This window comes from Mytilus edulis, chromosome 2, assembly GCF_963676685.1.
Source record: "Mytilus edulis chromosome 2, xbMytEdul2.2, whole genome shotgun sequence".
NCBI lineage: Eukaryota > Metazoa > Mollusca > Bivalvia > Mytilida > Mytilidae > Mytilus > Mytilus edulis.
The window spans coordinates 79,748,434-79,865,481 of NC_092345.1; the positions used below are offsets into that span (position 1 = coordinate 79,748,434).

General features: G+C 32.6%; 3 protein-coding genes across 6 annotated transcripts; 2 read left to right on the forward strand and 1 right to left on the reverse strand.

Moving 5' to 3' along the window:
• Window positions 1-12,590: 12,590 nt before the first annotated feature.
• On the reverse strand, window positions 12,591-32,232 carry LOC139513077 (scavenger receptor cysteine-rich domain-containing protein DMBT1-like). The gene is made up of 9 exons (XM_071301227.1): window positions 32,094-32,232; window positions 29,916-30,066; window positions 29,224-29,462; window positions 27,224-27,380; window positions 21,330-21,544; window positions 16,607-16,800; window positions 14,701-15,086; window positions 13,930-14,234; window positions 12,591-13,345 (listed from the first exon to the last, which is right to left on the reverse strand). The coding sequence occupies exons 1-9, from the start codon at window positions 32,164-32,166 to the stop codon at window positions 12,729-12,731; spliced, it is 2,337 nt and encodes a 778-aa protein (XP_071157328.1). The 5' UTR covers window positions 32,167-32,232; the 3' UTR covers window positions 12,591-12,728.
• A 100-nt stretch (window positions 32,233-32,332) lies between these two features.
• On the forward strand, window positions 32,333-72,117 carry LOC139513076 (receptor-type tyrosine-protein phosphatase kappa-like). Of its 3 annotated transcripts, XM_071301223.1 has the most exons (18): window positions 32,348-32,400; window positions 32,530-32,595; window positions 34,336-34,415; window positions 42,317-42,397; window positions 46,196-46,291; window positions 49,238-49,333; window positions 49,928-50,071; window positions 52,055-52,192; window positions 52,863-52,983; window positions 55,469-55,686; window positions 57,882-57,941; window positions 58,198-58,363; window positions 59,742-59,887; window positions 61,374-61,652; window positions 61,961-62,172; window positions 62,600-62,776; window positions 64,581-67,115; window positions 69,916-72,117. In XM_071301223.1, the coding sequence occupies exons 3-18, from the start codon at window positions 34,352-34,354 to the stop codon at window positions 70,090-70,092; spliced, it is 4,710 nt and encodes a 1,569-aa protein (XP_071157324.1). In that variant the 5' UTR covers window positions 32,348-32,400; window positions 32,530-32,595; window positions 34,336-34,351; the 3' UTR covers window positions 70,093-72,117. The 3 variants fall into 3 exon arrangements, with proteins under 3 accessions (XP_071157325.1, XP_071157324.1, XP_071157327.1); XM_071301224.1 differs by lacking the exon at window positions 32,530-32,595 and having other exon boundaries at window positions 32,333-32,400; XM_071301226.1 differs by lacking the exons at window positions 32,348-32,400; window positions 57,882-57,941 and having other exon boundaries at window positions 32,462-32,595.
• Window positions 72,118-76,008: 3,891 nt separating this feature from the next.
• On the forward strand, window positions 76,009-91,397 carry LOC139513078 (WD repeat-containing protein 38-like). 2 transcript variants are annotated; one of them, XR_011662384.1, is made up of 9 exons: window positions 76,183-76,386; window positions 77,112-77,232; window positions 77,980-78,096; window positions 78,817-78,914; window positions 80,536-80,616; window positions 82,939-83,064; window positions 87,020-87,217; window positions 89,623-89,834; window positions 90,133-90,187. XR_011662384.1 is itself a non-coding variant. In XM_071301228.1 (8 exons), the coding sequence occupies exons 1-8, from the start codon at window positions 76,321-76,323 to the stop codon at window positions 89,713-89,715; spliced, it is 900 nt and encodes a 299-aa protein (XP_071157329.1). In that variant the 5' UTR covers window positions 76,009-76,320; the 3' UTR covers window positions 89,716-91,397. The 2 variants fall into 2 exon arrangements, 1 of the variants encoding a protein (XP_071157329.1); XM_071301228.1 differs by having other exon boundaries at window positions 76,009-76,386; window positions 89,623-91,397.
• Window positions 91,398-117,048: the final 25,651 nt, after the last annotated feature.

A 117,048-nucleotide genomic window follows, 5' to 3' on the forward strand; every position in this document is an offset into this window, starting at 1 on the left:
GATTATGAGGCAATGTGTGATATAGTGTATATAGGGTAGAAAATCAAAACTTTGAACAGATTCCGAAATCAACAATATTAGCAAGCAATTCATCAAATACTTTAAATGAATTTTTGACACTCCAAATGTAATCAATTTCACTATTTTCAAATAGATATAAGAAGATCTTGTATGGGGTCAATGAGACAACCTTCCATCCAAGTCATAATTTATAAAAGTAAACCATTATAGGTCAAAGTACGGTCTTCAACACGGAGCCTTGGCTCACACCGAACAACAAGCTATCAAAGGCCCCAGAAATTACTTGAGTAAAAACATTCAAACGGGAGAACCAACGGTCTAATCTACATTAAAAACGAGAAACGAGAAACACTTATGAAACACATCAACAAACGACAACTACTGAACGTCAGATTCCCCAAAGGCTTTATTAGAACAATTTGTTACCGGGTTTTTGATTATAACAAGTGCACTGATAAAATGAATAGACAGTTTATTAACAGAACAATGACTGGAGGACGAAATAAATCTATATTTGTAAGGTTTTTATGCAGCTTCGAAAGCCAGTACATAGTTGAAATTCTCACTTTATTTGGTTCTGTTTGTAAAGAGGTAAAACACACTTAACTAATATCGCTAACATATTTTTGGAAACGCTAACACATATTTGGGAGCAATTATCCGAAAAACAAGAAATCATATTGATGTGACCTTAACATAAAATTTGTTGACTCCATAGAAAGTGCACTTGAACACTCCCATTTGTGGTCTAAGGTTTGATATCATTTATTTTGATTTTCCGTGGCCATGTGTTCATCAATGTCGGCGTCATATGGATCCTCATTTTTGTCGCCAAATATGATTTAACGAGGGGTATCATGCTTTCAGTATACACTTTGTTGTTGTCGGACATAACATTAGACGTAGATTTCTGATGTTGAAATAATTCAGCAAAGTGTTAATCACTGGTAAAATAATAGACACATTCTAGTACTATCATCATAAGACTTAAGACTACTTCAATCATTTGATGTCATTCTTTTCTCAGCTTTCCTTTAACAATGTATTTTTTTCTTCAAATTGAAAAAAAAAGAAAATAAAAAAGGTATATTAAGTGGATAATTCGAAGCACTGATGATGAAAATGAGCTGGGATTTTTATTGTGTTCATAATTTTTTTCTTCAGAACCTTCCTCTGATAATTTTTTTTTTTCTTATGATAAGGAAAGCAATTTTTTTTTCCCTACAATGTGGAACAGAAATACATTTTTTTTTCTCAAAACCATAAAATTTACATAAAATTCATTTTAATTTTTTAATTGATGGAAAATGTAAAGTGCATGGCTCTGTCTATATCCTGGCATTGGCTGTTGTCTCTGGGTTTTTTTAGCCCACTTTCTACATTATGTACATTATGATATTGTCTGAGTCCGTCATACAGGTACCACAGTCCTTGAATTTTAATACTACAATTGAAGTGGCCACCATTGCCATATGTAATGACAAAGAGTGAGTAGCTCCAAATTATAAACATCCACTGTTTCCAACTATGATAATTGACATTCCATTCAGTGGCTCCAGTCACGCTTCATTGATTCCCTATATAAGCAACCAAATTGTTTCCCAAAACGGGGGGGGGGGGGCAGGCCCCCTGCCCCCCTCGGGGCCTGCCCCCCTCTAAATCCACCTCTGCCATTGAAAAAAGAGGTATGCGGAATGATACAGAATTATACAAAGGAAAATACTACCCGTATACAAGTCTGTGTCATACACAATCAGGGCTACTTAAAAAGACTGCTTATGATACCTTATCTATCCCTGTTATAAAATGACCATTTCATGTTTATAATAGTTGCAGTTTTAAGTATGTCTTAATGTAGTGGCATACATGCGGGAGATTTGGAATGCTTTTAAATATTTCTGGATCAAACACTATTACAGGAAAATACAAAAAGTAATAAGGTATAAATAGAAATCTTAGCATAATCTGTAGAAGTTTATAATCTGCTGTTTCACTGTCTCATGTCGTGTGGGCATGCGTCAAACGATATGGTAGGGTAAACGAACAGTCCTAGAAAATGGGATATAATTGATGGATAACGTATTTTTTAATCATAAAATTGTTAAAATTTGAATACTTGAATACTTAAGTTTATCAGAATTGAAAGTATTTGGACAAAATTTGCTGTAGACTTTGAACTCCAAGTGAGATTTATAGTTCAGTGTAGATTCATAATGAGTGAAAACAATATGGCTTCCCCCATGAAAGTAAACAATGACTCTCAAGGTGAACTCCAAAATGACACTTTAGTTACTTGCTCCCAACCAGCTTCCACAACCATTTCACAACAATCTATTAGCAACAAGCGATTACACCCAGATAGTCCCGATAACCTCCCAGCGACACTTAAACAGAAAACAAGACAACTTAGGAGGCGAGGTAACTCGATGGGTGACCTTACCGAGATAGACAATCCAAAAAAGGCTGCTTCAATACGAAAGTCTGTAGCTGACAGAGTCCTTGAAGCCCTCAGCAGTCCAGAGGTATTAAACACTATTATACCTATTTTGTCCAAACAAATAAGCGATACATTAGAGCCAATTATAGAAGCTGAAGTTAAAAAATGTGTTGCCGAAGAAATCCAACCACTATTACAGAAACTAGATTGTCAGTCAAGTATAGTTGAAACACAAAAGCAACAATTAATTAAACAATTCATACAACTTTCGTCATTGCAACGCACCACCCAAGACCAAATCACATCAAACAATGAACGTGAAAAAGAAATCAACTTTCTCTATGATAGGGTTGCTCTACTTGAAAACAGGCTTGAAATTCAGGAACAGTACTCTAGAAGGACAAGCCTGCGATTCAACAATGTTCCTATTCCCGCAGACAAAATTCAAGGAGCTAAAATCGTTCATCCAGTCGATACTGACAGCATCATCATAGATATCTGTAACAACAAACTCGGACTCGACATTGGTATTCGAGACATTGGACGATCCCATGTCATCGGCAAGCTCAAACAAGGAAGGTCTCAAGTAATTGTCCGATTTATTTCATACAGAACTAGACAACTGGTATACTCCAACAAAAAAGCTCTGAAAGATGATCCCAATGGTACGTTTATTACAGAAAACCTAACACATTTTAGGACAAACCTCGTCAAACAGTTAGCAACGCTACTAAAGTACAACAACAAAATCAATGCCTGCTGGACCACAGATGGTCGGATCTTTATCAAAGTGAATGCTAACAGTCAAAAGCGCATTATTAATAACCTCAATGATATTAGTGATCTGGAGTCGGATATCCAACAAATTGAAGAACGCACGAACATAAATAACTCTGAGGGAATGTAGAGTACAAGGTTTCACCATATTTCATATTGATATATATGTAATAAAGACTTATCTTTAATTCTATTACAATTGTTTAACTTTTTGAGAGTGTTTCATATGTGCTGAACAGATAATAATAACATATAATATTTACATATTGTTTCTTTCCCAAACGTGAAACTGTAAGAAAACTCGTATCAAACTAAAAGCAATTAAAGTCAGTGATCATATTAAAAAATTCTATATTAATTCAACAACAAATCTTATTGATAGAGTAAATTAAAGCCTCGTTTTTTTGGGTTTTTTTTTAAGGTTCAGTCATTCTTATTTTTAAACTTGAAAAAAAACAAAGAAAACAGTAGCTAGATCTGTTAGTTTAATAACACACATGTGTATATTCTCGATACATATTTGTTGTCTGTTTTTCTCGTAAACCTTGTTCCAATCTGGGTTTGTTTTTTGTTTTTTTAAATTTTTTTTTTATTTTTTTTCTTTGGGTAGAAAGAACAAAAAAACAAAACCAAAAGTGTCTCTAAAAACATAGCCCTATTTGTTACCTTTTATTACACTTATTTTGACCTTCACCACGGTATTTCATATTTACAATTGTATGTTATGTTTGTGTGTATGTATATATTATGTTTATTAGGTGCATCTAAATATTGAACAATTTTGTTAATTGTATTGCATGCGTTAACCTGACAGAGACTTACTGTGATTCTTTTAAAAAAAAAAAATTATAGCCCATCTCATTAAAAAAAAATTAAAAAAATACAGCGTTCGTTCAAGAACCACATCGATTGAACATTTCCGTTTGCCGTACATTTTTTGTTTATCTATGAGTACATACTCTAACCAGTCTGCTGACCACAGGTGTCAACAATAGATAATTGTGGTTAAGCTCGAGTAATTTCCCATTTTGAAACCGTTATACATTGCCTTGAGATTCACGAATTACATGTAGTTCACTCACAAACAAAATATAACCGAACTCCATACAGTTGACCTCTTTAAGCTAACGTAATACCATAATATAAAAATATTAATTATTTGATAAGAATAAGTATATATTTGTTACATTGCTTGTGAATATTTAATAAATTTAAAAAAAACAAACAAAAAAAACAAACAAAAAAACCAAGAACTTTAAAGTCAAATATGTCGAGAAATGGGGTAATCCAATATTTCACTTATTAGTCTTTCAAGCATTACAATTCATTGTTCTATAGTTAGATAAGCCTTTTGAATAAACTATAAATTGAACGGGATTTTTGCCTGTCTGTAAATTGTATGTTGATGTTCTAATCTATTGTGTATTATATCATTATTTGTTATCAAATGTTTGTTGCCTGTCTATGTAAGTTTTTATTCGCAAATAGCATTTTTGGAAGTTTGTGATAATAGTTATAACACAAATAACAATAATAACAATTTTTTTTGTTTGTTTAACCAGGATAAAAAAAAAACTTAAAGCTACCAACATACTTACAGCCATGTTTATTGGTCACTGGCTAATGGTTGACTCATTGGCAATCATGATACTTTAGTTTCTTACGTAACTATCAAATACAGTTCCATTTACTTTTTTCTTTATTTCTTTATTTACAAATTGTTTTTTTTTTCTAAATATAATACATAACTTCTTCAGTATTACAATATCCCATTTTCATTCTCCAATTATTTTCATGACTTCCATATTTGCGAGGCTTATTTTGTGGCCTTTTACATTTTTCAACTTTTCTTGTTCTTACTTTTTTGTATTTCTCTGTGATGATGAGGGTGATGATGATGATGATGATGATATGTGTGTCAGTTTTGTAATGTTCTCCTACAGCAGTCCTCTCCTAATTCCTGTAACAGTTTATTCATGTAATGGATAGCTGCGTGCAGGATTATAGGGCTGCTATAGGTATATTTAATAACAGAAAAAAACAATGTGGACCTTCATCTAATTTACACATAGCTTCCTATCTAGACATATTTATAACCAACTTACGTTGCAGTCTCCTCATCTTCAATCTCTCTGTTTTACAAACAATTAATCCAAGATCAAACATTATTTTTCTGTTGTACGTACTTCATTTTCTCCTTATTATCGGAAATGTTGAAACACACCCAGGCCCAAGTTTTCGTAATGAATCGAACGCACCGTCGGTGAATGAAACACAACCACAAGAAAATTTTATATCCATTTGTAGTCTCAACATAAGATCCGTGAGAAATAAACTAAAATTTCTAAATAATTTTTGTGATGAATTTGATATTATTACGTTATCGGAAACACACTTAGATCCCAACATTGCAGATGACGATATAAAACTCGATTCCTTCTCTTCAAATATAGTCCGAAAAGATAGAAACAGCTTTGGTGGTGGTTTACTCATTTATGTCAAAGATGGTATCGGACTCAATCGAATAAATGCACTCGAAACGAAAGAAGACGAATCCCTTTTTGTCAATATCCATGTTAAAGGTCAAAGCTTCTTATTGTGTCACACTTATCGATCGCCTAATTCAGATAATAACTACTGGACACGATTAAATCATGCAATTGGGATGGGTTTGCAGGTCAATGAGAGGATGGTAATAACGGGCGATTTGAACTCTGACTTACTTACTACGCATAATAACAAACTGATTGACACATTAAATTTGTTCAATTTAACCAATGTTATTGGATTACCTACTAGAGTAACGGACCATAGTAGCACTCTGCTAGATCCGATTATTATTAGTGACTCTATGTCATGCTCCTTTTCAAATGTTCTAAAAACTCCATCTGCAATTAGTGATCATGATGCACCTATTGCATTTCTCGAATGTCCAATGTCCGACTTTAAATCTTTTAAAAGAGAAATATGGCTATACGATCGGGCTGATAAATCCAAATTTGCTGAGAAATTAGACGAAATAGACTGGAATACTATGCTTCCCGAAAGTAAAACCACTAATGAGATGTGTGAATGTTTTACAATAGAATTTTTGAAAATAGCTAAAAAATGCATTCCTACTAAAATAGTAACTGTACGACATAATGACAAACACTGGTTCAATAATGACATAAGACGTGAAATTCGAATTCGAGATAGATTAAGAAAAAAAGCGATTAAATAATATTATGAAGTACAAAAAACAGAGAAATAAAGTAAATAATATGAAAAAAATCGCCAAAGAAAATTTTGAAACAAATTTGGACTGTCTAATATCGAAACAACCCTCAAACTCAAAAACGTATTGGAAATTAATGAAAACGTTAATTAAATCCAAAAAAGGTTCAGAAACCATACCCCCTCTCCAAAATATTATAAATGATAATGAACTGAATGATACTGTATATGAAGATGAGGAGAAATGTAATTTGTTAAACAAATATTTTAGTATGATTTCAAAGCTAGATGAAGATCATGTTGATTTGCCCGAATTTGATACAAAAACTAATAGTAAGTTTTCAGACATCCAAGTAAATATAAAAGAAATAATAGATATTATTCAGATATTAGATCCAAACAAAGCATCTGGTCCTGATGTGATCAGTCATAAGATGCTAAAGCTGTGTCCAGAAAAGGTAGCAGTTCCGCTCCATATTATATTTAATAAGTCCTTAAGAGAGGGATATACCCAACTAGCTGGAAGATAGCAAATCTAATACCCATTTTCAAAAAGGGAGACTCATCTCTGCCATCAAATTATAGACCGATATCCTTAATTAGTTGTGTAGGAAAAGTTATGCAAAGAGTTGTGATTAAGCACTTATACAATCATTTAAAAGCTAATAAATTAATTTATGAGTATCAATCAGGATTTCTCCCTAAAAATTCAACTGTTCATCAACTCCTAGAAATATATAACTGCATATTAAACTCCTTGGAAAAAAAAGATATAAACTGTTTTGTATTCTGTGACTTCTCTAAAGCTTTCGACAAAGTTTGGCATAGGGGTCTTATATGTAAAATGAAAGCGTATGGTGTTGACGGAAACGTATTGAATTGGTTTCAGGATTAACTACACGACAGAAAACAGAGAGTAGTATTAAATAACTCGTCTTCTTCCTTCTGTAATGTCTCAGCTGGTGTTCCCCAGGTATCAGTTCTGGGCCCTCTTCTCTTTGTCTTATATATTAATGATATTGCTGATAAGCTTACTTCACTGTGTCGGCTATTTGCTGACGACACATCATTCAATTATTCTGGTAACGACGGAGAACAGATTAAATCTGTTATCGATCGCGACTTGAAAGAGCTGGATGTTTGGTCTTCTAAATGGCTTATGTCATTTAACCCAGATAAAACCGAAATTATGATATTTTCAAATATTGAGACTCCAGACCTTAGCTTTTCCTTAAATGGTAAAAATATACCTTTAAGTACATCTCATAAGCACCTGGGAGTTAATTTCAGTAGTGACGCAAAATGGAATAATCATATTGAAAGTATAATTACAAGTGTAAAGAAACACTTAAATGTTCTACGTAAACTTAAATACCGATTATCTCGAAATAATTTAGAAAAACTATACTTAGTTTTTATTCGACCCATTTTTGAATATGCCACGGAAGTGTGGGATAATTGTGGAATAGGCTACTCACATAAATTAGAAAATTTGCAATCAGAGGCCGCAAGAATAGTAACAGGTCTACCAATATTTACAAAAACTGAAACTTTATATTCTGAGGTTGGCTGGGAATCTCTTTTTGAAAGAAGAAGGAGAAGAAAATTACAGATGTTTTATAACATGAACCAAAAGCATGCACCAGAATATTTATGTAATCTTGTACCTCCTTGTGTACAAAGTACAACCAACTACCCATTGCGAAATGGTCATGATATTATTGTTCCATTTTGTAGACTCTCCCTTACTACTGAATCGTTTATTCCCTCTACTATACGAGAATGGAATAAACTTGATCCAAAAATTCGCACTGTCGACTCTATTTCTAAATTTAAGAAAGAATTAAAAAACGATAGTCTATTATGTAAAATTGAAACGTTTTATTTGTACGGCCCAAGGAAATTAAATATAATCTTAACGCAATTGCGATGTTCCGCTTCATTCTTAAACAATGACCTATTTAGAGCTAATATTATAGATGATCCTTCTTGCCATTGTGGGTCCGATATTGAGGATGTCTACCATTACTTCTTCGTTTGCCCAAAATACACATTATGTAGAAAAACCTTATTCCATAACCTTAACTGGCTATCTGAAAACTTTGTTTTAGATACAAAACTATTAATTTGCGGACACTTGGAACTTTCGAACGAACAAAATATTCAAATTTTCAAACATGTTCAAAATTTTATAAAAAGGTCAAACAGATTCTTATGCCTTGATAGAGCGTTATTATTACTGACACGGAACGTCATCATTGTCATCAATTCACAAGTCATCGTCACAGAATTATACGACTTTTCAAACTTTCTTTTTCTCTTTTTACTTTCTATCCTCTTTGTTCACCTATCAAAGCTAGTATTATATTGCATAAATTGTTTGTTTTATATGCATGTCCATTATATTATACTATTATTGTAACTTTATATTGTATTATGGAGAAGACTTCATAAGTATGATTTACTTGTGTCTAATCCATTTTGCTTTAATTCAGCAAATAAAATATGTTTAAACTAAACTAACTGTCTCAACTGTTGTTATTTTCAGTGCAAAATTTTTTTTCAAGCAGGTGACAGCATAAATTTTTTTCCAGCTACAGTGCAAAACATAATTTTTTTTTCGGTCAGCTAGGCCATCAAAATATTTTTTTCAAAAAAATCCCCCCCCCTCCAGATAAGAAAATGGTTGTTGCCTCAATAGTGCATTTTTTTTTTAATTTGATAAATATGCAGCAAAAAATGACGTTTTTTTTACTACATTCGTGAACATTTGATAAATATGAGTTATTTGAAAAACAAAATGCACTAATTTGAAGGACATTTATATAAAACAGAATTTACAAATAATTAAACAAAATACTGCTTGTGTTTATCTTTTAAAACAAAAAAGTTATGCATTTCTTTCGAAAGGAAAAATGCGCCCACAAATCCGAATTTTAAGCAAATATATAAAATTTGGACCACATTTTACTCAAAAAGAAGCACATGAAGGTATAATTTTTATTACTTATTTGAATTAATCAGGCAAAAAAATAGCCTATATGCAAATTGTCAGCAAAATTCGAATATAGGATCAAAACTGTATCGTATGCCTTTAATACGGTTTTGATAGGGAATAAAACGAATTAATACGTTCTTATACGGATGATGCAGGATCGTATTTGTAGCTAATCCGGCGTCAAATCTGTGAACGTGTGACCTAGGCATTAAGTTGAAAGTTACATCCAGTTCTTCTCAATCTAAATGTGTTCACGGAGTTTGTTATATGTTAGTATAATATTTCCGGGTTTTTAGGTTCAAGTTATTATTTGTACGTGAAGACTTTCTCTATTGTCACTCCCTTCGTTTAGCATAATAATTGTTATTTGATAACACAGTAAATTCTGCAATATTTTTAGCCATTAGGTACTTGTATTGCAATGCAAACGTTTCTTACATTCAACATTTTTATAAAAAATCTTCAGATTAGGTTGTACAACAATCAGCGATTTTGCTATCACAAGTCCCTGGTGTGACGCAAATTGAATATTGGAGCACTCTCTCTGTAAACCTACCATCAACAAATTTGGCACTTTGTCATGTCAAAAACTCAAGTGTTTTGCGCGATGAAGTCTGGACAAGTATGTTCTTTACACATAGGAAAAATCACTGACGTCCCTTTGTGAGACCGTTAACATTCAGTCCTTAAGCAAAGTGCATGTGAAACAGTTTGGAGAATGTAAATATCAATAATTTGCTGCTGGTCATTAATTACAGCATTTGATCGTGTAGTTAAGAACACTAATCTTTTCGGTACTATATATGAGTTTCAGGATCCGATAATTGTTCAAATGAAATATCCAGTTTGTAAGAAACTGTTTTTTTTTCCAAATAACATTGATGTAGCTGCCTGTATCTCTTAGTGCAGTTACATTTGACTTGCGAAAAAAAACTGTCATATTCAAAAATTGTTAGCATGCTTGTCGGCTGATACGTCTGTTTAAGTTTAAGTTTAAACATATTTTATTGTTCAAAATGACAAATGGATTAGACACAAGTTTTACAACTTAGCAACGTCTTCTCCACGTCTGTGCCTGTAAGCGGGGTTCAATTGGTTTCCCCGTTACTGTATTGACTGGTACTGTAGCGATAATACACACGATTTAGTATTCTGCCTTTTAAAGCATGAACTGACTTAGAATGACATTCTTTTAAGTCATTTCAAATTGTTAATTTGATTATGGACAAGTATTCAATTTAGAAAAAAGAGCTGCAAGGATCTTTATTTTCTCCTTCATTTCACTCAGCTCTGAGCCGGTCCTATATTCTTATGTTGTTGCTTATGCTAAATTCTATTATCAGCATTATTATGTTGCCTCGTTCATTTTTAGCCGCAGTAAGAGAACTCGGAGTGTGGACTGGTTGGTCAAGACAGACAAAAAGCATCTCATCATGAAGCCCAATAATAAATTAGCTAATACAGCGTGATATGGCTTTTACATTTTTACCTTTTATGGTATCTGAGTATAATAATTCTCGAGCGAATAACCAGGGTTCAAAATATAATTCTTAAAAAATTTGCATTGCATGATTACAGTGGCGTTATGTAAATTAAAATGTCTGTATATATTCTAAATTCCAAAAAGAACTCGGATCTATTTTACATTTAATCCTTCAAGGCTTCGTTCCTTATTTGACCGTTTATGACTTCTGTGAATTCATTTCTTTTCGTGGATTAAAGAGACCTTGCATTTTCGTGAATATTTGATTTCAAGGTTTTCCCCAAGTCTGCATATTTTCAAATAGCATACTTTTAATTCGTTGAACATCTAAATCAGTGAATCACCTGTATCCACGAAATCAACTAAAATATGTATCCAACGAATAATAATGAATCCACAGTAATGTATCTCGTCCTAAACATGCATGAATGTTTGCCACTGAACGATAAGCAACTAACAATCATTTAAATATAAAGAGAAAACAAGTTTCTGTAAACTTACTGATTTCACTTATATTTCTATGATTTGAAAGAAAAAAAAATAATTAAAAACTTTATAACAGGTCTAACTACTAACAGAAAAATTAGAAGTCTGTATATTTTATTATTTTCTTTTTACAAGAAACTAAGCTCCTATGAAAACCTAGTTTAACATGTGCTTGCATGGTCCAAATATTGATTCCTTTGGAATATAAAAGTGGTATTGTATCTTTAACAAAACACAAATAATTCCTAAATAACGTTTTGGTAATTCTTACATCCACGCGATTTATACTGATGGCAGTTTATATTTTATCGCGAGTGTTTCTTCATTTTAAAATAAATCAAATTTATGATCATAAAACGCTTTGACATACGAATGGATTCGCCGCACGATGATGTCACATTAAGATAATACAGAAACATACTTTAGCACCATATGCGAAAAGTGAGTTTTTATTTTTCGCTAAAAATAATAGCACAGCATGGACCTCATTTTTTTCTTTCTTTTACAAACAATTTTGTACACATTCAAGTAAGTTGTTTCAAAATTGAAAGGAAAAATCAACAGTAGATTTTTTTCTGTATGTATTTGTAGTGAAATCAAGGATAAAACTTGTTTCATTGGCAATCATACCACATTTCTTTATTTTACAAAGAATATTTATTGTCAGCATGCGGTTTTTTTCAACTAATGTTTCAGTGTTCTGCTTATTATCGTTCTCCATTGCGTTTTCATGAGACGCTTTTTTCTACCCATTTGTTTTGTTTAATTTTATCAACCACGTGTTTTAAATGTAACATTTCCATAAATGGTCAATTTCATCAAGCTTATGTAGAACATAAATCAGGAGATAGCTATATATTACCATTGATCATCTCAACGAGATTGATTTTCTCATTTAAGCTGGTACTGCGAAAGTGAGAAAAGCAATCGATGACCAATGATAATCTGTTTATCGCTATTTTACCTATGATGACGTTGTTAATTTCATTGACAACGAGCACGTGCTCCCTTAGTTTCTAGCGATAATTTTTCATATCATTCAACTCCGCTGAGAAAGAAAATAATCAGTCAGCAAGATCAAAGGAAAATTTTGTAAAATGGCGATAAAATCCTTCCTTATTTATGTAGTGTTTACATCTGGCAGCTGAATTATACAACTCAAACGACAAATGTTTAAAAGAGTCATACATTTACTGTTTATAAAATCATTGAAATTCAACAAATAATACATAGAAGAGTAAAATCTCAAACATCCCTTAAATGTAGAATTTAAAGGTAAATAATCTTTTCTTAAAAATGTTATCATAATATCACAAGATCATAAATAAAGCAAATAATGCAAAAGGCAATAAAGTATAAAAAGAAAACATTCGGCAAGACGCATGTGATAAAATGGTCAGTTTTCCATTTAGACCACCAACATACAATTTATTTGGATCAGGAATATGTTTTTGATTTTCTGGTGATGACGTTTGTGAATTTGAGCTCGTCATTTTTATGAGTTCATTTGGAGTAGATACCGTTTTCATCCCTACAGTATGCTGAAAGATGGTTTTCGGTGTCGTAGAGGATACGATAGAGGAGTTTTGCTTCTTAACTGTTGTTTTCTGAGGAGGTGAATCCGAAGGTTTTGGTTGAGTTGTTGTCTTTTGCGTAGGTGAATCGGAAGGTGTAGGTTTAGATGTTGTTTTCTGAGGAAGAGTCGGTGATTTTGAAGATATTGGTTTAGATGTAGTTTTCTGCGGAGATGGTAAATCGGAAGGTATTGGTCTAGATGTTGACATCTGGGACGTTTTCTGTGATTTAGTTTGTTCTATTGTTGGTAGAGTAATAGGAAACACTTTAGTTGATGTTTTGACGGTTCCAGTCGACCAATCAGGAACCTTTGAAGTGACCATACTTGAAGTTGCTGGAGACTTTGTTGTAACTGAAATTTAGAAGACACAGAAATCATTATTACTTTTCATCTAGTTTTGTAACTAGAATTATTTACCATTGATTCTGTTTTAAATAAAGTAATAATAGTACAACAAGATACAACTTCTAACATGATACGTCTACTGCACAATTTGCCATGTACTGTTTGAAAGTTTGTATGAAGTAAAAACATCTTTGTACAGTTAAAATCGTCAATAAAGTGCAAGATGATTTCCCTTGTATCATCTTAACTTGCAGAGTAAACACGAAAACTTTGTTGAAATTAAGGTGACAATGGTTTACCAATGTTCAAATCTAGAAAATTCACTGGGAAGACATAAATCAAGCAAGGATTTGTATAGGGATAGTGTGACTATACAAATCCTTGAATCAAGGTAACAATTAGCCATTATTGTTACATTTCCATGCAACCGTAGCCAGTGCCTTTTTTATGAACGTTTATATAAATATAATCTAAAACTTCTGCGGCAACCTTTCACAAAACGGAAATCTTTTAAAAGAAATTGTATGTATTAAATCGTTGCAAATTATCGTTAAATGTGTGAATACTCTTGAAACCTTTATTTATCTCACCTAAATTGACTTCCCATCCATCACCCCTATCAATCACAACACCATCTCCATTTTGAATAAAGTTCAACGGCGAACTAACCACACGATAGATTTCTCTAGAACTAACGTCTCGTTTCCGCCTTTTTCCTGTACTTGTACTATTACAACTTCGATCACATTCAGCATTTTTCTCAGATACAAGACATACAATGGCGTCACACTGGATCACAACGTTACTAAAGGCAACAAACTTAAACGTTTGATAGCGGAATCCAAATGAAGTGGAGTTCAGAGGGAAGAAACCTAGAGTTGGATCTTTTTGACATCTGCAAATAACATAATGTTTAATCCTATCTGCCTTCATATATTCAAGGTATTATTTGTATTGTTGATAAAATATACTCACACGCGTTGCCGATTTAGGCATCCGCTTAAATGAGCGTTACTCGTAACCCTTCAGTTTGTCACCATTAATTGTAACAAAAAGATTGACATTTTGCTCCACCTATATATAAATTTCCCTCATGACTTGCCCTCTCATTGTTTCTTCTATCTCTTGAAAGTATTAAAATATTTACCATACACATATGAATAAGCAGTTTTCAGACAAGCATATGTTTTCTATTTTGACATGGCCCGTAGAAGTTTATTTTTTATCATTAACATACTAGTAATCATTTTTTGTCGTTTTATTTTTTTTAATATGTATTTTTGATAACGCCTAGTTTAGTCAGTATTGCGTCTATTTTCTTTCCTTGCTATATTCTAATTTTGGCGTTAAATTACACTTACTTTTGGCTAAATAAGTTGAAAAATGTCGGATCATTTGGATCGTTGGTAGGTGTTGCTTTACAGTCGGGTACTACAAGCTTTAAGTTGGGGTCTATGGATTCCAGAGTTAGCGCAACATTCAACCATTCTCCAAGAGTCATTTGAACAGACCCATTCAATGCAGTAATGAAAGAGTCATTGTAGAATGACATTGTTATAGTGAATGTACCAGGTGCCTTCTGTGTAACAGTCTCTGTAAGAGGAGTAACTCCCTTGTCTGTATCGAGATCACGGGGGAACTCGCAACTAACCTCAATTCTGTATGTGTTGACACGCACAATCTCATTGTCGATAATAGTGTAGTCATATTTTATTGAATTTGTATAAATAATATGAGATGTATTCACCTGTTCAAAGAGATAAAACTTAATGACACATTTCTTAGAATATATAGGCATACAGAGCATCATGAATCTAAGCAACCAATGATTGTTATGAATCATACATCTTATTTTTTTGTATCACTTATGGTGCAGATGTATTTTGGAGAAAAGCCTTTCACAATGTTCGCAAAAGTTCCTAAGCATCTTTTTCATACATAAAATCAATATGAAAAAGGAAATAACTAGGAGAAAAGTACAGTACTTTCTTTCATATCATTTAAAATGTCAAAACATTTATTCTGTAACTTATTAGAGGTATAATTTTGCACTAACCCTATGTCCTATTTACAAATGTGCACCCAAACTAGTATATTCCATTTTAACAACAATGGTTAACATTAGGCCTTGAAGGCATAAAACTTTGCTCAGTGCTCAGAGCACAAAAATCATGCTCGAAACATGAAATCCAGCAATTTGATTAGTTGATTTTCGAGTCTGAGTACAAAAATCCTGCTCGAAAGTTTTATTACCGTGAGGCCAGATCTTTATCATTTATCATCACAATAACAAATATATTTTCTAAAACATTATCAACACCCTTTTAAGTACAACCAAATGAAATTTGATTTTTGAGTTAAACAGTCTCATCTTCCTATATCTATCAAGTATTATTTTTGTTACTTTTTTATGCTGCAAAAATGGAGTCCTGCAGCAAGAGAACCAATATAAACGATAAGGAAAAACACATTCGGTGTTTATTGACTGCGGGGGTCTTCAAGAATTAATTTGATGCAGAAACATGAAGAAAAATCTGTCTGCTCATCATTTAGCCGAAAACAAAAGTCTACAAGTGCCCCTTTTCGTTTGATCTCTCAAAGAAAAAGAAATGTGTGCTGTTTATTATTTTTTTTATTTATATTGATATCAACTTATTCATACGTGATATAGTTACGATACTGTTGTCAGGTCATCAGACGTGATAAAGTTACGATACTGTTGTCAGGTCGTTAAAGATTGCATTTTTTAGAATATATACTGATTTACTTAAAGGGTCTTTACATCGGAAATAAACACATTTATTCTGAAGCCAGTTGTTGTCATGATACGGGCATTTGTTTCTCGTATATTTCATGATGACATGATACTTAACCCCTAACAGGAGGGATTTGCTTGATTTTCATTTGATGAAGACATATACTATCAGTTTCATTAAGGTCTGGAACTGGCATTGCAGTAACTGCTAGAAGTCCTTTGTTACTTTATGCTGAGCATTGTATTTTTTTTAATTTATTCTGTTACCTATTTTAACATGGTCTTCAGACTGGGTCTTCTTTCAAACTGGGTTTTATTGTGTGTATTGCTGTGTGATTGTTTATTTTACATTGGCTAAAAGTATATGCATTTCATTTATGAAACTTTTGACCTTTAACCCAAGGTGAATATTTGATTTGGGATAATACAATCTCAAAGTAATAACTAAATCTTATCTAATAGACCAAATAAAGGACTCCTCATCGATTTCGTCATTTGATAATAATACGTACCGTTGTAACTGTTCCACATTCACTGTACGGTATGATAATTGTAACAGTATCAGTCGTTTTCAGTGTATCGACACTGCATGCTCCAGTATATGGGTAAAATATAGATAAATGTTTTTCCTCCAAATATTTATCTTGTATTCTACTGAACCGTGCGTAAAATTTCCCACCGGAACATTCTAGTTCTGGTACCGGTGCTGAAATCAAACAGAGTGAGAAATAATAGATTGTCGATACTGAAATAATATCAGCTAGATAATCGATTGTCGTTACTGAAGTCAGAAATACTACTTTGTCTCTACTGGACTGAGCTATACAAAATCGTAGATATTGAAGTGATAAAAACTGCTGTAGATTACCTATACTGAAGTGAGCAATACCAGAGTGCCGATAATGACGTGAGAAATACTAAGCAAGTTGTCTATACTGGAGTGAGTTTAACAAGATTTTTTCTATATTGAAGTGAGAAATACTGATTTGTATAAACTGGAGTGAGCCATACCAGAGCGTCGATATTGGAGTGTACCTATATGTTGTAAAATGTACCTATATATGTTGTAAAACATTTGGTTGATAAAGAATTGGATTGAGTGAGAAATACTAATTTGTCTATACTGGAGTGAGTTAAACTAGATCTTTTTCGACATTGAAGTGATAAATAGTTGACAGTCGACTGCCTATACTAAAGTTAGTAATACTAGGGTATCAATATTGAAGTGAGAAATACTAGACTGTCGATTCACGATACTGAAGTGAGAAACACTAATGTATCGATACTGGAGTGAGCTATACTCGATTGTAGATATTGAAGAGATAAATACTAGATTGTCGATTGTCTATACTGAAGTGAGCATTGATATAAAGTTGAGTGATACTAGATTGTCGAGTCTAGATACTAAAGTGAGAAATACTAATTTGACGATACTGGAGTGAGCTATACTAGATTGTCGATTGTCTATACTGAAGTTAATAATACTAGAGTGTCGATTGTCAATACTGAAGTTAATAATACTAGAGTGTCGATACTAAAGTGAGAAATATAAGATCGTCGATTCTGGATACTGAAGTGAGAAATACAAAGTTGTGGATACTGATCTGAGATATACAAAATTGTCTTCAATGAAGAGATAAATATAAGACTATCGGCTGTCGAGATTTTGAAGGACCATTTTGTCACATCTATTAACAGACCAACCCCCACACTAACTTTTAAAATAAACGTTTACCCTTGCAGTATAGTATCTGATAAACGTTAACACATATAGCATCGTATCTAATAAATATTTACACATGTCGTATCGTATCTGATAAACGTTTACACATGTCGTTTCGTATCTGATAACCGTGTACACATGTCGTATGGTATCTGATAAACGTTTACACATGTCGTATGGTATCTGATAAACGTTTACACATGTCGTATCGTATCTGATAAACGTTTACACATGTCGTATCGTATCTGATAAACGTTTACACATGGCGTAACGTATCTGATAAACGTTTACATATGTCGTATCGTACCTGATAAACGTTTACACATGTCGTATCGTATCTGATAAACGTTTATACATGTCGTATCGTATCTGATAAACGTTTACACATGTAGAATCGTATCTGATAAACGTTTTCACATGTCGTATCGTATCTGATAAACGTGTACACATGTCGTATCGTATCTGATAAATGTTTACACATGTCGTATCGTATCTGATAAACGTTTACACATGTCGTACCGTATCTGATAAACGTGTACACATGTCGTATCTTATCTGATAAACATTTACACATGTCGTATCTTATCTGATAAACGTTTTCACATGTCGTACCGTATCTGATAAACGTGTACACATGTCGTATCTTATCTGATAAACGTTTACACATGTAGTATCGTATCTGATAAACGTTTACACATGTCGTACCGTATCTGATAAACGTTTACACATGTCGTACCGTATCTGATAAACGTTTACACATGTAGCATCTTATCTGATAAACGTTTTCACATGTCGTACCGTATCTGATAAACGTGTACACATGTCGTATCTTATCTGATAAACGTTTACACATGTAGTATCGTATCTGATAAACGTTTACACATGTCGTACCGTATCTGATAAACGTTTACGCATGTCGTACCGTATCTGATAAACGTTTACACATGTAGCATCTTATCTGATAAACGTTTTCACATGTCGTACCGTATCTGATAAACGTGTACACATGTCGTATCTTATCTGATAAACGTTTACACATGTCGTATCTTATCTGATAAACGTTTACACATGTCGTACCGTATCTGATAAAAGTGTACACATGTCGTATCTTATCTGATAAACGTTTACACATGTCGTATCTTATCTGATAAACGTTTACACATGTCGTACCGTATCTGATAAAAGTGTACACATGTCGTATCTTATCTGATAAACGTTTACACATGTAGTATCGTATCTGATAAACGTTATTATTCGTACTTGAAGTTTTTAAATAACAAACAACAATGTAAACTTCGAGTACACATCAATCACAAATATGGATATTTGTAATAAAAACAAATATGTGTATGATGGATTTTTTTTTTTATTGTTTTTGAAACTTATCCTATGTGTTGTCCCCAAATATTGATAGTGTGCATATAATAACTATAGCAACACTGAATTGTACACGTACAATCATGGAATTAAACAAAATGTGATAGATATAAAAGATTGATGTGTGCTAAGCTATAGGACGTGCTTTATAAAAACCACAAAATTGAAAACATTTATCAGTGGTCTATACATAAGTATTTTGTTGCAATCTACTTTTTTTTCTTTATAAAATAACCTCCAAAAAACCACCATATCCTAAATCAGTAACTATCACCATAATCTACATGTGTAACTATCACCAAACCATTACTTTCCGCAAGTATAGTAAACGATACATACGTTGGTTTCCATTACATGACATGGTCAGTTAATTTGCAATTAAATTTGAGCTGTTGGTAATAAAAGAAATACTTTGTCCAGTTTGTTAACTTCGCTTGTAAAAACACTTATGCATTCAAATTATAGTTAAGATTTTGTTATTATATAAGCTAGAGACGTACACAGTGTAATATTTCAACAAATCTATCAACACTATATTTTTTTTAAACATACAACTTAGCATGACTAATCGTAATTTCTTCAGAATGCTTAATTTGTTTAAAAGGGGTTCCATCATCACTGACATGGACGGTTTTGTTGTGATGTCAGGCTTTTATATAGGCTAGTACATGTGTATAATAGTATTCCTGGTGGTACAACTTTGGATTTTACCATATCAAGTCAGGCTTCTACTCAGTCAAAATTACCTTCCATAACGCCACCTATTTTTTCAATAGCGAAAATGAAAGCCATTGTAGGGAAGACGCACGCACTGTATGTCAATATAGCTCTAGAAAACTAACAATGTATCCAACAATATTACCATTCTTACATGACAGCTGTATATCAAAAAGCAACTGTATCTACTAGCTATACAGCATCTTAATGTATTGTTTGTGAACTTGAAACTTTGTCTGATCGGTTGTTACTAATGGCAAATTTTAGGAGGTTACAAAAACATTAAAAATCTAATTAAATTTCAAGGAAGGGCAGGCTAAATATTGTAAGAGGTTGAAGGCGAATTACCCTAAATGATACCCCAAATCTTTTTTTTTATAAGTTATTCATTTTTAAGATCCACTTGTAAAGTCTGCCAAGAGTTTCAGTAATTCACTGGGGTGTTATTGCACTTAAATTAAAATATATTACAAGTTAGAATTACACCTCAAATTTTAACATTTGTGGTAACACAAAGCTTTTTTTCTTATTTTCTTATTTATACTCAGGTGTTATGATTCATCAGAAAGGTATTTCTCTTGACCCATATACTTTGTTCCTGGGTACTGTGAATTTTTAGTGTTATACCAATTTGAAGTCTAAACTTGTAAAAATAACGGAATATGAAGCGAGAGGATGTGTCAAATACTTTTGCTTTATATGTTTTTAAGATAAAACAGTCAACTTAAAAACTAATGCGATAATTGCCCATTTGTAGGACGCCTCAAAAACAACAACAACAAAAAAAACTGTCGCCGTGGGCAGCAATGTAAATCTGTACTTTTTAAAATATATATTTGGATTTTTTTCCGCGGAATGCTATATGGTTTTAAATGGGGATATATGGTTGGAACCCCCTTTTAAAAATGGCTGCATCCACCCCTGGTACATTACCATCGCTCTTTTTGTAATATGAAATGTCAGTTATTATTCCACGGTATGTAAAGAAAATGGTATCGAAATCAATACACGATTGGTTGAGACTTTCCCACGTGACATCGAACAAAGTTTCACAAGTCAGTAGTCCTCTCCCAAAACAATATTACTTTCCGATGACCTATATGATGCGATGTAACCCGTGGTTTTGTAACATTGCATTTGATTCTGCATAGCGATAGTGTTGACAATTTCAGTGGAATAATACAATCATTTTTATTGGCTTGAAGAGATAGGCAGATTTTTTTTTTATCTTTGAAAAAGTCATGTTTCTCTCGGAATATCTAGAAATCATCAAAAGTATGGTTTGCTAATCGTGCAACCCTAGATAGTTTTTAATCTGACGATTTATAAATTACATATATATACTATTGATAGGGTCAACACTCTCTTTATACAAAAATAAAATAACTTCAATATATTTAACTGTTTAATTCGCTCACCGAGTGGTTGTGCATTAACAAGTTTTACACATGTAACGCTGGCAAACTCTTTTTGGTTGACATTACAGTTGTGGACTGTAGATTTCGGACATTGATCGATGTCAGTTTCTGTACCAATACATTCTACGTCATCAAGAAGATAATTGGAACTGACATTATTTAAGACGACCTGAGTATATATATCTTGTGGTGCACCTGCCTGGGCAACATTTGGACTGAAGAAAAAAGAAATCATGTATACTATCCATTTACCAGATACATTGTATTGTTACCTTGTCCTTTAATATCAACAGACCTACAAGATGACAGTCTTGAAAATAACTTATAATATATAACCTGAACTCCCTGGTTCTCTGAAAGTATCGACAGGTCATTACTACTATACTGGGTATTTCACATCAACTCGATTCGTTTATTAATCCACATTAAACGTTATAACTTATACATTTTAGTTATCAAATTTTATGACATTGGATAAATAAGATTGTTATTTAATACAAAAAAAAGATCAAATACTTTGGTGGATTTCAATTATATTAAATGTGGTTCAGACTTTACTGTGTAGTCCATTAATGGTAATATTTTTCTCGCATGGCTCGGTACTTCTGCATCCCACCAATATGTTTGATGTGCTATGGTCATTTTTTATATTCTTGTCTTTCGTTTTTGCTTGTGTGCTTTGTCAATATGCCATTTTGTTTTTCTTTGTTGACATATTTGTTTGTTCTAATAGTGAATAATAACATTTTTGACATTTTTACCTAATTATTTTTTCTTTTTGTTTTGTTCACACATTGTTTTCAATATAATGGAATTTTATGCGACTGTCATACAATTAAAAGACGTTAACCTAGCTATAAAACTACAAAATCAGGTTTAATCCACTTTTTTTATACACAAATAAATAAATTTGATGTATTTACTGTCTTCTGATTGGTTAAAAGTATAAGTTTTATTTTCAATGTTGTCAATTTTTATGGCGACACGCCCACTCTGACGTTGTGTATTCATACGCCAACATGTGTGTACGTTGTTTTTGTTAATATAAATAATATAAAAAGTTCTTTGAGCCTTATTTTTGATAGAAATTTATTTATAATGAATGGCAATAATTTATTTTGAATTTATTGACCCATAAATTATTTTTTGACTCTACAAATTTTACATAATCCGCTTCGCGGATTATTCAATGTGAAGAGTCAAAAATTAATTTTATGGTTCAATAAAATCAAAATAAATAATAGCCATTCATTAAGTAAGTTGTATCAAGTCAGGAGTATGAAAGTTGCTTCCATTCGTTTTATATATTTGAGTTTTTGGTTTTAATTTTTTCGGCAATGATGTTAGAAATCATTTTTTTTTTGTTAAATCATTTCCCATAAATCAGACCGTTTTTGTTTTCTCGTTTGATTTGACCGGTCTAGATTTGTTGTACATTTTGTCATGCCAGGGCTATTTCTAAATTACTTAATGATGGGTTTTAATATTCGTAAAGTCTTAGGGTGACCTTTATATGCTTATATCAACATCCCGCCCCTAGTTGGTTTCTAATTTCATGTTAACAGTTATAGATATGAACATGTATTATGAGTTCAGAGTAAATATCACAATTCAAGGTAAAAACAGACAAACATTTGGGGTATAAATAATTACAAACGCATTACCTCCAAAAAGCGTCTTGTATTATGAATCATTATGCAGGATCTATTTATGCTAAACAAAAATAACCTATTTATACTCAAGTACAAAAATGCATGACTTGTGTATGATCAATTAAAAATTGCATAATTGCATTTTGAAGTCAAATATATCACTAGTTTAGAAAGAATTGTTTCCGAATCAATTCAAGTATATATAAATCGTAAGTAAAAAAAAACCAGCCCCTTAGTATACCATCGTTCAAAAGGTTTAGTTATAAACTTCTTTTTTAATTAAAATTACTCATTATAATGAATACATGAACAAGTAATTTAAATATGGGACCAGAAAACAACAGTGCTCTTATATGTGAGACTTCCGGCAATGAGAGCATGGAGTGAAAATAAATTTATCTGGAAATTATCTGCCAAAATCGACGACATCGACATTATTAGATTAATGCTCTGTCAAAATCGGACGATATGGATATTAACAGACTAATGAAAAACTTCTTTCAGTGAGAAAACAATCGTCAAAAGTGGTTTCTGTGGACTTGAAGTGTCAAAATGCCTCAACTGCCAAAAAACGGTGCATTCACTTATGACGGTCAAATTATAGATATTGTTGGTGATTTTACATATCTTGGAATAATTTTTGCTTCAAATGGTTCATTTTGTAAAAATAAAGAAAGATTAGTTTGCCAAGCTAGAAAGGCTATGTTTAGTATAATGAAAAAAAGTAGAAAACTAAATTTACCTATTGATATACAGCTTGAGATGTTTGATGTAATGGTTTTACCTATATTAATGTATGGTTCTGAGATTTGGGGTTTTACTAATAACAGTATACTAGAATCATTTTGTCTGCAATTTTATAAATATATACTGAGTCTGAAGAAATGTACATCAAATTGTATCATGTATGGTGAACTTGGAAGATTTCCTATTGATAGTTTTATCAAAAGTAGAATGGTTGCATTCTGGAAAAGAATTATTTGTAATAAGCAAGATAAAATTGCTGCTACTTTGTACAAGTTATTATATAACATGCATATCAAGAAATTTTTCCATTCTAAATGGATTGTTTGTATTGAAAAAACCCTTAATAATTGTGGTCTCTCAGAGTACTGGCTGTCACAGAGTGTACCAAAAAATGTAGTCATATCAAATCTAGTCAAACAATGTCTTTGTGATCAGTTCAAACAAACATGGGTTACTACTGTTTATGATTCAGCTAAATGTTTAAATTATAGAATTTTCAAAACAATTCATAATTTTGAAAGATATATTGTTGATCTACCATATGATCTTCGAAAGGCATATTGTATTTTTAGATGTATGAACCATAAATTGCCAATAGAACAAGGTCGTTTTTGGGGTGTTGAACGTGATGATCGCATTTGCGATTTATGCAATTTATGTGAAATTGGTGATGAATTTCATTATCTATTTAAATGTACTTTTTTTTCGAATGAAAGAAAAAGGTTTTTGCCCTGTAATGTGTACAAAAAGCCAAATGCTATAAAGTATTGTGAACTTTTTTGTTCTGATGACTACAATTTAATTGTCAAACTTGCCAAATTTTGTAAAATTGTCCTGTCTGTTATAAATTAGATTTGCCTTCCACTGCAAATTCCTTAAATCATGTACTTTATGTATACCATTGAATATGTAACCATGTCATTCTATTATCTCATTATTTTGTATATATGTTATTGTTTGTTATTACTGTTTATATTCACATACCCCTGATGGGGTCTTTGAGAAATAAAAAGTTTCAAAGTTATAAAATCATTCCCTTAAGTTGAAAAATGAAATAACAAACTATATGTACATAATGATAGGCAGACGAATATAAGTGAAAAAATACATGTAATGAATACAATAAACTAAATAAAGATTAGAATTGGATGTTATATGTGTAAATATATATATAAAGTTAGATCAGATGAAAGATGGAAGATGTTTATAAAAAATGTTTTATCGTAGAAAGGGATAATATTCTTTTGTTTACATCATCAGGTATTGAAATATTTCTTCAAAACATAGAGTCGAAAGATACTAAAGGGATATTCAAACTCATGATGAAAACAAACTGATAATGCAATGACATAAAAAGCCAGTGATGATCTGATGTGTGCCGGAAGGGTACCCCACATGCAATATTCAAAATTCGTTTAGACGTTTATGACAAGTTGCACTACAAGGTACCTGTAAATTTACAGACGGGTTTACAGAGTGATTTATATATATACACACCTTCATAACAAAACAAAATTATAAGCGGTATGACAAATCTTAATAAAACGTTCTTTGTTGAAAAGTAATTCGCAAGTGATATATTAAATGCGCAACATGATTAACTAGACCGATAGATGAAGGAAACGGTTCAGGTAAAGTAGTTTAAATTAAAAAAAAATATCCGTGAATTAACAATAATTCTGTATCACGTATACGGATATTTTTATGGTACCTACAACATTTTGATTTGAAAGGGAGATTTATGGCGTGAACTTTAAGAAATGATGAGTAAAAGGTAAATTTTAGGAGCGTTTCCTCACATTTTACGAAGATTATATTCAAAATAGCACTCAATCAGCTACCAAATTGACAGCAAACTATGTATTTTTTGGTAGTATTTAGAAATTACTTTCAGGTTTTCATTACCTACATAATTCTGTGGAATTTCTCAATCTATCAAGGACCATAACTCCTGATCGTCGAAAATCAAATCGTCAATATTAAACTTGACAACCATTTCGTCGTCAGTAATAGCATAATGAATTTTAAAATAAGCTGAACGATATATATATATATATTGCACGGAAACGCCATAACGTGTCATATTTCAATCTAGCAAGGACCATAACTCCTCGTCGGCAAAAGTGAGAATCGTCGACCAATGTTGGACTTGACCTATATTTTATCATCTGTAACTGAATAATAAATTCTTAGAGCATTAGCTGACGGTTGGTAAGTAACTGCATGGAAACGACATAAAAAGCCCAAACCCGTTATAAAATTTTAACAAATAAGGAGAAGATTTATTGCAGTATTTTTGTTTTAAAGTTTAAGCAAAACTTTCTAATCAGAAATTGTTAATTTGTATTTAAAAATATATAAAATCCTATATATATAGACAACACATGACATAAAGCTTAGTAACATTAAATGCTAAGTTAAACTTAATTACATATCAGTGAACATATGTTAGAACATAGAATAATAAATGTATACCTAGGGAGCAAAAATTATATCCTAGCTACAAAAATATAAATATCATGTTTTTATTCACGTGACATAAACACATAAACGATGATAAACAATGAAAGAAAATCATGGACCACTGAGTGCTAGCTATAAATACAAAATGATAATAAAAATATTCTTGCAAAAAAAATATAGAGTGGCATACATGAGAAATATTTGAATTTGACGGGGCAATTATAAAATATGAATAAAACGGCTATCAACTTATTTTCGCAAAGACCATTAAAACCGACTGTGCGGGTAGCTCGTAAATAAATCATAAGAGAACATCCAAAATACACTGTATGACATATAAAAAAAGACTTATATCTGTGGTATTTTTTCTCTCGCAAAAGTCTTTCAAATAAATACTTTGTAAATATAGCCTGAGATTGTTGAGAGCGGTGCCATAGGTACTTGGGGACAGGATAATTTTTTGTTTGCCGTTGCCTTTTTTCCAAATTTTCCTTAATTTGAATTGTTTTTGCTTTTTACTGTATTATATGAACATAGATATAATTTACTATCCACAGCGATTACTAGTATATAATACCATGCAAAAATTGTCCTTTCCCCAATTACCTATGTCAGCTGCATTCAAACATAACTTATGTTCATGGACCTATATTCAGTTTGTAAGTTACTGCATAAGGAATTTTAATTATCCATCAGCAACACTGTCTGCTATGTGTTATTGACTACTTTGTCAAAAAGTTTCTTATAGGAGGAAACGAATGGTTTCGTTTGCTCAGCTTTGAATCCTGAAGGAACGATATGAATTAAAACGAGAAAAAAATGCAATTCTTTTATGCATTGTAGGACTAAATTGAAATAAAAATAATGAGGTTGTAAGTAAAAAGTATGAAAAACTTTCCAATAACGTTTAACACACGTTCCTTATAAATAATAACTATAGTTTTATTTTAATACCTTAATTAAAACATATCTCATTCAGCAAACAAGCAATTGCTATATGACTATCTAGTAAATATAACTCAGCAAACTTACTCATAACAAAGCATTCGACAAACCACTTGGGCATCTTCTTTGCCCCATTGGTCGTCACATATTGATCCCCAAACACCATTTCTCCGGACCTCTACAAACCCTATACCATTCAAATTCGTTAGTCCAATCAATCGGATATTAGGACTCGGGGAGGTGCCTGAAATTGTAATCAGAACCAGTAACAAATGTGGCAACCTCCATATATGGATATCTTTATACACGCAATATGTTTTTATTATCATAATGGCAAAAGAAATCAATATTCATATTTTGCATACATACTTGCAGAAAATCTAAACAAAATATACCATAACCCCTACTACATGATCAGTTCAATGCCTGTAATGAATACGCGGAATATCATCAAAGATTTTCTTTTCTTTTATGTCTAAAAGGTTTCTGTCACTTTGCGAATTAGGAAAAGCTGACAGGTCTTAGTTAGTCTTAAAAAATGAACTTGATCTACATACGGATTAACATATATGATCTCGCTATAGGCCCGAGACCACAATTAATTCCTCTATAAGTTCTTTATAACGTTTTGTCTCATTTAAAAAAAATGTTCTATTCTTTTTGGCAGATCTTTTGTGTGTGTAATGTACAGTACAAGTCTAAAACTATATATCCAGGTTATAGAAAAATTGCATGTTTACATCTTACAAATTTAGCCAATACACATCCACACCCCTAGAAACAAGTCAAGAGATTTATTTCAGCTCTCTTCTATCATTTCCACCTTATAAAAACTAAGAAATGATTGAGAAAATAAAAGAAAAAAAATAAAGAAGAAATACACTTTAATTACAGGAAACTATATTGAACAACGAAAAGTGCGGTCATAAATTGTGGTCTTGGGCCTATAGATGCATTATGGTTCGTGAGGAGCTGATTCTGGGTCCGAAAATCGCGTTACTTATCGTAACGCCTTACATACACTCCGTCCCAGTAATAAGTAATAACGCTTCTCCTCCAAATTGTACAGCATTGTTATATTCCATATACTTGTAAGTACCCCTCCCCCATTAAAAAATGAGGAAAAACTCGAAGAAAACCATTATCATGTTGTCCGTCCACACAAAACATTTGATTTTTCTCGGTAGTATTTGAACTGTCGATTGACGAAAATGAATAAAATCCAATAAGCCATCCGAAACATATAGATTCTTAAGTGCTTTACAAGTTTCCCGGTACTTTGTCTTATTCAAGCCAATTTTTGGGTCAGAATACGTCAACATCAGTCTTTTGGTGAGTATGTTCGATATTTATTAGTCCGAAATATGATCAGCTTACATTATCAGAATGTTTCATAGTTAAAACGATGACCATATGGGAAACATGTTGGTTTTTTTTTTTCAAAATTTAGGCATCAACGGTCTTTTCGAAACTTCATAATTGGCATAAACAAATTTACATCATTTTCCATATAAGGCCTACCCACTTTTGACTTCAGAGTATACATTTTTGTTAAGTAGGTTATAATACATTCTGTTATTCGACCAAATAGGGGCAACTAAAAGAAGTGAAATCAAGCTAGCAATGGTACATATTTGGAAAAACAATAAATTGTAACCTTTTTTATGATTTTTTTGTGTGTAGGAACCATAAAGCAATGAGTTTTCTCCTGCATAGGTGTATCGATTACTATTATACGCGGTATTTTACTGCAATTAGACTGATTTACCCCATCTTCAACTCAGTTGTTGGTTAAAACGACTCTTCCTTTCGAAACGTTCACGAGTGCAAATTTTACCTACCAATAACCTCATCAAATTTATAATGTTGCAGTTATTTGTGTTCAAAACATATATCAAGTTTTCATATTATCAATATATATATACTTTTACTTGATTTTCTGACATATCAAAGCCCATTTTACAATAATATATATATATCGGCGTTGTGTGGGGGTTCAAGAATGATTAAGTTATTGGGTTAAAGAATGCTTATAGTGTGAGAGTTAAAGAATGTTTACAGTTAATATATTTACAAAGAAAACCTACAGTTTGATGGTTGTATAGCTGGTGCCCTTGTTGTAGCTGGTAAAACGGACGGTGAAACAACAGGCGAGACATTACAAATCACACCAACATCTTCTTTGTGTTGACAGTTTGTCTGGTTCCAAGGTCGGGCTGTACATTGTTCTATATTGAGTTCGTTTCCCTGACAAGTAACGTCGTCAAGCCAAATAGGACCAGTACCTGCTCCAAACCTTCCATCAAATACAGCTACTCCACCATTCCTACAATAATAGAGATAGATGGTTATGACCACTTGTTCCGCTTGCCGTAACCCCGATCCCGTCTTCTTATTTTCGAAAAGAAAAGAGGTATGGCTACATTTGGTTCAATCCAACAAAGTTTATTTGCTTATACTTTACAACGAAGAGTTAATTAGATAGTTTACAGAGATACCAGTAGGGATTGGAATAATGATTCGCCACTGTCTACGGTTTTGGACAGAGTTGAGCGTTCACAGACATGTTTTACCTAAAAATATTCGATATGAGCCTGTAAGTCAGCAGCATACCTTATACATAAATTCCATCCCAATCCAATAAATTATCTATTAAAAAATCGTAAAACACAAACATTTTTCCATTTGAGGTAATGAACATTTTGTACTCTTATTAACGGTTTTTAACATTTCATATCTGAATTGTACTAAACAATCATATCTACAAATAAATACACACTGAAATGTCAATTGTCGACAGACAACTGCAGCAGCAAGATCATCAAAGCGATCGTCACACACTGTTCCAGTAACGCCATTCCTCGTGATTTCTACTCTACCCTGGGACGCAGAAGACCCAGTACCAGCTAAATTGATGGAAGTAGTTTGACCTGCAAATATTATTTAAGGTTAAACTGTTTCCTGATGTCATTTTAAAAAGTGGGGAGATACTCTGAAACTGATTTTGGTACATGCATGTCCTAATCCTGGAAAATAATAAGCTTGACAACTTCTTCACGTGTCTGTGCTATTATAGGCCAATTCTTTATTTGCGAAACAAACAAAGAACAACTTTTTGAATAAAATACATGGACTATCAAGGAAAAATACATCAAAAGTACATAGTCATGAATAAAACGCTGTATACATGCGGATGATATCTATACGGGAATCATCTATAGCCATTAGATCAGTCCTTGTTAGGTACTTGTATCCTAGCGATTTGAGATAGCATTGACAGGGAAAAGTTTAATTTGAAATTTTCTGAAATTTTTTGAACGATTAACTGAAATATCTCTTTGTGCATTAAAACATCGTACGGTTATCGCTACCGCGAATTTTAATGTAAGAAGTCGCCTGAACTTGAAGAATAATCTAAACGAAAGTTTTGATGGCTGGATGAGTTAAATCAATCTGGTCATTGTTATGGCTATGAAAAAACTCTGGCAAATTGTTGGTACGTGTTGTTTCTTCATTGGACATGTAGCCATCCACATTGCAGGTGTAATTTTTGACTCGCTATTAAGTACTCCGCGAATTTGTTGCAATTTTCATTTACATGTGTATGTAAGATGACTGATAAAATACTGTTAGTTCAAATCGATTTTTTTTTATTAAGTAAGTTTGTTCAAATTAAATTAATTATTTGGTTTTTTTTATAAAAAGTTATGGGTTTAATTTTCATGTTTTTTTTGTATAAATCCGCGCAAATGTAGTAACTTTTCAACAAATAAATTTCGTGCAAACGTAATGCGTTTTGTAGCGCAAACGTAGATTTTTTTTCGCGCAAATGTAGGACCAATCCGCACAAACGTAACGCATCGAATCCAGAATTCGCATTGTATATATACACACAATTTGACAAAGTAAATTTTATATGAAGTATATTATACAAGTTTATGTTCTCCGTATAAATAGGAAAATACATTCTTATATATATAATATACATATGCGTGCATATGTTGTTGTTTCCCTACACAACCAATACATTACTGCATTGGTATCAAATTTTAACACAACCTGACCTTAGCAAAAAGAATCACAGTAGTCCAGCATTTAAAATATATATAATAGCCAACTATTTCATTTACTTTCATGGAATGATAAAATAGTATACACAAGACCAGTGGAAACAACGTTTCATATGAGGTTAGCTAAACCGTTGAAGAACAAGTCTTAACAAGAGGTTCACAAAAGAATGATTCGCTCTCTTGGTTAAACAAGCCATTTGGTATTTATATTAACCTACTGCATTCAGTTATGTTTGATTATCAATAAATCTTATTTTGTGATACTATTGTCTACAATTCATACCTTTCGAAACATGATGCACAAAATTTAATAAAAAAATGTTACTGTTCCTTTATCTATTATAGTTTTTGCAACGACTTGTGCAGTTTTTTAAGTTTTGTTTATAAAAATTGTGTAAAATTACGATGCAGATCTATTTGTAGAATAGTTGCTATCATTCAAACAAATGTTGTATATATGGGGGTCACTAGGGGACTAAATTACACACCTTTAATCCCTTTATTCTACATGATAAATGAAGAACACATTATTAACTTGTTATTCACAAACGTATGTACGGTAATCATTTTTGCCACAAAAAATATTTTTCTATTCAAATATTTTATTTTAAACCATGTAAAATAAAGTAATTACGGGTACATTAGTAAATATTTTATATAAATATTAATATTTAATTCATGTATTAACACATCGTATGTACACATGATTGCCAGGTATCAAAAACATATTAATATACGCAATAACATGCATTGTTTAAAAACGATTTAGATGTTGATAGGAATTAATCTGTCATCGACCTTTTATAATTAATATAAACTGGTTATATATATAGGATAATACAAACTATCTTTTAAATAATCAGAATTAGTCTAAGAAAAAAACTTACCTTTAACCTGAGAAAACGCTCCGTAAATTAAAATCAAATGGAAAATCTTATTCAAACCATTGTGTTTAAACATGTTCGATCGTTTTAGAGATGTTCAATACGATTAGTTAAATACATGTGCACATTAGACCGATTCTTGGATCAATTACTATTCCATTGTTTTTGTTTTTGAGTGGCGTTTCTTGAGTAATCCTCGAACTATTTGGGAAAAGGCACGTGAAGTTCCGGAAGACGTGAAGTTGCTATGACGTCGGATGTAAACAAAAGGGCGGGGATAATACAACATGGCGGCGCCCAGAGATGACAGGTGACTGAAATCTGAAAAAATATTTATCATTTGTTATAAACGTATATTATTGTCGCTTTTTAAAATTTAGTCGCACAAATATATACTTAGCTGCAAAACTGAGAGTAAAATTTGAGCGTATATATTTAGATAGGATTTATGTAACATTGTGCGCCGTAATGACAACTTGTTGATGCAGGAAAACTATCTTCATAGGTAAATATTATGTATTGATTTAAATGTTAGAAAATCAATAATAATTCTTAATTTAGAAAACAGCAGTAAATTTGAAACGTAGCATTTCAAATTATGGTATTTAAATCCACTTACCCATGAAAAAGTTAAATGCATTAATCCCGTTTTATAAATGCACAATGTTGGTGTAAAATAGGGAAACATTCTATTAAGATTTATAGCAGATTGTTATATTTAAAATCGTTATAGTTTCTGTTGCAATATTAGACATTTGCGAAAAAGTTCAAATATAACCGAAGTTTACAGAAATGAGTACTAGCATTTATAATCACACTGCAAAATTTTCATCCCTTCTTGCAACCTCTTATATAATATTCTGGCAGTGGTTTATATTTATGCATATTTCACAGGATTATTGTCTAAAAAGTGAATCATATTATAAGGTAAATGTTCATAAGATCGTTACTTTTCAATTTTTGATTAAAAATTGAATGCTTCTTTTTGTAACTTCATTGGGGTGTAAAACTAAAGCATTGACTGAAGTACATTTTGTATTAGCGCACGGTCAACGCTTTTACAACCCTATGAAGTTACAAAAAGAAGCATTCAATACTGATACGTATTATATAATTACATTTTTTAGCTATGATCATGAAAACACGAGTTTTATATTTTTTTTATTTAATTCACCTGTGCACTTTATTGTGGGACCACGTGTTATGATGAATGATAAGTTTTATTGAGTGATGCAATTGCTTAAGGAATAACACGTGATGTGCAGTTAGCAAGTCAGAATAAAGTATTATAATGAAATACATCTAATGTAAAATTGTTTCATAAAAGTCACAAATAGAACTATAAAAAATACAAACACATTTTTAACTATTTTGAATTTGAATATTTTAATTAAGCAAGTTTAACCCGTAATACATAAAGATCACAAATTTTACTCTATATAGTACGTAAAAGGAGCATATCTGTATAATTGTAACGAAATTTCAGTCCGAAAGAAAATGGTTTAAGACTTTAAGCAGGAATGGTGTAAACTATTTTAATTCTTCAAAATCCTAACTCAAGGATTTTTTCTACAACACAAATATATATCGCCATAGCTTTATATGGCAAAACGGTTAAACCTTTTGGTGTACTTGGCCCTGGTAACTCTTGGGCCTTCAATTTGTAATATATTTCGCATTTTCGTTTTTTTAACTTTTTGGTTCAAGCGTCGGTGTCAGGCCAAAAAAACACCCAATACGTGTGTTTCCGCTTACGTCCTGGAAAAAAATAGTGTAGGTAGGTAATATCTTTTATTTTACAAACAATTTTTAGCTGGTTATATATACTACTAGGGAATCTGTCTGACTTTAACAGTGCTAGTTCTAAAATGGCATGAAAAGTGTTAGGGTAGGCACTAAAATTTAAGGTAGGTAGGGTTAGCGTAAACACGTGTATTATTTTTTTTAGGCCTGATGAATCTTTTCTAGACAAATCGCGCGTCTGGCATACACAATGATAAGCTTTGTAAAAATCTTTGATGAGGTTTTTTTTAAATAACATATGATAATTGTGACACAATTCACTTTATTGTTTATCCATACATGTAGGCTTTTCTTTTCTAAAAAAAAGTCCGATTTTTGGGATTTAAAACATATATACTAGTAACAAACCAATTTTGGGGATTTTACACTTATTCTTTTTTTTTCTCCTCCGTCCTTGTAAATGATAATGAAAACCATGTACATTAAATGCCATTCATTTCAGGTGACCCTGATAGATTATGATGATAAATACATATGGTTATCTTCTTGTCGTAACCATCGTTCTTAACCTGGGAGTTGTTGGTAAGTTTGATAATACTGAGCGTGTTTTGTGTTGTTTTTCTTTCTTCTGTTACTTTCAAAATTTAACTGTTGCTTATACACAATAGAGATGAATAACTATTTGTCCGAAAAAAATTGGTTAAAATAAATAACAAAAAAATCTTTTATAAGACCAAAGTTTAGACACGATCAAATGGGAAATTGATTCCGTCCTATCTCAAGAAAACTCGGTCGGAATGAATCGCCAGTATATATATCATGATGTAACGACAGCTCTAATATCAACTCTTAGTTAGTACAATGAGCAGTCCAACTGACTCAACATTTCAGCATTTCTGTCATTTTCTTCTTTATGTGTCCACTGTTTCATTCGGCTTCACACTTTCCTATATCACAAATCTACGTGTGAACTTGAAACACATTTTTTAAACAAATTAAAGTGCACATTCATATGTCTGTGTTTGTAGTTTGTATGAACAATGGATAATGATTCATTATAAAAAAAAAAAAAACGTTTAATTTATTCTTTACGGCTTTTTAAAGTTGAACAAATCTTATTTTCGTTACAACAATGAAGTTTTTTGGTAAACATCTTTCTATTACGCAAAATCATTTTACAACCTATGAATATACAATACATGAATAATGATCTTCAAAGTTTAATGATCACCATAAATATGTATATAACCTGGGAAGATGTTTACCATAAGTGTTTATACACTCATTTATATTGCACCTCTTTTAAATCTGTACCGACGAATGTAAAGCACCGCCCTTATTTCTAAATGAACAAAGTCAGGAGCCTGTAATTCAGTGGTTGTCGTTTGTTTACTGATGTGTTACATATTTGTTTTTCGTTCATTTTTTAAAATAAATAAGGCCGTTAGTTTTCTAGTTTGAATTTTTTTACATTGTCATTTCGGGGCCTTTTATAGCTGACTATGCGGTATGGGCTTTGCTTATTGTTGAAGGCCGTACGGTGACCTATAGTTGTTAATTTCTGTGTCAGTTTGGTCTCTTGTGGAGAGTTGTCTCATTGGCAATCATACCACATCTTCTTTTTTATATTTGTAATTGTATATACGCTAAAAGAATGGTAACGTTGTAAAGATGAAAGCACTGACATTTTACGATGATGTAATATGCATCCCTGGTCACTGGAATGAAATTGCATTCTTATTTCAAAACACATAATTATAGATATGACACTGAGGTATTTCTAAATATCAAGATATATGTATGTACTTTGAACATTTATTGGGTATTTTTTACATTCAATATGCTACCTCGTTCTTTTCATATGGAGCGTAAAACATATAAACGGCTATGGCCATCCTACATATTAATATTGCAGTGCTTACTACTAGTATATCTATTGTCCATATCGATATTTTCTATCACTAAATCCAAATTGAGCCAAGATTTGTTGAATTTGAACTATTATTTTCAGTAAATCACATATCTGCTGATTACAACATTTTTAACAGTTTCGTCAAAAAATTCCAACACCACATCAAGACATCTTAATTCATGTAATGAATTTTATTGAGTCTAAAACTTATTCAAATCAGATTTCATTTATTTGAATATTCTTAAATACATGATTTCTTTTTTGGCAGAAACTACAAAAATCGTTATTATCTGTTCGGACTTTAACACTTCCTATCAAAGGTGTGTGGTTTTCTGCGGGCACTCCGGCTCCCTCTACCAATAAAAACTGGGCTCCACGAAATAGCCGAAATGTGGCGCTTAAAAGTGACGTTAAACACCAACAATCCAATCAATCCTATATTTTTTTTTATTTTGAAACTGCGATGTTTGTACAAAGTGTTTAATTAATCAACTTTTTTGTAACTTCAAGTCAGATGGCGGATTCCGGGGATGTTTTTTTTTTTTTTGGGGGGGGGGGGGGATAGGTTTTTCACCCTTGAATTGGACAACGTAACTTATTTAGTCTCGTTACACTTGTTGACATTTTCTAATTCTATAGAATGCATGTAACACCCCTTTCAGAATCCAGGAAACGCCCCTAAAGGTAAAAATAGATTTGAACTGTGCAGTATATCTGAGGTAGTTAATACACACCTCAGCTGTGCATTATTCAGATTATAGCACAGTAAGAACAAAGAGATTTTACCCATGTCATGTATTAAAGTTGATATCATGCCTTCGAAAGTTTAACGGACGCGATCACGAGTTGGTAGGCAACTATGAGATATATATGTATCACAGATTACAACAGATGAGACTTTCACTTAACACCACATTTGTATTTACCACAAGCAACATAACTGATATCACAAGGGGATCAGGATCTGCCAACTCTTCTGGAGCACCCGACATCAGTCCCAGTTGTTGGTGGAGTTTGTGTTGGTTTTTGTTTTTTATGTATCGGTTGTGGTCTTGTATGTCTTTTTGTCGTTTTTGGATTTGTTGAATGGCGTTTGTTAGTTTCCCTTCAACCATGAGAATTTCAAAGCGCCCTATCAACATTCGAATATGTTTTTCTTTTTTATATCAATCGTACTGCCGATTAAGAACGATAACATACCTGAAGACTTCAATATCTAATTATTTGATAGTATGGAGTTATTTTCATTATGACAATTAGACAAGTAAGCGGGTTTGGAACTGGTCAACGGTCGAAAGGTGTTAAATAATGACCACAAACACACGTCTGATCATCTTCAAAAATATAATTAGATAGTAGATAGATTTTATTTACATTAATAAAGCCTGAAAGAACCAACGGCGAATAGCAAACACGAACAAAGAAAGGCCAGAATCACATTACTTTCGTCAATTAAATACATTAAGAATAATATATCAGTATTATAAGATAATCCAACTCTTTACAAATGTTCATGAACTTGGGAGTTAAAACTGATCTGGTTTTAAACTTACATTTTATAGATCTTTATACAACCCTGGCTATACAGTCACACTTAAAACAAAAAGTTTAAATGGCAATCAGTTGGAGAACAAATACAAAAGCAACTTCATAAATATTTTATTGATGCCGGTAATAAACGCCCTAAGAAAACACCGTAATTTCGAAAAAAAATATTGTACATTTTTCAAGACACCTTTATGATTATGGAAGATTATGATTATAAACTTTATACATGCAATAATTGTTTAGTTGCTATTATAAACCTTTAAGAAAACCGCAGTTAATATAGATATGAAGATGTAGTATAAGTGCCAATGAGACATTTCAGACTCCATCCAAGTCACAAATTAATGTTCAGAAATTTTTACAATACGTTATAGGTCAACGTCATCCCGATTTGTTATAATTATCTATCTCGTAATCTGATAAATACTCTTGACTTCGCCAAGTGATCACATTAATAGGTCTTTCCATTTTTTCGTTGAAAAACCTGTTGATTTTGTTCTGATTATTTTTCTCAAGATGTCGGTAAGATATTTGATATTTGAAATCGAACAGTTTATACGCTTTTGAAACTGAATGTTTATTCTTGTAAGACTGTTTTTCTTGTTATTACAAAAGAAGAAATCAACTCTAAATTGCTTGCTCTATCCTCTGGTTGTGTTGTTTAATTTTAACCGAAGCGCTAAAGGGATTCCATATGAAAGTTATTTCCCCTTCAGAATTTGATACAACGTAAAAATTTGTAACTACCAAACCTTCAGCGAAAGAAGTGCATTTTAAAAGTTGGTAGACATATGAGCTTGAAAAGGTCAGCAGGAAGTTATAATTTTTAAACCGGAAACAGCTATTTCCTGAACCTATTTCATTTAAAAGTACCTAGAATCATATTTTATCAATCAATGTCAAGAAATCTGTCAGATGGTACTGGAAGTGAAAATTCTTAACCCGGAAGTTGCAATTTATCTCCCTTTTTTTCAAGCAAAGATACATTTAAATCTAACCCGAATTATTCAGTCGTTGTATTCCGCTGCTCTTCGAAATACTTCCTTATCGGAGCATTGGCTGACACATTCATGTTCACTGATTTGACTCTAATTTTCATATTCGACTTAATTATAACGTTTATCCAAATAAGAAAAGTCTTAAATAAACAATTTACATTGCATACACATCGAAATTATTTATCAGCATTTCGTGTGTATTTTAGTATAGACGTCATCTAATAGACCACTTTCGAGTTTGCTCTTCCAGTAGGACAACCGGATGAAAAACTCAATTATGCGTACCTTTATGACGTCATTTACCAGATAGAAGGGATGGATCGTCGGTATCCCTGCATTATTAACGTTCATCAGGCGTCTTAGTGATCGTCATTGTGTAGGATAAACTAGAATAATATTTGTTCTGTGGATACTTAACCACAATTCCTAATGACTGATGTGCTGATTGTCAATTATGAGAATTCAATTTGCCGATTAATTCTTGTAATATATATACAGCATCATAGGTCATCATAGTTTTACAACCACTCGCTCAACATGGGAACGGAAGTGACGACGCACCTTAACGCCTGAATGGTGTTAATTAAAACCGAAGTTTTTAACGGAAATGCATCGAACTCGAAAGTTGTCTGTAAACCATCAAAGTGACCTTCCGTAACTGCCGACGATTGGATAACCCGATGTAAACATTTACTTAAATATATATAGATATATATATAAATCGACATCGGACTCGTGCAATTGGATTTTTCTACGTTTGTTTAATTCACATTTTAGGTTTAAAAAAATATGTTGAACATCAATTTCACCAGTATAAGATTATTTTTTTTTAATCAAACAGATCTAGAAAAATCCATTAGCACGAGTTCTCTTTCTATTTATATCTATATGTATATCTCTTCTAATACTATCTCAGAGGTCTTCATAGGTCAACTCAAAAGTTAATTAGATCGGGTGAAGACTATAATACACACACAATGAAGCTACATTTTATCGAGCTCATGCCTCGTAAATTGTTTATTTCAGACTTTTAATAATTTGTATAAATGTTTTTCATGGTTTATATTAATCAAATATGAGAATTTGAGTCATATCGGTGAACATGAATTTGACATGTAGTGCCCTTTAACAGTTTAAGAAAATAACAGATGACAGAAAATAAATCTTTCACACCATGCTAACATCATATTCATCTTTCTCATCATTCTATCATCAATAATTCAATTCTATGGATTGCTCACATTATTACCTTACACGCTGAAAATCAATACGTACGGAATTAGCATAAATATACCATAGAGAAAAAATTCTCACCTTTGTTGATCAATGCACATTAATTTATGCCAATGTATTACGTAGTCTTCATGGCAGTTTTTTACACATTTCAGTATTTTGTAGAATTGACATAATACGTAATCGTTTTGACTGTACGGAGCTAGTATGTTACATAGGAAAGAACAAGTTTTATCTTGAAAATAGATATGCGATGTCTTTTGTTCGGAGCATAGTTGTCATATATTTTTTAAATCCCTAAATTTGACGGCTGCGATAGTCTTACCATGCACACTCACTTGTCTCTTTACAAATATGCATTTTTCGTTTCTCAACTTGTATTTTGGTATGTAGAGTATTTTTCAGAGACAAATGACTATGAAGTTTACACAAAAATAAAATATATGCAATAACAGCTTAACAAATATAAAAAAAAACCGGTTTTTAGAACTGGATAGAATGGCAATGATAGCTATACTAGCATACATGTAACACACTAAAGACGCAAACCCACTCTGTGTGTTTAACGGAAACATGGAGATGATCTATGAAAAATCTGGTAATAAAAATTGCTACATATATTTTGACACTTTCTGTTTTTTACCTGCAAATATTTTTGTATATATTTCTATCAATTTAATTATGTCTTTCAAATTGCGACTTTACTTGCATACATTCACACACAGAGTAGTATTAAAGTGGAAACTGAAATCGGTCTTGCAAGTGAAGACTTGAAAATGTAAAAAAAAAAGTATTTTGTTCATTTTAATCAAAATTGATCGAGAAAGATTGAGTATAACCGTAAAAGTAAATGTCGTTATTTGATGTGCAGATGCACCTTTATAGTCTGTCAATGTTAGTATTAAACACCATGCAGTGTTAAGCATTTTGGGAAGTATCATTAATTGTAAAACAGCTCCACAAAACCATTACCTTGACCTACAGAGTTGTTTTATTTCTGATTTTTAACTTTACTTCATATATAACTTTGATATTAAATAGCTATCAACCTTTTGTTGCATTTCTAGAGAGTTTAGAAAAATACAAATATATAGAAAAGTCACCGACCTGCATGTCAGGATTTAACTAGTTTCAAGCAGCTGTATTCCCTAATTCAGCTGTTTAAAAGTACTCACTCTGGATATTCTTTAATCAGATCATTTTACGTTCGCACCATACAAGCTTTCGACCAAAATAAAATATATTCTAAAATAAGTTTTACATCTTCCAACAAAAAGTGGGCCTCCCGAACATACGCCTTTTCTAAATTGACCTTAGTAAAGTTTTGAATACTGTGGATTCATTTATTTTCGTGGATGCCAATTTTCGTGGTTTGAGGAAAATTTACATATTCGTGGATATTTAATTTCGTGGTTTTGGCATAGTCTTCACTCATTCCTTTAGAAAATTTGTTATTCGTTGAACATTTGAATTCGTGGTTCTCCTGTACCCACGAATTCCACGAAAATTGGTATCCAACGAATATTAATGAATCCACAGTAGTTGACTTCTTTGTTTATTCTCTGTTAAACGCTTTTACTTGTCTGCCGACGATGAGCTTAGGGTCAGTATCAATGAATACCATTGTGTCATCTCAGATTAAGCCATCTTTTAAATACACATAACGTAGCGGGAATTTGATGTGCACGAGGGAAAAAAAACACAAATGAAGATGAAAAAAGCTTGGACAACACAACTCTCAAACTGAAATCAAATGTGTTTTCACCAAGATTTCGCAGGGCATATTATCTTTTGTCAATTTAATGGAATTTGATGCGACTGTCATACAAGTGAGAGATTTAGCTAGCTAAACAAAACCAGTTTCAATCCACCATTTTCTACATAAGAAAACACCCGTACCAAGCCAGGAACATGCAGTTGTTATCCATTCGTTTAATGTGTTTGAGCTTTTGATTTTGACATTTGACAATGGACTTTCTATTTTGAATTTCTCACCGAGTTCACTATTTTGCTGATTTTTTTGTTATTTTCTTGCTACAAAATCTTTGATTCAACAGGCCTATAATATCCTCCTGAAAATAGAACTATTCTTCATTTTGACATTATGAGTTGATATTTACTTGTTCCTATACAAAATTAAATGTAAATATAAATTGCCAAACTGAAGAAGATGCCCAAATATTAAGCGTAAATTAAAAGAAAGAAAGAAAGATAGATTGAGGTAACTGAAAATACACGAAGGGAACACTCACTGAGTTTACAGAATAACTAGAATATATACGAAAACGAAAGTAAAAAAATGGGATTAGATACAAAGTGGCCAATAAACTTCCTTAGTCAAAGAAAGAAGTGTAACATTAAAAATATATTAACAAAGAGACGCTACACAGACAAGTTAAAATAGAGGACTATGAACAACACCAAATTAAACCGTTGGCTTAACGTAAGTGCCCAAAAGGGAAATACAAGCTTCACACCAAAATAACATAACATTTAGAAAAAAACCAACCTAAACAATAACAGAACAGTAAACATACCTGTGAGGAAAATCTTCATGCAGCCGAATATCAGTATTTAGGGACAAAAAGTTTAATTATATTATTTGGAAGGAAATACCTTGGGTTTTTTTTAGAATAACTAATCCCAACATTCCCAAACATGAAAAATATTGTAAACGAGTGATCGAACAACGCTAATAGTTCAATATGCAACGGCCATTCTTGAATAAACTTGATGTTCTTTGGTAATTCGTTAAAAATTATCGTCAATATTTTAATTTGTTTCTTCTTTAGTTTCCCAGAATTGTGGTAATCAGCAATGCACAGAGAGACAGTTTTGTGGGAACACATCAACATTCCAACCAGTCTGTGTGGGTAAGTCTAAGACTCGAGTAATATATATTCAGTCAAGTATATTGCCCGGGTATTTTGTCAAAAATCATTACTTAACCATCGGAATTAACCTCGTCGTCAAAATCACAATCATCATCATCATTATACAAACAAAAATCCTAATGTTTTATTTGGGTCCATTATAGATTTGAAAATCTGCTGGTTATGTTTCCTTCTTTTCTGTCCAAATAAGAAGTTTTAATACAAGTTAAAGTTCTTCTGTTCCTATTCAAAGATTTGATTATACTTGTATAGAGTAATAAGTATAAATTTTGTCAAGAGACGTTTCAGATGTATGATGATAACATTAATCCAAATTTACTGAATGGTAACTTACATAGCAGTATGTATGGAAGTCGACGACAGGTTACTACGCATGCTGTCGGTCATTTCGAACGTACACACTGTGACATCGAACATACAGTGTCCCCTAATGTGGAACATTAATTTGACAGTTCGATACTTGTACAAAAAATTGTTCCTTGATTGTAATTTTTTGCGAGGTCACACATATATATCAGGAAAAGTGTGTTTCTTTAGTGATTTTACTTACTTGAAAACGAGAACACTGACCTCTGTTTTTAAAAAAATGTCACTTGAGTTAATAATGTAGGAAAATAATTTATACCATTTTTTTATATTAAATTATATAAATATATATATACAGCAAAAAAGGAACCTGATATTTCTAAAACAATAGAAAATCTATAAATATGAATTATTTCAAAATAAGAGTTTCCCAAATTAAAAACAAACTTCTGTAAAATTTATATTTCAAATGTTTTTGTTTGTTTGTTTTTTTTACAAGAAAGCACATGTATTTCTCTTTTTGAACACAAAAGTAATGTATTTCTGGCCAAAAGATAAATATGTTTCGGAAAAACGAATTTTAGGTTAAATATCCTAAGTGGTAAGTTTGCAAAGGGTTAAAATTGGATGTTATTTCGTATCAGGCCATGATACTACTAATTGTACATAGAAGTTATACAATGTATATTATATTACTTTATACAAAGTAACTTCAATTTGTTCAGTTGTTACTAGTCAGTATTGTTCAAAATTTGTTGTCGTTCAGATCTAATTTATCTCTATATGTAGGATAATATAGCACATGAAGATATATTTTTTATAAGTTATAAACATATTTAAATTGATAAGGTAAAATATGGGTTGTTTACAAATTTTAGTAAAACACTTGTATTTACACTGTATCATATGCACTTAAAACTTTTAGTAATTTGGTCACCAATGCTCTTCAACTTCGTACTTTATTTTGCCTTTTTAACGTTTTTGGATTCGAGCGTCACTGATGAGTCTTTTGTAGAAGAAACGCGCGTCTGGCGTATATACCAAATCAAATCCTGGTATCTATGAATAGTTTATTTACAACCACTGGGTCGATGACACTGCTGGTGGAGTTTTAATTCCCCGAGGGTATTACCAGCCCAGTAGTCAGCACTTCTGTGCTGACATGAATTATCATTGATATGGTCATAATATATATATGAATTATCTGTTAATAACACTTTGAATTTTTGAAATACTAAGGCTTTTCTACCTCGGGAATAGATTACCTTAGCCATAATTGCCAAAATTTTTAGGAAATTTGGTCACCAATGCTCTTCAACTTCGTACTTGATTTGGCCTATTTAACTTTTTTGGATTCGAGCGTCACTGATGAGTCTTTTGTAGACGAAACGCGTGTTTGGCGTAAATACAAATTTTAATCCAAATGGGAGTCTGATAATATGATGAAATGATATTCCATTCCTTTTTGAATATAAATACTTCACAACAGATTATGCCAGTAGTTGTATTTGGTGACGATGTAAACAATAATGTGGCGATATAACTTTATAACAACAGTAGCTAACAAACTTAAAAACCATTGCAATGAGTCGTTGCCGATACTCTGAGGTGGATGTTGTGCTGATAGATAACAGAACTGAATCTCGCAGATTCAGTGTTGAAGGGAACATTTTTGCAACTGGTGTCTCTCTCCTCGTTGCAATTTATAACGATCAGTTATTGCCGCTCTTATTCCAGATCATCTGACTCAATGGTTTTTGTTCGTTTTCCACTAATAATTATTTCCAATGTAATAGTATTCAGGAAAATCCGACAGGAATGTTGTGTTTTGTTCATTGTACCAGCAGCAATTGTCGAATAAAATCATCATAGATACCAGGACCAAAATCATGTATACGCAAGACGCACTTTGAAGTTTCGTCTACAAAAGACTCATCACTGACGCCAGTTAAAATAAAATTGAAAAGGCCAATTAAAGTCTACATTTTATTTTTAGGTATAGAATTAAAATATTTGAATAGCATTAGAAAGGATTTAATTGAACATCATGCATATTAAGTGTTATAGGGCTGTTTACATAAGGACAGTCCTCATTTGTTTTTAAATGGATACTTTTTTTTTAAAATACAATTAAACCAGACTTGTTTAAAAAAAAAAGCAACATGTAAATAAACTCATCATAGAAACCAGGGTTGAAATTTTGTATTTGCATCAGACGCGCGTTTCGTCCACACAAGACGCTCAAATAAAAAAAAAAACTTTAATTAAATGGCCAAATACAGTCGAAGTTGAGCATTGAGGACCAATTATTCCTAAAAGTTTTGCCAAATACAGCTAACGTACTATGTTCCTGAGTTAGAAAAGCCTTATGCTGAGTTCACTCGCAATTTGAATTCGATACGCATTTAAAACTAATTCGAATTAGTGGTTAATTCGAATTAGCCAATTCGAATCAATTCGAATTAAAAAAGAAGAGTGTGTGAAAGCGATTAGCGAATTCGATTCGAATTCACTTCGAATTAAATGATCGTGTGAACGAGGCATTAGTATTTAAAATAAGAAAGTTTTATAAACAGTTAATTTATAATAATGACCATATAATGATAACTCATGTCAACACAGAAGTGCTGACTACTGGGCTGGTGATACCCTCGGGGAATAAAAAGTGTGTGAATTTCTAGTTTGGTCTTATTTTTAGTACATATTGTCAACTATTTTTCTTTTTGTTTGTTTCGAAAATTCTGTGCTAAACAAAAACAGATTGCTACCAAAGAGAAAACTTCAAAATGTTAATGAATATGATTTTCTATCGAATGTAACAATATCAAAATTCAGACTAAATCAAATATGAAATATTTAGTTATCATATTGGACAATTGTTTATCTGGTGAACAGGTTGTTGATAATATATCAAAGAAGGCTAATCAGCGGATCATATTTTAATATAGATATAGTGGATGTTTGCTGCCATAATATAGTAAAAAAACATTGTGTACTGCATTAATACAAAACCATCTTGATAATGCATGTGCTGGTTGGTAGGGGCCGCCTTGAAACGGAAAACGGACTACTGATGAAACTGAAAATTATGATGAGCAAAACTGTCATGAAAATGATTGTGCTATAAGAACCAACGTCTTTAAAATTAAATGTTGAAGGCATTGATGAAGTGATTCCCGCGTTTTACTGAGAGACCTATCTTCCTTGAAAGTTACCGGCTTTTTTTAGATACCACATTTCCTGTATATTTAAAAGCGGCCGGATTTCCAAAGATCTGTGCCGATGACAGTACGTGTAACTCTTAAGTAAAACTATGATACCATTATGTATTGAAACCATAATTTTGAAATTTCGCCTATTTTGAACTCCTGAAAAAGTCAGACAGAGAAATTATAATTGTTACCATATTGTTTTAGTACAGCTATAAAAAAAAAGGTTAAGTTTATTGTGTTGATATATATATCTTTCCAGGTTGTAATGCTGCCTGTTACAACTGTACCGGATCTGGTCCAGAAAGGTGCATTATCTGTGCATCCAATTATTATATGTTCAACAAAATTTGCCGAAGTAAGTATAGGCCTGAATTGTTTATGCAAGCTTTCATTATTAAGTAATTTTGATACCCGATATTATGCACACACAAAAAAGCAGAATTTGCTTGACTGAATATGTCTTTGTAATTCAGACTAAAACGCAGGATAATTCATGAAATGATAGGTCTTAAAATACATATTGAAGGTTGGTTAACTGATATCGGGTCACGTACTACAGGATATGTTTAACATTTGAGACATTTACTAAAAGGAGTATGTCATATTGATTATGTCATATTTTAAATTTCTGTTGGTTTTGTCTACTTTATGGTTTTCACTTATAAGTAAAATCAAAAGTCTACTATCCAATTACTGATTTGTTTCTGTGATTACTCACTTGTATGATTCCTTGCCCGGCTTTATCCTTTTTGAATTATAGCTCTTTTTCCTTTTCCTTTTGGGTTTTTCAAATATTTAGGCCTCGAACATCACAAAAGAGCCATTGTTTGTCAAAATGCTCATTTGATGCAGCAAAATTCTGCCCAGACAAAGCACTATAACTGGATAATGATATACAGGCGTTTTTACCCAATTGGAATGAAAAATAACAATGATTTTTTACCCTAACAAATGGTTAAAATTTATCAAAAGATTTGCCAAAATTTTAAGATGAAGTCGTCCAAAAGGTATGTAATATAAATAGGGTGAATTCAGGAATTGGTAATTAAACTATTGCATCATATATTGATTAGAGAGATTTGTTTTATTAACTACTCAGAAACAAGTTTATATGGTTAAAGATTTAAACAAATTACAAATTCAGGTTTTTAGCATTGACCTTGATTTATCTGGGAACGTGTTTTTCAGTCAGATTAACAGATTATACTTACTATTGTATTAATGTTCAACAACACATCACGCTTTACTTTGTTTTGGTTAATTTTTCATACAGAAATAACAAAAACAAAATGAGCACAAAAGAAACAAATCATCAGCAAAACAACTATCACCGTAGACAGCAGGAGTGTATGGTTTGATTTTTTCATAAATTTAATAACAAATTTCAATGACAAAAGTTTTCCTTAAATTTTTGCTTCGTTCTTCTCGGAAAAGCTATTTCGTTATACGTTAGAAATATCTAGTAACAATTAAAACTGAGAAAAAAATAGCTATCATTTTCTTTTAAATGTAACATATAACAAGAACAGCAGGCTATTGGATGAAGATAATACGTCATCAATTTCGTGTCACCGACATTCATTATGATTGCTAAACACAAACATTTTGAGTTATGTGTAAAATTTGTTTAACCGGTTTACGAATTTGTTGCACAGTTTCAATAACTAGTTTAACTATGATTTCAAAAAGCTATTGCTATATTAAAAATTTGTGTTTGAAACTTGTTTGATTGCATTTAATCAAAGAGCAATTTGCAAAAACTAACGGCTGTATTACTCTCTTTCCTCCTAAAAGTGTTGTATTCATTTTTACCTTAAAATTGAGAAAATCTCAGCAAAATATCTCTAAAAGATACATTTTCCATTGAATATTCGAAAATGCCTAGTTACAAGAAAAAAAATGAATATAAAATGTCTTCCGCTATGCAATTCCTCATATCTACATAACATAACTAAGGATAGATAGATCAGATGAGTTAATTTAGATTTTACCAATATTTCCAAAATGGTAATCTTTCAAAGGGGTGAGATACAGTTATGGCCATTTTTCATAGTTTTGTCTTTATGATTTTTAAGAGTTGTTTTTGTAGTGTATCCTTGTCATGCAATGTAATATATTTTTAGCGGGAGGGTTATCTAGCCATAAATCAAAGTTCAACACACCATTTTTGTCTTAAAAAGTTCTGTACCAAGTTAGGAATATGACAGTTGTTATCAAACAGTTCGTGTGTGTATGTCGGTGTTTGTTTGTTGTTGCAGTTCAGTATTTCTGTAACTCCGTTGTTTTCCTCTTATAGTTGAAATGTTTCCCTTGGTTTTTAGTTTTAAACACGGATGTGTTTTCGCTTGATCGAGTTATGACTATTAAACATCGGTAAACTACTGTTGCCTTCATTTATTAAACCCTTGTCTATAATTTAAATAAATCATGCAAATAGATCAACTGAAAAAGTAAAGCCGAGGAGATTAAATGTACTGGAGCCACATTTCAATCCACACGTAACATAAATTTGTTTTTGGGTATGTTTATGCAGACAAGAGATAAGCGATAAGCGCTAGCAAACTGTTTTCCTTAATCAGCGGAATTTGAATGCATGATTCTGTGATATAGCAACACTACATGAAATGTGTCCAGTTAAATAAACCACCCCGTAATCTAGGCTACATGTTTAACCCCGCCGCATTTTTGCGCCTGTCCCAAGTCAGGAGCCTCTGGCCTTTGTTAGTCTTGTATTATTTTAATTTTAGTTTCTTGTGTACAATTTGGAAATTAGTATGGCGTTCATTCTCACTGGACTAGTATATATTTGTTTAGGGGCCAGCTGAAGGACACCTCCGGGTGCGGGAATTTCTCGCTACATTGAAGACCTGTTGGTGACCCTCTGCTGTTGTTTTTTATTTGGTCGGGTTGTTGTCTCTTTGACACATTCCCCATTTCCATTCTCAATTTTATAAACAATTGTGCTTTTGGTAGTTGAATGTTTCTTTGCCTCTTCTGCTTCATTCAAAGTTTTTATTCATAAGTATTGCTTACTGCATGATAACATGTGGATGTAAGAACAGCTGTGTTTCGTCAGTAGTAAGTAAGGGTGGAATAACTACTATAATCACATCATTTTTGTTTTAATTCTAACCGTTTACATAACTTCTCTACGACGGACTTTCTTCTTCGGTTAGGGATATACCGGGGTTAATCAACATCTAACATATATTTCGAAGATAGCTTTGCACAAATGCATTCTTTTAAGTTATGAAACATCCCTGGTTAAACTTTAATTATCAATGAGTTTATACTTTTACAGTTTGTGATGATTCGTGTGATGGTTGTACAGGAGCTGGACCAGAGAAATGTAAAAAATGCAAGATAGCATACTATAACGTAGGAGGAACTTGTAGACGTGAGTATTTGTACACAATGCTATCATATTCAGTCAGCAATAAGTATGGGTTCAACGGAAAGAACAGCAACAGTAATGTTAAAAAATAACAGAGCCTGTGTCAGTTATCAAATCTTAGTTTTCAGGAAATAAACCTCCTGAAACAAGATTTTCATAACCTGATAATTCACGACAGAGACATATAAACATGTATGTATATATATATATGTATATAACTCGTCTAAACATCAACCCAACAATGTTAGATCTGTAAATTTGCTTTCGCAAATTTTTGGTTCTTCCCTCGCCGGGATTCGAACCCATGCTACTGTGATATCGTGACACCAAATCGCCTGCACTGCAGCCGTCCCGCTAGACCACACGACCACCTGGGCTCTCTAAAAAAGAGCTTTCGCTGGCCGTGTGTTACCTCGCCGTAACACACGGCCACCGAAAGTGGTCAAAATATATAATAATGATTGTTGGTAAGAAATCCTCATAAAAAGTATGAAAGAATATTATGAAAATAAAGACGTTAAACCTCAAGTATTGTAAGTATTTGCGACGAAACAGTAAGCCAATATCTGATATGTTGTACTTCAATCAATTTTACAGCTTGCCCAGACGACACATTTGGTCAGAACTGTGAAAATACATGTCACTGCTTGAACGGACCCGACGACTGCGACAGAGAGACGGGAAAATGTGGTTCATGGCAATGCGAATGGGGATGGAAAGGTCCACCTGAATGCCAAACAGGTAAGTTAAAATAATGTGGTATTTAGAACTCTTTGGGTGTCAGTCGAATATATTTTCAGGCATATTTGTAAGGTTTATAGGAAACTAATTCAACTCTCTTCCAATCGGATATGAAGCAAATATAACACTTTTAGAATAAAACCTCTGGACAAAAACAACGTTAGTCAGACATAAATTGAAATTAATAAATGAAGACGGTAAATGATACAGATCGTCATAAAAGAGGGTGCAGAAAAGAAAAATGTTTATAAGATGGTATGAACATTTTTAAAAAATGTAACGCTGTGTTTAGGAGGAGATGCGGATACAAAAAGCTTATCTCCGAAATAATGCAATGGCAAATCAATGCTTTGGTAAGGGTAACTTGAAAAATAATTCGGAGCAGTGATTAAATAGAAGTGAGTGAATAATAAATCAAAACAAAAGGTGCAAAACAGCTTTCTATAGTTACGATTGTGAGAAAGTAAAATACATTATATTAGGAGATTTAGGAGCAGTAATTGATACTAAAAGGATACCTCCCAAATAATGCAAAGTCAATGTTTTGGTAAGGGAACACAAAATTGATTCGAATCAATTATAAATAAAAGTTGCAAAGTGGTTTAGAACAGAAAAAGAGGCACACAATAAAATTTTGTCATGAAGAATGAGTGAGATTGAATTGAAACTAAATCACTGGTTTAGGAAGAGTCATTATTAGCCAAAAATGATAGGTGGTGTTTTGGAAACTACAGAAAGCATTCTGATCAAAATGTTAAATTGGCATTATGTCATGTTTGATCAAATCCACCCTCTGGTTTGGAAGGAGGGGATGTTCAATCCATGTGTTTGTATTGTAAGCCCAAGAATTTATCATATTATATATTAAGATTGGAGGCGCACATGACATTCTGTAATAAGGAATCTGTGAAGCTTAATTGAAATGCGTTCACTGGTTAATACTTGTTTGCATATGGGAGATATTCAACCCAACGTCCATGTTTTGTTAAGGTAACACAAGATACAACAGTAAAATAAAAGATACATTATGGCCATATGCCATTGAGACTCAGTGAGTGTTTGATGAAAACTTATCGACTGGTTTAGGAGTAGTTGATTTGGCACTACTTTTTGGAATTTTGGGTCCTTCTTGCTCTTCAACTTTGTACTTGTTTGGCTTTATAACTATTTTGATCTGAGCATCACCGATGAGTCTTATGTAGTGGTCTGGAGTATTAAATTATAATTCTGGTACCTTTAATAAATACTATAGATGTGAAATGTTCACCCCCAATGATATCAAATTGAAAGTTTATGTTTTGATATAAAGAAGACCTTCTGATCAAAAAGTTAAAATGGTAATACATAAAAGCATAACGTTATAAAGATTAAGTGAACATCTTGATAGAATTCATCCTTTGGTTCAGAAGAAAATGCCCTTGACGGACGGGCGGACTGATAGACAACTGATCAAAATATACCCCCACTTTGTTGAGAGGGGGTTTAAAAAGTGTACATAATTTTCTCTGAAAAAAGAAGGTCCTTTTTGAAAGTATATTTATTTTTCATTTAATTCAACACGAATAGCCTTATTGTTAAATTACTTCAAGTTTTTCTTATAAATTAAGGAAAAGGTTTCGAGGTTTAAATATTATTAGCTACATAATGACTGACGAAGAAACAGTGTTTGAATCAGTATCTATATCAAAACGTTGCATGATGATATTTTCAGTAATATTACAGAAATGTGTTTAAAAAATAATAACATACCCTGGGTATCCACATCTTTGTAAAGGTTAGGTACACTGACCTTCCGGTAAGTATCCACATTTCATAAAAATGACGTTATAATTGAAATCCAACATTTATGGTAAAGGTTTCTTGAAAATGATGTACTTTGTGTTTGGTGAAATGTAAGTTTAAGTTTAGAAACTGATTTGTTTTCACTAAAATCGTCTGTCTATATGATTTTAAGCCAATACATTTCGGCTTATCCTTTTTCAGCTTGCGAACCAAATTTCTTTGGTATAAACTGCAATAAAGAGTGTAATTGTCCAGACAATGACACGTGCAGTCCAATAAATGGACGATGTGATTCAGGAAATTGCCATCCTGAATATGGTGGACCAGCTTGCCAGATACGTGAGTACATAGTTCTAATGTAGGATTTTATATGTTAAGGCGAATTCAATCTGACGATGTAATGAATCCAGTGTGCCTGCCGTATGAATACTGCGGAATGATGATTTGCACCGCACTGTTAAATGTAACAACCCATGAAAATATGTTGAACTCGTCTTATTCAAATCTCCATTGACCATGGCGACTATTTTCATTATTTGCATTTTTTCAAAAGTCCATTTGAACAGTCTGTTTTTAAATAGTATTGTTGGTTGGATTTCATTAATCACGTGAGAAATGATTATAAAAAAAAGTCACGCGTTCACATCATTGTCAACCAAATTGAATAAATGTGCATTGCTTTGCATCACTGTGTGAAGCTATGCATTTTTTTTTAATATTCACGTCAATTTAAAATTATTAATTATTACACATCGTTTGTGATTGGCTGACTTATTATATGTCTAATTGATTAATTTTGACGTTATTTCTGATACTGTAGGGCACTCCGTAGTAAGGTTAAACTTGTATTTATTATTATACTCATAACACCAAATTTTGAATTTTGTCTACCCCTTAATCTGATATATTTTTCTATTATTTTGCACCTATTAAAATAGCAATACCATGACCCTGAAGACATATGTTGGACTTTAATATCTTCATAATTCTACCTGCTTTTACCTTACAGATTTACCGAAGCTTGTAGAGCAACCAAAAATTACAAATAATAAATGCGGTAATCTGACATTGAGCTGGATTGGATGGGTGGAAGATGTCGACATTGGGAAAGGACCCATAGCTCAGTATCTGTAAGATTTTTGCTCTGTAGGGAATATGTGCTATATTGGAAAAATGATACATAGCTTCTTAAATTATGCTTGATAATAATAGCAAGCAAAAATAATCATAAACACAAACTTCAGAGACAAAAAAAAATTGGCAAAAAAAGAAAACAATGTAATTTAGGTAAAATAAACTAAAACACATAACAACCCATTGCCATTTTCATTAAACTGTTAAGTTTGTCGAAAACATTGATAATAAAAAGTAAAGCAAAAACCAAACAATAAATTGTTACATAATTCAAGATAATGGATAGCCAAATAAATGTAGTAGTATGAGTTTATCCCTATATAGATAAAGAGCCAAACATCTGATAACAATAAGCATATCTTTAAAGCCTTAAACGGAAGAAAGCGTACTGATGACATGTAAGTTTAAGTGTGTGGTTTTGAATGGCAGACATGTTTTGGTATTTTTTAAAACAGAAGGGATCAATATAGCCGTGGTACTGTGAATTTGAAGAAAAATTTGCGAATTATTGAAAATATCAATGTAAAAATATACTCAGGATAAAACAACCTGTCCCTTTAAAAAAAAAATTGTTTGTTTTGTTGATCTTTGATTTTTAAATACTTGCAATTTGAATTGTCAGGAACTGAAAAATAAAGTGATAAACTGTACAATGACAATGACAACGTAAGACAATTTTTCATCATTTATAGATAATAAATTCATATTAAATTGTATTTTGATACGCGGGTGTTAATTGGCTGAGCGGGTGACAATATTTTTTAATGTTACCCTCTCGTCCAGACCAATCAAAAATCGGTAATTTGAAGAACAATTAATTGATTTTGCATCAAGTAATTAAAAACAATGCTTTGGCTCAGATTTTATTATTTGACTGTCAAAATAATAATAAAAAAAACCCATCTTGCTTAACTTTTTTTTTCTAATACCCGTAACGTTGTTATGAACGTGACCTCATAGAAAATACTTTTAAAATAAAATTAATCTGTAAGAGACAATAATGATAGGACATTCAGTATTAAAAATTAAATAACACATAGCTGAGAGGGTGATTAAGCAGATTGGTACCCCTCGAAATAGCATTGTCAACCTTGCTTTGCCGTGGTTGACAATGTTTTCTCGGGTAACAATCTGCTCTATTACAGTGGCGTAGCTTGCATTCTATTTATACCGAGGCAGGGGATCAGGGGGGCTGCTGCCCCTTTTAAGCTATAGAGGTTTTTACAATTTGAATGAACAAGAAAAATCGTTAAAAATAGTTGCTGTTCAATGTTATTTCATCATAATAATGTTAATTATATATATACTATCTATAATCAAAGCTATAAAAATAACAAAATACTTGAAGGTATCACATTAGACAACCAATGAAAAGTCAGTTTCCTGACTTGCTAGGAGTTACAGAAAGCAGCAACATATATACATTGACACACTGTTCCCAGCAGAAAGCCAGCTCAAATGTATAATGGCTCCCAATATATTTTCAAGCCGTAGTACACTCTAATATAGTTGGCTGTACCTCACACGTCATATCACAAGAAATCATGACCTTGCTCGGTGGATAGAAGAAACCTGTACAAAATGTTCAATACAGAAAAAAAAACGCAAATATTAAGGTTTATTTTTAATAAGTTTTGTGATGATCATTTATTTGGTCGTAGGTCACGAATCAACGAATTATAGATAATCACCACAAAATGACAGCTGGATTGAACAAACGAATCTCAGGATAAACTAGGAAAAAAACATATCATTATGCTACATGTAAAGTGTAGCACGGCACTTGTTTAGTGGTGTATTCCTTCGAAGGTCTTGAAATTACATATTGAATGATTTTTAACTTTTAAATAATCACCCTCTCAGCTATGCGTTATTTATATAATGTCTGATCATGTTAGAAATGTATTTTACTTGTAGCATTATCAGCTATCAAACATACATCATATTTCCCCAGAAGACATTGATCAGATAAAGTAAACCATACCATTTTCCCCCCTCTGTTCAACGCCAATATAAAGATTTTCTTTCATCGGGAACACTCAAATGAAAACTTTGGAAAGCATATGTGTACATATACGATTAGAGTTTTTAATCAAATATTGTGCCTAAGAAGACTTTAACAAGTGGCTCGAATGTAGTGGTATGGCATGAGTACGTTTCAAGCAGTTCTAATTTCCCCACGTTCTTATATAAGTGGAGGACTGTCAACAACAAAAAGCAATCTCCCTTTCATAAAACAACTCAATTGTTGGATTGTCTTATACCAAGGACGCTAAAGATTAAAAATCTGATTTCAAATTTCGGGAAATCAGGAAGGTTTTCCAACCAATTTTTGAGTGAGACTGGAAGAACTTGGCAACCAACTTTGTCTAAAATCGAAGAACAAAAATTGACAAATTGATCGACAAAAGATTTGAAGTTCGACACTGGGTTTAGTCCTAGGAAAATGATATATTTTCAGTAAGTTTTCATCTTTTTTAGTGTTTGGCAGGAAAAGATGAACTCCTCTTCTGGCTGGACTTTAATCAGAAATATTTCTCATAAAGATGCTTCAACTCAGTATGCCTTCAATCTTACAAGCCTTGACCCTGAAGGAGATTACAGGTTCAGAATTGATGTTCGTGCACAGGATGGTGACAAACTGATGGAAGAGATATCTAAAGGATTTGTAACAGATTACTATAGTGTTGAGTGTTTCAGTGAGTATATTTGGCAATAAACTTTTATCAAAATTATAAGTTGTGTTCTTTGTCTGAACATATATATCTGCAATAGTACGCAGCATCATGTTCCTAATGTGAACAGTGTACACTATCTGCACAATAATAACATTTGTATCCCAATTATTATCTTGTTTAGATTGTTCACACAATGTTGTCAGTATAACGGAGCTACATATAACTGCCACATAAGTTGGAGGTTGAGCTATCTATGAAACTAGCTTTTTTCCTACTTCAGAAAAATGCTGCCTGGCATATTAAATTATAAGCCTGGTATCTTTGATAACTATTTACACCACTGGGTCTCTTCCACTGCTGGTGGACGTTTCGTCCCCGAGGGTAATACCAGCCCAGTAGTCAGCACTTCGGTGTTGACATGAGTATCAATTATATGGTCATTTTTATAAATTTTCTGTTTACAAAAGCTAGAATTTTCCGAAAAAAACTGAGGATTTTCTTATCCCAGGCATAGATTACCTTAGCCGTATTTGGCAAAACTTTTTGGAATTTTGAGTCCTCAATGCTCTTCAACTTTGTACTTGTTTGGCTTTATAACATTTTTGGATTCGAGCGTCACTGATGAGTCTTTTGTAGACGAAACGCGCGTCTAGCGTAAAAACAAAATTTAATTCTGGTATCTATGATGAGTTTATTTATCACTCAGGCAAGAATATGACAGTTGGTTTTCAGGTGGTTTCTTAAGTGTGTATAGCCGAGTAGTTGGTTTGTCAGTTTAAATTTACTTTTGCTTTTGAATTTCAGTTGGTATATTATCAGATTTTTCATGACGAGTGATCTCGTTGAACGAGCTTCATACGGCATTCAAATAGTGCCGATTATGACTTCCGTTTGAGATCAGACAGCGCTATATCTGTGTTTTCTGGACGTTGTCCTCTGGAACGTGCATGATCTAGAGAAATTTTTCATTGTCGTTTTTTTTTTCGATTGAGTCCAGATTGCATCCAGATCTCGCAGAATGCGAACTGTCTTAGCCGCAACCGTTCCGAATTAGTCCTGTCATAAATACGAAATTCCCTTATGATACCCACGTCAGAGTCCCGACAATTACAGAACATAATACGACTGAGTCCAGACAAAGCCGTATGCAATTGCTGTACAGCAGTGTGATAGGGTTGCGTTCCGATAGTACCTAATCATCCCTAATTTGGCTAGTTTTCTAACGAATATCTTCCGTCAACGTCGGTTTACTGTTTGGTCACAGTCTGCTCTCTGCCGAATCACATTCAGTTGAATCGGGACGCTGGCGTGACCAATTCGGTCGTTTTGTACCATGCGAAAGATACAAATTGGATAAGAATCAGATTGAGAACGAAATAACAGGGACAAATTCGGTTGGAAACGGCTTAATTTTGGACGATTCCTGGAAATATCTGATTGTCGTGATTTAATAAAGGTTTTAGTCTATTACAATTAAAGTTTGGAATTCCAGTCACAATGCACGCCTTGCCAACATGGAGCTTATAAAACAGCTTTAAACTTATAAAATGTGGCTTTTACACATAGCAACTAATGGCTCCCATTTGATATAAGACATAGACAACACGAATGTTAAATTACTATCCTAAATGATCTAGAATGTCCGATCATTATCTGATTGCAATCGTTCAAGTTTGAAGTAGAGTCCTGAAGGTCGGGAATTGTCCGGTGAGGTAGGCCAAGCACTCCCAACAGTTTTGTGTAACATTCGGGAAACTCAGCCCATGCTGTCCACTGGATTGTAATCGTGACGAATCAAAATGTTAACAATGACCTCTGTCGGTTCATTGTCTAGTCACTATCTGATCTCTGTTGGATTGTACTCAGTAAATTCAACTCACTGTGAGAACTAATTCGGGCGGGGTTTATTTTACAATGCAAAGATACTCATCGTGTCAGAACCGTTTCTTCCACCATGCATAAGAAGGATGCAAATTAAATCAGAAAATGATTGAGAACGGGATATCCGGGGCGCTTTTTAAACAATGTTTGATTGTAGTCTTGATAAAATAAATGTGTTTACAATTTACCAGCCACGAATCACCGGATTTTTATCTGACTTTTGATTCCTTTTTTCCGGTCATATATTGTTCTGCAGTAAAATTCCTGACATGTGACAGTGGTATTCTACTATTGCCTTTATTTAGGCTTTAACTCTTTTTCTCTGTGTATTTTAGAACCCACTACATCGGCTCCAAATGATCAGTCAACTACTACTCCATTCAAACCACCAGTAGGTAAGTACAAAATATTTTAGAACAAGTGTACTTTAAAGTACCGGACATCTTTTTTACCCTTGTTGTATTGCCTAGATGAAAATGTGATAAAAGAATGAATTCATGTGAAATTGGTCTTACATTATAGATTTAATGCTGTTTTTTTATATTATTTTGTTCTACTATTTTTACCTTATTCTTTTGAACCCAAGTCATTCTACGAATAGCCTACAACGTTTTTTTAATTTATATAATCATTATCAAACTACATTTTCAGGGTCATTATTTACATCATACAGATTGTCAGTAGTGAACGGTTCTGTGCAAGTTGATTGGTCCATCGATAGTAACTACGATGATGTTGTTGACAGTCTTGCGTTATCGTTTGCCATTATTAGATATGGTGAATGCGATCGTGAAACCAATCCAGTGTATAGCAGCCTGTAAGTGGTTAATCTTCCAGTTATTTTTAACACTTTAAAAAGCACATTGTACGTTTAAAACACACAAAATATAATTAATTGAAAAATTCAAAATGACACAAGAATATCGTCAACTGTTATTAGATGTTTATTATACAAATGTGCATTTCTCTAGATATCAAATTGAACAAAAAAGAGGTGAAAGTACTTTTAAGTTTGGTTGAAATAAGCAAAATGTTTATGTGCCTTTTCAAAGTAAAAACCATAAAAAGGGTAATCGTTTTTTCTTCCCATAATACTATCCTTTGTTGATAATTGAGATGTTGTTTTCAATGTTCAGTTTATTCACATGTCTTGATTCTGCAATACTTGTCTCGTCTACAACGGAAGAAATTTTCCATGCCAGTGATAAGGTTTGGTTTTTATGATGTGATCTGTTCTTCACCATCTATGACTGATATGTTTACAATATTTTGAATGTAGATTTCGTGGGCTATGATATTTGCTTGAATGATTTAACCATTTCATGTAGATTATAAGTCTATAGTTTATAACTAAAATATTAAATGAAAGATTAAAAATATTCTGCATTTGAAATAATAACTTTCAAATCAACATGTGCACTTTTCATATTCAAGCATGGTGTAATTTCCAGACAATAACTTGTGTACAAGTGAATGTATCTCTCTGACATTGTACCACAATGTTCCATATTCCAAAGGGAAGGCAGGGATTGAAATTGGGGGTAATTGCCACAAACATGCAGGAATTAAGGGCAAAACAGGGGCCCAAAACAAGCATTTTTCTTGTTTCCAGACAATAACTAGTGTATGAATCTCTCTAAAATTGTACTACAATGTTCCCCACTACAAAGGAAAAGCTGGGATTGAGTTTAGGCTAATAACTCATAAAAGGGGGTGGGGGTAGAAGGGGTTCATAATTTTAAAATTTTCATAGAACTCTCCAATTGTACAGCACTGCGCAATATATTTGTAAGAACTTTGACCACATTTATTTTGTGTCAGAAAAATTATGTCCAAAAAAATTAATAACAACAATCCAAATTCAGACAGTATCAAGCCTGAATATTGTGTCCGTCCGAATTTGGCCCAACTGTTCAGGTTTCAACCTATGTGGTCGTATTAGGCTGCACTCAGCGAAGCATTCTATTAGTTTTAGTTTAACGAGCCGATGGCTTATGCAAAAGTTTAGCAAAATCTGTGACATAGACCAATTACTGTTACGATGCAATTACCTTTCAGACAGACGATGCCTTTTCTGAGCGTCACTGATGAGTCTTATGTAGACGAAACGCGCGTCTGTTGTATTAAATTATAATCCTGTTATCTTTGATAACTATTAAGCTAGTTATGTATTTTCATTTTATTTTCATTTTTAGACCATTGAGTAATACCACAAGCTATACTTTGAACAGTTTGATTAAATGGACAACTTATAATGTTCGGCTAGTTATAACTTCATCTCAGCAAAACATTTCTGATGTTCATAAACAAGTTGAAGGTGAAATTACTACACCAGAGACAGGTATTTATTTAATTGTTACTTTGTTCCTTTATTTAAAACTGGTGTGCTATATAGTTTATTGACATTATACAAACGTTTCAATTTAATGAACCTACCTTATATATGGCTATATCATATACCATTCAAAGGATGTACTCCCCGTTTTCCTTGAAAGTTCAATTTCCGTCCCATCCGTCGAATGTAATTGGCTAGCGATTCTTTTTTTAATATGTCAGCAATATTACATTATCTGTCTTTTGTATAAAAAAAACAACATATGAAAACATATATATTTTGACGTTATTTTCTTTTTGTTCTGAAGAAAATGGTAGCATGACTGAAATCAAGAAAATTCCATTACAATTTTCAATGTTTATCCAGTAGTTAATAGTTTTCGATAGTCAAGTTTTATTATAGAAAGTCTTCGAATGTTAAACATGCGAGCAACAATCAATCAATAATATCAAATTTTGAACATGCCAAACGAAAGTATACGTAAAGCAAAACTGATTTTTTTTTAAAAGTGTTACTTTCGATAGCAGTGTTGCTGACTAGAAAAATTTACCATTCTAACACTGAATGTGATACCTTATTTTACGAATTACTTTTTGATTAATTTTGCTTCTAAATCCGGTTCATTATAAATTATGTTCGTATACTGTAATATCAGTCAAGAAAATGTTCTTTATATTTTCAATTCTATTTTGAAAGATTAACTTCGAAAGTTAGGTGTAACGAGTATAAACACAACGCAAATGCTTACAATTTTAGTTTATTCATAATATTTGGTTAGCAGAAGCCCCATCTCGAATGAATTAAAACCTTTTTTTCGATAATTTTATGAGTATGATTTCTAATGCCTAAAGAGACGACAGTGGTAATGTGAAGCACAGCCTGACAATCATAGGCTTCTGTCTATTAAACTAAATTTAACCGTCAAGAATGTAAGGGCACATCTTTTTTCTATATATCTAATCAAAACAGAGAGGGACATGTATCATATAATCCAACCTTGAAAAAATGTTCATACATCCTTATTTGTCTTTAAAATATAAGGAGCTTCAGTTGTCGTAGAAATGTAATGTTATTTCATGTCGTTTTTATAAATAAATACCTGCTGTTCATTAAAAGTAACGGATGATATCGGGTACCAGTTAGGTTTTACAACTCGCAATAATAACTAAGTCGATGACTTTTCGTATTGATATTAAAGGTTTTTTAAAGAATATTGGTGCTTTCTTATATTGCTTGTTTTCAATTTTGGCTCAATCGAACTATATTCGTTGTTGTTACTGTTCGTTCTGTTTACTCCCCTGTCTAGTGATCAATGTATTTTGGGGAGGTTAACTCTATAGTTCAGAAAAAGGCCTCGACATGCTTATTGACCAGTTATTTCATGTGTGTAATATCATATATAGCAACGTCATTACAAACGAAAAAACATCCTTGTGCATTACATTATGCCAAACATTTTTTTTTATATTTATACTTCATTTTTTTTTAACAGAACCTTCTGGATTTGTAAAAAGCGTATCAGAAATTGCCAAGACATCTAGTTCTTTTACTGTTAGTTGGAACGATCCTGACTGTAGACAGAAAGGAGGAGCATTTCTTCGTTATGATGTTGTTGTGTCAGGATTCTCACAGAATTTTTCAACCACTGATCGGTTTAAGCAAATTACCGGTTTACAGACGTATACTGACTATAATGTACAGATAGCCTATGTTAATACTATTGGTGCTGGGCCACTCTCTCCAATGCAGTCGTTTAAAACAGGAGAAGGTTGTAAGTATTTATTTAATATTCCCGTATTAACGAGTTGTCAGATATCTGCTGATCCGACCAATCGTTTGGTCTGAATAAACCTATATCAACCATTTATTAGAAAAATTGTAAGATAAGGTCAATTTTGTCTTAACTGATAAACGATTTCTTATTAATTAGCAAAATCATGTAGAAAGGCAAAATATGGTACATAGAACATATTTCACTTTATTCTTATTCAGGAGTATATACTCTGATACTGAATATTGATTTACCTAAAGTGCTAGTATTGTTGGTTTACATAAAATTATTTGCTCGATTATTTTCAGTGCCAGCTGCACCAACTACCCTGATGTTGACTCCCTCAATAAGATCAATAACTGTTAGTTTTTCAATTCCTTCGCCTGCAAACGGTATTATCATTGCTTATGATATAGCATACAGTGAAGCTGCAAATTTTATAGACAGATTACAGAAACCATCCACATCAACAAACGTCATGTTGGCTGATCTTTCTCCAGCAACTCTATACTTTGTGAAGGTAATTAAACATAAGAAGAAGTGGTATGATTGTCCATGAGACATCAGGCCACCAGAAAACAATGGCGTAGTTAACAGCATGAACGTAACTTTAACTATTAATTGTGTGTAAAAACACATTTTATGTGTGACGAATTGTATTTTTTTAACACTCTCTTAAGTAGAAAATGTTATCCACTTCATATTTGAAGCGTAGTTCTTTTACATTGTTTATCATCATGTTCAATAATGCACATAGATGATTGTAAAAACATTATATATACACTTACTGATTTTAACTGAAGTCAAAACAAGGAATCAAATACAAATAGTTGAGTTTTTATGTCAAATGATAGCCTAAAGCAACTAGATGACACTGTTTCCAGCAATATGGACTGCAATGGAAATTCAACTCGTTTTAAGATGTAATGCAATTAATTTCACTTCAGGTTCGAGCTAGAACAGGAGCAGGGTATGGTAACTATAGTTCCCATCAAAGTACAGTAACACAAGAAGACTACCCAGGTGCACCAACATCTCTAGCTGTTACTTTCAGAAATGAGAGTTGTTTAGGACTATCATGGAGGGCACCAATTGTAACCAATGGAATTGTATCTTCTTATCTGGTAAGTTGATATTTTGTTATAGCCTGTATGGTTATTATTACCTGATAAAAACAGTTTTGTTGTAGTACTTACTGAATATAACAATGTGCATGGTTCAGCAATCTGAGTTTTGAGTACCTCACAATATTAATGTCAAACAAGATCATTCAGTTGAATGCATGAAAGTGCTTATAACAATGCTAGTACACAAAAGAAAAATATATTCACCAAACAAAATTATTAAGTGTTAATGAAGAATTAAAAGAAGATGGTAGAAATCACCCAAACAACACATAAAATATAGATAAATAAAAATGCAATCTTCACAAAGAGATCAATGTATATTTGACATGTCAACCACATAATTATGATGAGTTTATAAAAGGTACACACCCTGCTGGTGTGAAATCAGCCCTGTAACAGCGTAGACTACAGATTTCCTATGACAACTTCGAATAAAAGTCAAATGTATCATGAGCATGGTAGGTCTTTACAGGCTTTCAGTGCAACAACAAAAAAGGAAAAAGTGAAAAATTGAAAAAATTATTAACTTCTGTTCATAGATAGGTAACTTCTGTTCATAAATAGGTTATCTTGAATCTGAATGACAGTGTAAGTATTTTACAAGATTGTTTGGTAGCAGATTTTTAAAGAGATTTTCTTTGCTTCGTTTTGGAAAGCGTGGCTTATCACACTTGAAGTTCTTATTGTAGAGAAAGAGATATGTCTATTACATGTTTCAATAAATACAAAAATAAACTATACTATGTGATTCATATGTGGTTTCCTCTGCATGGAAATAAAAACTAGTCTGAATTTGTTTGCCAGATTAATTCGCAGATATGGATCCACCTCGGCTTTCTAGATGATCACATAATCGTTGGTTATTCGCCATGATGATCAAGCAATAAAAAACCCTTTCTCAAAATAGAGATTTTTATCATTTGTTATCTTAATATCATATTGAAACATTTTAAACTTGTAATCTCCAGAAGTAAAGTTAATTCGTACAATTATGTAGACAAAATTGGAACCAGCTATTCACTGTCTTAGAAATTCTGACGAGAGGAAGGAAGATAAATTTTCCTATTTTTCATTAAAGGATAGGTTTTGAAATTATTTACTTTGAGATGTACTAATATTCCTCTTACATTTAGCAATGGTAGAAGGTTGAATACAAATGACTTTTGTGGCACAAACATGATGATGATATACTAAACACTGCAATTTATTCACGTTCACATATTTTTGGTGATCTGTTCATGTACAAACCGATTGGAATGTATCTTTGTCAACTGAATGTGAATTTGCATAGCGTTTTTATATAGAAAAGTTGGGACAGTGTTTATCATAAACACTGTCAGTATCTCTCGATCAAGTGACAATGCTTCTTGGTATTAGTCAAAAGATGTATATGGTTTATAATTTATATTATGGCATTCAAGTCGATTTTGTTATTAACATTTCTATTAAAACTAAAGCTCGGCTCCACTCATATATGATGTATTCCAATTTTAAGGTTATGCCTTTAAACTTCTTACAGGCGGATTGAAGCTGAGTAGATAACTTACAATTTGATTAACAGTTATAAATATCAAGAAATCATACACAAGAGAAAACTAACTGTGCAAATAATAAATATATAACCCGTTTTATATGGAAATTGTCTTGTTTATATGTCTTACACATGCTTATGCTGTACTTAATATTTGCCTTTCAGATATTTTTGCTGTCATTCAATGACCAATTTCAAACGGATTTTTTTTTATTCGTGAAAGCAATAAGCTCGCATTTTTTCTTTTTATATGATATTTATTTTTTCCAGATTTCCTACCAGGACACAACTCAAGCCAGTCAAGAATTGAATACTACGACAGGAGGTTTAATAAGATCCACACTTTTGTGTTTGCTCCAACCTGGCCGACGGTATCAGATCAAAGTGGCTGCAAAAACGAGTAGGGGATTTGGTGATCCTGATCATATGTTTGAATACACAGAACAATCAACACCGACTTCTCCACCGGCACCAAAGAAGATTAGATCCACTGCAACAACAATAGTGATCTCAATTGATCCAGTCATATTGACAACAGGACCACTTACTGCATATGTAATATATGTTCATGATCTTACCGTTGGTTCTGGAAAACGGAAACGGGCAGTTGGAAATCCACCGGGAGTTGAAACAGCGATACTTTTACCAAATGAAGTGCTGACGACGACATTTTTCACAATAGGGGATGAAAAAATATATAATAGTATTCAAAATAATCCTTTGGTTTCTGGTCATCGGTACGACGTTTATTTACAGATAAGAAGTACCCTTCTCAGTGTAACAAAGTCAAGCTACAGCAAAATGGTACTTACCTCCACTCCTTCAACTTTGGCTCCAAACCCTGTTGTAGCTGCATCTACTGATTACACAGGTGTAATAATCGCCATTATTGTTATCATTATCTTAATTATCATAGCTATTGTCGTTATCTGTGTTCTGTATTGGTATAGAAGACGTAGAAGTTATGCACCCTATGCAGCACATACCGACGACAAGGGTACTTATGATAGTATGTACTCTCATGTTGATGATTATGATCCTCATAAATATTGGAATACTATTTATTCACACCGAGAAAGTCGATACATAATTGCTGGAAGGAACCTCATACCTCCCGATAGAAGTAATTTTGATATGAATGGTGTTGTTGAGTCAAATATGAATCCACCAATAACCTTTCAGCAAGAGTTTCATGATCTCCCTCATGGGCGTTTAGCATCTTGGAATGTTGCATTGAAACCTCGAAATCAGCGGAAGAATAGATTCCCACATTTATTACCGTATGACCATTCGCGTGTTGTTCTACGGGAGGATGATAACTCGGGAGACGATTATATCAACGCAAATTTTATTCATGGATATCATAAACAGAATGCATATATTGCGGCTCAAAGTCCTTTTGACGAGGAAACAGTTCTTGACTTTTGGAGAATGATTAATCAAACAAATGTTTCTGTTATTGTAATGATCACTAATATCATAGAAGACAATATCGTTAAATGTACCAAATATTGGCCTGATCAAAATCAGGGAAAGGTAACATACGGCAACTTCTTTCTCGAGCTGATTGATACTCAAGAATTTGCATCATATGTAATACGGACCATGAAGTTTAAGTCGAACAATACGTATAGCACCACTAGAGTTGTCCATATATTTGATTTTTGTTCGTGGCCAGATCATGGTGTCCCTGATGATCCTATACCATTGTTAGAAATGAGGTTCAAGGTTAAAGAGTACAACAGTGATACACCTGCATCACCTTTGTTAGTACATTGTGGTACAGGAGTCGGGAGAACAGGAGCCTATATTGCCATAGACAGCCTTCTGGAACAGTATGATAGAGAAGGTCGTATAAGTATATCAGCTTTTGTAAGGCGTTTGAGGAAGGATCGGGTTCAAATGGTACGGACAATAAAACAATACATTTTTATTTATGATGCCATTTTTGAAGCGAAACATGCTGGCCATACAAGAACAGGGCTTGATTTGAAAGAAAAATATCATCTGCTGACAAGAAAAAATCCGAAAACGAAACATTCATATTTACGAGATCAGTTTGAATGCTTGTGCAACTTTACTCGCAAATTACACTCTGCAAACTGTTCAGATGCTCTATCTATTAATAATATAGAGAAAAACAGGTTTCCAGACGTCATTCCAACAAATATATACAGAGCCGTATTGAGCACTCCTGGGGGAGTCGGACGGACTGATTATATCAATGCAGTTTTACTTGATAGCCATCGACAAAAAGACCATTTCATCGTTACACAGACACCTTTGCACACAACTATTATAGATTTCTGGAAACTGGTTTATGACTTTAATGTCCACACCATCGTCATGATGGAAAATTATAAACACGAAGATGATACATGTGCAGAATATTGGCCAGAGGAGAAGAAAATGAAACAGTTTGAGCCTTTCTTCATAGACAGTATTGCCGTATACCAGCAGGACAATATCACTATTCGCCATTTTAAAATTCATAGCATGCTTAATCCTAAAGTGCAGGCACGTGAGATTCGTCAATTTCAATTTAATGCTTGCAACGACACAGACTTCGTACCAAAATCAAAGTCGATGTTTCTTGATCTCTTTGACTTGGTTAAGGACTGGCAGAATGTGTCCTGTGAAGATGAGAGTCCAGTCATTGTTCATTGTAAGGATGGGGCTACACACAGTGGATTTTACGTTGCTATCAGCAATATTTGCGAGGCCATGCTGCATGATGGTGATGTTGATGTATATCATACTGTAAAGAGAGTTAAAAAGAGAAGAACGCAAATTATAGACCTCGTGGTAAGTGGTTGTTAACGATACTGTTTGATTTATTCATAATTTATTATGTTTATGTATGTCAAAGCAGTTGTTTTCATTATCAAAACCGAGTTTTACAAGATTTATTACATGAGAGGTCGACCAAAATATTTATTAATGACATTTGTAAGATGTAGTTATTGACCTTGACTTTTTGTCCATGCATTTAAGATGAGGAAAACGTATTTTTAAAAGCCTTATCCTTTTAGTTCAGGTAAAAACATGGTCAAATTACAATAAAAAAAATTAGGTCAGATTCTTTTACTTTTTTATCAAATTTACAAATAATAATATGTGTTATATATATATTTGTCTGGCTGTTTATTCTACCCCAGAGGGTTTAAACTTGTGGTTTACTTGTATCAATTTGACAGCTCAATGGAAATGGAAATGTATTGTTCTCAGGAACTGCAAATCAGAGCTTCTTTGAATTTGACTGCAAGCTTTATGTGGGCATGTTATGACGTTACGCACGGTATTCGGTCTATGTTTCATTTGGCCATTTCTTAATGCATAAGTATGACAAAAACAAATCAAATCTACGCATTATTGAATAGTAACTTGTCTTGATTTTTCATTTGAATCGAAATTAAATAAAACCTGATTGTAATAAATTTAATGTTATGTCTCATTATTTGATTAAACAATGATTTTGTGTTCATAATTTGCCGTATTTGCCGTGTAAGACGTAACAACAAGCGCCAACCATCCATAAATATAAACGAAGAAAAAATACTAACTACTGAATGGATGTCGATAAAATTTGTACAGATGGGATATGATATATTCACATTTATTATGTAAAACGGTTCGCAATCTAGCAGCCATTTTCTAAATTCCATATAGCTGTAAGATTTGAAAATTCTAGTACACAAAAATGAAAGCTAACACTTCAATATTATAATATTTTTATATAAATAATAGGAAAGGTTCGCCACCTCTACATAAAAATGTGATTTTATTGAATTTTACAATACTATTTTTATTTTTAACATAGCTTCTCCCATTTAATTTTTTTCAGTATTTTCCGTGTCTCCCGTAAATGTTACCATAGAGCCATTGTTCATGATTTTTGAGTACGATGCTAATTTAGGGTATTTTAGATTTGTGACAGACAAATGAACTATGCAAACAAATGTTATTACTGAAATGTGGTTTTTTTTTAAGATTTGGTTAAGCCTTCAAGGTTAAGGACATCCCGAATTTTTCATCAATTTCCATCAAGTTGTCCGTGTCTCCCGTAAATGTTACCACGTCCAAATTGAACGATTTTTGCATGGAACGTGAATGTAACGTTATAATATATAATTGTATTTCCCATCTTCTGAAAGTTAGCATGTTGTGTCTTTAGCATTTGACACGTTATGTGTGATGATATTATTTTGGGAGATATTTGTTTTGAATAATTATTTAAATCAACAAGAAAATTTGACTTCCATCAAAATTTTTAAGCCATTTGCTGATCGTAAAAGCGTCGGATAAATAAAAGTATCATGCAAAAGATTAGGTATTTTTAATGCAAAAGAATTGCATTTTAAACCAAGTGACACAGAAATTATCAACTGTAGTTCACCGTACGGCCTTCAACAATGAGCAAAGCCCATACCGCATAGACAGCTCTAAAAGCATGATTTAATCATGATTTTCTTGATATGATCCAGCGATTTTCATGTGTTAATTTACATGTAAATTGATCAAAATTTTATTCTAAATTTTCGGATGAATATATATGTAGCACAAGCTTTAAACATGCCGAAGCCTTCGTTTTTGGATTCTAGTAACATAGATGCGTCTGCTAGTACGATTGTATATGTTGTATACACAAAAAGTCATTTCCACTTATCCGACAAACGGACGCATTTGAAATTACTCATTATATTTCAAGGACTGTAGATGACATTTTAATTTTAAATAAAATCAACAATTCTAAACTGCCGTTTTCATTTTAAAATCTGAGGATGAAACTAGAAATAGTAGCTGTTGCTGCGGTTGACCAGAACAAGGATTATTTTCCATTATAATCTTCTTGAAAGACACATATTTAAGATGTTGATAATACGAATAAAAAGACCCTGAAATTATAATCGCGAACTGTATAGTTAGAAAACTAGTTGAAGGTGGGTTTATAACATTTATACTCTTGAAGCACAAAAAGCTTTGGAACTGGCTGTTTCCAATCGATATAAATGCCTAGTCCTAGATACTTGTGATGACGGAATTCTGAGAATCATAGAGCAACAATTGACATGCTTGGGCAATGACAAATATTTGAAATATACACTTTCATTTTGTTAAGAATATGATGTCAAAAATATATACTAGTAATCAGTCATGTTAACATGTTTTTTTGTTTTTTTTTAAATAAATAGTTAAACATCAAAATGCAAGCCGTTTTATAAAAAGCTGCAAAGCTTTGACGTTTGGTACGGAAAAAGATGAAATAATTGGAAAACGACGTCAACTAACGTTACCATTACTAAACCGAACACCGTGCGTAACGTCTATATCGTGAGATACGTTTTTAAATTCATCGCCATTCAATTAACCAAAACTTATTGTTATTCTTACACATTATTTAAGGGACTAAGAATCTAGGCTTCTTTCATGCATGTTATACCGTGGTATGCGCTTTAACATCCATCACTGAGCAACGTCCTATTAACCGAAAATTTATGGAGTGTTTCAATGATGTCTATTGTTAAATCTTTCATCATATTCCGAAACTGCTGACCATGTTTAGAAAATATATGTGTTTGTAATTAATATTCAATTGTTATTTTAGGAACAATACCGGTTTTGTTATAAGGTATTATGGGACTATATGAACATGCGACTTCCAGGAGGAACACTGACCAATATGATGGACCATACTCAAGCAGATAAATTGTACAATGTTGGTAGTTTAAGTCTTCCATCCTACACGTCTCACTTGGAGTACTCACAGTTTGACTACAGTTGAAGACAAATATTGATTATACATTTTGTATATGACTTTGTATGCTTTTTATGTAATATGCGAACATGTAGCAATTGAAAATGTGTTTATAATTTAATTAGTCTGATATTATCGATATACGTTGCTCATTTCGAAAGTGAATACATAAAAATCATATCAATATAAGTTGACGAGTTAAAGAGCATTGGCATTATAAATTATAAGCCACATAGAGACTGTCTTTTTACGTCTTTAAAGATTTGAAATTCTTAAACACATTCTGAGAAAAAAATAGATTTAAACTTTCTGATCACAGTAATAATTTCACAACACAATTACAAAAAAGGGGCATCGATCATTGTTCAACAAATTGTTTTTCCTATGGGATTTCGGATGTGGTTTTTATTCCTATAAATTTAAATTTGAAATTGTTATTTTATAGTTTATAAACATATCAAAAAATTATCCAATGGTGCTTTTTCATATTACTAGTGATTTGATTTCTTTTTCTGTTTCATTATGTAGATGCGTATGTGTTGCTTAAGTTTAAAATCAAGTGACTATCTAGATACGATTACAGTAGAAGTTGCTTATTTTATAGATGTTGTTTTCTCTATATCTACCGGTATATAAAACCAGTGCGATTGTTATTCTATATAAAAATACCAATACTTTTGTTATGATGAACGAATACAAGTATTCATTGAAATGAAACGAAATACACGGATAACGGATAACGTGTACCCTTCAAGATATTTCAGGTTATAATATGAAAATATCTAGGAACCTATTGATTTCAAAGCAGACTACAAGTGACTACTTTTTATGAAAGGAATATGTCGCTGAAATGGTTAACATCTTAATGCTTCATAATCATGAGAACGGTGCAATATAAATAAAATGATATTAAACCTCAATGGTACTGTTAAATAACCTTCAACTAAATTCGATGTTCATATATATTTATATAATGATATGTGTTCAGATTGATCAAAATAATATATGATAATTTTAACCTTTTTTTTTTTACCTCGTCCAAGAATTATAATAATAGTAGAAAATTGTAATTGAAAGGTGCCATAAATGAACAGGCTTCTGGTCGTATAATCATGGATAATGTTAAAATGTTACCTTAATTGAAACAGTGTTTGATTTAATATTCACAAAATGTTAAACGAAAAATTATCATTTAGATAATCTAGTCTATTTTGTGTTTCAACCTTAACGGTGATGCCTAACAAAGAAGAAGCTTAGATTTTTGTAAAATAAAAATTATGATATGTGGTATGATTTCAAATGCTACAACCATCCACCAGTGATCAAAGAATGGGGATGCTTTACAACTATAGGTTACCGTACAGCTTAAAACAATGAACAAAATATTGTCTCTTGTTTGTGATTTATATATTTTTTTTAACTGTTACAAAATTCCATTTACCTGTTTTGTCATGTTTTATTTTTCTTCAGATTTACCTATTATTGTTATTGGTACTAAATTGTGAACCATACTAAATAAGTTGATAATAACTGACCTATGTTAATGTGATATTGTTTGTACAGTATTATTTTGAATTTGATCGTCCGTCCAATTTTAATTGCTATACATGGTTATATTTTGTTTTTACGTGTAAAAGTCTAAAACTTTCGATATCTGTTTTAGGTTTGAAATACCAAAGTAATTTGGCTTCGACCATCTCTCGTACCTAAAGATATATTTTTATATACTAGTATGCTTATCGGTTAGATGTATTTGTTACATTATTGTCATTAGTATTTGTATATTTTGTCAGGGAAAATCTTTTTTTCTTCTATGATGTTTAAAGGAAAAGTTTGGGTTTACGACTATAATCTTGATATTATTCTGTAATAGTAATAAACAAATTATTGTAATGAATATATTTTTTTTTTGTTAAATTTCCATAGTGATACTATGAATTAGATTGTGGTTAGTAAGAAGATGACCTTTTTATCTTGTAATTATATGATTGGTATTTATAAATTATCTTCAAATGTATCTTAATTCTATTTGTATTAAAATATTGATTTCAATTCATGTGTTATTGAAACTAAAGACGGCATGATTTCTTCTCATCTCAGCAGGTTAAGTGATTACATGTTGCTTTCAGTCACTGCCAGCATTCTTTGATTTACGGTACTATAAGTTTTGCGTTTTTTGTTTTGAACTAAAAGTTCTTGTTTTCGCGTTAAATATGTTTATTTTATTGGTTTTTAATGTACAATTCTTCTGTGTGCGTTTTGTTTATTTCTGATTGAGAATTAAAAAGTGGGGGGTTGAGAGTCCCTAAAAATTGAACTCCCGCCACATTTGCATGTCTGTGTCCTAGGTCCGAAACATCAACAGAAGATATTTTATCATATATTTGTTCAAGCTGTTTATCATTTTTGAGAATTTAGTTATAATTGCAGATCTTGATTTAATATTCAAAAATACTGAACTCCGAGGAGAATTCAAAGCGGACATTCTCTAATCTAATCGAGAAATGGCAAAATCGTAAGCTCAAACACATCAAACGAAGGGATAAAACTGTCATATTCCTGAGTTGGTACAAGCATGTCTTTATGTAAAAAAAATAGTGAATTAAACCTGGTTGTATAGCTAGCTAAACCTCTCGCTTTAATGACTGTTGCATCAAATTCCATTATATTGACAACGATGTGTGTGAACAAATCAAACAGACAAAATCGGTAAAAAAAGTAAAAAATAGGGGTACAACAGTCAACATTGTGGTATAATCTTAATCACTATAACACAAACAAATACGTAACAAAGAAGCATAAAAAGGCTTATAAACAAAGCACATAGCAAAAATTGAAGACAAGAATACAAAAATTTGCAATAGCACAATGACATAATGACGGGATAAGTAAGTACAGAGTCACGTATAATGTATATCACCAAAAACAGACTTGACAGTAAAAGTAATATTAATAAAGACAAATAAAAAAACAATACAATACGTTATTAAGACGATGAACAACGTCAGTACCCAGAATCTATACTTCAAGACCATCGTGTAATATTTGTTGAAGTTGATACGGATGTTTATCAACAAGGTATTGGTACCTTCCGTTGATCTTTTTACCCCTGGTTCATTAACTTTCTGCTCGGACACTAATGACGTTTTACAAAGTCTGGGAGGGAGCTGCAAGCTCTTGAAGATCGAACAAGTTGGAAAATGTACAACCCAAATGCAGGTCAATGAAGTTTGTATATTGCTACTAAGGTCGGGGGGAATTGATAATTTCAGAATTAAAAATTGTCCCGTTTGTCATATATTTTGGTACTGGGATGACTGTGTATGTCAAATTCGAGGTGTTAGTCTATAAATGAGGCGGAGAAAAGCCGTGTCTTGTTTCTTTAATTTCTATTTCTGGGGGATATATTAATGGAACCCAAAAAGAAAAGTTCGGATTGTTAATGGAAAGAACATCAATATATCTGAATGAGAAATTAAATAACCTGGCTTCTTTGATCTTGTTTTTGACAGTCTGAAGGAACTCCGATTCATATGTAAATAAGAAGAGGTCGGCAAGGAGAGACACACAGTTCGTTCCCATAGGAATGCCGACAATTTGTTGAAAAAGTTTTACCTTCAAATTTAACAAATATGTTAAGAAACTCCGGCAAACTGATCACCTGTTCCTCTGTGTAGCATATTTTACATTTTTGTTCACTATTAACAAAATATGCCGTATGGTATCCCAAAGTAATAAATTTATAGTGATGCAACAATCTTTATATTGAAAAGCATTGTGGATTATTTCTTTTACACGATTTTTCAATTTCACATAGGGAATAATGGTATACAGGGTTGAAAAATTTAACAAAAGTTATGATTTGTTCATAATCGATCGATCGATTAAAATAATTTCTCATATAAGTAAAAAAAACATTAAGTAAAACATTTCAAAATACATGTATGCAGTAATTTGGAACATATATATTCATTAAAGAATTACTGTTTCATTAATATTTTCTTTCAGTAACATTTAATTCATACTTCTTACTACAGTTGTAGTTTAAAAGATGATTTTATTACCTCACATGGTTAATAGGTCCAAGTGAGCTTTTCTCATAACTTGGCGTCCGTCGTTCGTCGTCGTCTGTTGACTTTTACAAAAATCTTCTCTAAAACTACAGGGCCACTTTTAAACAAACTTGGCCACAATCCTCATTTTGTGTATCTAGTTTTTAAAAAAAAAACGTGTCCAATGACTCCGCCTGCCAACCAAGATGGCTGACGTGGCTAAAAATGGATCATAAAATAAATGCAAGTTTTGTCTATTATTTTGAAAATTGTTATAAATAGAGAAAATGTGACTGACAGTATATAAATGTGAAGAATGTTGAGCCCAACAAATTGTCCATATACGATCATATACGTCAAAACTGTCAGACGATTACCCATAGGAGTTTTTATATTTAAAAAAAACAAATTTTACCATTTTTTTCATTTCATCCGGTTATCTTGAAAACTTAAATCTATAGAGAGAAACTTATAAGTGCAAAAATGATTAGAAAGACAATTTCTACAAATTAGTTAAACTGTTTGATGGTTGAATCTTCGGTCAATTTCTTATTAGAGTTATTGCCCTTCGATGACGATTTGTACATCTGTTTGTGGTTTTGACTTACAGTCATGGGACAAAAAATATGTCCTATTATTTCAATTAAAATCGATATTTTTCAAAAAAATATTACCAAGTAACTGTATGAGCGATTTTTATAAAATGGATACCAAAAGATGTAAAAATGTCTAAAGTTTTATTGTTTATTTAGTCATAATTTTCTGGAGTTTCGTTTTCATCATCTGATGAGTTAAACACAAATGCCAATTTTTACGATTTTAATTTGGTTAGAATAATAGCAAACTTTTCAAGAAATATTTTTTTATTTGTGAAAATTAAAATGAGCATGTATAATATTATAACCAAATAAACAATAAACTTCAGACATTTCTACATCTTTTGGTATCTATATTAATTACACACTTATTAGCGGCCCTTATTAGAAGTCATTTTTTTAATTTGTTTTAAAGATTTCTTCTCTTAAATGTTGTTTTGGTCCGCAGTGTATTTGTAGTATACTAATATTTGTAGTATACAAAATAAACGAAAATAAATTGCCAGGCGCAGCTTGATTCGACCGCAGAGGTCCAGCTCTGAACAGTTAGGGCAAAAATGGACATAATATACAGCAAGACAAATACACTGTGCCTGTGCGAATTGACCCCCCCCCAAAAAAAAAAAATTGGAAAAATTAATCTCAACACTATGGATTACCTCCCTTACACTGCTTTTAAATCGTCCTTTAACCTGAAAACCCTTGTTTTCCCACTTTTTTGGCCCATACTCCTAAACGGTTTGAGCCCCCCCCCCCCCCCCCCATAAGCCAATCCTTACAATTGTGGTTATAAACCTTGTGTTTAAATTTCATAGATTTCTAATTACTAATACTAAAATTATTGTCCGGAAACTAACTGTTTTAGGGCGACGACGACGACGTGATACCAATATTCGACCACAAATGTAGATATATGGTTTCAAAATTAAAGTAAAGAAAAAAAAATTCTAAGGTTTTCATAAGTTTTCATTTAATTAATAAGTTACAGAATAGTAAAACAAATCACTTGAGAACATAACAGAATTTGTTTTTTAACGAGGCAGACCTATATTCAGCGGGTTTTAATCCTTTCTTTTCCATACTATTGAGGCTAGTTGTCAGACCTATATCAAACGGGAGTTTACCCTTTTTCATAACTGTGGCGAGTTGTCAGAACTATGTTTATCGGAATTTTACCCTTTTTCATAAGTGGGGCGAGTTGATACACAAGATTGGGGCGATTTGATGTAGGGCGATTTGATTGTCGGGCGAATTGCATTGATTCTTATTTCCGATCTCGTTTATAACGAGAATCTGATTCACGTTTCCGTTTCTAGTGTAAACAATCTTACCTGATGTTATCGGTCAATCTTAATTTAAATCCTTTTATATGAAGCTATTGTTTGGTCATAAATCATTTAATATATGGATGAACACAAAGTACACAATAATCTACGTATTTGTTGACAAGACACTTGAAATTCCGAGTAAACCTGATTTTGAAGATGAAATATGCCATAAGTTAGGCATATGATAAGACGTATAATTAGTTGAGGATAATCAATAATTTGTTTTAAATGGGGTAATACAGAGCCTGCTGAATCAGTTTAAAAAGATCGGCGGTAAAAATGTTTAGAGGTCCAAGAGATTACAACAAATTGGACCTAAAGAAATTCACTGGACACAAGGATGAGGTAACAAAGTCAAGTATATATAAATGTATGCCACTAATTAATGAACTGTCTATGATACAATGTAAATGTACAAATCCTATGGACATCATAGAAATATGGCTGTCCCATCTCGAAAGCTTAATTACAAGAGCAGTGATATATATACAGTCTTCACGCTGAACTGCTAAATCTACAGGCCCGCAGCTCAATTTTTGAAAATTTTTAGTTAGATTCTGTTGGCCTGTAAGTCTGATTTTTACAGGCCGAGAGCAATTTTACCAGCCTGGGCTGCCACTCGACGTGAAGACTGTATATACAAGACTGAAGAGGGCTGACTGTTTATACTAACGAGTCGAAAATAAACTGACAACGAAATGGCTAAGAAAAAAAAGGACAAATAATAGTACACAAAACACAACATATAATTAGAAAATTAAAGACAGAAACTCTAACCCAACCAAAAACTCAGGTGCTTATTTATTCAAATATGAAAAAATATTACTAATAAACCAATATATACATGTACATTGTATTGCCATTTTTTATATTCCTTCTTGAATTAATATTCTAAGTTTGAATCATTCCTTCACTTATTACAACTTAACAAGGAATTGTCAGTTCTATCATATTTTGTATATAGCATTATGATGTGATGATGCATTTACAAGAACATGTATATGAAATATTTCATGCAATTAAAATGAAAAATAAAATGTTAGTTATTCTTGATTGATTTGTTTTTATAGGTCAACTGTGTTGCGTTCTCACCAGATTTCCAAATAATGGTAACAGGTTCTGATGATGAAAGAGTTCGTGTGTTTGATGCCACAAACGGTTCAATGGTGTGCAAGCTTAAAGGACATATTGGTATATATACAAAAATGTATAGAGAGAGATAGTTTTCTCATAATTGTGTACATTTGACTTTTTGTTTTTAACTAGAATATCTGAGTTGTTGCTGTTATCAGTTTTAATTGTCAAATAAAAGAATTGGAAGTTCTGACTTTATAAATTATTGCTATCTTTTGTGAAAATTAGTTCAAACTAGCAGTAAGACCAAACAAAACCATGAACGAATATTTTAGCTAATAAAATTTACATAGAGTCCAAGCAAAACTTTTGTCAGTGTATACATTTGTACGAGAAACAAAACATACTTGCTGTTTAAATAAACATCATTGTGAACTGTTGTGTGCTTTATTTGATTTCTAATTAAATATACAAGCTGGCATGCACATTTGTATAGTCCAGATATTGTATAATTTTGTCATTACACTGAATTTTCAGTCTGCTAATGGTGATATCACTTGATACCAATGAAAAGAAAAGGAAATATATTTTAAAACTAAGTTGCAATGAAAGTAAATTTTCAATATGTGCTTCTGAAAATCAGAAATATTTTGAAATAAGTTTTATTAAAGGGCTAATTCTGGGTTGTACCTTATTCTTTAAATTTGCGAAATATGCTAATTAAATAACATAAATCTGAACCATTATAAATTTGTGTAAATTTACTAGTAAGTGTTACCTTGCTGTTTGATTTTGAAGAGATGATTGCAATAATATTTTGAAGAAAAATTGAATAGAAAACATGTATATTTTCTTCTTTTTCAGGTGCTATAAAAAGTGTTGCTATAGGTCCTAACTGTAAAACATTTGCTAGTGGATCTTATGATAAAACAATTCGTGTCTGGAGAACTTCAGATGGGGAAAATCTTCATATCTTAGAAGGTGTGTTGCAATTACTCTACATTTTTACTTTTTAATGTTTTTCACTAAGAATGCTCATCATTTGTCAGACAGAATTTATAATATACAAGATATTTGTTAACGTTTAAATTTTAAATGCTGCTTAATCGTAGAAGGCTAAAATAACAGAGTGTTAAGTTCTATTTAAAACAATTATGCTTATATCTTTTCTAGGCCATCATAAAAGTTCCATGATAAAATTGAGAATGGAAATGGGGAATGTGTCAAAGAGACAACAATCCGACCAAATAAAAAACAACAGCAGAGGGTGACCAACAGGTCTTCAATGTAGCGAGAAATTCCTGCACCCGGAGGCGTCCCTCAGCTGGCCCCTAAACAAATATATACTAGTTCAGTGATAATGAACGCCATACTAATTTCCAAATTGTACACAAGAAACTAAAATTAAAATAATACAAGACTAACAAAGGCCAGAGGCTCCTGACTTGGGACAGGCGCAAAAATGCGGCGGGGTTAAACATGTTTGTGAGATCTCAACCCTCCCCCTATACCTCTAACCAATGTAGTAAAGTAAACGCATAACAATACGCACATTAAAATTCAGTTATATGTAATTGTATTATTATTCAAGTTTTTGTATATACATGTATCTCTGAAAGAGAAACTACTTAAAAAAAGAAATAAAATAAAACTAGATTTCTTTTTTTTTCAATTAAAATTATTTAATTATAAATATTTTAGGTCACATGAAGAGTGTAGAGGTAGTTGTTTACTCTCCAGACTCTAAACAATTAGCCTCAGGCTCCTGGGACAGGACGGCTATAATCTGGAATGTTGAGGTTAGTTTTCCTTCTTCAAGTAGATTTTCAATGTTACTGTAGTTAATACAAATATGTTAAATTGATATGAGTTTTGCATCAAATACATTTATAGGGATATTGAGGTAAAAAATATATGATGTTTAATAGATATACAGTAATTGTAAAACAGTCTCCAAATAAACATATAAAAAACATGTGGTATGATTGGCAATGAGACAACTCTTCACAAGAAATCAAATGAAACAGTATTTAACAGCTAAAGGTAACTGTACAGCTTTCAGCAATGAGTAAAGCCCATACTGCATCATATAAGTTAGCTATAAGAGGCCCCAAAATGACAAATTCAATCGAGAAAACTATCTCAATGTTAAAGTAGTTTTAATAATGCTATTTAACAGTCCACAATCAAAGCCATTTTATACTAACAGGCTAGTAGAAATTGATATGCAATAATTCAGCCAGCTATCATACTATCAACTTGCCATTTTGGGCAATTTATCACTATCAATCAGTCTTAAGCTTTAAACATGGCTTTACTCCATTCTTATCATATGTCAAGATAAGGCCACATAACAAAGAAAAATTCTGTGTTATATTTTCACATTGTCCCAATGAGTTCTTAATCTCATTTTTAGATATAGGAAGATGTGGTATGAGTGCCAATGAGACAACTCTCCATCCAAATAACAATTTATAAAAGTAAATCATTATAGGTCAATGTACGGCCTTCAACACAGAGCCTTGGCTCACATCAAACAACAAGCTATAAAGGGCCCAAAAATTACTATGGTATAACCATTCAAATAGGAAAACCAACGGTCTAATCTATATAAAAAAAACGAGAAACACGTATAAATTACATAAACAAACAACAACTGCTGTACATCAGATTCCTGACTTAGGACAGGTGCAAACATTTGCAGTGGGATTAAACGTTTTAATGGTACCAAACCTTCTCCCTTTTTCTGAAACAATAGTATTACATCACAACATAGAAAAACACACAATAAAATATCAATTGGAAGGCTTAACTCAATCAAAAATCGTAAATTAACACACTATGAAGGAATAAATTTGATCTGCGATGCCTGAATGCAAATACATATTTAATAAAATTATTAAGGACAAACATTCAAACCAAAAGCAAACAAACAAGTCCAAACAAAGCCATGGCAAGACACCACCGTGAAATATTTAACAAACCTTAGAAAATCATCACTTTTAAAAAACAGGTAAAGGAAAAATAACTTTGTCATTTTAGGTATACTACTTCTGTGTATATGAAATCTTCCAATAAGGAATACCAAGAAATTTCTGTAATATAAATAAACCTAATTTAACACTTGATACATATGGGGTGAATATCAACAATAAAACTATACAATTAGAGCTAGATAAAACTTCCTATACAGATTTAAGGAGAATAATTTTGATGTTCATAGTATGAAGTTATTGTTGGTTTAATGTTTAGTTGCAAGTACACTGACAATGTACCTAATAATTCATGTATGGAGAAACATTATTTAAAACTAAAACAAAATAATGTACATGTAACAGGGGCCTCTTTGTATATATCTCAAAGACAAAGGTATTTAGGTGTATATTAAAATATATATGAGTTTTAAATGTATTCATTCAGCAAGGATTCCCCATCAGAGTTTTGACAGGACACAAGAGTGTTGTACAGTCATTAGCATTCTCATTAAATGGTAAATGGTTGGTAAGTAATTTTACCTGTATTTGAAGTTAGCTATCACATCTCTATGTATTATCAGATTTTAAGAAAAAAAGTTTTCATTAAGAAATCAATAAATTTATTTATGTAGAAAATATTTTGAGCATTTGTTTCAGAAACTCTCTGTATCTATTTTTAATCCAGGTCTTATGCTTCACAAATTTTAAATCTATTTTGCACTTTGTAAAATAGGAAATAATGAGAATAATTTATAAATCCATGATTTTCTTAAATTTTAACCATGCTCCTACATTTAAATCTATTCAAATCAATGTTGGGTTAACACTTCTGAAACAACCAACCAGTGACATGCTAAAAAAATATCTAAGGCTTAGAGTCAACATGTTGTTCTGAACAAATAGATGTGTATCTTTACAAAATGTAAGGTCTTAAACCTCAAGATTAAACAAGTTGTAAAGCAATTTTTACAGAGGTCATCAAGTATCAAACACAAACATCTCATATAAAAATATGTGAAAGTATCCATCATATAGTTGTATAAATGTTCTTCAGGGACTGTGCAATATTTATCTGAGGGTGGGGCCGGTGTACAGCAAATATTAAAAAAAAAAAAAATGTATGCCCCGCCAATATTTATTATAAAAAAAGTTCTTGCCCCGCTTCAATTAATGAAAAAAAAAGTCCTTGCCCCGCTGGAAAAAAAATGAAACACATATATGGAAACATGATATTTTTTAACTAAAATGCACAACATTCAATAATACATGTATATCAGAGTTGATATTTCAACTCAAATGCATTTAATTCAATATTATAAAGATTTTATTTTTGAAGGAAGTCAACTTAGGAGCGCTGTGATTGAATGTAAGGGTACAATATATTTTTTTGTATTTATCTATGAATAATTGCAGTGTGTAAATTTACAAAATAAATTTGATAACCTATTGAAATATTTTCTAGACAATTATTTGAAAAGACTTCCAAAATTTCATAAATTTGGTGTAAAATGATAGTGGGCATCAGACTTCAGTTATTTTATACTATTTTGAAGCTTTTTATAAGTACATTTGATTTTTATCACAAAGAATAAAAATTATTCACTGAGAACAATACTGTGTTGAGAAAAGTGCTGATTCATCATAATAAGTCAAATTGATGGGTACTGATATAAAACTTTATTCTGGGAGTTCAATATTAACTATATTGTATAAAATGCACCAAACTATAGTTCTTTTGTATTTCTTTTCACCTTTCGCAATAAATAGTTCAATTGGAAACACCAGAATTCAAGACGCGACAAATGTTTTTAACTGAAATATTTGCCTTCTTTGCTGTGTAATTCCCTAATGTATCACTTGGGTATTTCTCTAGCTATTAAAATTGGAAATGTTCTGGTTAAGTTTGTACTGTTTATGGAGTAAGGCAATATTTAATCATACTAGAAGCATTTTCAGCTTTAAAATTGTCCATCTAAGAAAAAAAGAGGCCCACTTGAGGCCAAATTTAGATAGAATTTATATTCTCCTGTGTAAAGAATTTGTTCACATTCTTGGCAATTCATGCAGAAAATATTTCAATAGTGCTTGATTTTGTAGTTTATATCTTTAATTATATCAGGCATACATAATTTTTCATTTTCTACTGTTTGCAAGGACTTTTGTTGGAAATTAATACTCCCAAGGGACATAATTCAGCTTTTTCATAGATTAAGTTGTAATTCTTTTAATGTTTAAGAATTTAATTTTGTCATGTTAAAGATTTATTTAAAATACAATTGAAGTTGTTTTATGTTTAAGCATTTATTACCATATGTTATGTCATATGTTTAATTTTCAAAACATTGTTTATAGTTTTCCAGAATTTTGATCAGAATTTCATTTTTTTTTATAAATGATTATTAAAAGCATAAATACACAAAAATATATTGAAGCACTGTATTAGGTTATTTTGTTTTAGATTCAATTGTTCTTTTTCTATCAAGTTACTTTTTTCCACAGAAATCACAAATAGTTTTAATCTGTTATACTCTGATTTAATTTTTTTATGCACACACGAAGGGTTTTTAAAAAAGTGTGCGCCCCGCCAAAGGTTTGTTACAAAAAACTTTGCGCCCCGCTCATTAATTGCATGAAAAAAGTATGTGCCCCGTCCATGTTTGCACCGGTCCCACCCTCAGATAAATATTGCACAGTCCCTCAGTGAAGATTATTTTTTAAATACATTTTTTAACGTTAAAAAGTATTCATGCCTATGAAATAAAAACAGAAAATTAATTCTATGAGCATTTCATCGTAAAATAAAACCACATCAAGTTTATATTTGATTAACCATATTTTTGTTTTCTAGGCCACAGGTTCTTGGGATTTTACTGTTAGAGTTTGGACTCTGAATGATCCAGATGATTCTGTTGTAACAATGGAAGGACATAAAGGAAATATACATGCTGTTGCTTTCTCAAAAGATGGCATGCTGGTAAGGATATAACAATTAATGACATATACCTGTTAGATAAAAGAATGTCCCTGCGTTGCACTTATTTTACATTTCCAAAGGGCATAGCTCATTTTTTTTAAAAATTGATCATCCACCATTTTAGAACTTGTCCGAGATATTGCTGGATAGCTTACAGACCAGACAGATGCAAGCATGTCCGGTATTTCCATGTCCCCAGCAAGGGGTTACGTGTGGGACAATAAAATTATTCATTATAACCAAAATTGTGTCCATACTGATAGCCTGAATTTTTATTGAATTTGGAAAGATAAAGTGGTTTTCATTATAAGAAGACATACCCCTCTCATTGATTGCAAACTTCTATTGCAGCCATATCATGGGAAAGTGTTTTATTCATTACCGGTATCTGCTTCAATCTTTTTAAAGTTTTGTGTCACAAATCAAAACTGTCATTAGTTTTAGAGATTCTGGCACCACCCATTTCGAAAAACAGGTCTAAAATTATTTCACTTGAGTTTTGATGAACAGCAAAATCAAAACATCAAATTTTTATGTAGTGTTTTTTTTTCATTCAAAAATCTTAATATGAGTATGTCAATAGTACCTCTAGCAGAGTATAGAGGTTTTTTTCCACCATCCAACTGTCAGTCATTCTGTCTCAGGATGCTAACTCAAATACTTAATATCATATCTGATTGTACCCTTACTTGAATACCAATACATATGGTCATAAACTGTCATATGTAATGTTTGGAAGATCCCTTTTGATTTTGAAGTCACCATGTCAAAGGTCAAGGTCATAGTAACTATAACAGAACCATATTTGTGCTTAAAAATTCTTTTAAGAAGTGTAATCAAGTATAAATACATATTGGAATGCAACCTTACCCTATATGGTGACATATAATGAGGACAATTCATCAAAGGTTGTTGTCATATTAATCAAAAACAGATTTGTGTAAGCCAATACTACTGTCTAAATTTCTAAATTTTAAAAATGATATGTTGTATGACAGTAAATGACACAGATATCAACCAAAGAAAAAATGAAGTAGATATGAGGAACTATAGGTCACTATGGACTTCAACAATGAGCAAAGCAGATACTATGTATTAAGCTAGGAAAGACAGTGATATGTCAAAATGTAAAACAATTATTAAACAGCCTTATATAATAAAGGAAAAAAATGTGTCAAACAGGAACCAGAAACAACCTCTGAATTACAGCTGCAGGCTCTTGACTTATGACAGACACATAGATGATAGAGAATGTGGAGGGCAGGCCATTCATTAGGAGGCGGTACCCGGTACTTTTACCCTCCTATGCTATTGACAAGTACCGCCTAAATGTAGGAATTTTTATAGAAGATATTCATGGATTAAATTGAAAAGTACCACCTAGAAACGTGGAAAGTACCAGTCAACATGAAAGATAATGAAACCCCTGGGAGGGATGAAACATGTGAAACCCTCATTTAACCTGGCACAATGGTGAAACAGCACAGCATAAAACAAACTGTAAAAAACAGTAAAAAGGGCTATTTTTAAGGACTGTAAGAAGCACATTACTATGTTGACATTCACCTTAGTGTTCATTTTTGTCGAGCCTTTGACTTTAGTTGAAAAAAGGGGACATAGCAATCCTACATTCCATCATCGTTGTCGTCACTGGCAATGTCCACAAATATTAACTCTGTTGTTAAAGTTTTTAAATTTTAATAACTTTCTTAAACTGGTCCGAGACCACAATTGTCGTCCCTTGATTTCCGTTGTCCACGAATATAGTCTCTAGTGTTTACAGTGGATTACTTGCCAATTCTTTTTATACCCCTTCAAAAAAAAATTTCCCAAGTAGGGGGGGGGGGGGGTGAAATTACGCTGTAAAAAAATTTGGGTCCAGAATTTTAAAGGAAAGTAGTGATTTGGTCCAGCTAAAAAAGGTTAAAAATTAGCACTTCTGAAGCTGTCAAAAAGATTTCAAGACTCTCTAAGCATAAAATTGTCCATAATTGGAGTTGTAAAATAAATGCACTAAGAAATAATTGTAGTCTCGGACCAACTATCCTGGATTTCTACCAAACTTGGACAGAAGCTTGTTTATGATCATAAGATAGTATCCAGAAGTAAATTTTGTAAAAAAAAATTCCTGTTTTCCGTATTTTTCTTGTAAATGGCCATGGACTTAGTTTTTTTCTGCCAGGAAACATAGGCCAGTTCCAGGATACGGTTTTAAGGCGATTCGGTCATGTGACTTCCATCACGTGACAAAAATGTATGCAATGTTTTTTCCAACAAATGTTGAGCAAATGGTTGAAAACGTTTGATTTGATGCTGTACACAATATTTAGGAAATTAAAATCTAATAAGATGGTCACCCTCCCTCAGTCATACGGGAACCAAGATTAAGTACTTACGGAACATAAATTATTTCTATACTATCCTACAGAATGACGATTATGAAAGTGATGGAAACTTTTAATAGAGCAGGGATACAGGCACGCTTTATCTGGTAAATGACGTCATAAAGGCGTGCAAATTTGACGATCTTTTCCGGTGAAAGACATGATTCCAGAAGTTTTTGTGTTTTGGTCTGTTTTTCTTAGGCAGCAACCATTTGATTTTCTGGGGGGGGCTATGGGTTTTTTTTCTGGACAAATTTTTTGTTTGCCTGCAGCGAAAAACAATCTATTTTTTTCGAAACAAGTCGAAAACAATTTTTTTCTTTCAATTTTAGCATTACATATAGTGGCAGCTGAGGGTGAAACAAACAATTTTTTTTTCTTAGAATCAAAAACAAATTATTTTTTCTCCAAAAACTGGAAACAAACTTTTTTTTCCAAAAAAAACCATAGCCCCCCCAGAAAATCAAATGGTTGCTGCCTTATACTGTATGCAATAGGTCAACAATATTTGGTGTATGGAAGGTTTGTAAGGTGTACATGTCCAACTGACAGGTGTCATCTGACCTTGGCCTCATTTTCATTGTTCAGTGGTCAAAGTTAAGTTTTTGAGTTTTTGGTCTTTTTTTCTGATACTACCGGTATATGCAATAGGTCAACTATATTTGGTGTATGGCAATATATTATGATCTATTAGTCAGTCGCGCAGGTTTTATTTTACCTTGACCTCATCTTAAATTGACTTAATTGTTCAGTGGTCAAAGTTAAGTTTTTGAGGTGTTTTTTTTTTATAATACTATATGCAATAGGTCAACTTAATATATTTGGTGTATGGAAATATTTTTTTATCTACGGTATATGGCAGTCCCGCAAGTTTTATTTGACCTTGACCTCATTTTCATGGTTCATTGCTCAGTGTTAAGTTTTTTGTGTTTTGGTCTGTTTTTCTTACACTATAAGGAATAGGTTAACTATATTTGTTGTATGGAAGAATTGTTAGCTGTAAATGCCTGCCTAGCATGGTTCATCTGACCTTGACCTCATTTTCATGGTTCATTGGTCAATGTAGTTTTCTTGGTTAATGTTAAGTTAATGTGACAGTTGTAATAAAGCTTTATTTTTAGGACTATCAACACAATATCAATGATTAGTAAAGAAGGCGACACATTTCAGTGTGTGCACTCTTGTCTTCTAGCTAACATTACATACAGTCTGCAGTTAAAGTTTTTTTTAAACATTTATTAGATTCGTAAATTATCCTGGGTTTTTACCAAACTTGGACAGAAGCTTATTACAAATCAAAAGATAGTATAGAGAGGAATATTTGTATTGAATTTTTTCTTCATTTTTGTTGAGCCTGGGATTAACAGCAAAAGTAGGCGAGACACTGGGTTCCGCGGAACCCTTACACAAATTTTTCATGTCAGTATGCTTATTTGTATTAAACTGTACCAGTTATAGCCCTTGTCAAAACTTACCAATTATATATTTTTATAGGATTTATTACTATGCATCTTTTGTAGTAAATAAATAATGAGTTAAAATTTGTGACATGGTGAATATTAATATTGTAGGCATCAGGCTCTTGGGACAAAACTGTAAGGATGTGGAACCCTAAAACTGGTAAACAGATTCATCAATGTGAGGGGCATGGTGGATGGGTACAAGCTTTATCCTTCTCTACTGATGGACTATACTTAGCCAGTGCTAGTGATGATGAGACTGTCAGAGTATGGGATGTTTTAACAGGGGAATGTATCAAGGAATTGGAGGTATTCAAAAAATTCTTCAATTTAATATTCTTGTTACTGTGAAAGTTCTTTTATTCATGGATTTTGTGAATGGCTTAATCTCCAAATTTAAGTGTCCAACAAAATATAACATCAGAGGGGCCTAAGATGCCAAAGGGAAATTCAAACTCATTAATTGATAATAAACTGACAACGCCATGGCCTAAAAAGAAAAAGACAAAGACAACATATAAAACTAAAGACTAAGAAAGAAATATCAAAAACTGGGGGGGGATCTCAAGTTCCTTGGAGGGGTAAGTAGATCCTGCTCCACATTTGGCACCTGTTGTGTTGCTCATGTTAGCACAAACCTAGTAAAGTCTAATTGGGTAGGCCATATATTGGTGAAAAGAGGATGGAATTGTAGTTACATTGGGAACATATATCACTGTTGGCCAAATCAAAACATGAAAAGATCACCTTGAAGGTTTGACTTCATGGGTATGAGCATAATCAGCATATGGTCTAGAGAATGTCAGTTTGATCATAAAAATCTGGTAGATAAAATGAACTTTTAATAGCTAAAATAAATCTATGGGGTTCAGATTGATTTCCATATGCTGAGAGGTAACAGGCTGTAATATAAGACATTTGATTATTAAATTATGGTTTATTTGTATAAATCAAACACATGCTTTAGTTGTATTCCTTACTATTAGAACAATCTGAATTATTGCTTACTTTAATAGTGTTTCCTGCAGCTTTTAAAAAGGGCAGGGTAATTGTTAGCTCAGAGGGCACATTAAGCGCGATAGACAACAATTTTAGGGCACTTACTTAACATAAACAGGCAATTTCTATAAAATGGATTCATTTAAAAAATACTAGTTTAATGACCTCTTAATAGTTATTGTTCAAAGTATATACATGTAACAGACTTCTTTCTGGGTCTATCATATTCTTGATGTGGGACCACATTGAAAAAAAATGTTGGTTTGCCAAAGCCAGAGTTCCAGGTGATAGGTTGGGGTTTTTTTTAAATATGAATGGACTATTTAAAATGATTAACTTAAAGAATTTGTCTGGTCATTTTTAGTAACCAAAATTTAGTAAATTACAAAAAAAAAAAAAAAAATTCAAATTAACCCCTTCCCCTCTACACCCTTTTCCAAATTAAATTAATATAGATACACCAAGTTTTACTACTTTCATGGCACTACCATATCAGCTGTTTATTTTAAATGTCTATAAATAGCCAGAAATAGTAGTCTGTTACTTAGGTGTTTTCCCAAGTATTTTTCCCGCCTAAAATGATCATGTGACATGTTTGTAAACAAAAGACAACATTTCATCAAGGAATTCATTTATTTTCTGGATTATTCTGCTTTTAATAATTTGGTTTGGATTTTTATTCATTTCATTTAAGGTACAGTCAAGCATTTGTATTTAGTTTGAAAAGAATTTTTACTTTTCACTTTGACAAATGTCTCATGATCGCCGTTCATTGGCTTGTTCAACCATGCAAACAATGTATATTATGTAAATTAGAAATCTATCAGCTGTCAAAAATATTGATCTAAGCAATCGATGTTTTGAAATCGTTTTCCGGTTTAGTTTCTTGTCAAAACAATGTCATATCATTAATCTTCTAGGCAAAACGATGTTTCTGGGACTTGGGGGATACAATCAGGACGCGTGATTAGTATCTGTATTCACTATTCAATCTATTGCAGTTTGCTAATCAGCTGATTACGAAATCGATTACAAAATGGCGTCCTAGTGAACTTTTGTTTACGTTTGAAGGGAAATAACTCGAGCGGTATTCATAAAATATGTCTTTCAGTACCGTAAAGGCATGGCGTCAGGAATTTCGACAAAACTAGGCCAGGGCGCCAAATTTTTTTCCCAAAAAGGGCAGGGCGTCGAGAAATCGCGGCAGGGCGCCATTACACACCAAAACCACCTGTAGGAAACACTATTTAATGTCATGCTGGACTCAAAGTATTAAAAATAAACTCAATGTAAATTCAGACTTGTTAACCTTTAAAGCTGATGCTCCACATGTACATAAGTCATCACATAAATTATGTCAAAAATTAGCTTTCAACATTATATTAAAGTACAGCAAATAGAACAATAGACTGACTGGCTGTGTAACAGTGATAAATCAAGGTTTACATGTAGTCTAAAGGGAAATATAGTATTTGGAGATATTAGATTTTTTATACTTGACAGGTCATGGTATATCACAAATCAACACGCAATAAGATTTTTAAAATGTTCTTTTCACTCAAAATTACATCACATTTCAGACAGATATTTGGGAATTGCCACTCAGTCAAACATTTGTTGTAAATTTGACCCTTGATCTTTTGCCTCAATTGTTTTTTTTGGTTTTTTTTCCATCAGTCAGATATATATAAACAATCATGCTTGTTCTTTTTTAGGGTCAGACAGATACTGTTCAACATTGTGCTTTCAAACCTGGTGGTGCTTTAGTAGCTTCTGGATCGTTAGCTACAATGATTGCATTTAAATGATACATAGAACTTACAACAATTTTAGTTAGATTGGTAGCCTTTGTATGATTAGCTACAACATTTGTATTTAAATGATACATACTCAGGTTGGTTCAGATGAAGTATTGTTATAAGAAGCATCCAGTCAAAAAATTACTTAGCTATGTGTATTTTTGTATTCTTAGTTCATTGAGAATATTATTTGAATATGTTAAACAAAGTAGCAAACCTTAAAATTATCTGGTCAAAACCAAATCTTCATATGTTTATATTTACTACTATGCCCCTTTAAGATCAAGTTTAGAGTATTTTTAAATTACAATAAATTATCCAGTAAGTAAACTGCTGTGGAAATACTTTTGTTCTTATTTACAGATATGATTTTCTGCACCAAATTTTGAAGTGTATAATCCACAGATTTTCCCCTCAAAATTCAATTGACCAAATAGGGGTGCAGAATTTACAGTACTACACAACTACAAGCAAGAAATCAGAAAGTTTACATTTCATGATTTTTCATACAAATTATATTATCAAACCAAATTTTAGTTGATAAAGGAAAGAATACTACAAATATTGTGACACATTGTTTATTTCCTAAAACATCCATGGTAAATGAAGGGTTAAATTAGCCCCAAGTTTTAAATGATTTTTAAATTGAGTCAAGAAACTACAAATTTCACATTGAAATAGTTGTGATATTACTATTGATACAGAATGACTTCTTTTTATCACATCACATATAAATAACCAAGTAATGACCCCTTGATTATGCATAATTTATGTTGTAAAGTCAGTTTTAGGTCCAATTTCTCCAAAGTTTATCACAATTTTTAGCATAATTTCATTTGGTTACACATGTTTGTGTCCTGGGATGCAATATATTGATTGATACTTCTGGTTAAAGAACATTTTAGGTTGTATGATGTGGGCAAACTTTTCCGATAGCTTGTATGAAAATTGACAGTTTTAACTCATAAGAAAGCCTATTTATAAAACTTAAAATAATGGTATTGAAAAATAAAAAAGAAAGACAAGGCATGCAATTTTGGAAGACATTGAGAAAATGCATTTTAGATGAGTCTGGAAGTAAAAAATAAATAAATTTGACCCATGACAAAAAAAACTGTTTTGTTTTTTTGAAACTGAAGACCTTGAATGGACATTATTTTAACAACTTATTGAAAACAAATAATTTTGTAAAATGGGGAGATAGAGACAAAATTATCAGATGACATTTATATTGATGAAGTGGTTAGTTGTATAATATATTGTTAAGTGTTGTTATTTCTATTTATAATTTTAATTTACATGTTACAAGGAGGAGTGAATAAATCTGCTTCACTTGTAGTGCCAAAATGTTTTAATTTATACAATTTACAAAAAAATGAAGGGTTACTATATTCATTTTATCTGTCATATTGAATATTTTTCTGAAAACATTATTCATTGTAAATCTGAGTGTGTCAAATTATATAAAAGTGCCTATATTTATTTGATTCACTATATATGTCTTGGATTATTTATTTTTATAATGTTGCATTCAGTTTATGTATTTATTTTATTAAAATGACTATGGTTGTAAGAAATTGATGACAGTCTTTTGGTCTATAAAAGAAGGAAATAATTGTTTGTTAGTAGCAAGCAAATTCAATTTACTGATTTAAAGTATGTTTTATTTTTCTATTAAATATTGAAGAATATACTCTTATTATTTAATTGTGGTTTTTCTATATGAAGCCAATAAGATGTCATACAAGAGCTATAATTCTCTTTAGATTCAGAGCAAGATTCCATTTTATTTGTTTAGGAGCAAAAATTTAACATGTCAGAGCAAGTTTTGATTTAGCCTTTAAGTATATTTCCCTATTAAAACCTCATTGCGGAATGCAAAATGTTAACAGGATTTTTTCTATTAAACAGAATGAAAAATTGGGAACTGTACACTAACATCCCCCATGCGACAGGTTTGAAGGGACAGAGAAATACCTGGTCTGTTTATCCATGAGGTATAAGGACTCTAGTGTGTACAATTCTTGCTATATTTAATCAAAAATATATCAAAGGTTATATATAATGATGTTCCAGACAAGTTTGAAAATCAGTCCTGAAAAACTATTTTTAAAAGATTTATGGGCTTGAAATATAAATTACATTTCGAGATCTCTCTTGTACAGTTCTTGGCAAATTTGTATCAAAATAATGTCAAAGGTTTATATCAGCAATGGTGTTAATTATTTCGAAAATAAGAGCTGGTCAACTTTTTTAAAAGAGTTATGCTCCTTGTAAATATCTATTTTGTGGAAAATTGCATTGTTAGGACTCTTACTTAATCTTACTTGTACAGTTCTTGCTAGATTTTTTTTCAAATTTGAAATAAAGGTTTATATCGGCAATATCTCAGACAAATTCCAAATGCAGTGCCAATCAACTATTTCAAAGAGTAATGCTTCTTATGCCCCTTAGACATATTAATATGTGGAAATTGCATTGTAGTAGCTCCCAAGCTTACATTTCTTGAAGAATTGTTATGAACTATTATTGAAGGTTTATTTCAGCAATGTCAGGAATATTATTTTTTCAGGTAAGTTCTTAGTTTTTAAATAAATCCTGTTAAAAAAGATGCATTGTTAGCACTCTCACATGTAAAATTCTTGCCAGAAATTGATGAAACTTCTTTCAAGATCTTATGACAGCTATGTCTCAAACAGTTTTGAATATCAGTGCTGATCAATTATTTTTAAGAAGGGTTTAATGCCCATGGAAAAATAAATTGCATGAAAAAATTGTATTGTTGTCGCTCTCAAGACTACATATATCTACAATATTTATAAAAAGTTTAACATGATACTACCTATCCTCTTCGCTCCTGGCAGGTCATAAGGTCGCCACAAGATTTCGCCATGCAACTCTGTCTTCAGCCTTTGTTTCGGCTTCTCCCCAGGTCATGTCGAGCTCCTTAAGTTCTGCTTCAATCGTTCGACACCAGGTGGTGTTGCGTCTTCCTCTTGGTCGCTTCTTCTAGGTCGTCCATCTGAGAGCTATCCAGGTTATATTGGATACAGGCATCCTGAGAACATGCCCCAGCCATCGTGCCTCTGTCGAATTTCTTTCAGGGTACATGTGAACTTGATCATTTCAAGGAAATGTTCATTTGAAATACGGTTTGGCCAGAAGACTTTGCAGATTCGCCTCATACAATTGTGGTGAAAACTTAAGAGCGATCTCATATCTGTTAATGTTACTCTCCAACAATTACTTCCATACAGAAGGACAGATTTAACATTAATGTTATATAGCATTATCTTTGTTTTCCTGTTGTATTGTTTGGACTCCCAAATGGATCGTAGTCTTTGAAATGCCGATCTTGCCTTGGCTAGCCTACTTTTAATATCTTTTTGTGTTGGATCTTCTTTACTTACCACAGTTCCTTGATGTAAATGTATCTACCTGTTGGATTTCTGTGCCCTCAGCTTTTAGTCTTAAGTTGGATGTTGTGTTTCCCTTTTCTAAAACCAGTCTGTTCCTGTCTTAACCTGTCATTCAGTTCGAAGTCTATCCTGTTTAACAGTATTCTTCAAAACACTTTACTTGAGATTGAGAGTAATGTTATCCCTCTCCAGTTGCGGCACAACTCCCAAGATTCCCTTTCTTCGTTATTTTAACGATAAGACCTTTTGTCAGTCTTTTGAGAATTTAATTTCTTCGCATACATTTGTATGTCTTTGAAGATATCATGCAGTATGACTATTGCTTTGTTGGTGTCAGATTTCAGTAGTTGAGCTTGAATTCCATCTATGCCTGCTGCCTTTCCTGATTTCATAGATTTAATTGCCCTTGATATTTCTCCTTTAGATGGTAGGTCAGTGCTAATATCTAAATCTTCAAATTGTGGGGCTCATTGAAATTCGTTTAATGGTTCTGGTTTATTCAAAACAGCCTTGAAGTGTGCAGCCTGTTCCCTTCAGTTGTAATGATTTTTCCATTTTTTGTCGAGCCTGCGACTTTTGTCGCAGAAAGCTCGACATAGGGATAGTGATCCGGCGGCGGCGGCGTTAGCTAACTTCTTAAAAGCTTTATGTTGTAGAAGGTGGAAGACCTGGATGACTCATACTTTGTATATAGATGCCTCATGCTATGAAGTTTCTGTCAGTCACTTGTCCTATGTCCTTGACCTCATTTTCATGGTTCAGTGACTACTTGAAGATAAAAGTTAAAATGTTAAATTCTCTCTTATTATAAGTAATAGGATAACTATAATTGGTATGTGCGTACCTTGCAAGGTCCTCATGCCCGTCAGACAGTTTTCACTTGACCTCGACCTCATTTCATGGATCAGTGAACAAGGTTAAGTTTTGGTGGTCAAGTCCATATCTCAGATACTATAAGCAATAGGTCTAGTATATTCGGTGTATGGAAGGACTGTAAGGTGTAAATGTCCAACTGGCAGGTGTCATCTGACCTTGACCTCATTTTCATGGTTCAGTGGTTATAGTTAAGTTTTTGTGTTTTGGTCTGTTTTTCTTATACTGTATGCAATAGGTCTACTATTTTTGGTGTATGGAATGATTGTAAGGTGTACATGTCTTGCTGGCAGGTGTCATCTGACCATGACCTCACTATCATGGTTCAGTGGTCTTTTTTTCTTATACTATATGCAAAAGGTCAACTATATTTGGTGTTTGGGAAATATTTTATGATCTATATGTCAGTCACGCAGGTTTTATTTGACCTTGACCTCATTTTCATAGTTCATTACTCAGTGTTAAGTTTTTTCGTTTTGGTCGATTTTCTTAAACTATAAGCAAGAGGTCAACTATATTTGTTGTATTAACAAATTGTTAGCTGTACATGTCTACCTGGCATGGTTTAGACCTTGACCTCATTTTCATGGTTCATTGGTCAATATTTAGATTTCTTGTTGAATGTTAATTTTATATGACAGCAGGGCCGTAACTACATTGAGGCAAATGCCTCATGTAAAAATTTTTAAAAAAAAATGAAACAAAAGATTGTTTTCAAAGTGTCTTGCAAGAAACAAGTTCTCTTCACTCTCTGGTGTATCCCCTGGATGTTTTTCGTTATCCATGTTTCTATTTTCCTTTTAGTTTTCAGAGTTGATGGTCTATTGTTTGTACTTCTGTGTTCCGGGTTTGTCTTTTGTTCATTTATTGTCCTACTTTATGACCATAGTCTGAGTGTTGATTTTCATTTGTAAACGTGGTTTTGCAATGTTACATGTCCACCAATGTCCAGAATTGTGCAAGAAATATATTTTAAGAATATGCGATGCTACTCAGTGGACACAAAAAAAAATGTCCTTTATGCATGGATAATTGAGATTGATATCAAAGAATACAAAACAGTTTGTTTTATTGTAAATAAAACTAGATAGCTGACATGGTTTGAATTAAAGAATTAAAGTAAGGTCACATATTTCCCGGTATCAAATAATTTGAAGAAAAAAAACAAGGTATTGCCATATATGACCTTTTACATTGAAAGGTTAAACTTGCATTAAGTCGTGTTGCGACCCTTTAACAGATAATTTAAAGGAGTATGGGGACATAATCGCACACAAAGTCAATGCATAGAAAAAATACAAATGACCAATGGTCAAAGTTTGTGTTCCTGTTCTTCATCTTGATAGTTGCTGGATGGTCTTCAACAATACTTTTGAAGAATCATTAATACCGTAAAAGATCGTAATTATATATAAAACAAGGTGAAGATGGTCCCTAGTGTGGACTTAAGCAGTACAAGTACTTAAAGTATAATACTGCATTGTCACTATATTTAAATCTAGTCATAAAAAATCACAAAAGTCTAATCATAATACAAGACAAGAACAGACAGACAGATACGGTATTAATAATTATGAGAATTACGATTTTTGCTTTATCCTACATATCGGTTTTTTAATGTTGTCTCTAATACCTAAAAGTCTTAAATTACAATAAATCTTTAGTGTTTTTGCTTTGGGACCTGAGTGATTGTCGAAAAAAATATCTAAAAATTAATTAAGCCGTTTCAATGCAAGAAAGAGTCTGGGAAACGCTCAGAATTCACGATTTTGCGTTATTTTTCTCAGAGCTTCTAGGGGCCTTAAGCGGCCCCAGACCCCTCGCCAAAAATTTTCGCGAATATATTTTGCCTCACTATTACAAGAGGCTAGTTACGGCCCTGGACAGTTGTTATGAAGCTTTATATTTGGGATTATCAACATAATATCAATGATTAGTAAAGAAGGCGAGACATTTCAGTGTGTGCACTCTTGTGTATTTTACTGGAGGTGGTTGTTTGAATTGACTACATAGTTCTTTAGTGATCTTGTAGACTGTACTTAAATCGCCTCTTGCGGTAGCCTTTTCTGCTTCTTCAGCTCGTTCTTCCAGATGGTCCATTTAATCTTGCCTATCTCTTTTCTTTACCTCCTTATCTTTCTCTGCATGTATTTTCTGTATTTGTTCTTTTAACCTTGATGACCTAGTGCTGAGATCCTTTTTTTTAGTTTTGCTCTTTCATCGATTAATTTCCATGTATCTGATGTTAACCATTGTTTATTGCTGCTCATACGGAAGCCAATGATCTTTTCACTTGGCAAGGTTTTGATATTCCTCTTTGGTGTTTTGCCATTTCTTCTCTGTGGAACTGCCTTCAGTTTGATCAATTCCCAATAATACTCTAAATCTGTTTCTGAGTTCAGTGACAAACTTTTGTTTTATTTCAGGTTCTTTCAGACGGTAGACATTGAGGATCTTTAATTCTCCCAGGTTTGTTATTGTCTGGTACTTTCTTCAGCTGCTGTTGGTGTTAGGCTATAACTAAATGATGGTCGCTCAATTAATCATCATGACTCTGTGTTCTTTAGGTAACATGCATAGTCGCATTTGTCATCCATTCTTATGATTATTCAGATTGAGTTATTTTGGGAGAAAAACGACAAAATAGGTGTCCGGATATTGTTTCCGTTATCAGACTGACTTTTAGTGATAGATAAGACTTCCGATTTTAAAAATGCACAAGAACAACCAATCGTATGATAGATTAAAAAATGAAAAATAAATAAGCCAATCAGAGCGTTCTCCATATCATGGTTTTTAGATCGCAAGAACCACAACTATTATACCTCCTTAGAGACAATTATGTTTTCGCGTTTATCCACCTGTAAACTACGATTATACTACTATAATAAACAGAGACTCTCTGTATTCTGTCTACTTTTTTCTGAAATATTTACTATCTAAGGGGTCATACCAGTTGCATATATATTGAAATAAGTAAAACATGTGGAAATAAGAATGTGTCCATAGTATACGGATGCCACATCGGTACTATCATTTACAATGTTTAGTGGACTGTGAAATTGGGTAAAATCTCTAATTTGGCATTAAAATTAGAAAGATCATATCATAGGAAACATATTTACTAAGTTTCGAGTTAGTTGGACTTCAACTTCCTCAAAAACTACCTCGACAAAAACTTTAAACCTGAAGCGGGGCAGACGGACGGACGAACGCACGAACGGACGAACAGACTAGAAAACGTAATTTCCATAAATGGGGCATAAAAATTTATAATTGTTGAAAGTGAAAACTTTAACCTGAAGCCGGACAGAAGGACGGACGAACAGACTAAAAACATAATTTCCATAAATGGGGCATACAAATTTATTGTTGAAAGTGAAAGTAGTGATTTGGCCAATTTGAAAGTAGGGTAGAGATTAGAGGGAGCTAGGCAGGACTTATTCGGGAATTCGGGATCGGGTGTTTTTAAGCTTGGGATTTCGGGATTGATCTTTACGGGATACGTGAATAATTTTTTTTTAATTTCGGGATGTCGGGATATGATTTTCGTTAAAACACGCACCTCGGAATTTCATGTTTTTAAGCCCGGGATTTCGGGATCATGGCCCCTCAGACAATCCCTCAAATGAGCCTTAGTCATTTATACGAGATTCAAATCCTACCATTGTCATGCTAATAGGGCTCTCGAAAGGAAAAGCACTGATGGATTGTCCTAGAAGCACATTTTATTAGAATAATAATGGTCTATAAGCAGTTTCATTTATTTCATGTTTGAAGCGGTGCAAATCTTTAATTTAATTTGACATGTTTGACTTTTACCAAAAAATGCATTGTAGCCAAGGGGAAGAATAATTGTGGTATAAGGCCAGAAACACAAAAAATAATTGAATTTAACAGAAAGGAAACACATAACGGACTTTGGAAAAAAGAGAGAGGGTTTTTGATACCTTATATGAAATTCTCCAGTCATAATATCTTTTACAAAAATTCATCCTACAACAGTTTACAAGCTGTATATGCCCGCGATTTCGCGGGTGTGTTCTAGTATTATATTAAAGTATATATTAGGTGGGGAAAAAAATTGAGACAAGTACGTGCCTGTGATTGTATCGTCAAAAACAGCCCATATGTATGTAACAGAAGTCTAATTCCTTCCAATAAATAGCTAACAGTTTACATTTTAACAATTTTGTAAAACAGCTATATTATTCTGGGGCAAAAAAAAAGGATTTTACTGAACCTATTCCTCTCTAGAAGTTTAAGATGGCAGATCCATATCTCATCGTTGCAACACATTAAAATTCCTGCTAGAGTTGTCTCGCTTTGAATTGATTAATAACATGATTCTACGGCCTTATTTTTTTATTAAGTAATTTAAGCAATTTTTGTAAAAGAGGGACGAAAGATACCAAAGGGACAGTCAAACTCATAAATCTAAAACAAACTGACAACGCCATGGCTAAAAATGAAAAAGACAAACAGAAAAACAATAGTACACACGACACAACATAGAAAACTAAAGAATAAACAACACGAACCCCACCAAAAACTAGGGGTGATCTCAGGTGCTCCGGAAGGGTAAGCAGATCCTGCTCCACATGTGGCACCCGTCGTGTTGCTTATGTGATTACAAATCCGGTAAATAGTCTAATTCGGTAGGTCATATTCATGAAAGGGAAGGGGATTGTAGTTACGACGTAAGGAACATATCCGATATCATTTGTGAAACGGTTATTCCATAACGGTCAACCAACTCGTGATAGCGTCCGTAAAATTTACGAAGGGATGATACCGTCATAACTGCGATTAAGATTTGTTTAAAATCTGTCAGATAAGCTGTCTCTATCCTCCGGTTTAAGTCAATGGGGGTTGTGCATTGGTAAGTTTACCACCTACCCGTATCTGAAGCTAGGGTATGTGAGCGGTTAGCAAAGCCTCGCCCTTTTTAAATTCTTCTGGCCTCATGAGCCATTTGAGTTTTGACATCACTAGGCGTTCGTCATTGGTGTCCGTCTATCCGTCGTCGAAAAATTTTCAAAAATATTCTGCTCTTAAACTAATATGCTAAATGTTACCATACTTTACCAGGATGTGCCTTAGTGTATCTATCCACTTTAATAAGAATTGTATTCGGAGATCGGATCAAACATGGTATAGTTTACTAACAATTAAACATCGAGGTAAAATGCAGTTAACGGTTTATATCCCAAAAACGAAAATTTTAAGAGCAAATCTGTCAAAGAAAAATGATCACCTGTAAAATATTTAGTAATGAAAATCCATTTAGAAATCATTGTCCCTGGAATGTCAATATATTAGGTTTCAAAGTTTTTGGATTGTTTCTAAAAAAAAAACTTTAATAGTTAGAGAAAGTTTATGTATTGGGTGGTCTGCCATGTTATGTATAAACTCAAGAAATCTGACTTTGAGAAAACTGATCAGCAGATCATGTCCATCACCTGCGGAATTTTTAGAAAAAAATTATATAATCCGTTTAGGAGTTATTGTCCTTAGATTGCAATTTTATAAAAAAAAAATCGCACTTTTAGACTTACAGATAGAGAAACTGTTAATAAGATTAACAAATAATCAAATTTACCCCTTCAACAAAATCAAATCTATATGAAAAAAAATATACCTGCCCATTTACTTTAAAGAAATATTTTATTATTTTGTTTATTTTTTTTGGCAAAAACTATAAAAGATGGAAAGAAATTGATAACTAAACACAAGTGTTCAGCAAAATAAAATCTACAAATATGCCAACAGTCAGCCAAAACTGTCAATTGTCTGCTTATAGGAGTGTTTGTCTTTGGAAGTTGGTTTAATTTGTTATTATATAAATGATCGCAATGATGGGAAAAACTTAATATTTAAAAAAATAAAAATGTATTTACCAGGTGAGCGACTCAAGGTCAGCCCTTTTAAGCTCAACTGTCTCAAAGGGCCAAATGAGCTTTTCTCATTCCTTAAATAAATAAAAAAATTACCCTCTTTTGTGTTTTCAGCAAAAATAAAATTCACTGTTTCCAATATTTCCACACGAAGGGTGCACATATTAATGTTTCGGTTATGCACACAAACGGAAGTTCTTCTATTATAGATTTGAAGAATATATGGTTTTTTTTCAGTTGAAAATATGTTTTTTTGTTGTGTAAATTGCATTCTGTCCTTTTTCTATTTACTGTGTGCTGATCCTTTGTCCCTTCACGTTCATCCCTTAACGCCATTATTTTATGTATGATCAAGGATTTTTTTCGACCAAAATTGTATTATTGACAATTTCATAGAGGTATTCCAATAGCAATGATTATTGCCTCTGATTATCTCTAATTTCTGTGAAATGAAACTCGCTCGCAATGTTTAGCTATTTTTTCAGTATATTTCACTGTATTCCATCGAAATAATTCAGTGAGAAGAGGACATGGCTTATAGTTGGTCTACTTGCGCATGTAAGGCCTGTCACGCCATTACCTCGGATCGTTTTTATACATCATTGTGTAAATAAATTAATCACGGTTGATTTTTAGGCATGCACAATTTTATTGGGATATATATACTGAATACGGAATAATAATAAAAAGAAAATTAGCTCGACAATGCAAGTCGCGCAAATACAAGTTAAGTACAAGAACCTTGTGTGTATAAAAGGTATATAGGTTTAAAAAAAAAAAAAAAAAAAAAAAAAAAAAAAGAGAGAAAGAGAGAGTGCCTACGAGGCATTCTCAGTATATGCCTACGAGGCATTCTCAGTATATGCCTAAGAGGCATTCTCAGTATATGTCTACGAGGCATTCTCAGTATATGCCTACGAGGCATTCTCAGTATATGTCTACGAGGCATTCTCGGTATATGTCTACGAGGCATTCTCGGTATATGTCTACAAGGAATTCTCGGTATATGCCTACGAGGCATTCTCGGTATATGCCTACGAGGAATTCTCAGTATATGTCTACGAGGCATTCTCCGTATATGTCTACGAGCCATTCTCAATATATGCCTACGAGGCATTCTCATTATATGTCTACGAGGCATTCTCAGTATATGTCTACGAGGCATTCTCAGTATATGTCTACAAGGCATTCCGCTCAGTATATGCCTACGAGGCATTCTCGGTATATGTCTACGAGGCATTCTCGGTATATGCCTACGAGGCATTCTCAGTATACGTCTACGGGGCATTCTCAATATATGCCTACGAGGCATTCTCGGTATATATGGGATCATCCATGGTATAATAGTATTTATCAAAGCATCGAAAGAAAATTCACTTTTTTTTCTTCAATATTTGTATTCGTGATTGTGAATTGAGACTTTGAAAGATCTTATATTTTTTGAAATTGTATATGTATCTTAAACTTCTCTCATCAAACAAAAAAGAACTTCTATGGGTTTAATTTTGATAACTTTATAACAACCAGGAAATTCTCTAAGAACATAAGGAAAGACTGAATCACGATCAAAACTTATAATGCGATATTAAAATCCAATCTAGACCATTTTTCTGACACAGCGCACAATTTCTGATCGCTCAAGTGATGAGGGTAGTTCTAGTCATTTCCGTAAATTAGAATTTAATCTCAACAATTATTTACTTTATATTAAATACCCGCTACTTTTCCGGCTAATCTGATTACATAAACAAACCGGACGCCGTGTCTTAACGGTGTTGGCACACGCCATCATGCGCAAAGACGTGTTATGTTCAACAAAGTAAAGGTGTGCTTATTTGACGGGTGGCTAACTCCCCGTTATTGACTTAACTATGGAAAGTTCATAGGTTAAAGATTTAACTATAATGAATTATCCCGCATGATTGATAAATAATATCTTCACATACGGGTCATAGCAATAATGATACATTATAAACGACGGTCTTTGTCCAGTATCATTGAAATTAAAGTTTACTAAGTTTTAATCGACGGTGTAAGACACGAGTTGTTAAAAGTAGCATACAGGGTCACTCCAGGTGACAAGACCAACGGTCAGTTACTGGACACACATGTCCAGAGTAAAGTCAAACCCGGTCATCTGTCCACTTCTCCTGGACATTTGGTTATTAAATACTGACTTTTGACGCTGCATTTCATTAGCACTGGATCAAAGAAGGTGATAATTTAGAAAATTATGCAAGTCCATGACATCTGTCATGAAATTTATAACAAAAATATGATATTCGTTTCTTATTTCTGATCGCTTTAGAATAACGATAAAAATATTTAAAGCGTAAAATTGTTTTTATTGATAGTATGGTATGATTGTAACATCAACACAGATAATGGGGTGGGAAAGGATGGGGTTCACCTTTATACCAACTCTGTTCCGCCGATATTGTCGCCGTATCATTTGCCTCTTTATTTTTTTTCAGTTGTTGTTTTTAAAAGATCAACCAAATTTTCTCATCGTTCCAGTACTGAAGTCCATCTTTCATAAGTGCTATGAAGTAATTTGTAACTTAATTTATTTTTTAACATTAACAAAAATAAAAATCAATATTTGCAGACATTTGCTTCATTTTTTATCATGCCTTTGAAACATGATAAAAGAAGACTGATCAAATATTACAAGTAAAGATGAATAAATTTTTCACATTAGCAAATTATTAGCAAATTATGAAACTACAGATATATAGAAAAGCAATGCATGTCTCATCGTTTTAGCTTACGATGTAGAAATCGCTAGAACACACTAGCAGATGGCCCAGAATACGACAGGTTGTATGATACCCTTATGACAATTTCTCCTTGTTAGGTGAGATATCATCGATACGAAAAACACAATAACTCCATCCAATGAAATGGAAAAGGTTAACTGTAAAGTGTTCATCTCAATTGTTATAACAAATACCAGTTATGTTATCATTTTGTAACATAAAATACACATTCTACCTTGCACAGAAGGTTGCTAATTAGGAAAGACTCAAGAGTTTTAAGTTTCGTTTGGCTTTATACAATTTTTGATGAACATTAATTTTCATTTCTCCCTTGATAAATAACGTACTTGTTAAAAGCACTTTTTTTATGATGAAGAAGTGTCGTTATATTGTTTGTATTTGTCATGCTGAACTTTATAAATGCTACGGTACATAAACTATTCCCCAAATAGAACTTGCTTATATTTGGTATCATGAATAAAGGTAAAACTGCTACGATTCTTCTGGATAAGTTGGGTATTACAAAAATTACAAGATCAGTTTTTTTGGCACAAAAGACCTTTTCAAATTAAACACAAAATATTGTCGGCCGCCATTATTTTTTTCCGAGTGCGATTTTCGTGTCTATAATTTTGAAACTCATGTTTTTCATGTGGTTCGTGATGCTCAGTCTTTAGTTTATATGTTGTTTTTTCACTTCCTGCAGTTTTGGGATATAATTAATGTTAATATGTTTATTTAAATTCGCATTGTTAACTAATGAGTAAAATTGAGAATGGTAACTAATCGAGAATATGTCAAAGAGACATCAACCCGACCGAAGAGCAGATAACAGCCGAAGGCCATCAATGGGTGTTGTTCAACGCAGCGAGAAAATAAGGCACCCGTAGGTCGTCCTCAGATGGCCCTAAATAAAAATGTGTACTAGTTCAGTGAAATGGACGTCATACTAAACACCAAAACATAAATCTATAATACTAAAATTACGAGGTCCAATTTGTCAGCCGTCATCACGTAAAAACGACGAATCACAGAATTCAACTTTATATATAACTAATATAGTACAAAGGTGTAGATTAAAAATTACACCACTCCAGGCCCTTTTGTTTTCCACGTAATTGATATTGCCAATAATTAAGAAGTTCCGGGTCGAGTCCGTTACCGATACCAATAGTATATTCACCTGTTACCTATTACTTAACTGGACCCCTGCTGTTGTTTCAATCTTATCTACACATTTGTGTCGAAGTATCAATCAGCGGGTGGCCAGTTAAACCTATTACCTTATCTGTACGTTCCGCATCTGACAGGCGCACCACCAAACGTCGTATTCAGGACTAATATGCTATATACACGGGTCATAACCACAGGGTTGACACTACTAAATTGTCAAATTGTTACCTATTGTAGTATTTTAATCAGTAAGACTTTCTAAGATAACAATACGAATACTAAAAATCTGGACTAAAAATAAGGCGTATAGCTACAGTTTTCAATTTGTTAGTGGGCATGACGTAAAACAGCAAAGCAAAGAATTCAACTTTATTTATAACTTATATAGGACAATGCTGTTGATTAAAAAATACTCCATTCCAGGACCTTTTGTTTTCAAAATAATTAATAATACCAATAACTGATAAGTTCCAGTTCAACGGGTTCAAACAAAAAGACTTGAAAGCAGAGAAAAACTGTGTATCTTATAATCGACATGACTTTATCAGATGACAATACTAATACTAAAATGTGCTTGCGCATAGTCATGATAGTTGTATACTTTAATTCAGTCACGGACCCGTGATATCACGGGTGTGTTCTAGTATGAACTAAAATACAAGACTATAAATAAAGGTACACGTAGATTCTAGTTATTGTAATGATGAATTACTTACACAATTCATCTGCAGTTTATATATGACTCAATTTGTGAGTCTTAGACTTGTGTAGCAAAAGCGAGACATAGTGATTATGCAATCCGTCGTCGGAATCGTCGTCGGCGGCGGCGGCATCCACAAATATAAACTCTGAGATTAATGTTGTTTACATTCTGATAACTTTCGTATACTATCCTGGATTTTTAACAAACTTGGACAGTCTAAGCTTGTTTATGATCATAAGATGGTGCTTGTTTATGATCATAAGATAGTATCCAGAAGTAGATTTTGTAAAAAAATAAATCCAGTTTTTCATATATTATACTTATTCTATTTCATTAACTGCAAATCTATCATGTGCATTAAACCTCTATCACACTAAAATCATAGACAAAAGCAGAAGTAGGCGAGACCATGTTTGGTTTATTTCATTGTAGGCTCTGAAACGTTACTTTATTGTGGTTTGTACAAGTGTAGTCTCTTGTATGTTACTTTCCTTTGTTTATTTCGGTGTACGCTCAGTAATGTTCAATGTTAAGTTTAGTTTAATTAAGTGTAAGCTCTGTAAATTAATGTTTCTTTCTTTTTTTATTGTTTCAGTGTATGCTCCATTATGTTGTTTAGTTAAGTTTATTTAGTGTAGTCTCTGTAATGTTACTTTGTTTTGTTAATTTCTCTTCATTCTAGATGTAACGTTACTTTGTTTGGTTTATTACTATACGTGATTTCAAAGAAGGTTTTGTACATTTAATGAAAATCTGTACGTTGTTTGTTCTATTCCAATGTAGGTTCTTTCACGATATACAATGTATAATTTATACAAGAGTGCACACACTGAAATGTCTCGCCTTCTTTACTAACCATTGATTGATATTATATTGATAGTACTCAATATAAAGCTTCACTACAACTATCACATAAACTTAAAAGAGGGATGAAAGATACCAGTCAAACTCATAGATTGAAAATAAAATGACAACGCCATGGCTAAAAAATGAAAAGACAAACAGACAAATAATAGTGCATAAGACACAACATACAAAACTAACGACTTAGCAACACGAACCCCACCAAAAAGTGGTGGTGATCCCAGGTACTCCGGAAGGGTAAGCAGATCCTGCTCCACATGAGACACTTAACCAGTCAAACTCATAGATTGAAAATAAAATGACAACGCCATGGCTAATAAAATAAAAAGACAAACAGACAAATAATAGTACACAATACACAACATACAAAACTAACGACTTAGCAACACGAACCCACCAAAAAGTGGTGGTGATCTCAGGTGTTCCGGAAGGGTAAGCAGATCCTGCTTCACATGAGACAGACGTCATGTTGCTTATGTTATATTACAAATCCGGTAAATAGTCTAATTCGGTAGGTAACATTCGTGAAAGGGAAGGGTATTGTAGTTACGACATAAGGAATATATCCGATATCATCTGCATGTGAAACGGTTATGCCATAACGGTCAACCAACTCGTGATGGAGTCCGTAACATTTACGAAGGGATGATTCAAGAAAATGCGGTCAAGGTCAGATAAGCCAAACGAGAAAATGCATGTGTTATACCTTACAATAATTCAATACACTAAAAAAAAGTTGACTTATTCCTTATAGTTCACTAGAAACATATTTAACCAAGAAAAATAAACATTGACCAATGAACCATGGAAGTAAGGTCAAGGTCATATGAACCATATCAGAAAGACATGTACATCTTACAATCAATATATGCATCAAATATAGTTGACCTGTTGCTTTTGTATCACAGAAACAAACTTAATCATGAAATTTTAACATTGACCAATGAACCATCAAAATGAGGTCAAAGTCAGTTGATACATGCCAGACAAACATATACAGTTTACAATCCTTCAATACAACTAATATAGTTGACTTATGGCATATAGTATTACAAAAAAGACAAAAAATATAAAACTTAGCTTTGACCATGGAAAAATGAAAATGAGGTCAAGGTCATATGAAACCTGCCATTTGGACATGTACACCTTACAATCATTTCATACCCCAAATATAGTAGACCTATTGCATACAGTATAAGAAAAACAGACCAAAACACAGAAACTTAACTATAACCACCGAACCATGAAAATTAGGTCAAGGTCAGATGACACCTGCAAGTTGGACAGTTACACCTTGTAATCCTTTAATACGCCAAATATAGCAGACCTATTGCTTAAAGTATCCAAAATATGGTCTTGACCACCAAAACTTAACCTTGTTCACTGATCCATGAAATGAGTCGAGGTCAAATGAAAACTGTTTGACGGGCATGGGGACCTATGCACATACCAAATATAGTTATCCTATTACTTATTATAAGAGAGAAACTAACATTACACAAAATCTGACCTTTTTTTCAAGTATTGTCACTGAACCATGAAAATGGGGTCATGGACAATGGACATGTGACAGACGGAAACTTATTAACATACGCGGCATCTATATGTAAAATATGAAGTCCATGTCTTCCACCCTCAAAAAATATAAATCTTTAATAAAGAAGTTAGTTAACGCCGATGTCGCCTCCGCCGCCGGATCACTATCCCTATTATATATGTAAAGCTTTCTGGGACAAAAGTTGCAAGCTGCTCGACAAAAACTAGTTGGTAAAAAATTAGGATCTCCACTCTAATCTTTGTCGATTACATATTTTAATGTATAAAAAAAGACTGAAGAATTGAAAGTAACAATCATCCTTGGAATCTGGCAATGCTATGATGATAACTGTGGCATCTATACGATAGACAGACAGATTTTATGACTGTCGTTCAATGTTGGCATTTCTTTGTTTAGAAAAAAAATCAATGAGAAAGATTTATGTGTTTTCTTTGATTTCTAAAACTCGATATTGAAACTTTAAACCTCTTGATAGTATCTCTACAGTATTCCTTAATCACAGCATTAAAAGCTAAATAGAAAATGACAGTTGTTAATATCTAAAGACAAAAATCTGAGTTCTTATTTCTCAGGACACTTTCTGTCCCAAAAGCAAAAGAAATATATATAAGCACGCCATTGTTTGCTTTGCTAAATGGTGAAGGAATTTTATTGGATTGAGAATTTCTATGTTATGGTCATACAATAGTTATGGCTATGGAAATATAAGTTACCACTTCCAAGGACTTTTAAAGTAGTACTAAAACAATCCTTGTCATGATTGTATATTTTAAGAAACAACACACAAACAAGCACTTATTTGCAGAGCTGGTAATAAAATATTATTGTTTCAATCATTTTTAAATAAAAGTATAGCGTTCGTTTTATTTGTCGACGTCCGTTTTGTACGGTGGAAAATTTTGAACGGACGTCTAACGGATGAAGTATCCGTTGAAAGCGTTTTGTACGGTACTCGTCCGTTTAGTTTCCGTTTTGTATCCGTTACTTGTCCGTTATACATCCGTTGGAGGTCTGATAGACAAATTCACCAACGGAATTCTAACGGACGTTCGTACTATTCGGTAAGGTGTGACCGAGACTTTACTTATAATAACACAGTTTTGAGTTTTACCACTGGCGGATCTAGAAATTTTCCTAAGTTGGGGCCCACTGACTGCCTAGGAGGTGCCCCGCTCCAGTCATGCTTCAGTCATTCCCTATATAAGCAACCAAATTTTTTCCCAAAAAGGGGGGTCCCGGCCCCCCTGCCCCCCCCTAAATCTGCATCTGTTTACTGTGCGTATTGTTGTGCGTTTGTTTTCTATACATTGGCTAGAGGTATTAGGGGAGGTTTGAGATCTCAAAAAAACATGTTTAACCCCACCGCATTTTTGCGCCTGTCCAAATTCAGGAGCCTCTTGCCTTTGTTAGTCTTGTATGATTTTTAATTTTAGTTTTTTGTGTATATTTCGGAGTTATACTGCATGTGTAAGCATGACGTCCATTATCGCTGAACTAGTACACATATGTATTTAAAGGGGCCAGCTGAAAGACGCCTCCGTGTGCGGGAGTTTCTCGCTGCATTGAAGACCCATTGGTGGCCTTCGCCTGTTGTCTGCTCTTTGGCACATTCCCCATTTCCATTCTCAATATTATTTCTTGAAAATGTACGATTGTTTTATTGTTCACAGGGATTGTAGTTGTTTATTTCGTGCAATACTTCATTGTTATATATAACTATACGATAATGCAATTTAAGATGAAGAAAAATCAGTTGTTTTATACAATTCTCAGAAATAGTATATTGTATTCTTTTAACATTTTTGAAAGTATGATACAATAAGTTATATCAAAATTTTCAATTATAGTAAATACTGTAAACATTGTATTCTGTTAAAACAGGTTTTTTTTGGTTGCATGTTTTATGGACCTTTTGAGAGTGAAATAAAGATTATCGTGTCTTGTCTAATATAAATATTCTGTACATTGAAAGAAAATAGTTTTATGTGTGCGATCTTACGGCACAGAAGGAAAGCGTTTACCACAGGCACTTAATGAAGGGAAAAAATCCAATTGATATTTTTAAACAGTTACATAAACAATATATAGAATCTTTCCCCAAGCGCCTGAGACTTTTTGTCCTGTGACCTTTCTATACTACATTCAATTTGTATAGTGTTCACTGAATATTGTTTCATGGTCGTATTCTGATTCCTTACTGTTTACGACTCACAGTTCCGTTTGGAGTACACTTTGCAGTATCCGTTTATGCAACTTCGAACAAAGGCGCTTGGGGAAAACATTATATTGTCATGTAATTGTTTAAAAAAAATTATCAATTGGAAAAATGTTTATCATTCAATAATAATGAAGGACAGAAAGTCACAGGACAAAAAAAAACACAGACAAAAAGTCACAATTCAGTTTTGAGATTATTTTCTTTGAACAAGAAAATACTAATTTTAAAAATATTTTTTTTGTTTTTTTCTTCAGCTATTATTAATGAGGAAACTTTGTTATTAAAATTTATTCAATAATAACAATAAGGATCAAATGATTGTAGGGGCCCCGCCCCAGTGGCCGAGTGGTCTAAGTAGTTACTTCTGTAAAGATAAAAAAAAAAGAAAAGTAGTTACTTCTGTAATCCCTAGTCAGTTAACACTGAGGTTATGAGTTCGAACCCCGCTCGTGCCGGTGCACTCGACTCCAATCCTCATTGACTAGATTGTCAGTTTTCCTATCGAAGGTCGGTCGTTTTCTCCAGTGACTCCGGCTTCCGCCACCAATAAAAACTTGCCGCCAAGAAATAGCCTAAATGTGGTACTTAAAAGTGGCGTTAAAACACCAAAAATTAAATCAAATCAAATGATTGTAATACAAACAAATCTGATTTGATTTGATTTTTGGTAAATGAAAACAAAAACAAAAATTTCCTGTCGAAAATCGGTAGTTCTATCTGAGCACTTCGGTTTCCTTCGCCAATAAAAACTGACCGCCACGAATTAGCCAATAATGCTGAAAGTGGTGTTTAACACCAACAAACAATCAATCAATCAATCAATATATGTTCAGGCTTAGTTCGAACGAAATCACACAGCATTTGGTGAAAACGTTTTCTCTAAATCAATAGACACAGGGATTGTTTATTTGATTCAATTGATAATTAATTAAATAGAAATCAAACTTGATAAAGGAGCATTAATGAAAATATTAGACAAAAGAGTAATTTTTCATTGTAAAAAGTAACAAACTGTCACATGTTCGTTTTCACGGTCCTTAATTTTGTATTGTTATTTAAGGTTTGTTGAAACACAGTACCAGTTGTGGCGGTTTCTTGCTTTGACGGATCTTCGATGCTATCGCATGCACCTTACAATTAACCAATGAATGTATCGACTTTTTTTTATCGGTACTTAAGTTACAAGAAATTATATTACTAGCAAATGTTTCCATCTGGACCAGTAAAAAATATAAGAGTCATTTTACGAAAGCAAGAACTAACAATTTGTTTCCACATTATTGAAAGTCGGTAATTTACGGAAGCCGATAAGGGCCATTCAAAAAAAATATTTTATGTCGTTATTACGACATTGCATGTCGTAATTTCGACATAACATGTCGTTATTACGACATCGCTATGTCGTAATTTCGACATAAAATGTCGTTATAACGACATCGCTATGTCGTAATTTCGACATATCATGTCGTAACAACGACATCACTATGTCGTTTTAACGACATAGCTATGTCGTTTTAACGACATAGCTATGTCGTAATAACGACATCGCTATATTTAAAAGAATATGTATTATGATTGGCAAGAGACTAAATGACAAAGAAATTAACAATTATACGTCATCATAATGTCCCCGATAATTATAAATGCCCCCGCATGGTCAGCTATAAAAGAGGGAAGAAAGCTACCAGAGGGAGAGTCCCCGAAATACTGTGTGGCAGACAGACGAGTGTTATTATTCAATTATTAGCTCCCTTGGTAAAACTTCAAATTTCATATTTAATGTATTCTATTGTTAAATAATTTACATGAAGCTTAATAAGTATATATGTGTTAATTGCATAGCTTTTGCTATTTGAATTCATTGGTTAAAGATATTTATTTATATTGTAAAGTTTAATATTTGCATCGTCGCAAAATCTTTGGTTACCTTCTTTTGATACCTTCAGTGAGAAACTTATATATGTTATAGATACGAATTTAGATTAACATGGCCCATAGTGGTAGGACTGTACAGTCAAACAAAGTCGTTTAGATTATCAAGTTACCGGTCGTAGAATAGCTATGCAGTCACACACGTTGGAAGAATGAAAAGTGGAATTATTAGAGGACTGAAATTGTACAACCAAGTCAAGCCAAGCTTTCCATCTCCCTTTAAATAAGCGCAAACTACATGGCTTCTTGGTATAAGGGTGTATTGAAGTATTGATAGCTCTATTTCTACTTTCAAACGTTGGGCGTGCGCGATGTTCCTACAACCCCTAGGCTTTAAAACAGAATCTGCGAAATTTCATCCGCAAAACAAAATAAAAATGTTAAAAAACACGAACCAGTATTAAAACAAAATCAATATATGTTTTGAATTATGTTTTACAGCTCTTGATCATCTCCTAAGTAATATCTAGTATATTTGAGGATTAAAAAAAGAAAGCTATGTGAAAAAAAACGGATGTCCCCATCCAACTTTACATTTATGAAAAACTGTTTTAACTCTTATGTATAGTGATCCTATTTCTTATTCTCTGATCTTATTGATTCTTGACAGGAACAACAACATGTGTCGGTTCTTTGTGGCGTTAAAGCCGTTATTTTACCAAATTTCATTTGACTCCACTGCATATTATAGTAGAAAATGAATAAAAATAGTAAGACAATAATAATATCTAACAAAAGTACAAATATTTGTCTCATTTGAGTTCAAATATTGCTGATTCAATAAAATCTTCTCTCCACAGTCGTTTTTCAAACGGTAGCCATTTTGTCCAAGTTATTTCATTTTTGTCCAAGATATTTCATTTTTCAAAGCAGTTAAGGCGTATTTTTTTTATAATTGATCAAAACAAAAGTTAGATATACGAAGAGTAAAAAATGCCAAGATTCTTTCCTTATTAACTACATATTTGTGTCTTAAAGGAATAAAATGCTTCCATACATTACAAAACGGTAGCCATTTTTTCAAAATGTCTGAAAACGTCTAAAATCCTAAAGATGCTAATTTCCGACGTTAAATGTGCTAAAGTTTCAATTAAATGTTGATGATAATTAAAACAAATCGTGTTATGAAATTTGGAGAAAGATGTTAATGATTGCTGCCGGAAAAAAAATAGTGCATGTTGCTAAAGACTCCGCCCGGGGAAATAGGTTCGACACAGGTTAAATTTGCAATTTTTATTAATTGTATAGCTTTTAACGATTTATTTAAAAGAATTTGGAAATGGGGGGAAAATCCCATTTTATAGAATAAATTGAAATTTATGTTACGAGAGGACTCCGAAATAGATCATTTGAAGTCGTCACTTCAGTTAGGTGCAATCACCAATATCAAAACAATTAATACCAGTTCACGGAATGTTTTACTTCGCGATTTGTCCTGCTATTTCGTGATGAAAGTAATTCCTGTTCTAGCGAAGCCGAAACTTTTCGTCAATATAAACTTGTGCATGAAATGGAGGTAATTGAAAGACGAATCCCAAACAGCAACGAAAACCGTTTCATCGAATTAAAAAAAAAAAAAAGGATTATATTTTAATTTGCCGTTTTCGCGGACGACCCAGGAGTAGATTACTATATTTTAAAATGTATATATCTGAAGATGACTTGGGAAATAATTCTCAAGCCAAGGTTCAAGTAATTGAAGGGGTGTATTTCGACAACTTATGTGTCAGGGAAAATATACAATTCTATTCAAATTTAACCAAGGGTAAAAATGTTCGATTTACTTGCAGAGTGTCAGATATATTTGTATTGGGGATGAATTAAGATATAGAAATTTTACAATGACAGATGATATGCAACTTGAAATTACAGTACTGCATTTTAAGTTGAAATAACTTAAAGGGTAAACATTATTATATCGATTTCCACAACTCGAGGTAATTTATTGATAAAATGACTTTACAAAACGAACAGAACCAGAATCAACCAACAATATAAAAAACCGAATAAAACTTGCAAAAATTAATCGAAGTCAAAGACCCTCTTCGACGTCGCTTTTTTTAAGTGTAACGTGTTGTAGGAATATCGTGCCCAACGTTTGAAAGTAGCATTAGAGCAATTGACACTTTAATTCACCCTTATTACAAGAAGCCATGTAGTATGCGCTTATTTTGAGGGAGATGGGATGCTTGGCTGGCAAGTTAGGCTCGCATATTCACATAGTATTATCTACCTAATCTGCCTTTATAGCCATTTGACATAACGTTAATTAATTAACCTCAATTGTATTTTATAAAATATATACGTTTCTCACTGAAGGTATTCAAAGAAGGTATCCAAAGATTTTGCAACGATGCAAATATTAAACTTTACAATATAAATAAATATCTTGAACCAATGAATTCAAATTGCAAAAGCTATGCAATTAACAAATATATACTTATTAAGCTTCATGTAAATTATTTAACAATAAAATGCATTAAATATGAAATTTGGAGTTTTACCAAGGGAGCTAATAATTGAATAATAACACTGTCTGCAACACAGCATTTCGGGGACTCTCCCTCTGGTATCTTTCCTCCGTCTTTTATAGCTGACTATGCGGGGGCTTTTCTAATTATTGGGGGCATTATGATGACGTATAGGAGTTAATATCTCATGGCAATCATAATACATATTCTTTTATATATAGCGATGTCGTTATTACGAGAGGGGGGGGCAAGGGGTTTAACTGTTATGCTGTTATGGGGCATTTTAATTCTTTGTTATCTGTTATTCTGAAAATATATTTACTGTTAGCTGTTATTGTCTTATTCTTTGTTAGCTGTTATAGGACTATTATCTATTTTGTTATCTGTTATTGTGAGAATGTATTTGCTGTTAACTGTTATTGAAAATTGGAATGTTAGCATTTTGATATCCAATCTTCCGCAGAATTTGAAGATAATTGAAAATTGTGATTTGAATGGATAATAGTCTCATTGGCACGCTTACCACATCTTCTTACAATGTATATCTATTGGGGTCTTTCTACTGGTAATATCGGGTGGCCCTGTATTTGCAGAAGAATTTCAGTAACATACATCACATAAACATATTAAAATCAATTGGACCCAGAGCCATTCCAGTATAAATTATATTATTATACTTTGTAATATATTCCATTGTCTGTGAACATGTAGCATTTTGTACAAATTATAATTCACTTATTACTTGTACAATAACTTATAGTATGGATTTCGTTATAAAAAAGCATTGGTACACCCTATAGATTTTTTTTATTCAATGACCACATAATAATCTTTATGTTGTACTATTACAACACTGTCCCTGATTAGGGAAGGATTGGACACCAACTAGCATGCTAACGTTGAATCAATCACATTCTGTATGTGCCTACTTCCAAGTCAGGAGCCTGGATTCAGTGGTTGTAGTTCGTTACTGTGTTACTAAGTTTCTCGTTCACTATTTTGTGGATAAATTAGGCAGTTAGTTTTCTCCTTTGAAATGTTTTACATTACTTAGTGGTATGGGTTTGAATTATGGCTTTTGGAATTATACAACATCTTTTTCTTTTAGCATTTATATTATAAGTGCTACTATCTCTTTACATGAAAGAGAACCCTGACCACCATATTTTTAAAAGCTTTTTAACCGCTTCACATGGCGAAAATTGAAGCTCTGAAACCATTGATGCAAATAAAGATGTGTCTTCAGTTTAATTTTTCGACAAATACCCTTTTTAAGATCCTACAGCTTCTCCAATGCTGTACCCAAATTTTCTATATCCTATAATTTCACATAAGATGCATGATTGGTGTTTCACTTGGTGTCATCCAAATTTTCACTAGGTCAAAATTCTATTATACTACATGTATCAGAATTGTCACTTGAGTCAATTTCTATTATCAGAAGAACCCTAACTGGCATGCGTGTTTCAGTTACATGTCCTGTTTCCACTGATCTGGGTATTTTTGTATTTTATAAGTAAGTTTTATAATGAGGTCATTAATTAAAAAAATATATTGTGCATCAATGTTTTTATTTATTACTTGTAAAGTGTATATATTGCTTTTCAGAAGAAAAAAATCTAAAAATCAAATTGATAATAAAGTGTCGCTGGCTGCACTATTTTCAAAAATTAAATAAAAACACCTGAATCATTAAAAATTGATCCCTCAAATGCCCTAGATTAAAAATATCCCTATATAATATTACATAATACTATAACTTATTGTACAAGTTACGGAAAAAAATCAACCAAGGCAGAACTGCCTCAACGTCTTGTTTACACAAATTACAATTTTCTAGGTCCATACCACAAGTTATATATTAAGATCTACGAGTCATCTACTGGATTGGTCCTGGACAGATTTATTTTCATTTTTCATTTACTGTTATCTGTTATTATCCCTTTTCAATTCCTTGTTATCTGTTTTTCACCAAATCAATTCACTGTTTTGCTGTTATGGGGACCCCCCTTGCCCCCCCTCTTACGACATAGCGATGTCGTTATAACGACATAGTGATGTCGTTATAACGACATGATATGTCGTAATTACGACATAGCGATGTCGTTATAACGACATGTTATGTCGAAATTACGACATAGCGATGTCGTAATAACGACATGTTATGTCGTAATAACGACATGTTATGTCGAAATTACGACATAGCGATGTCGTAATAACGACATGTTATGTCGAAATTACGACATGCTATGTCGTAATTACGACATAAAATATTTTTTTTGAATGGCCCTTATCGGCTTCCGTAGTAATTGAATTGTTATTTGTCGTTTCTATTTTTTAGTATATAGTTTCTGCTGTATTGATTTGGCGATTATTTCCTTTGCATGATCGCGCATGTAATGATATTTAAAGTTTGCACAATAAGTATGCCTATTTAAATATGCATATTAAAATTTTAAATTGCAACAGTTTCAAATGCAAGATATTGATGCGATCATTATTTCTTTCTTTTTCCATCATGTGTCCTATTCTCAATGGTCAATGTAAAATAAGAATACATTTTATTTTAAAAATGTCGAAAAAGTACTAAATATATACTATGCTTTTCTTCATACATGTGATTGAATTTTCTAATAACCGATAAAAAAAACATATAACCAAAATACAGTTAACTCTCGTTGCCTCGAACTCGGTTTAGTCGAAAGTCGGATGAGAAGAAATGTTCCCGACATTTTTCTATATAGAAATATTCATTTCGATGAGTCTAATTCCCCTTTTAATATATATACTCTCAGATGAATTACACATTTTGTATGATATGATGCTTGGGATGAAATCCTGTAGGTTGTACAGAGTTTCAATTGATGGTGTCTGTTACGAATGTAGGAAAAAAAGTCACGGAAAAAAAGTCAAAGGAAAAAAGGTCACAGGACAAATAGTCACAGGAAAAAAAGTCACAATAAAATTGAGAATGGAAATGGGGAATGTGTCAAAGAAGGGCGTATGACATTTGCGCCGATTTTGAAAATTTTCATTCTTTCATTTGCGCCGATTTCATTTTTTCATTTGCGCCGATTTTATAATTTCTCCTAATTGGATTTACAGGTAAGTTTTAATACTTTTACATGAACTATAATTTGAGGGTATATTGGTAAATCTGGTTATCAACGTTGTTCACTTATGTTAAATAGATATAGGATGATGTGGTAGGAGTGCCAATGAGTTAATTCTGATGGGAAGACTATTGTCAAAACACAGAAAGAACATACTCATGTGCTGTTGACCGAAAGACCGAGGCTTAAGAACTACTGGTACGGCCAAGGAAAAAGTCTGAAGATGTTTCTAGTGCGCCTTTAACGACTGGGATGAAGAGTTATCTCATTGACACTCATAACACATCTTATTATATTTATTCACCTGTAATTACCTGTAATTTACCTGTAAAAAAATCGGCGCAAATGAAAAAAAAAAAATT

Excerpts from the sequence above, each read along its gene's own strand:
- LOC139513076 (XM_071301224.1), top strand. The coding sequence starts at position 34,352 with ATGATGATAAATACATATGGTTATCTTCTTGTCGTAACCATCGTTCTT. Across the intron at positions 46,292-49,237 it reads GTTCAACAAAATTTGCCGAA|TTTGTGATGATTCGTGTGAT; the intron begins GTAAGTATAGGC and ends ATACTTTTACAG. Across the intron at positions 57,942-58,197 it reads TCCATTCAAACCACCAGTAG|GGTCATTATTTACATCATAC; the intron begins GTAAGTACAAAA and ends CTACATTTTCAG.
- LOC139513078 (XM_071301228.1), top strand. The coding sequence starts at position 76,321 with ATGTTTAGAGGTCCAAGAGATTACAACAAATTGGACCTAAAGAAATTC. Across the intron at positions 77,233-77,979 it reads CAAGCTTAAAGGACATATTG|GTGCTATAAAAAGTGTTGCT; the intron begins GTATATATACAA and ends CTTCTTTTTCAG. Across the intron at positions 78,915-80,535 it reads CTATAATCTGGAATGTTGAG|CAAGGATTCCCCATCAGAGT; the intron begins GTTAGTTTTCCT and ends GTATTCATTCAG.
- LOC139513077 (XM_071301227.1), bottom strand. The coding sequence starts at position 32,166 with ATGTTTAAACACAATGGTTTGAATAAGATTTTCCATTTGATTTTAATT. Across the intron at positions 27,381-29,223 it reads AGCTATACAACCATCAAACT|GCACCTCCCCGAGTCCTAAT; the intron begins GTAGGTTTTCTT and ends TTACAATTTCAG. Across the intron at positions 21,545-27,223 it reads TGTCGAATGCTTTGTTATGA|TCCAAATGTTGCCCAGGCAG; the intron begins GTAAGTTTGCTG and ends TTTTTTCTTCAG.